This window comes from Paramormyrops kingsleyae, chromosome 24 (assembly GCF_048594095.1).
Source record: "Paramormyrops kingsleyae isolate MSU_618 chromosome 24, PKINGS_0.4, whole genome shotgun sequence".
Taxonomy (NCBI): domain Eukaryota; kingdom Metazoa; phylum Chordata; class Actinopteri; order Osteoglossiformes; family Mormyridae; genus Paramormyrops; species Paramormyrops kingsleyae.
In genome coordinates, this window is record NC_132820.1 from 17,787,734 (window position 1) to 17,931,912 (window position 144,179).

Below are 144,179 nucleotides of genomic sequence, written 5' to 3' on the forward strand. Positions count from 1 at the left end.
GCATTCCACCCAGAGCATTAGTATGTGGTATCGGCACCCTTCCCTGCAACAACAGCGCTAAGTATTCTGGGTAAGTAGCTACCAGCTTTCTACATCATTCAGGAGTGATTTCTGGTTATTCTTCATGGCTGACTTCCTCTAGGTCTTTCAGGTTGTGTAGATGCCGCTTGCCAACTGCAGTTTTCAAAGAAAGCCACAGCTTCTCTATAGACGATAGACCTGCACTTTGCCATGGTCACTGCAGCACGTTCAACTTTTTGCTTTTACAATTTTGCTTGATTGCAAATGTCATTTGAGAACCTTGTGGTTTGGGTCATTCCCCAGCTGAAAGCTTAACCTTCAGTCTTGTAGACTGATGCTCCCAGTACAGTGGTACCTCAGCTCTCAAACTCATTAGAACTTGAATTTCTTAAAAGTCGAACCAAGCTGTTCGGAAAAAAATTACCTAGTACTCCATCTGAATCTCAGAAGTCAAACCGTGAACACCGACCTAAGATAACTTGTACATGCGGGGAAATGAGTCACGTGGCACGTCTCTCAGCGGAAACAAAGGGTAATGCTTCAGTCTCAGCCTCGCATTCGCTGTGATAGCATCGTACATGTTTACACAAGCTGAATACATATATTTAGACAGTAAAAATACATTTAGACAATGATAGACAGTAACAGTAATTATTATTATATAATAAAATACATTTTAAAAGAATGTTTTCTTATTAATTATTTAAATATTAATAATACGCAAAATGCAGACGGACAATACAATGACTGGACTGGGGAAACAAACTGAAACGCAGACAAAATACAGAGGGCTCTTGACAACCAGAAACAGCTGATCACACAGGGATTCCACACGGGGTTAACAGGGGTGTGGCACGCGGAAGGATTGGATGATCGAGGCAGGACACATTTTTTTTTAACTTTACACATTGGATACATTTATTTTCTTTCTTTACAAATTACTGTTTTGATAAATGTGCTTAGGTGTGTTTAGTACAGTATATGCTCTTGTTTTATCCTGTTCATTTTAAATGCTAAAAAAACATATTTAGGTGTAATTTTTTGGGACAGATAAAAGGCATCCCTGCCATAGAATGCATGCCGGTGTTCTGACGAGTTGAGCTTTTAGGGGTTTTTTGGGGGTTAGGGTTTTAGGGGTTTTTTGGGGATTAGGGTTAGGGTAAGGGCTATCATTCAGCACTACGGTAGCCTAACTTGACAAAGTAGCTCAACTCGTTTCATTCGGTCATTTAGAGACAGGCATGCATTCTACGGCAGGGATGCCTTTTTCGGCATAACATCTCCATTGCATGATTCTGTCACCATCCTGCTTCACTGTAGTAATGGTGTTACAGATTTTTTTTAGATTGCTTTAATGCATTTCTCTTCATATTTGCACTGACATTTTGACAGTATATCTAAGCATTTTAACTCTCATGGGTTAAACGATGCTAAGTGTACTTTTCGTCTTAGTGGCACTGACTAATTCATTGGTGGAATTATTTGCTTTTGATAAGTGAGTTATTTACTTTGGGTGTGATATGGCCTTTTGTGTTAAGCCATAGTCTTGTGCTATATGCATGAACTGTTTTGAGACATGTTCTTAGTCTTGAGAATGATATGTTTCATGAAAAATGCCAACACAATCAAAAGCTGTAATTGTCATTTCAGAAATGCTCCAAAGCAACGGAGAACCGTAATACCCTGGACCTACAACATTGGATGTAGATGTTCTGCAGGGTAGGCAGTTCTGTCCCGGTGATTGCTCCATATCGCCCTCTGCAGGGCTCTGGGGTCCTCTGGGCTGCAGCTGTTGTACCAACCAGTGATGCTATTAATCTGAAAGAAAACTGCTGGTTTACAGTGGCTGGACCGCAGCCTGGATCTGGCTTACGGTACTTTTGGGTCAGTTGTGGAAGGGAAAAAATGGATTTCACTGAACTCCCCAAGTCCAATAGATGATTTTTTTTGTGTGTGTCAGACTGAACGGTCAAATGTAGTCGTACCACCATGTCACTGTGTTTTACGGTGCCAGGTTTCCTTATGTCAAAGTGTGAAGAGCCTAAATATTCAATTATAATATATGACTAATAATGTTTGTTATTATCATATAATGGTTGTTTTTAATAGATGTTAAAGCAGATGGCACGGTGGTACAGTGGTTAGCATTGTTACCTCCTACCTCTGAGACTAGGGTTCGAGTCTCTGCTGTGTGTGGAGTTTGCATGTTCTAACTTCTGGTTTCCCTCTACAGTCTATCAGAATCACTGATGCTCAGCACTGAGGGGTCCTCTGCTTATTGCTATTCACCCTGATGACACGCGACTGCTCTGTTGCTCATTTGCAGACAACACTACAGTGGTGGGTCTGATCAGCAACAGTGATGAAACCGCAAACGGGCAAGAGACAGAGCGGCCGGCAGGGTGGTGTGCGGACGATATCCTGGCCCTGAATGTGGAAAAGGCCAGTCAATGGCTCCAACTTCCTCAGAGTCCACGTATCAGATGACCTCTCCTGGATCAACAGCATCACCTTCCAGAGCAGGAAGGCACCACAGCGCCTGCACTTTCTCCACTGCCTCTCCCCTCCAGTTCTCGCAGCTTTCTACCGAGGGGCCTTAGAGACCATCCTAATCAGCTACATCACTGTCTGGTACGGGAACCGCAAGTCCCTCCAGCAGGACAGCAGAGAAGATAATAGGTACCTCTCTACCCACCCTCACGCACATATACATCAAACACTGCAGCAGTGCCCCCAGGCCAGCAGGCTTCTCAGCTCCCACCTACCCCATAAATGCTGCTAGATGCTCATTTGCACTGCACTGTTTCTACTATTTGCATAGTCTGTTTACATGCACTGTATTGTGGCTGTTGTTGCACTTTGTTGTGCATTGTCTGTGCTGTTGTTTTGGCTGTATGCTGCTCTGTAGAAACACACGTGTGTGAAGTGACACTAAAGTGACTTAACTTGAAATGCTACAATAGCCCCATCCTTTAGGTGCTTATCACACTGCACTGCTGTACACTGCATCCTCCCCGTGCATCGTGGCTGGTCTCACGGGCACTGGAGGTCCCCCACCAGTTCCTTCGTCTTGCTGACTCTGAGCTGTAGGTCATTCCTCCAGCAGCCTGTAATACCTGGACTCATCTCCATTGCTGATGCACCCTGAGACGTGCAATCCTGGAGCTTCACAAACTGTTGCCTGATATTTCTTCATTATTATTTTATTCTTTTTTGTTATCCATAACGAGAGCCTAATTTGTGCCAGATCCGCCCGGGTCCTCTCTGTTTTTGACTGTCTGTATTCGGGCACCTGTTTGCACAAATCTGCAGCTCTCTGGTTAAAAAACAATAACATAAAATTAAAAATAAATGAATAAATACAAACACTGAACAAAAATATAAACGCTACACTCTTGTTTTTGCTCCCATTTTTCATGAGCTGAACTCAAACATCGGAAAATTTTTCTACATACACAAAAGACCCATTTCTCTCAAATATTGTTCACAAATCTGTCTAAATCTGTGTTAGTGAGCACTTCTCCTTTGCCAAGATAATCCATCCCACCTCACAGGTGTGGCATATCAAGGTGCTGATTAGATAGCATCAATATTGCACAGGTGTGCCTTAGACTGCCCACAATAAAAGGCCACCCTGAAATGTGCAGTTTGATCAAACAGCACAATGCCACAGATGTTGCAACCTTTGAGGGAGCGTGCAATTGGCATGCTGACTGCAGGAATGTCTACCAGAGCTGTTGCCCATGAAATGCATGTTCATTTCTCTACCATAAGCCGTCTCCAAAGGCGTTTCAGAGAATTTGGCAGTACATCCAACCGGCCTTACAACCGCAGACCACGTGTAACCACACCAGCCCAGGACCTTCACATCCAGCATGTTCACCTCCAGGATCGCCTGAGACCAGCCACCCGGACAGCTGCAGCAACAATCGGTTTGCATAACCAAAGAATTTCTGCACAAACTGTCAGAAACCGTCTCAGGGAAGCTCATCTGCATGCTCGTCGTCCTCATCGGGGTCTGGACCTGACTGCAGTTCGTCGTCGTAACCGACTTGAGTGGGCAAACACTCACATTCGATGGCATTTGGCACGTTGGAGAGGCGTTCTGTTCACAGATGAGTCCCGGTTTTCACTGTTTAGGGCAGATGGCAGACAGCGTGTGTGGCGTCGTGTGGGTGAGCGGTTTGCTGATGTCAACGTTGTGGATCGAGTGGCCCATGGTGGCGGTGGGGTTCTGCTATGGGCAGGCGTATGTTATGGACAACGAACACAGGTGCATTTTATTGATGGCATTTTGAATGCACAGAGGTACTGTGATGAGATCCTGAGGCCCATTGTTGTGCCATTCATCCACGACCATCACCTCATGCTGCAGCATGATAACGCACGGCCCCATATTGCAAGGATCTGTACACAATTCCTGGAAGCTGAAAACATCCCAGTTCTTGCATGGCCAGCATACTCACCAGACATGTCACCCATTGAGCATGTTTGGGATGCTCTGGATCGGCGTATACGACAGCGTGTTCCAGTTCCTGCCAATATTCAGCAACTTCACACAGCTATTGAAGAGGAGTGGACCAACATTCCACAGGCCACAATCAACAACCTGATCAACTCTATGCGACGGAGATGTGTTGCCCTGCGTGAGGCAAATGGTGGCCACACCAGATACTGACTGGTTTTCTGCCCCACCACGCCCCCATAAAGCAAAACTGTGCACATTTCAGAGTGGCCTTTTATTGTGGGCAGTCTAAGGCACACCTGTGCAATATTGATGCTGTCTAATCAGCACCTTGACATGCCACACCTGAGGTGGGATGGATTATCTTGGCAAAGGAGAAGTGCTCACTAACACAGATTTAGACAGATTTATGAACAATATTTGAGAGAAATGGGTCTTTCGTGTATGTAGAAAAATTTTCCGATGTTTGAGTTCAGCTCATGAAAAATGGGAGCAAAAACAAGAGTGTAGCGTTTATATTTTTGTTCAGTGTATGTATTTTAATTTACAGACCTTTTTTCACTCAGTTTCATGTCCTTTATTAGTTTAGACTTATTCTTAAAAATACATTGCATGTTTTCAGTTCTGTTACCAAATTGCCCGTTGGTGTGCATGTGTGCGTGAATGGTGTGTGAGTGTGAATGGTGTGTGAATGCGCCCTGCGATGGGTTGGCGCTCCATCCTGGGTTATTCCCTGCCTTGTGCCCCTAGCCTCCGAGACAAACTCCAGACCCCCTGCAACCCTGAATAGGACATGGATGGATGGATGGATAGATGATGGGCATTTCCCGCACCGTGTTTGTATGCATTCTGGAACCTGCAACCGCCTCAATACCCCTCCGCTCTCATATGGCCTTCGCGTTCTGGGACTTTCTGATTTACAAATTAATCACTGCCCCTAACTGTATAAAACCATCTGAGTGTTCCCTGCACTTTAGGATGTGCTTCAGTCAGTACAAAGGTTATCCACAGAAAAGTGACATACTTGTCATTACACAGAACCAACACATGGGGGAGACAAACTCCTGTGGGGTGGGACCTGAAGAGCCGTGTGACATATGAAGCCTTTATATGTTAAAGTCCCTCCATCTGGATCGAGCCTTATCTCCCCACATGAGAAATGTCATGGATGTCTGTTGTCTGTCAACAGAGGATCATGGAATACTGAAATACAGTGGTGTTTCCCAATAGAACACTGCAAATACCCCCCACCCCCAGCAAATAGCTAACAGTCACATCTGTTCCCACAGGAAACTGAGAAGTAGGTCTGCCAGGTTTCCATCTATCACGGCCACATCTCTAGGCCAGACCCCCTCCCGTCCTCTAGCTGCTTTTCCCCCTTCCTGAGAACAATAAAGCAGACGCCATGCGAGGCTGTTTGGCTCACTGTCTGAGGGCTGGCAGTCTGTACGCTTCTCTTGCTCAGATCACATCATCCCCCCCCCCCCAAACACGAAATATCACACTTAATTTAACTTTCAAAGTAATGTTTATATACATGCATACTTGTGTTTTTACATGGAGATATGCATGCAATCATAATGGCGATAATCATTTAAGTAAAACAAATTACATAAAAACAGAAAATACTTAATGCACCCTAAACAACTTCTGGAATAGTTTGGCTGCTATAGGCTCACGATAAATGTTACCATTAACAGACTCTCTGCTTTTGCCGGTGAGCTTCTCTTCATGCTCTAATAATTATTATACTAGTAAATGTAATTGTAGTAAATGACGTAAAGTCCACAGGTAGAAGGTTCATGTCCTGCAAGTACAAATCCAGACCAAGGTTTTCTTTCAACCAGTCAATTGAGTAGAAAGAGTCACAGTACTCATCTGGTTGGCTGAATAAAACCTTGGTATGGAGTTGTACTTTCTGGACCGGAACTATTTATAGTATACCAGACAGTTGTTCTGGAAGGTGTTTCTTCATTTGGTGTTTTATATTGACATTAACTGACCAATGGGGCAAAATGCGGTGGCTTGGGTGACGGGTCATGCTGAGAGCGCCCCCTGCAGGCGTGTTCTTCCTGGGTGACCAATGAGGTTACAATGGCCTTGGTGTGTCACCTTGTCCAGCGTGTACCCTGCCCTGTGCTGGGTGCCAATCAGGAAAGACGCCTCATGTTAATGTGGAACATTAACTGGTGAAGAAATGCAAGTAGATGTTGAACGATGTTACTCCATGTTGCACAAACCAACATTGCTTGTGAAATTTACTTAAAAATGAACCTTTACGAATTACAACACATTTTAAATGAATTGAAAAATAATTGATTATAATAAACTTACTGTAAACACTTCTACAGTGATAAAAAAATAATCCAGAAGTTTTTGCAATATATCACAAAAATTATTATTGGAGCAGCTGTTTATGCCAGTGTTTCCCAATCCAGTCCTTGGGGACCCTCTGATAGTTCACGTTTTTGCTCCCTCCAAGCTCCCTGTCAGACAGTCCACATTTTTCCTCCCTCCCAGTGTGTGGGAAGCAAAAATGTGTACTGTCTGTGGGTCCCTGAGGAACGGATTGGGAAACACTGATTTATGCTGCTATGTGAGTCACCTGGTCCGAACAGTCAGACACCTTGAATTATCCTCATAAAAATGGGGTGTATACAAAGATCTCTTTCTGCAAAACATGTTTACTAGTGGAAGCTTGGAGCATGAAGGAGTGGTATCCAAAAGAATCATGGCATGCATTTCATAGTTTCTGGCCATATATTTGCATTCTGTGTGCAAAGTCTATTTTAAGAAATTGCCTATTAAACTGTGAACCAGTTGTGGCATTAATTCCTATTTGTTAAACAGGTGGTTAAATCATTGTGGAGGTAAATTGCTGGTCTGCAGGTCACGGCTGGTCAGGAGCAGCTTAAATTACCAAGTATAACAGCTTTACAGTAGAAATTCCTCAAACGTCTGCTGCTGCTGTAACGTCACGTTTTATGCCTGGTTGGAGGATATTCCCAGCGTAACCATTACAAGCAGACTGACACATCAGCCCACTTTCTGTGAATACAATGGGTTATTTCACATGATCTGCCTGAGGAAGTGTCTGTTCATTTATCACGGAGGCGAGAACAATGAATGAAGCCTGACCTGTTTATAGATCAGGATGGAAATTTAAATTCCCAACTCATCCCCACCCTTCACTACAAACAAAGTCATCTGTCCCATGTGAAACAAAAAATCTTCTTTGTTCCAAGGGTCTTTCTGAAAGATAATCATTTGTTGCTTAATTACATGGGTCTGAAACTGAGTGATTTATATCCATTGGAATCGCATAGTAATATTATTTTCTGAGCAGTTATTTGGGTTAAAGACAGAAATCCAGCTTTAAATCTGGCTTTTAAAATGCAATTCGTATTTTTCCCGAGTCATAAATCATTTCCCTATAGCAGCCAAACTATTCCAGAAGTTGTTTAGGGTGCATTAAGTATTTTCTGTTTTTATGTCATTTGTTTTACTTAAATGATTATCGCCATTATGATTGCATGCATATCTCCATGTAAAAACACAAGTATGCATGTATATAAACATTACTTTGAAAGTTAAATTAAGTGTGATATTTAAGTGACAGTTATGATGATGTCACTCGGGTAATTAAGAGAAACTTGAAGCAGATGTGTCACTGGGATGGAGTTCTGTGTTTTTTTGGCACTGCCTAAATCATGTTGTTGCATAAAGTATTCATAAAATCCCCAGTGCTGTTGAAGCACTTTGGGCCCCTAAGCAATCAGCTGCAGTATTTGACATGTGATTTTGCATTTATTTTGCTTGGCTGAGGTTGTGTCTGTAGAAATGTACAATTTTTGCCCCTTTAAACAGTCGGAAATTCGCCACAGATCAACCCATTGCCCTCATTGTGGGAGGTAGAAAGAGGCAAACTATGATATTTTGAAATATGGAGATATACGGGAGACAGCCTAATGCCCAGGCCGTTGTCGCGAAGGCCTGCTTTTGCAGCAAGCTGGAATTGTTTGCACAGTGAAAGCTGAGCCCATACTCCTTCTTACACTTAAACATGCTGTTAAGAGAGAAACTTGGACTATTTCAGGATGATGTATGAAGCTGGCAAAGATGCTTAGATGGGAGCCGAAATAGGAAACTTGCTGTGCCAAACATGGTGGATTCAAGCATGGAAAATGCGATTGGCCACCAAAGAGTCAAAACTGAACGCAAAGGTGCAACACATACAGAGGCAGTGGAGTTTGAGGTCTTTGAGGAAGACGCAGCTCAGAATTCGAGGGAATAAAAGGCGGTCGGTCACTGGATCATAACTGTGGGGATTTACACAAAATACCAGACCGCAGTGGTCATCCGGTACTACACGCCAACAAGAGAGGCCAAACCAGAAACTGGGTATGCTTTTTCAAGAAGACCAAAAACACAACAAAATAAGGATGTCATTCTGCTGACAGATGACATCAATGCAAAGAAAGGCCAAGAAAACACAGGAAGAAGAAGAAATCGTGGAGAGGCATGGCCTGAGAGAAATGGCTGAAAGCAGCGAGCCCAACATGACTTCCTGTGCCTTGGACAGATCGATCATTTCTTTCAACACAAGAGAACATACAATACCATTTGGTATCTTTAGGTGATAAAAACAGAAATCTGATTGTCCCAAAGGTATATACTTTGGTACGAATGGTGCAGTATGTCTCTACCAATATTGTGGGAGTACTGTGTGTGTTTAGGGGTGGCGGGTCAGGGTTGTTTGGTCACTGGCAATGCTGAAACCAAACATATATCCATGGATTAACCACATCTATATTATCCGTAAGTCCAGGAGATCTCTTCTGGATGTATGGGTAAATCTCAGAACAAACCATCACCTATACTGATAGGCAAGCTTAGGCTCGAATTTAGGAGTTTAATAGCAGACACTAACAGGACCTGCACTGGATACAGCGTTAACCCATGCAAGACTGTAAGACAAATGCAATACTGTAAAGGAACAACGTAAGCTGTACGAGGGCAGCGAAGACAAGCCCGCGAGCTGCATGCAGTGGCAAACAGGTTAGTACTGTAAGAGGGAGCATTACGAAAGACAAACAAAAGAACAAAGGCAACTCTGCTGAGCAAGCAGAACCTACTCAATATGACGGAGTTGTATATCATCACCTGTCAGTTAGCCAACAAACATTCACCAGCAGATACACCAATCAAAGGCAAGACTGGCAACACAGGAGGAGCGGACCGGGCAGGTGGGGTCGAACATTTCCGGGACTACCAAACGGGCCAGGACCAGCAGATCCGGTGGACGTAACCAGTAACACAACCCTTCCAAGTAGACCAAGTAACCTGGAGACAACAAGGAACATCAGAGGAGCAGGTCCGGCTGGGAAACCTCCTGAAGCAGGTAAGGCAAATTTGTGAACTTCAACAGAGGTGCTGTATGAATTGTGGGGGTAAATTTTGGAGGAAGAAATTTCTCCAGTGGAAGTTTGATGAAACCCACCCAAGAAAGGGAACCTGATGGGGTGTCACAAATATAAGGGTATTATGCTGCTGCTCAGTTTCTGGGAAGGTTCTGAGCAGGATAATCCTGAGCAGACATCAGAGAAACCAGCAGGCATTTATTGGCCAAATAACTGCCCTCTCCATTATACAGGAAGAGACACTCTTCATTGTCCCTGACCTTCTTGAGTTCCGGAAGGTTTCCGACAGCCTTGACCACAGCACTCTTTGGGTCTTTATGGCATATCAGAAGAGCTCATGTCTTCCTCATACAGAAGACTTACCAACACTCATCTGTTAGAGTAGTGCAAAAAATGTCTTGCCAACACTTTCTGTAGAAACTGGAATCTGAACCGGTGCCCCTAGTTTTCCTGCTGGCCCCAGAGAAAATAAAACCTGGGGAACTGAGTGGAATTGGATGAAATGGACTTTTATTGATGGCAGTTCTACCAGCACACACATAGACTCAGATACAATTCACAACATCACGGCTAGTAGCAATATTAGCTAAGACATGTACAACATATACCACATATATACAACTGCAGTGACGACTGTATCAGATTGGGAGGAGCTGAGCTGAAGGAAATGGAAACCGTTCACATATCTTGGCAGTGTCATCGGAAAGGAAGGAGGACCAGATGCAGGCATCCTTGGAAAGGACAGGGAAAGCAAGGTCCATCTGGAACTCCAAGGAGACATGCCAACACACAAGGCTTTGAGTTCATGAATGTAAAGTCCATACTTCTCTACACATCAGAGTCGAGAAGAACAAAAAGTGCATCTTATAATGTAGGTACCTGAGGACCTTTAACATACATAGGCCAAACACCATCCGTAATGATGATCTACAGAAGAAATCAGGTGAGAAGGAAATAAATGCCCAGATCAGGAGAAGGGAATAGAGTTGCTTGGGAAATGTAACCAGATAGACAAAAATGCAGTTTTCATGGGAAGAATTATGGAAGGCCTCAAAACCTACACTGTAAAAAAAAATTTAATTTTACAGAAAATTACTGTAAATTTTACAGTTACTTTTTACAGTAGTTTCTCTTTTTTGAAAGCTGTCTGCAAAGCTCTGTAAAATTACAGAAATTATTCCTGAATTAATAAACCAACCTTTATTTTACGCATAACGCAAGTAATGAAAAATTACACGTATTTCACATTTTTAAAAGGAAAAATACTGTTTAATTTATACTGTATGTTTCCCACTTTCTCAAATTACGTACAAATTTATATAAAATCACAACATTTAACTGTAATTTAAAAAGTAATTCATAATTTAAAGATTTATGGCCATACTAAAAATGTAGCATTTTTCTTTGTAATTTTGAGGTAAATCATATTAGTTTTACATTACTTTGACATTTAACTCCTAAGTCCAATGTTTTTTTAAATTACTTTTAAAAAGATTATCCAGAATGGAATTGCACAGGTGAGGCAGCAGCAGCCCCTCACGTTTATGTACATCATCAGCTCCATGTCTTCCAAAAGCATGGATTAGTAAATATAGAGGACTGATATACTCAGCTAAAGTAGGGAAGCATTGTAGGTGACCTGTACTACAGGAGAGTAAGGGATTAAGAAGAGAGGTAGATAGAAAACTTACTGAAGGAATTCTGTGTTGTGGCCTATGCTGAGAATTAACCCAGACTGTAAGGCCATGTCCTTTGCACATCACGTCCCATATGTTGAGCCGTTTTCCTTCTTAGATTTTTTGTTTTTTTCTGCCTCTTTTGACCCCTGAGTCCCCTGAAGACATGCCCCTGCAGGGCTGACGGGAAATAAACCTCCGACAGATTAATCTCACCTGAGTGCTTCCAGACACCGTGACTCATGGAGCTCACAGCTCCCTCTGCACCTGTCTGTACTCGCACACTCACCCGGCCGGCACAGCCTGACAGCTCTTGTGCAGACAAGTTAAACTGAATAAATAAAATCACAGCAGACTTTACAAAATCTGAACTGTATGTTTTAACCCTATTGACACATGTATTGATTGCTGATTTTTTTTGCCATCCATCTTCTAACCAATCAATCTGATCAGGGTTACGGGGGGCCTGGAGCCTTTGACAGGCTGGGGTACACGCTGGACAGGGCACACCCAGGACGGGGTACATGCTGGACGGGGTACACCCAGGATGGGGTACATGCTGGACGGGGTACACCCAGGACGGGGTACACCCAGGATGGGGTATACCCTGCATGGGGTATACCCTGGATGGGGCACCTCCAGGATGGGGTATACCCTGGATGGGGTACATGCTGGACAGGGTACACCCAGGATGGGGTATACCCTGGATGGGGTACACACTGGACAGGGCGCACTCAGTATGTGCCATACCTTGGATGGGGTACACCCAGGATGGCATATACCCTGAATGGGATGCCAGTCTTTTGGAGGGCACACACACTCACAGTACAGCCAATTTCATGAGGCTGATCAGCCTAACTCGAATGACATGGGGAGAAAATGCAAACTTCACGCACACAGTGTTAAGGTCAGATTCAAACCCACACCCCTGGAGGTATGAGCCACCGTGCCACCTTACAACCTTCTTGTTATAATGAATGATGAAAGAGGTAATTATATCTAACAGTATTTTTTTTGGTCAAGTAAGACTTTATATTATTGGCAATGACAATGGGTAGTGGTGGCTTAATGGTTAGGGAAGCATATGTGTAATTACAAGATTGCTGGTTTGAATCCACCCTGATAAGGTACCACTGAGGAAACCTGCACAAGGTACCACCCCACAAGCACCGCTCTCTAGGTACTAAATTAACTACCACCTGCTATGTTGTGATGTCACATATGGGTTAAATGCAGAGAACACATTTTATTGTGGTGTGTCGACAATGACCACTGATCACCAAACGTGTCAGTTTGTTTAGTTAGAAACTTGTGTATGTCCTGGTAATAGTTCTGGTCCTGGCATGCTGCTTGTGTCTTTCCGGCAAACAGAAAGGGCAGATGCTCTTTGTAAGGTTAATGCAGTGGTACGGTGGAACATGAACTTAATTCGTTCCGGAAAGCTGGTTGAGTTGCGTTTTTGTCGAGGTCCAAGTTGAATGTCCCCCTATGAAATAATGTAAATGAATTTAATCTGTTCCAGACCTGCAAATGATTGTCTGTCTAAACTTATCTACCTACGTAACTAAAGATAAAAAGCATTAACAATCAATATAAAGCTAATACACACATGAATAAGCAATAAACATGAAATAAATGACAATCCCATACTCTGAAGCAAGAGCAGACACACGTGCACCACCTTCAAGTCTCGCTATAACTTCCTTCTACAGTAACTCTCACTATTTGCCTCTTCGGTTTGCTGCTATCACTGCTCACTTTCTTAGGGGCCATGCTTACTGTATCACTAAATGTACTGTAGATAAAGCACAAAAAAATTCACACCAAACACAGGAACACAGCTTTCACACGAGCGATTCATAGGCATCAGCATCCCAATAGGTCCGTCTGCCTTTGTGTCAGCCCATCAGAGATGTGCTTTGTTCTGTACCAGCTGCTTAAGCCCAGACTCTATAGTACCATGGGCCTTATGGTCCCTCTGGCCTGTATGTGTGCAGTTTGCAAGTTCCTCTCATTTCCATGGCCGTTGAGGTGCCTCTGCCTTGTGCGTGTGTACTTTGCGTGTTCCTCTCCTTACCATGGCCTTTATAGTACCTCTGTCCTGTGCATGTGCACCTGGCACGTTCCTTTTATGAAGTATAGGTTTCCGTTTTCCTCCCACAGTCCACAGATTAGCAAATAGGTTAAATGGCCTGTGTCCCACATCCCATCCAGTCTTATACCTTATGCTACCTTATGCATCACCTGTAGCTTACCAAGTAACACATGGAGCTCTTCACCCATAGGGCAAGTGTTTGAATCTGCAGGAGCATCTCAAAATGGTAAACTATTGTTCTACTGTAAAGTTGCATTGGACAGAAGTGTCAAGTGTGTAAAATAAATGATTCGTTGTAAGATTAGCTATTTTGGTTTGTCTGTTCTGATGGACTAACGCCTTTCCCTGGATGCACCCCTTCTGTAACATTCCACTTTATACTGAACAATGATTGGCCGTATTTGACAGCGCCGGGAATAAACCGACTGCCTGCGTCAAGCAAGCTATACGTTTGTTTCAAAGTTTGAAGTTAAATGTAAATATTTCCGGTTTTGCCCAGGCTTATTATTATTATTATTTTAACGCGTGCTTGAAATATTTGATTTGTTATTAAACGTTAGGCGTGAAATAATAGAGTCGTAATTGTGAAATTATTTTCTCTTTGGTGGTTTGTGTTTTATTTTTGGAATTGAAATAACACATGATTTCAGTCGAAACCAGGATGATTAAAAAAAGAATTTCAGGTGCGACTATCCATATGTCATTGTGCATTTTCCTTATTTTTGTTCAGCCTTTTATTAGTAAAAATCTTGTGACCATTAATCTGGGTCTGGAGTTGCAGTGTGTCTTTCAGGAAGCAGTCATGAAAAGGTTAATCCAGGCGGCTAATCGAGAAAAAACCTGGAGTAGTGCCCGCTAATCTACGCGTGGAGTCCAGCGGCTCCCATGCAGTGCCGCTTGTTTGCTTGGACAAGTGCCCTCCTGCGGGGAAAGGTCCCCTAGAACCAGTCTTATTGGACCCGAATTATGCGCTGGCTTTGCTCTCATTAGATAGGAATGCCATGGCATCCCAGACAGATCAGGATTATTTTAGGTCGGTCAATAGTGAATCGAAGGCGTACATGATGGTTTCGGCGAACGGCAGGCGGGATGCCACCTCCAAATTGTGGGTGCCGATGGTGGTTACTGTCATTGTCGTGCTGCAAATCGCGTCGACGACGGGACTTTTTATGTACCTTAATATGTCGATATCGGAGGTAAGATCATTTCAAAAAGTTTGCATTTGATTGCACAGTAGACTTCTAGCCTACCTTTGCTTGTGTTTTTTAAATTCATACCTTGTATGACATTTTTATCATTGCTCGTTATGGTTCTACGCATGCAACGCTAATATTAGTCTTTCATTATTCAAAAATGTTCTTGAACTTGGTGGATTTAAACTGGAAAGCTAACTATTATTCTACATATGCAACGCTTAAAAAGCACTGTAGGGTAATGCTTATATGAAGATATAATTGTCCTGTACACATTGATGATGTAAAGGCGATCTCGTAATGATAATTATTTTAACAAAGTGAAGGGGAAGAAAATCAAGAGTTTTACACTTTGGCTGATTGCCAGAAAAAGTCCATCTGCGTTTCAGTTAATAATCGGGACACAATGCGTTTGATATGAACATCGACATTGTTCCACAATAGAAGCAAGAAAGTAATTTAAAGTTTCAGGTGGATTCTGTATATTCCGTGGTGTGTAATATCCATCTGCACATTTCACTTAGAAATAATCAGAAGTCGTTCTATTCAGTTTCATTAAGTTAAAAATGAAAAGTCTTATTGTTCAAAAACCTTTTTGAAATAAGTGGTAATTAAGGTACAGTGCTGGGTTTTTCACCTTGGCCGCCTTACTATTATACAAATTTAAATAATGATTGCATGCGGATATAATGTGGATTTGTATTGTTTACCAGGGATTAACGCATATTTTAGTGCTGACATAGGAACGCCGCGTAACAGAAACTGTGCAGCAATTCTTGGTAGGAAGTTTTGTTCTAAAATTCTAATGATGTTGCTTAAAGGCGTTATTTTCATTTTTGATGCTTGTAAATGTAAAGTAGGGCTTGACTCGCCATCTGGCATGCAGGCATTTATGTATGCATATATTTATATATTCGTGATGGACATGTATAGGGAAACGATAAGGGCATATTTTAGTCCAGGTCCATCCCTGAAATAAAGTTAAGGTTAAGAAATAAAATTTGTCTTTGGCAGCCATCGGTGTTATTTAGAGGGACTAGATCCCCGGGACCCAGTATTTTTTATATTGACGTTTTATTAATTAAATATTTATTCTTAATAGAAGGACCTAATCAGGCTTGATAGTGCTTCGTTAATGAAAATTTTGCCTAAGTCCCCCATATTCTGGGGTGCAGAAAAACAGGTGCGACTTCAGTGGAAATTAGTCTCAGTGTTTAATACAGCGTCGCGGTAGCTGGCAGCCTGGTGATTGCGAATCAGGACTCATTATGCAAACATCGGCAGTATTCGTCCTTTACGACGTCATACCCTTAAGCAGCGGAGATTCTATAACCCAGCCTACGCTACCTAGAGTGCACCTTCTTACGGCTCTAAGTGTATTACGGTATTAACTTTCCGTAGAGTTGTTTCAGTGGTGTCTAATAACAGACAAATGGCTCGCTTTTCACGATTTTATTATCTTAAACTGGATCTTTTTCTACTCCGTGTGGTGTGTATGTGTGTGTGAGAGTACGCCCGTGAGCCCAATCACCAGTTCGTTTATAAAACGTCAGCAGTATCCTGTTAACGTGTTGCCCTGTATAATGTTGCACTTAGTCATCAGAGATTAGGTAAAATATCCTTAGGCTGCATGTGTTCCATGTACAAGGCAAACTTTCCCACATATATGAATGACCCACTGCTCCGCTTTATTTTAAAGCCTTGGGGGAAACAACTGATAATGTTTCAGTTTCAATCATTCCCTGAATTATAAGCATTAAGGGAATCAATAGTGACATAATAGTTTTTTTAAAACCCGGCAGTTACATCAATCAAGATAAAGAGGACTGTCAGCCTATTGTACGAGCCACAAAAGGCTGACAGCGTTCAGAAAGAGCCTCAGTCTCTCTGCAAAGTTATGCCGGTTTCGAGGAGGCCCTGTGGAAAAAGGGAAACTTCCTCCATCGTCATCGTCACACAAGCCCTCAAAGTGAGGTTCGCATCACTGCTTGTTCTGGAAGACTAAGAAAAGGCATGATAGGGTGGTGCTCTGGATGAGTGGTTCTGACACTGTGGCACGCGTGGTACCCGGAGCGCCCCCTGGTGGTAGGCGAGAAGACCCTGGTATTTCGTCAATGTGACGTGTTCACCCGTGTGGTACTTGGCTGATTCAGCTGGATCCAAAGTGGTGCCTGATCCAAAAAGTTTGAGAATGACTGTTTTAGATAAATGCCTGGATTATAATGGACGCAATATGAAAGAGCCACAGCGAGAGAGGTTTGACTTTCTGAGAAGCTTACACCAGCGTGTCGATGGGCATGAGTCCAAAGGTGCTGTCTTTTTTTTTGGGGGGGGGGGGGGGGGTTCACCCGCGCCCTGGGAGCCTGCACTGCCTTTATGAGGGGCTGGGAGGTGGAGAGGGAGGAAGCACATTGACTCTCAGTTTCAGACCATCGCCTTCACTCTCTGCCCCGGGCTTTTGGTCTCACGAGCCTCTGGCCAAAGGGAGGGTCCAATTGGCCCTTAACCAGGTTCGCATTCTTCAGGATAGTGTGTGTGTGTGTGTGTGGGGGGGGGGGGGTTCAGTGTCAGGTCAACCATTCAAACCTGTAACCCCCACCCCAGCAGACCTGGAGCCGGGCCCCCATGCAGCCCAAATCAGAGCCAGTATCCCCCTCACGCCTGTGCTCTGCTCCGTAGGAAGCTTTCTGTAGGGGATTCGCACAGCAGCCCCCCCTGGGGTGACAGCAGCACAGAGTCAGCTTACCTGTGACATGCACACACGCTTTGATGCATTTCCTGCTTTTAGCCGCAAAAAACATACAAGACAAAACATCGTATGATGCTAAGAGAATCGTTAACGGAGGAGACGAGGAGCGATTCTTTGTGATGGGTGTCAGTGATCAGACTGATGACAGCCCGGAAACCGTGTGAATCGCCGGTTATGCACAGTTTGTACGTTTTTTCGAGGCGTGCTTAACGATGTCTGCACAGGCCGCGGTTCCTCTGCTGTTAAGATGTCGATACCGACAGGGAGGAAAGAGTGACAATACAGAGCCTGATGGTTACCTGATGGTTACCTGATGTTACCTGAGTGCTGGGTCAGCATATGACTGTAAAAACGCCCTGGAGTCGCCACAGCAGCCGACACCCTCTGGTCGTACGTGTTTTTTATTTTAAAGATTACTTCAAGCTTGGAGGCAGTCAGACGCCTGAGCAAACAAACTGTATCGTGGTTTTCATGAAACAATGAGAATGAAAACAGGAGGAGGCAGAAATTCGGGTAGCAATACTGATAAGAAGAAGCTAAAACAGATTTTTGTATTTTCCGGGAATTTCGCCGTCCTTCTGAGAAACTTGGTGTCTCTGTGGTGGAGGGTTTTTTGATTGTGAAGGGATTATGTGTATATGTGTATACAAGGCCGTAGCCATGGAGTCAACACTGGGGGGGGGTGGGGGGGGGGGGGGGGGACAACCAAGGCCGTAATTATAATAGACTATATATACACTCACCTAAAGGATTATTAGGAACACCATACTAATACGGTGTTTGACCCCCTTTCGCCTTCAGAACTGCCTTAATTCTACGTGGCATTGATTCAACAAGGTGCTGAAAGCATTCTTTAGAAATGTTGGCCCATATTGATAGGATAGCATCTTGCAGTTGATGGAGATTTGTGGGATGCACATCCAGGGCACGAAGCTCCCGTTCCACCACATCCCAAAGATGCTCTATTGGGTTGAGATCTGGTGACTGTGGGGGCCATTTTAGTACAGTGAACTCATTGTCATGTTCAAGAAACCAATTTGAAATGATTCGAGCTTTGTGACATGGTGCATTATCCTGCTGGAAGTAGCCATCAGAGGATGGGTACATGGTGGTCATAAAGGGATGGACATGGTCAGAAACAATGCTCAGGTAGGCCGTGGCATTTAAACGATGCCCAATTGGCACTAAGGGGCCTAAAGTGTGCCAAGAAAACATCCCCCACACCATTACACCACCACCACCAGCCTGCACAGTGGTAACAAGGCATGATGGATCCATGTTCTCATTCTGTTTACGCCAAATTCTGACTCTACCATTTGAATGTCTCAACAGAAATCGAGACTCATCAGACCAGGCAACATTTTTCCAGTCTTCAACTGTCCAATTTTGGTGAGCTCGTGCAAATTGTAGCCTCTTTTTCCTATTTGTAGTGGAGATGAGTGGTACCCGGTGGGGTCTTCTGCTGTTGTAGCCCATCCGCCTCAAGGTTGTGCGTGTTGTGGCTTCACAAATGCTTTGCTGCATACCTCGGTTGTAACGAGTGGTTATTTCAGTCAAAGTTGCTCTTCTATCAGCTTGAATCAGTCGGCCCATTCTCCTCTGACCTCTAGCATCAACAAGGCATTTTCGCCCACAGGACTGCCGCATACTGGATGTTTTTCCCTTTGCACACCATTCTTTGTAAACCCTAGAAATGGTTGTGCGTGAAAATCCCAGTAACTGAGCAGATTGTGAAATACTCAGACCGGCCCGTCTGGCACCAACAACCATGCCACGCTCATAATTGCTTAAATCACCTTTCTTTCCCATTCTGACATTCAGTTTGGAGTTCAGGAGATTATCTTGACCAGGACCACACCCCTAAATGCATTGAAGCAACTGCCATGTGATTGGTTGATTAGATAATTGCATTAATGAGAAATTGAACAGGTGTTCCTAATAATCCTTTAGGTGAGTGTATATTGAGGGGACGGACGGAGCAAATTTTATTTTCTTTAGTTTCTCTAACCCTGTCTAAACATGCTTCATTGGTATCCCACTGTTGTGTTTTATGTCACAGTGTCACAAAATAATATTTCCCTGTAAGTCATACCATGTATGATTTTTATGTGACAAATAAATGTTGAATTTGAATTATTAGCAGTTAGCAAGCAGTAAGGTTAGGGTTAAAAGCCCCTTTTCCTTAGGAAATGTAACTAAATTGTATATGGAGCTAAGAGTTCTCTCTTTTGAACCTCTACTCTGTGAGGAGATCCTGGGTTGCTGTCCCTTACTATGCCCATTGAAGTTAGATTTCTGTAGACACATTGAATGAGTCACCCAAGAATGATGCCTGAGTCTGCAGAAATGGCCACAGGCTTCCAGGCGCCTCACGACAAGCAGCGGAATACGATGAAAAACACTTAGGAGTGTATTGTTTCATGGTCTTCAGACAGACTGGGACCAGAGTGAGTCAGTGAGGTGCGTAGTACGCTTAGCTGACATTCAGGGGTAATGTTCTGAAGCACAAACGTCTCATGCTCTAAGAAACCAGTCATGGTACATTTTTTACAATTTATTTGGCAGATACATTTATCCAAAGCAACGTACAGTCAACCCTTCCACATTGTGGGGGCTAGGGGCACAGCCCCCCCCAATTTGGAAAAATCACGTACGTTTATTCGGTCCCCCGGTCTCCTTGATGACAAGCAAAATGATACGAGAAACGCAAGATACAAAGAACACTGTGAGATCACTACAAAGTCACTGTGAGATATTATGTGAGAGGCTTCCATAAGCACGCTTGGTGTCCTCTAAACCAGCACTGTACATGTATTTTATGCATTTATGAGTTACTAAACTTATAGTGCATTGTGTGCAGCTTTTGGAAAACTCAAAAAAAAATCCCATTGAATTTCTTATACCGACAAACTGACGCCGTGATACATCAAAACTGCATTGGGGAAACTGCAATGCAGAGGGGTTGACTACATTTTTTGAGAAAGTAGGGTCAGGCAGTTTCTGGGGCTACAGGGTTAAGGGCCTCGCTCAGGAGGCCGGCAGTGACATCACTCTGCCGAGTGTCTAACTGCGCTCTTCCCGACCACCAGGGGGCGCCAGGTGGCAGACCCAAGCTCTGGTCATTATGAGTACGTAACCAGGCACACTCAATGCTTGTTTTCTACAGTTCAGAATGAGGCTTGATCCGCCAAATGAGAGAATGGCAGTGTTAAGCAGGGATGTTCTGCTGTGTGTAGCCAGGATTTGCATGATTTCAGCAGGCCTGTGTTGTTAACATAATGTTAATGAATATTGTATTTAATATTTAACATCTAACGATCCCCCAGGGGTGAGATGATACTTCATTGTTGATTGCTCATCTAAAACTAAAGGGGTTTAACCTTTGGAATTAGCTTTGTCTAGGAAAGACATGTTTGTGAGGTTTGAACTTCATTTGACATGTCACTGTTGCACTAATCTAATTGTGGTAAGTCTTTTTTTAGTAGCGAAACCCCCCTAAAATGGTAAATTATGGACTGACTCACTTTCCTGCTGCTGTTATGACTGGGAGGGGTGGGAGTGTGAGTTGGGGATGTGGACAGGACATCAGATAGCAGGTAGCACACACAGACACACACATACACACAAACACACATGCAAACACAGACATACACACACAGAAACAAACATACAAAAACAGACACACACAGAGAAACACACATACACACACAGACACAAACACACAGACTCACACAGAGAAACACACATACGGACACAGACTCACACACATAGAATACACATATACATATTGACACAGACAGACGCACCAACATACACAGAAACAGACTTGCACACCCAGACACAGGCCGACACACACAGAAACACACGTACACATATGGACACATACAGACTTACACACCCAGACACAGGCCAACATACACACATACAGGCACATACACATAGGCACAGACAAACAGATGCACTACAGACAGACACACAGACACAGGCTGACACACACTGTTACCTCTCCTTCTCAGCACTGCTCTTTCTGCGAATGTTATCTTTTGTTGTTCTTTCCTTCATGATACCGGAGTGCAAAGCACCACCATGACGTGATTCAAGCAGCAACCATCAATATTGTGCTCAGCTACGGCCGGGAGGTGCAGACCACACAAACAGACACATTAGCGTTCTGGTCACATCACAACAATGTGGCACGCCGCGGCCACCAGTCCCGCTGCCGTTACCCTGTTTTCTGCATCTCACAGCTGAGATATGTGCCCGCTTCCGTGACCAGGTGAAAGTCCAGGGCGTGAAGGAGGAGCTGCGCTGCCTGAGTCTGCTGAGTGCCTTGGATCAGGACCAGGAGATCCCACAGCATCTGGTGCACCTGTTCGGGGAGCCCTGCATCAAGCTGGCCGAAGGCATCAAGTCCTACATCTCCAAGGTAACTATCTGGGTTACACATCCATCCATCCATCCATCCATCCTTTATCTGCTTATCCAGGTCAGGGTTGCAGGGCACATATTTCGCTAAAGATAAACGGAACAGGAGGTGAGTGTTTCAATGTGAGATAAAAGTACACATCCTCCTGAGATCCAGAAGCTCATTTTTGTTCTCTTTAGAGGACAGAGTGTTTTTGCTCATGTCTCTCATACTATAACCGCCACTCTAAGTCTGTCGTTCCTCACAGAGGACGGTAATGGCTTTCAGATGACATCACATGTGCAGGGCAGTGACCTTGCCGACGTCCTCTTACTGTCAAATCAAAATTTTAATCGATAGAAAAGAAAAAGTTTTCACTGGGGGTCGGAGAAGGTGCAGCATTCCTGGAATGCTGCACATGGCGCGGCTGGGAGGTGGCGCTACAGATTCCGTCATCTGACCTGGGATCAGCGTGTCACACACTGCCACCTGCAGGGCACCGTGAGAGTGCGTCACAGACCACAGTGCGCAGTTGTACTTCCTGCGGACTGCAGTATGGCAGTTAGGGTTCTCCTCTGATGGAAGAGGGGAAGCTTAGCCGGCCCGGCGCCCTGCTGGATGAGTGATTAAACGGCCTCTGTGTGCCACATCTCACCCATCTCCATGGCTGACAAATATTCCCACTGTCAATCTTTTTTGTCTCAATAATTCACAAAACCCAGTTAAAAATGATCAAAAAAAGAGACTGAAATGGATTAAACTGGATGCGTATACAGAGTGCGTGGGTGTGTTTGAACGTTAAATGGATGGGTGTGATGTTAATGCGTATACAGAGTGCGTGGGTGTGTTTGAACGTTAAATGGATGGGTGTGAGCAAGGGAGATACGGAGGCGTACAGCCAGTCTACTCTGGATCATGCGCCTGCTCAGTTTCCTGTGAACGCGCTGCTCTCCTGCGGCCCATTATTCATACACGTGTTCTCCCGTGTGGGGCATTTCTGTGCCGCAGGTGACGGAGAATCTCATCTTAAAGCACACGTTTCAGGGTAAGTCTCCCTCTGGGCCTCCATCTGCAAATCCCCCCCTCTCCTCCAGGATGACCCCAAACCCCGGCCCTCTGGGTCACCGTCCATTTTTGTCACAGCTGAAATCAATTATTCCCCATTCAGGCATCATTCTGACCTCAAGCTTACTTTCCTTAACCTTGAATTTTACTGATAAAAACTGGAGGGCCATTTATTTTTGGCGGGGGTAATGTCTGTAAAAAAACAGTGGTAACGAATCTGGATGCTGTCGGAGTATTTGTGTTGTTTGGAGGTTATAAGGCAGCGATTTTCAAAGCACAGCGGCCGAATTTCATTTTAATTCACACCATGTGTGCTCTGTGCTCTCGATAACCAACCCGCTGCTTTTTAAGAGCGCAGTTGGGGAGCCCCCCCAGGGGCCGAACTGGGTAAACACATCAAATAGAGTCTTTGGGATTCCTTGTAAACTCCGTAGAGCCTTGAGTCTCTGTGCTCGTAATTAAGCAATAGTTCTTTTGGCATTATGAGGACAGCCCCTTCTGTGTCACGCCGGACTCTTGTTTACATCTTTCCGCCAGAACCGAGGGTCCGGCCCCGTGTCAAATCGCCCACTGGACCCCAGCGGCCATCTGCTCACTTGACTCTCCGGGACAGCAGCGGTGAGTTTAAGAGGCCCGACCTTCCCAGCCGAGCACGTGTGCAGCCCGTGTCCATGCTGAGGCGCCATGCAGATGTTTTAGGCAGATGTTTGCCATGGGGGACTGACGGTGCTCCACTGCCCTTCCCGGACGACCCACCATCAGCATGCACAGCTGTATCAGCCTGAATGAAATGGCCAGTGATAGTCCTGCTCATGGGAGTTATACTTCTACAAAAATGTTCTGAAGGCAGAACAAAAAGTGATTGGTTCATAGAGATAACCAATCAAATTGTAGAGGAGGTGGGTCCAAGCAACTGGAGCAGGTGAGACCAAGACATCCGATTGGTTGGTCTGACATCCATCCTATAAATTGGTGTAAAACATTTTGCAGTTTCTACTCAGCATGTTCTTAATTTCCATATAAATGTGTAACTCCAAAAAACATCAGGCTCTGCTTTCAGTAATTGAATTTGGACCTGATTGAATACTGGCTTTTATCTCAGATTGAGGCTTGTTTATCTAACTCTACCCCCCCATGTCTGCATTCCTCCTTTTGCTGGGGCTCCTCTTCCCTCCACCCTCTCTCTCCTCCTGCTGCCCAGGCCCTGCCTCCACCCTGAAGGCCCCCCAGCCGGATCTGCACCAGTCCTGCCGCCACCCCCTCCGTTCCTGGACCAGCCACAGCTTTGGCGCCCACCTGCACAATATGACCCTGTCCAACGGGCAGCTGCGGGTGCCCCAGGATGGGCGGTACTTCCTGTACGCCCAGGTCTACTTCCGCTACCCCAGCCCCAGTGAGGGAGACCTGGGCAGCACGAGTCACCAGCTGATCCAGTGCGTCTACAAGAAGACGTCCTACATACAGCCCATCCAGCTGCTGAAAGGCGTGGGAACCAAGTGCTGGGCGCCGGACGCAGAGTACGGCCTGCACTCCGTCTACCAGGCAGGCCTCTTCGAGCTGCGGGCCGGTGACGAGCTCTTTGTCTCGGTCTCCTCGCCCGGCACGGTCCATGCCGACGAGTCCTCCAGCTACTTCGGGGCTTTCCGTCTAGACCTGTGAACGCCGGCGTCTGTGCTTTCTGGACTCGCTCCAGCCAATCAGCATGGAGGGACACTGCGCGGATCCCACACCCTGTACAGCGCGCATCTCCTCTTCAAACAAAATAATAAATAAATAGAATGCGATCATGCGATGACCACAGAGCCAAAAAGATGTGTATCAAGGAGGCTGGAGGGAATCGCTTCAGCAATCCCAGACAAATAAATACTGCAGGGAGAAGCGAGAAGGCAGCTGGCAGATTTGGGAACTCGCCAGTGCCGTCCCACATGGGAAGAATATCCCAGTGCAGTGAGGATGCATGAGGGTCTGCAGCAAACAAAGGAACAGGAGCCCCCTGGATCAAGAGATGAGGCATGGTAGCCCAGCAATCAGTCGGCCGCAGGTGACTTTGTTGACTTCAAGGGGACAGGTGACCCCTTTCTGCAGGAGTACTGATGCCAAAACCTCACGTTAAGCACCGTTGCTCGGCAACACAAGTGCAGTGACTTGCCTATTTCATATTCTCCTGTTACTCCCCGACCTCACAGGTCTTACAATATATCATGTACAGAAAGCACAATGACACAAAAAGCAAATGTGAAAATTAGCCAGTCACTGTGTATAAATCTGCAGTGTTCTTCAGGAGAATGAGATTAGACTTTTTGAAAATGAATGTGAATGACTTGCAGTGAAGGACAGTGTAGCAGTGATATCCGTACTGTTTGACACATTCATTGGTTTGAATTGTAAATGCTGTTTGGTTATTGACAGCATGTTGTGAAACTGCAATATTTAAATGGTAAAGTCCCGGCAGCGAGCCGAGGACAGAGAAGTGTTAGAGTTTTAGTGATGACTCGAAGAAAAATCATTCAGATCCCAGCTGCAGCTTTTAGAGAAGTCAGAAGAGGACATCTTGGAAGAATTACTCTACGTCAGAAGCTCCAGACTGTTTTCATGAATTTCAAAGGCTGCAGTTGAATGTATAAACATCGCCTCCATAATCTCTCCTTCATGCCACAATTCAGCTGAGCTTTAATCTGTCCCCCTTTCCCATTGAAGTTTTATACTCTGCTGCCAACTTCCAGCTCATATATTTCTGTAAAAATAGGGTAAGTTTTTAAAAAGTATTGATTTTGAATACTTTAAAAACAGGAAGTTCAAGGAACAAGCTGGGGAAAGGGGTGGGGGAGCAGGGGTGGGGGAGCAGGGGTGGTCCGCTGTATCCTCCATTACGGGAGCAAAGATTGTTTGCGATGCATCTGTCTGGCAAACATCTAGGACTCTGAAGAAGAGGCAGTAGTGTAGCACAAGCCGGCGCTCACTGTGAGAGCCGAACGCAGGTTCACAAGCAAATGGTCTGAGCACCAGCATGTCCTGAGCACCAGCATGTGCTGAGCACCAGGTTTACCAGAGATGCTGAAATGTAAATAGTAATTTACTGCACACATTCCTTCGGTGAGATTTGAACTCCAGTCCACTACTGTACAGGTTCTAAGACTTACTGTGCAATTTTTATGGAATTGTGCCTTTAATTTTTTTATTGAATTTATTGACATATGCAGAATGTGCAAAGTGTTACAATTACTATTACTGTTAACCTACTGAAGTGCAATAAAAAAAAAATACAATCCTGTTATTGTCCTTGGCCACAATAAAGACTCTGTATGGCATGTGAGAGAGTAACGGGTGCTGAGATGCCCCCCCCTCCCCAGGGGGTCGCTTTGAGGGAGTTTGAGCCGCCTGAAGGGAGTCGTCACATTTCTCAGGCCCCAAGATCCATTCTCACGGACCACTGGCACCCAAGAAGACGCCCCCCCACCCCCACCCCGGTGATGCCTCTGAAGGAGTGAAGTCACAGCCCCGCTAGACATTTGTCTGAACATTGATTTTAGCATCTTGGGGCCATCAAATATCACTCCTGATACTCAGTCTGTAGGAGTAAAACACTATGGCTCTGAGCAGCTGTCTCTGGATGGAGGTTCACAGAGTAACCGAAAGCGATAATCAATTACCATTAAACCAAAAAAGGAACCCAAATGAGTCTCACGCGGTTTCCCTCTTCCTGGACCTGCAGGGCGAGTCCCAAAGCAGCATGGAAGGATCCCCATCAGCTTCTGTGCAGAGGACCCTTAACGCAACAGCTACAAAACCTGCAGGGAAGGCTACTGAACTAACAGCAAATAAGACAGAGGGCTCGGAATTTCAAATGTTCACAGAGAAATGCAACCCTCAATTAGGCAAAATCAGGGACTCCTTAAAAAAAAATCAAAAAAAAAATCAAAATGCATAGAGTATAACTGCTGTTTCTAACTATATGATTTACTAGAAGCAGTCGTGCTCAAAACAATTTTGAAACCACTTCTCTTTTTATACAAATACAAATATTGATCACAAATCAAATACAGAACTTCCAGCAGATTCTTTAACCTTTAATTACTGTTAAATGTCAAAGTCGATTAAGGAAATAAATAATTGTTTTGATCCATCCTCCATGCGTCTGGTGTGCAATCATACACAAATAGCAATGATTTAAACACATCTGCCATTTGCTTAAATACGAGTACAAAAGGAAACAGATTAAAGACCAATGTTGCATAAATATTTAAAGGAATGGAGAGATGCAGTCGTACACATAAACAAACATGCTTTCCTCAGGTCTTTCAGAGACGCCTCCATCTGCTTCTTATGTGAGAGAAAGAATTTTGAACTGGAATCATGCCCTGAAAAATAACTGGTTAAAAGTGGGACGATGGGATGCATCTGTAATTAAACTTTCCGGAAGGTTTTCAAAAACCTGACTGCCAACACTTCAACCCAGCCTAATCTCCTCCTGCCCCCTGTGACAGATCTCTCCCCCCGATGCGTGTTTCATTGCGAAACCCAGGACAGCGTTCTCCAAACATGGGGAACACACCCTGCGCTTCAACCCTGCTGTGTGGCAGCCAAGTGCCGGTCAGGCCAAACAATAGACCCTGGCCGAGCTCCGCCCAACCTCCGGGGACCGCGCGGAAGTACGGGCCGGCATGCCCAGCCCTGCAGCGGAAAGCCGAAACGGGAAGGAGGATCAAGTCGGACACTTCCCCTATTTAAAAGCCGACGCTCGCCGTGCCAGGACCACGGCGTCGAAACTGAAGATGCAGAGTGACTGGCAGAAAATGGTGGAGGGCTTGTGACATGAACGAGTGACTATCAGAGAAGGCAGCGGCCACGCACACAACGATGAACTCCAGCAAGGAATCCACGTTTCACGGCCCAACAAATCAGATGCAGTGGACACACTGTGATTGTCTCAGAAAGTTGGTCAGGAATAGCAACGCACAATGGCGACACCTTGTGTTCTGAACTGGGAGCCACAAGCTGATCTAATCCTTACATGCAGCATTAGACGTTAAACCTCATTTAACAGACAACAACATACTCCAAGTGGATGATTTACACATTCCTACCCTAATCAAAGGGTAACATCTCAAAGGCTTGAGGTTTCAAGACCATTACCTCTCCTGCTACGGTGAGACTCGTAAACCAGCGTGAGGAATGAGGAGGCTATAGGTGGTTCAATGAGGCGGATGGTGACACGGTGACATCTGATGCTACTCGCTTGGACCACAGACCTGAAAGCACCTGCAAGCACACCGACACATACAGAATGACTCTCCAAGGTCATCCATCCCCTGACCACCAGTGCCCCCTGTAGGAGACCTGGTGGACACCCTAGAGAACTCCTTTCTCTAGTCTTCTGCTCAGCAGCTGCCTAGTCCTGGTCACCCACATCTACCAGCGGGCTCAGGGTTAACAGGAAGAGCGGCTTTGAGGGGCCTCACAGGGGACACCAACTGCGGGAGCGACGACTTCATCATCAACATCTTCATCATTTATTATTATTAAATCCCAAGTCACAGTAGTGATATGTTTTACTGCGTAGCAAGTCTATGCAAGTCACAAAATAAACCAGGAGCTGGAGCCATAGTGCAAAAGAATTTTTTTAAATCCTTCTGGTGCTCCACATGGCTCCACCTGGCTCCACCTGCAACACCACAGTGGACACGGCCCTCTGGGGAAAGGGGGCGGGGCCAACGAGTAGGCCACAGCTCTGTCGGAAAGGGGTGGGGCCTTCAAGCCAGCCAGTCCATAGACACAGGTCTGCGGAAAGGGGGCGGGACCATCAAACTGGCCAGTCTGTAGACACAGCTCTGCGGAAAGGGGGCGGGGCCATCAAACTGGCCAGTCTGTAGACAGCTCTGTGGAAAGGGGGTGGGGCCATCAAACTGGCCAGTCTGCAGACACAGCTCCGGGGACAGGGCTCAGTTGAAGAGGATGGAGTCGGGGTCCCGGTTGGCCATCTGAGCCATGTGCTTCAGGATATCTTTTTTGGTGATGATCCCCAGCAAGCGGCTGTGGGACACCAGGAATCATAGTTAGTTGACAGAAACACATATATGCAGTAGTAAGCTTTTCTGTCGTCTGATAGGTGAACCCAAGAGAACGCGATCCCTCACCCATTATGCGTGACCAGGCACTGGCGCAAGCCCAGCTTGCGGAAGATGTCCACCACGATCTCCATGGCGGTCTGGTCAGTGACGGTGAATGGGCTGAGGTCCATGATGGGGCGGAGTTTGAGGGGTGCGGGGCTGCTGGGGGGCTGGGGGGGGATGTACTCCGTGAAAAAGACGCGGGAGGTGCTGACGATGCCGTCCTGCCGGCGGCGGGCATTCTCTGTGTTACAGTGAGAGCAGGAGAGAAAAGGAGCAGGGAAAATGAAACAGCAGGCAAGGACCCAATGTTAACTCTAATGCAAAAAGGGGCCCAGCTGTGCCATTCTTTAGCCAATTCCGTTTTGGATAAGGTAACAAGCGGCGGGCGTTAGCCACGGGAGCTAGCGGCGGGCGTTAGCCAACGGGAGCTAGCGGCGGGCGTTAGCCAACGGGAGCTAGCGGCGGGCGTTAGCCACGGGAGCTAGCCAATTCCAGTGGTTGTACTTTTTGATTTTAAAATGTGAGTTCACTCATACTAATAGCTGACACCATAGCCTAGGGTAAGAAGCATGAGCGATGTTCTGGAGGCCACACACCGATGGAGATGGTGAGATCCCTCCGAAGCACAAAGCCCACCAGCCGCTGGGACTCATGGGACACGACGACGGGGAAGCCGCTGTAGGAGGTCTCGGCGATGAGCGTCTCCACGTCCTCCACGCTCATGCTGTCCTGTGTGAGCACGGAGAGAGGCGGGTCGCTGCGCCGTGGCCGCATCACATCCATGGCCAGCGTCTTGTGGCTGAACTCCTCCTTGGCCTCCAGGAAGGGGTATCCATTGAGGCGGATGTGGGCCTCGTAGATGCCCTCCCTGCCCAGGGCGTCGGCCACCCACTTGCTGGTCATGGCTGCCGCCATCAGGGGGACGATGTATTCGAGGCCACCGGTCAGCTCGAACATGATGACGACCAGGGACACGGTCATCCGGGTCACGCCGCCTGCGAAGGGACCGGACGGTGAACGGGATGGTCCGAGGATGGGGGGGGAAAGTGATGGTGATCCCATTCCTACTGCTGCCTACTTCCAGCTTAGCAATACGGACCTCTCAAAGTCCATCTGGAACTTGGTATTTATAAAAGCAGCAGCTGGCTGTCATTCCCAGAATAAAGCAGCTTCAAAATTAGTCATGCATCACTTAGCGACAGGGAAACGTTCTGAGAAATGCCTCGAAAAGTGACTTCATCCATGTGTGAACATCGCACAAATGTGTACTTGCACGAACCTAGATGGTATAGCCTACTGCACACCTAGGCGATATGATACAGCCTAAATAACAAAATAAATTATAGTATAGTGAATACTTAAATAGTAACAGCTTATTATCATTAGCACAGTAGGTTTGTTCACACAAGCATCACCACAAACACATAGTGTGTTGTGCTACGACATTACGGTAGCTTTGATGTCACTAGGCAATAGGAATTTTTCAGCTCCATTATAATCTTATAGGAACACCGTCGTATTTGTGGTCCATTATTGACCAGAACATGGTTCTGAGATGCATGACTTTAAAAATGTTACAGTATGTGTGAGCTGCATTCTGGAAACACACACGCATTTTCAAGGTCTGATCTTGACTGGTACTGCATAATATAAAAAAAAATTGTGTGAATATAAACCAAATGAACACCCACAGTATCATCTACTTAGATACTCAGTCACAGATGGGAATTAGAAAAGATGTGACCGAGTAGTGAACATGGTCCAGCTTAGCCAGACAGGTTTGGCGTGAATGGTCCGTGAAGCTGTAATACTACTACCGGTACAGTAGGGGGAGCCCAGGCTTGCGGCTCTGAGAGTGTTTACCTAAGCAGGCGGCAGCGCCCACCATGGCATAGAGCCCCGGGGTGATGCAGTCGGCGCCCGGGCTGCACCAGCCCCTGAAAATCACCCAGTCATGGTGGTAGTAGGCCAGCTGCTCCATGCCCACCCCCAGTAGCCTTCCTGCAATGGCCCCCACCGCCATGCTGGGGATGAAGAGGCCAGAGGGGACCTGCAGGAGTGGAACAGGGGAGGAGAGGGGAGGAGAGGTAAGGAGGTTTTAAAAGACAAACAACCATGTACAATCACATACTGAAAGTATGAATGCTAGAAAAAAAGATTAAAAACACTAAGAGCCAGAGAGGGACTGACACAGACCATAGGCAGCCAGAGAGGGACAGATATAGACCAATGGCGGACAAGGACAGACTCCGCAAACAACCAGAAAGGGACAGGCACAGACCAGAGGCAGCCAGAGAGGGACAGATATAGACCAATGGCGGACAAGGACAGACTCCGCAAACAACCAGAAAGGGACAGGCACAGACCAGAGGCAGCCAGAGGGGGACAGGCACAGACCAGAGGCAGCCAGAGGGGGACAGGCACAGACCAGAGGCAGTCAGAGGGGGACAGGCACAGACCAGAGGCAGCCAGAGGGGGACAGGAACAGACCAGAGGCAGCCAGAGGGGGACAGGCACAGACCAGAGGCAGCCAGAGGGGGACAGGCACAGACCAGAGGCAGTCAGAGGGGGACAGGCACAGACCAGAGGCAGTCAGAGGGGGACAGGCACAGACCAGAGGCAGTCAGAGGGGGACAGGCACAGACCAGAGGCATATGAGCCAAAGTGCTGTACCTTCATGCCGAAGGTGACTACGGTGATGACCATCTTGAAGACGAGGGCAAGCGCCAGCTGCCACATGGCCATGTAGACGTTGAGACCGGCGGGCCGGTCTGGGAGCTCGTTGCTGCTTTTGGTCTCATTGGAGTTGATGTAATCGCACAGCTTGGACGAGTCGAGCGGGGTGCAGTCGTTGAAGAGCTCCGAGATGAGCTCGCTGGTGCTCATGCGTGTGTATTCGTTGGGGAAAGCCAGCAGGGCCGTTACCGCAGTCACTAGCAGCACTTCCAGCACCGGGTAGTGGCCGAGGCGCGTGGTCTTACGACGCCGGCACCAGGCGATGTTGGCGCGGATGAAAAAAGCGCCCCACAGGCCCCCAAAGATACCCAGCAGGACGAAGGGCACCAGCTCCAGCAGGTGCCAGGGGCTGTGGAACTCTACGTAGAAGAGCACCAGGCGGCTGTTCCCGAAGGGGTTGATGGAGCGCAGGGTGAACGCGGCCACCAGGGCAGCGAAGAAGGACCGCCAAAGGGTCTTCAGGGGGAAGTAGTAGCTCACCTGAGGGGGACAGAAGTGGAGAGTTCAGTACAAACCACCTTTGTGTCTGTTGGACTGGTTAAAATCTATATCCTTCGTTCCAGTTGGGAGCTGGATATGACATCACACCCAAGTTAACCACGTTACAGTACAACAAGTGGGGAAGCCATTTTAGCAATACCAGTTCTAGCCATTGTTAGGAATACCAGGTGATAACTCATTACATGTTATTTTGTACATATAAACACCATAGCAACATGCCCACAGATGGAGGTCAGATAGTAATGTGGGTATGACCAATTTAACGAGCCACAAGTAATATATAAGTGCTAATAAATGGCATACAACTACAGTTTTGACTTCTGTTGATAAAGGGCGCAGCCCTTTAGGGTTGTATGGGTTGCTCCAACTTTTTTTTTTTTTTTTTTAAAAAGCACATAGTATTGTTCAGGTCTCGTGCTAATCTGGGCCTGCGATCAGTGACATGATATGGCTCAGGGGGCCAAACTCACCTCCTCCAAGCTAAAAAGCACACCCCCTATAGGTGCACCGAAGGCCACAGACACACCAACCGCAGCAGCAGCGGATAGAACCTGAGGACACAGAATATGGACATTTGCAGAGACACAAGGCACACGAGGCACATGGGTCAACCAATCAATGGATAGCCCACCCATTGCCGACCAATCAGGGTAGACACAAGGGGTAGCCCACTCAGGGGTGACCAATCAGGGCCGACCGATCAAACTGTGTCAAGCTCACCTCCCGCCGCTTGGCCTCATTCTTGCGGTACTTGGTGAACACATGGCAGAGAATGTTTCCACAGCAACAGGCCACATGGACCAGGGGACCCTCTTTACCCAGGCTGAGGCCCGATGACACCGCCAGGACCAGCGTGATTGTCTTTATCACCAGGGTCCATTTACCCAGGTAGCCCCGGATGATGAACCCACTCAGAATGGTTTTAATCTGGACAAGGAATGAGACAGGTGAACAGCTTATTACCACCATTAAGATCTGACCCAAAGTTCTGCTTCATCAGGGAGGTACAGCCCACATTAGCAAGGTGTCCAACTATTAAACAAGCTGAACCTGTACAAAGGAAATCCAGCCTGAATTCACAGCTTAGACGACACGAATGTGTGCATTACCTCGGGGATCCCGGAGCCGCAGGCGTACGGGGCAAAGGCCCTCACCAGAGACACGGCCAAGAAGGCAAAGAGCAGTGCCCAGCAAACATACATCAGGTAGTTCACAATGTAGGCGAAGCTCCCCTACAGGACACAGGAGGAATTACAGGAGGAACTCACAAAAAACAGGATCTCTAACCTGCAGATTAACGAAAATGACGTTAAGCGAGTTATACAGGTCATCCATGTTCCTACGTGTTCATATGGTTTTATTCAGAACCTCATCACAACACCAACGTGCAAACTTTCTCCATGTTGAATCAAAGATGTCACTGTCGAGAGTGACACCACAAACCACTTTCCTGAACTAGATAAGGGATGAAGAACAGCAGCAGCATCCGTGGAAGGCGGTAAGGGGACGCACCTCCGCAGTGCCGAGGATAAGTTCCGCCCAGGTCTTCCACTGCGGACACCGGTCCCGCTCCACAAAGGTGGTCTCATTGGAGTTCCAGCAGCAGTGCTCGTGGTTGAACCAGAAGCCGTTGAGACACACGCCATCCTTGAGGTCAGTCATCCAGTGGGCGGAGATGTCGATGCCACCGGCCAGTGCGCCTACCAGGCCCGGGAGAGGGGTGTTGAGAAATGCCATCCGTAACACATACCACTGAAGGACAATCTTGGCTCTACTGAGCCGTATCCCATCACCAAACTGGATGGGACCCAATCCAAATGCCTTCAAACTGTGTGCTGGTCAGAGGGTCTGACATCCTCCATCCACCCACGTGAGTATAACTCTACCCACACACACCCATGCTGCCTCTCTTACTGCAGGAAACCAACACCCTGCTGGCACCAGATCTGTCCTGTAGGGGGCGCTGGTGTATATAAAATAAGTAAACAAAATGAGCAGATGGGGCTGGCTGGCCCAGTCCTGACCTGACATCAGGCCGATGAGTAGCATGAGGAGCCAGCCGGAGAAGGCATCGCTGACGCTTTTCATCAGCGCCCATGTGGACTCCTTACTCTTGCTGGCGATCTGAAGGGGTGCAGAGAGGGGGGGAGAGTGAGGCACGGGCCAGTCAGCGTCCCGCCGTAACCAGCCTCCTTCCTGACTGGCTGGTGCGGACGATAATGCCGCTGCGAGATCGGGCAGCGGGGTGGGAAAAATATGGTTAGGGGATTGCGATTACAAAACTTAGTAACTGATAGCAAATAAAATGAATTAAATAATAAAAACAGCAATACCCGTAACCAATGTAATTATACACATTTTAAATAAGATTAATAAATATCATAAACATCCCCTATAGTTATGAGTCTCACAAGAACTGCCAAGTAACTACTTCAACTGAACATGCGGGACTTGCTAATTTGTCGCTTGCAAAGGGGCACTGAAGGCAACACGGCTACAGATGGTCAACGAAAAACGTGTCAGTGTTTTTATATGATGATTTGTCAAAGGGTCTTGCTCGAGGACCTGCAGACGTGCTGAGGCTGGGTTTGAACTGGCGACCTTCTGATTACAGGCATAGCCCACTGAGCCACACGCTACCCTAAGTAGTGTTTCTTACTAAGACCATATCCTGTTGTAGTTTGTGTAGAGCTTTTTCCTCCTACTGAAAATGGTGCAAATATAATCATGATTCCGCATTGTATTATTGTATTAGGTATTAATATAATCAATCGCGTCAGATTCGCATTGTAGCAGGGCTGACTGCATATTGTGTGTGGACAGTCATATCTAATTGGTCTTTGGGGGCAGGGGGTGGTCGTCACCTCTCGATGGCGGTCGCGGTCCTTGGACTTCTCGCGCACCCAGTCTATGGTGTTAAAGTCCTCATAGGTGCCCACCCCAGGCAGGGGCTCGTCAAGCAGGTCCATGAGCTTGGGGGCCCCGTTGGTACAGTCTGTGCCACTGCCGTACGCAGGATAGCCTAAAGGGAAAAGGGATGGGGAGTTAGAACCATTAACATACAGAAGCTCATGGAATAATGCATGTTGATCAAGACATGATGACTAGGACTGCATTGGAAAAAAAAAAGCACACCACATGATAGCTGTAGAACATCGTTATGATGCAATAAAACGGAAAAGTGCAGTAATCAAGGTGAGCACCAAGAGCTAATCACAGGACATGAGGGAATGCTTATCTGCAATAAAGGATGCAATGCCTGTATGGATGCCAGGCTCAGAAGATGTTACATGTTAGCCAAGAAAAACAAGCCAAGAAACACTCAGGACTGTAGACTTTGAGCCCCTGTAAAGCACAGCAAGCCCAACTCGGGAGAACATACAGAACATACAACCAAGACCGGCTCACAATCCAAGGAACCCCAAAACACAGGACGGCAGCTATAAAGTATAAACCACGTGGAGTTTAAACAGGCCAGAGTCGAGGAACGTACTCCAACTGACAAATAAGAAGCACAGGCTAACTAGTTTGGGTTTAAGCAAAAGGGCCAAACCTTTCTGGAAATGATTAGCCGTGGGGTTATTCGTTAATTCGCCGTTTACAGCGTCATGGCCACATTCCTTTATCTGATAGAGTTACCTCTCATGGGAAAGCGGTTCAAAAGTGCCGAGAGACCATCAGCATCAGCTGACTGAGTCACCAAATGACCACAGCACACCTCAGTGACCTTTACGCACTCTCACATGTGTGAGATCGGCACAGCTCCTCATACGGGGAAGAAGAAACGAAACCGTCCACATTTTTTTTTTTGGGTTTCCATAGAGTGATGTGTCTGGGACGATATACTTATTTGATTCATTTTTGTCGTAATGCCGTTGAATTGTTGACCGAGTGCTTTCCTGCGGACAGACTGTCAGAACGAAACCTCAATCCTGAGAACCCGAGGTACTCAGATCACAAAAATGAAAAATACATGTAATAATCGAATTAAAAGTTACATTCCCATTCACTGCCAATGACTTCCGTATATGCAAACTACTGGTACCACAGTGGACGCCTCTGCTCGTGGTTAAATGGAGAGGAGGCAAAGAGCCTCTGAATCTGGCAGTCGCTGGCCCGGCCAGTCCGACCGCAGCAGCACGAAAAGAAGCACGCCAAGTATTTATAAATAAAGAGGTGCTGCTATAAGGGGGTGCAATCACATCCTGCCATCTCACACCTTCACGGCGTCAGGGTGAAACCGGGCCAGCCAGCGTCCCGCCGTAACCAGCCTCCTTCCTGACTGGCTGCTGCGGACGATAATGCTGCTGCGAGATCGGGCAGGCAACAGGAAATGTGCTGGTTAAGAACATAAATGTTGATGATTACAGGTTCCCAGGACGGAGCTGCATTAGCACTTAAACTCTGATGTTACAAAAATATGAAAAGAAAGAAAAAAAAAACAAAGAACGAAAGAAGCCCACCCTAATTCTCTCGTCGGTTCTAGCGCTCGACACCTACATTCCCTGGGAAGTTGAGAGAACGGCACAGCGTGCCACTGTGACAGCCAGGTATCCCCTGACCGGCTGCAACACACCTCGGGGTGAAGGATCACAGAAAGACGAACTGAGCGCTAATCTGTATGCAAAGACAGATGAGGGTTGATTCAGAAACAGTATGAAGTGCTGTAGTACAGAGAGCTGAAAGCCAGGCTCTAGGCAACGAGCGTAGAACCTCCTACTGGTCCTCTAGCGGACAAAAACACGGAACGCGGGGCGAAGGGAGGAAGCGCCGGCTCAGAAGAACATGCTCTGAATGATTAAAGCAGGCTTGGCTGCCTGTCGAAGGCAGATGGAGGCTGCAGGGAGGAACCGGCAGGGGCGGGACGGGGGCCGCAAGGAGCCGATCTGCCATGCAAACTGACAAAGACCAGAACCGGCACCAAGACGGAGGCTACGAGGAGCCGATCTGCCATGCAAACTGACAAAGACCAGAACCGGCACCAAGACGGAGGCTACGAGGAGCCGATCTGCCATGCAAACTGACAAAGACCAGAACCGGCACCAAGACGGAGGCTACGAGGAGCCGATCTGCCATGCAAACTGACAAAGACCAGAACCGGCACCAAGACGGAGGCTACGAGGAGCCGATCTGCCATGCAAACTGACAAAGACCAGAACCGGCACCAAGACGGAGGCTACGAGGAGCCGATCTGCCATGCAAATGGACAAAAAATAGAACCAGCACCAAGACAGGGGTCACACGGAGTGGATCAGCCACACACACTAACAGAATCTAGAACCAGCACTAGGACGGGGGCCGTGAGAAGCCAATCTGCCACACAGACAGACAGAACCCAGATCCAGCACCAAGACTGGGGAAATGCTGTGCTGATCCAACATCATTCAGATGACCCACCAAACCACTGGAAGTGCAATACTTGAGAAAGATACTAGAACTGGTACCTGGACGGGGGCCAGCGCCACCACCAGACCAGTGGTGCACATTGTCCAGTGCCCTGTTTCCAGAGCTGCCAGCTAACTTTGGGGCCCATCATACCCAGAACATTCCCATTGCTATTAAACATAACCCATTCTTTTGTCAGTGTAAGGGGACAGATTTCCCTTTACTTCCTTCATTCCTGCTTGACTGGTTTCCTTTCACTCACAACTGGATCCTCACACTGACCACTTCCTGCACTGCTCAAGTTCCCCAAGTGAAAAGCTGAGATTGGCCACAACCAGTGCAGCACTTGGGCGCTTAAATCAGCCGCAGTTAGAGCTCCAGTGCAGTTAAGCCTTTCAGCAAACTGAATATCAGCTGCTCAGACCTGCTATCTCCCATCGAGAGAGACAGTGATTTATAGCAAACCTCCTGGGAACGCTGTCATCAAGCTGGGCCGCACTCCACGTCAGACTGGATGTGCTGAGCTGGAGGCTCTGAGTGCTGAGAAATCGAACCGACAGTTTGCAACGATGTCGTCAGTGGGCGTTCCTAAGGTTACGCCCCTAACAAGGACCTGCAAAGCCACAATGCACACCACACACGCAGACCACTGGTCAGGTCACGAGCAGGATAAATGTGAGTTAAGGGGATGATTAAAGATGCAAATGAGCAGGCAGAGCAGGTTGGCCAGCACCAACCTATTTATACAGGGCTTTTTCATTCACTTCATTATTTATGCTGCCTTTTAGCAGGGCACATGTCAGCCAGATCAGTTAGCTTGAATCATTCATTAATTAGCTAAGTGAAATCATTAACTATAAGGCAGATGGATATTGCTGTGAAAAGGCCTTTCAGAAAGGCGCTGGCTGACAGGGAAGAGGCCCACAGTTGCCCATGGACACTGGCTCATGCTGCCCCGATTCCTCTTCCCCTTCCCCACCCCCCCTCCCCGCCGGCCTCCCCCCTCCCCCCACCCCCCACGGGCTCCATCGTCTGTCGGCAGCCTCACCGCCAGCCAATCGCAGAGCCGTTTCTCTAGGCAGCATCAAGATGGGTGCTGACCGCTCACCTTTCTAAAGTGAAGAGCCTGCTGAATCACCCCCCCCCCCCACTCCATGGAGAGCCGGGAAATCCCCAAACCGAATCCACACTCAAGGTGCACACTCTACACAGCATTATCAGCAGGGGAGGGAGCCCAAAAGAGAAACCGTTCCAGAGAAGAGAACAAGACAGAAAAATCCCCCTTCTGATTAAACTTCCTTGGTGTTGCCATACTTTCATTTCCCTCCCTGATATTCATCAAGACTGATTTCACAGCATTCAGAATGCTGATCTGAGTGATCTGCTCTGCAACCGTAACTTAGGGTCCCGGGCGGCTCAATGCAGAGGAACTGGCAATAATACCTTTTGTCATTAAGAGAATTAAAAAGAAAAAGAGATGATGGTATGTTTCATTAATAAAGACGCACTGCATCCTGAGGCACATCAGCTAACAACTAGGGATACACTGACTGATCAACCAGTGACCGGAAATGACCGGTTTACATTCCAATCGGCGCTGACCAGCACTCGGCTAATCAGCCTAAATATGGGCGATTTTATGAGCCGATCAAGTAGTTTAAGTTACTATTTGTACCAACTAGTGACGGCAGACATGCTGATATTTTATTGTACCTGGTTGCAATTGTCAGCCTGCATAACGTCTCAGTGCTGTCAGTGTATCTCACTTCTTTGTCAAATATTTATCTCAGTGGATCTTAACTTAGTGACTAGATCTTGAATTGATCATTTTAAAATGATTTGTTAACATTACCACATACACACAAAAATAAATACTGATCTATATTGTGGATCATGAGTATAACCAAAAGCATCATATCACGAAACCAGTACCCCACTCTGTTTCCATCCACAGTCATGCCCCTCACCTTCCCTGCCCCCACTAATCCTGTGTGACAGGTCAGGTAAAACACTTATGGAAAATGTCTGTGAATTTAATGCCTTCATCCGACACTTCAAGCGACTTAAGAAGTGAACAAAAAGTTGTCAGTGGAGAAACTACCACAAAAACATCTGGAGCAAACAGTTTAACATTTAGAGAGGCATTTTTATTTGTAAATACTACTTAAAATATGTTGCGTGCAGAAAGCTAAGTTCACTAGAGAAGCTTTAAAAATATTTAGCTTGCTAATTATTATTTCAACTAAGGAAACTGGAATCTTCCAGGTTCAGTATCAGGCTATCAGCAGGTCAGGCTTAAAGTAAATCGGCAAAAGGGAGCGCCGCTCTGGAGCAGAATGTTGACGCCCCCAAGCTCACCGCCTGAGCCGCAAGAAGGGACCCGGCAAAGGGCCAGAGACCAGGCCCAGCCTGCCCTACTCCTAATCCTCACCCTCAAGCACAGGCCGGGGGGCTTCCGATCTCGCTCTTCATCCCAGACGCAGGAGTCCAGCCCTTCTCGGTATATCAGAAAGCAACTCCTGCCATTACACCTAACTCCAAGAACTGCTGAAGATCCTGATGATCAGCAACGCCCGCAATCAGGCGCACGGACATGGAATAATCACGACCTGTCAGAGCTGTGCCCCCCGGATGCACATCTTCCATCGGGGCATTCTGTTAAATAGGAGAGCAAAAAGGAGGCCACGGAAACCAGGAGGGGCTGTGCAGACTAGCAAACAAAGGAGGAGGACATTCAGAAAACATAAAGTGCCCTCATGTGTACACCGAGGTTCCGTGCAAACGTGCCTCTTGTTCCGAATCTCTGTTACACGGTACAGATCGTAAGCACCTCCAGGGGAATGTGGGAAAGCGACAACACCGGCACGCTCAAAGACACATTTGTTAAGGATTAGCTTCCAGAAGTTCCATCTGGGTCACACGATCTGCCCACGGAACGGGGCGGAGCTTAACTCTGCTGTGTTAGCTGGCCGTCACCGTCTGCGTGAGCTGAGCAGGGGTGACATGCACGAACACAGAGAGATGCCACAGAAAACACAGACACCCAACGTTACATACAAACATCCCACACACTAGAGTCCAGCAAAGACTGGATCACTCACTACAGCATATGCTTACATATCAGGATTGTGCAACACGTGAATGCCTTTCCAAAACATGACTAATCTTTTCTGGGAAGAAAGAGGTCCCTGTGCAGAACAGCCAGATCAGCTGACGCTCTTTCTGCGAGCAAGGGTCGCATCACTGCATCAATACTCCACCAGAAACAAACCCCCGGCGTAACCAGAGATTACAAGCACAACCTTCAACGTTTCATTTATAATTCAAACTCTAGCGGAGACACCCACTAGCTGTGGGACCTTGTGCTATGATGTGGTCCCAATTCAGAAAGCCACACATACAGTCCTTCACTGGAAACCTTTTACAAAACGCCTTCAGCTACACTGTCTTCACGCAAACACTGACCCTGAGCTTGACAGAGGGAACACGTCAGTGCTTGAGAACAGTAAACAAAACTCTCAAGGAGTGTAAGCATGAAGAACATCACAGAGGAAAGCGGGTTTCAACAACACAAAAAGAGCAAGGACACCAACAAAGAGAAGCCATTTCAAAATAATGCCTACGGTGGCCATCACCAGACAATATAGGTGTCAGTTTGGATTAACCAGTTTGAAAAACTCAAAATGACTCTCATCTCATCTCTGAGCATTAGTTTTTAATGCTTCCTAAACTTATCACATATACACTAGAACGGTAGATCCGCTGTAGACGTCTTTGGAAGCTTCCCTTCATTGAGTTAAAGCTTCCTTATTCATATCCTACATCTATAAATCACGTATTGAAGAACTGCATTATTGCCGTCACTAAGAAGGAAGCTATATTTTTAACTGGACAAACTGAGCTTTCAACTACTTGAAAAGGCAAACGACTAGCAAACGCGAGGACATTATTCACGTTTATGGCGAAGCTGATGACCGCTTTCTGAATGCTCTGCCGCTTCCGTCCCCACGGGCACCCAGCACGTACCTGAGACATAATCCCGATCCAGCGGCGGGACATCATCCGTGCTGGAGAAATCCAGTGTGGCCCCAGCGATTTCCACCATGTCCTCGTCACTGGTGCCGCTCTGGAGGCTACTGAAGCTGTCGTTGCAGTACCCTGCATTTTCCATGCTGATATAAAAACACGGCCGAGGTAAAGTTAGTGTAATATTCGGCATTCATTTGACATTCAAAATACAAACATATTACGCGCTTCAGCCGTTTCAGTGGCTGATGTCAAAGGAGCTGTCCAGCATAGAGGCTACTCTGCTTCATGAGCCACAAGGCTGGTTTTTGAAATGTTCCTCTTGTACATTTATTTTAGAATTAAAAATGACTTGCACATGCATGTTCCAAAAACAAGCATTGCAGCCTGTGAAGCACAGTAGTCTTTATGTTGCCCAGCCGGTTCTACATATCAGCATACCAGCTTTATGTGCATGTGTACGTCATTTTTAATTCTATTTTAAATGTCAAATGAATGCTGAATATTAAACTAACTTTAATTTAAGATGTTACCGATCTTTACGCAGAGGCCAGGTGCTTGGTTAACGGCCACCAGGGTCCCTGTATAATAATCTTGAAAATGAAGTGTCTGCATTTGAGAGCTAAACATCCACGTAGACATCAGACACCGCTGTCGACCCCATCTCACTTCCACCACAGTGATAAGATTATCTAGGCGGCCGCAGCTGTGTGGCGTCCCGCTAAAAGCCGAGGGGCAACTAAAACCAGCTGATATTTTAATAACATCATAAAACGAGATAAGTTAAATCCTAATTATACCACGAGAATATTACAATCGGGGTCAGATTACAGCAACAACAACACGGCACCATCATCAGTTCGCCTAGTGGAGTCCTGTCATTGTACAGGAGTATGAGTTTATAAGCCGGCAGCAGAGGAAGGGAGAGCCATCGGTAAGCCAAGCGCAAGCCGGGCATCCCGAGAGAAGAGAGTCATCCATGAGAGCCACCCATAAGGAAGGAGAGTCACCCATAATGAAGGAGAGTCATCCATAAAGAAGGACAGGAAGGAAGAAGGAAGGAGAGCCACCCATAAAGAAGGAGCCATCCATCTCCGGCAATCCCGGCAAAGTGGCCCGGCACTTCCGCCGCGATCCGGGTGGACCCCCTCCCTAGCAGCGGCCGCTGACTCGTACCGAGCCCCCGTAACCATGCCGACCCCCTGACACTAACTAGATTACTGCTGTAGACTAGTAACTGACTGAGAGCGGCAAACTAACGAGCCGAGATGTCGCAGACTCCCCGCAAATTACTGACACGACAGCGGCGTTTTACCCCGATAAACCGGTTAATAACGGGCAGAGCTGCGGGTTCACGCGGTAACAGGTGATTCAGAGAGGCCGGGAGACCTACCTGTCAGCATGGGCAGCGCCGCTAATTACGAAGACTAGTTACCGGCCGGCCAGCTGGTTAAAAAAAAAATCCGTTGCTATTCGTAGGCAACAGAGCGCTGGTTAATGAAAGACTTCAGCTGAAGCTGAATGAAACGTGAAAGCGAGAAGCTACCCGCGGGCCTGCTGGCGACGCTGTCACGGACCCATGGCTCTGCTGCGGTCCGGAAATCAGCAGCGAGGCGGACCAGGTCTCTCGGCTGCTGGGAAGCGGACCGCCCTCCGGCCGCCGCGGCGCAGCTGCCCGGCCGAGTCCCGTCAGACCGCACTGTCGATCCCAGAGCGGGGGGGGCCGGGACGCCGATCGACTTATCGACCATCGACTACGTAGACGCACGGTTATCAATGAAAACGAAGGGTGCGACTTTTAGCTAGACGTTTAAATTGTATATCTTATGGTAGTACAAGTAAATGGTTAATTAAAACTATGTAAAGCAGTGCCGTATGACCGACTGCTGTCAGGAATTCGTTTTTAAAATGGCAGTATTTTTCATAAATCACGTGAAATTAGGTACTTCCTTATTATAATAATAATGTTTACAGGGTAAATGTCGACATCTAGTGGACTTGTTGAATATTTCTTTAAACTTCCAGCAATCATTCGACACCTATTATAGCAAAGTGGCTACTTCACACCTCCAGGGTGGGCTATTCCAGTCCTGCCTGCGCTCCGTGACCTCCCTACGAGTTGCCTCACCCATTCATGACCCTGATCAGGGAACTGGTTGGAAGATGGGTGGATGGATATAGCTAATAGCCGAACATAATATATTAATGTTCTATATACCAGAAAGGACCTGTCACTTTCCCATTAATCTCTACATTTACATGGATCTACCCAGTTCTCCAGATTCACAGCACTTCTAACACTGTAATCACTTTTGCACTTAACGTCACTTTATGTCACTGTGTCCTTGTTCAACTGCCCTGTGTGCCTTAATTGCCCCTCGGGGACAAATAAAGTTCTTTGAATTGAATTGAATTCAGCAGGGGCTCTCCTTAGTTTACCAAGTCTAATCTGTCACCTGCCTCATGCCCTGTGCCTTCTGAAACAGGCTCCAGGACCACCATGACCCTGAACTGGATGAGTTATGGGAGATAGAAACTGCATTTCCCAGAATGCAGAGCTTGCTGCTAATGCCTTGTACTCCATGTTCTCCTTTGGGTCAGATGAATGGATTGCTGATTGGACAAGCGGTTAATGAAAATAAATCACATAATTCCAAGACTTTTAAATCTTTGGTTCAGGAGTTTTTCTGTCCGTGCATTTTAACGCATATATGTATTCTTCACTCCTGTTCTGTTTTGTCCATGGAAGTCAGCCTTCAATTCTGGGACTGCTGTTTGCAGACACACTGCAGTGTTACAGCTGCCAGACTTAAGTTGATCTAATGCTGTCTCAGTGCAGTCTGACTGCCAAGATGACTGTAATTATCTAGCAACATCCTCCTTTCGAGATCTCAGATCTTACAATGCAAAGAAGTGAAAAAAATTACACAACACACAGACCTTTTAAAAATATTAATTATTATTACGGGTATGCATGTCTTACAAAATGCTTTGCAATAAATCGAGAAAATAAGTATAAACGTTTCAAGTGAGAAACTATATGGGAACAAATAAGCGTAACATACAAAGTTTTATATACACAGAACAGAATTAAGACAAAATACATATATAGCATAAATTAAAAAAAAAAGAGTTATATACATTTCCTTTTTGGGCACAAAAACAATTGTCAGTATGTAAGTCACTGCAGGCGGTTACAAAACGGTGGATATGCTTTACAGATTTCGAAAAACATCCCATTTCATAATTTGCTCTGATACAGAAGCATTTACTTCTATAAAAGCAGCGGAGTTTCCTTCTTTGACTGTATATCTCTTGATTGCATGTCCAGTTTAACTGGCTTACCGACAGCGTCAAATGACTCCTAAAATGGACAAAGAAGGGATCTGTGTTTGCTGACAGCGAACCTGATCCTTAACGAGCTAATGATGCCATTAAAGACAAATCTGACAGATTCATCGCCACCGTTCTGATCAGTACATTTATGCAATAGATAAGAAATCTGCTAAAAGCCAGTTACAAAAGGCTTTTAAAACTCATGACAGAGGTCGGTCCCAGTATGACCACACTTCTGTCTGATTTGGTATTTATCCGTCTGCAGACTACCGGCGGTCCGAAAATCACAAATGAAAATCCTTTGGTACAAAGCTTTGGAAAACCTGAATTGGAAGAGAAACAAGGAATCCGTAACAGTGGGGGGAAAAACAAAAAGAGGCAAATTTGGACCCCCAAAGGTGAGTTTTGCCCCAAAGGAGGGCGTGGCCTGATCCCGAGAAGCTTAGGGTTCCTTGAGGAGAAGCTCCCTTGGGCCGGTCATGTGACCTGGCTTTAAAATAAATAAATAAATAAATAACAATTGTGTGTGGTTATAGGAGAAAGAAAAAAACAACACCACTAGTGTCATGTCACCTTGCGGTGACTTTATATGACATTACAGTTACAGAATCAAATGGCCCACAGCCTAACTTTCTCCCGCTTCCAAGCACGTCTGTTAAGGTAATGGTTACAATTAGCAAGTAGAAACAGAAGAAGAAGAATAGTGATAAGCACCATAGTTTGTTCCAGTCTCTCCACTGTAAAGCAGATATTTTGGTAAGTTATCCTTATAGCCCCCAGGGGGCGCACTATTGCCATCCGCCCCCCCGACCGCCTCCCCCCCCCCAGCCCCGGAGTCAGCAGAAGCCGGAGGCCCGATCCAACGCGCCGCTCAGCGCCACGCTCTCCCTCAGCCCGCACAGCTGCTCCTCGCCCAGCCGGATCTTGTCCTCCAGCTGCCGCTGCTCCACCAGCAGGGCGGCCTTCATCTTGACGAAGTGGCTGTAGTCGCGGAGCTGCTCCGGGGCCAGGCTGCGGCCCAGCGCCCGGCACACCGCCTGCTCCCGCCGCTCCACGTGCTCCTTCAGCTCCTGAGCCTCCCCCAGCTGGCCGAGGAGCTGCTGCTTTTTCTGCAGGAGACTGAGCTGTGGAGGGAGGCGCAAACTAGCTGAGAGTGTTCAGACGTGTGGAGGGAGTCGCAAACTAGCTGAGAGTGTTCAGACGTGTGGAGGGAGGCGCAAACTAGCTGAGAGTGTTCAGACGTGTGGAGGGAGGCGCAAACTAGCTGAGAGTGTTCAGGCGTGTGGAGGGAGGCGCAAACTAGCTGAGAGTGTTCAGGTGTAGAAAAGGACTAGAATACATACAAATTAACACAATAAAAAGAAAAGATTTTCTTCTGTTCTCCAAAAAATGACTGATATCTGGTTGGACGGCTAGATGAACTTTGCTTCAGTTCCCAAACCTCTCCTCAGGGGTGCCCCAGTCATCCCACGTGTCTGTTAAATTTCACCACCAGCTCACTTAATTAATTAATTTAATTTGTGAAATAATTTGATGAGCTATTAATTAGCCGAACATAAAACGCTAGTGTTTGAGTTAATAAGTACATGGGTTTATTCGATGGTTACCGCAAGTACTGGGGTGATTTTACGAAAGGTTTTAAAAAGTCAACAAAAAGACATGAAATTATTTTATTTTTTTTACACCGACATGAAGATAATTTTCTTTGACTCCCTAAGACTTTTGCACATTACCGATTCCCCCTTTTGCAAGTTTTAAATACCATTATATCTAGGCGTTTACTTTAGACAAACTTGTTCCGGTGGTTCCTTAAAGATTACAGAACTACGCAGGCACTGAATCGCGCAAAGAACATTGTGAGCCACTATCTACCAAAGAGGCACTGAGTGTCCAGAACGCACTCAATGCTGAGATTATCAAGCAAACAGTATGATTACTTGTTGATGCATGATTATTCCCTAACAGATCTGCTTGCTCTGTATAAAGACAACGAGGCAGTAGGAATCAGGGACACCCCCCCCCCCCCCCCCGGCTCGCTTACCCGCTCCTGGGGCCCGCAGTCCGCGCCCAGACTCTCCAGGTTGCTCTCCACGCGCAGCAGCCTCCCGGACAGCGACAGCAACAGGCTCACCACCATGTCCAGGTCCCCGATGAACATGCGGTACTTGTCAACCTCGCCCGGCTTGCACACGGCCAGCACCAGCGCCTCCACCTCTTCTCCGAGCTGGTAGTTGGCTTGGATGTCCTCGCGCAGGCCTTGCTGAGCTTCTCGCAGCACGTCCAGCTTCTTCTCCAGGCTCTCGATCAGCTGCTGCTGCCAGGAGGACCGCGTGAGATATACGCCAGCGCATGTGGGAGTCGAGGCTCTGAACGTGGACGTGCGCGGCGCTCTGCTTCAGGTACGGCATACGGTACAATGCGGGAGACACTGTGTGACTGCAACGCTCTGCTGATCCCTAATCTAGGGGGATTCTCATAGCTTTGTACAGGTGCCAGGCAAACTCATCATTTCCTGCATCTACTTCATTTGATTCGATTTGGCACCGTGGATCGCTGTGGTTAGTACCACAGCCACGTTGGCAGGGTTGTGGGGTCAAATCCCACCCTCTGTTCCATGTTTGTGTGTGTAACAACAAATGGTTTGGTGAACTGGTGTCTCAAACCAGAGTTAGAGACTGTGAGCCCTGCAACGCACAGCCGTCCTGTCCAGACTGTCCCCTGCCTGATGTTCTGTGTCTTGTGACACCCTTGTACTGGATAAGCAAGTGCTTATGGATGGATGGATGGATGCCTTTCCTGCTGCAGGCGCTGTTACCTTCTTATAGGAGAGCTCGTGATCTTCCTCATCCTCCCCAAAGCTCGTCTGTTCCTTCATTTTGGTAAGAAGCTGCGCTTTGGCAGCAGAGGTGCCGTAATATGACAAGCACCTGCTCCCTGGGCCTGGAGGATGGAAGGGGGGCCGCCTGGCCCTCCTGAGATGGGGGTGCGAGTGAGACAGGCATTGTAAGTCCACCTTAAATAGTTCACACTTTACTTTTCCTTGTACACTTTCATGCTGGGGATTGTGCGGGCAGCTTTTGCTCATACTGGATGTGGATGTGGATGTGGATGTGGATGGCTGCAGCCCACCTGACCAGCAGAGGGCAGATGTATTGCAACAAACACAAGTAGTGTAGTGATAGGGGTAAACTTTTATCAACAGTCTTAAAGTTAGTAGTCACGGCTGATTGTAGTATTACGGTAATAAGGCAACACACAGTATTCTGAAATTCTTACGACAAAATTAGCCAGGACTCTAACGCCCTGATCCACTCTGCGGATTTTATGGCAAAGATTTCAAAATGCCGAAATAGTACTGATTTTTAGAATACCGGATTACTCGGTATAATGTCTGGACAGTATTAGGCTTGTGGGTACCTCCAACCCTCCTCATACAGCTGGTCACCATTACCACTACAACAACAACAACGACTATTCTTCTTCTACTCTATCGTCGTGGACCGCTGATTTGTGAAAGTCCACGCTGCCACCTACTGGACACCTATTCAATTAAGTTGTTGATTCAAATCCCAGAGTCAGTTGAGTGATGTCACCGTAGACCCCGGAGCTAAGCCCCTAATCCCAATCGCTCCTGGAGCCGTCTGACCTGCTTCCTTAGAAAATATATGTCACTCTGTATGAAAGCATCTGCTAAATAAATGAGGTGTATTGTGAAATGCTCTCACCTTTCCAAGGTGTCGACGCTGAGCTCCAGCCCGCTCCTGCCTCCCCTCCAGACCTCTCTGCTCACGTCCCCTCCTCCACCCTGTGGGAGAAGCTCCTCCAAGAGCTTGGCTCCTGCCGACTCCCCGGCACCCCCACACCAGACTTCTGCCGCAGGGCCAGGGGGGGCCGCCAGTGCGCCTGTGGATAAGGGACCGCCTTCTGGGACCATGTCTATGTCGGTCTCCAGCACGGCCCCAGGGCGTGCCGAAGCCCGAGGCTGCCCCTCGGCCAAGCTGCCCGCCGCTTCTGCTGCCTGGGGCGTATCGATGTCCGTCTCCAAGGGCTCTTCCTCCACCCTGCCAGCTTCCAGATGAACGGGGCCTAAACTTGGCTCTGCGTCGTTGGATGTCTCAGGGCTCCCTGAGGGGCGGATCTCCGGGGAGAACTGCACCATGGACAGGTCCTTTTCCGTCACACTCTGACTGTTGACTTTCTTGTGCTTGGTCCCAGCCCAAGAGCCCAGATGGATGGGATCTGAGAGCCAGGCTGGTTCCTGCTCTGGTTCCTGCTCTGCGTTCCTGCCACTTTCTGACACAGACAACCTGTAGGACATTTACAGCCTATGACATACATTCACATGCCAGAAAAAAACTGTAAATCAAATAACCTGGCAAATGTAATCCGTAACTCTTTGCCAGCAATAAAATATATAAAGTAACAGTGATTAATGTTAATGAATGAGATCTACATAGAGCAGATCACGGATAATCTGTGTAAATAAGAGCACAGGCTCTCATTTACACAGATCTCAGGCATGACTTGTGACTTTCTGTTGCATGTTCCTCTACATGCTTGCTATTTTGTGTGCTGTTTTATGTTCTGAATGTGTTCACTATAGAAAAAAAACACACACACACAATTTTTTCCACTCTTTTTTTCTTCAGCTCGTGCTGAGCTCGGGGTCAGCATTAGCTGCCTCACACCCAGCGCGAAACACGTGGCTGCTTTAATGGGGGGAAGCCGCTCACCTCGCACACGGCGCCGCCCGCGAAGGGGCCTCCCCCACCGGGACGGCCGGTCTGCAGGTCTCCTGCAGGACGGTGACACTCCCCGGGCCATCACTAAGGGGCAGGCTGTAGGAGCGCTGTCGGGCCACATCAAGGTACCCAGCATGCTCCTGGGGCCGAGACGGGTATGGGGTTTCCTCGGCAGGGGAAAAGGGGCAGGAAATCAAGCTCTGGTGAGATGCCCTCCTGCGGTAGAACTTCTCCCAGTCGGGAGGGGGCGGGCGTGGTGGGGGCACCCCCTTCTTGCGAGCCGCGATGCCGCTTTCTGTCGGTTTTTCCGCCTCGGATATGTGAATTGTTACAGCGTTTGTCTGAAGCCGCCGTGCCAGGTGGATGCTGCCCTCTGACAAGGCCCGCCCGCGCTGTGCGTGCTGAGCTGCATGTTCCTTTGTATCGCATGCACGCCGTGTCTCAACTACACCAAAGTTATCGCAGTGTGGCAGTGTAGCGCCGTCTGGTGGCCGGAGGCCAGACCTACAATTAAGTAAATCCCTGAAAAAAAGGACAAACAACCAAAAGTGAGTTATTATAATTATTATTAGGGTTATTATGATTTATTAGAGAATGATTAAAGTTTAAAACATAAAGAACTAAAGAAAGAATGTGCATGAAACCTACCATATTTTATGGAGCTAAAGGGAAGGATTCTTACCTCTCTGTCAGACTTAAATTTCTACTGAGTTTTGTTTTTTCCATCATCTTCATGGGATGTACCTACAGGAAGGATTTACAGAATGAAAAATAAGGACCGTACCATTAAAATGACCAATAAATTAATGATCATTTTATTGTTAACAACTAAACAACGAAAATTACATCTAAAATGGTTTGATAATGATTAAGAAAATGCTTATTCAAATCCTATTCATGCTGAAATCCTTATATTCATAAATTCAAAGTAACCACCATAATTCAGCACATAGAGAGCATTACAAACACATCCTAATAGAGTATCTTTGAATGACAAGTTGATGAACTTTTATATATTCCCTGTACTAGCAAACCATTTGTGTGCTGGGACTCCTCAAAAGACAAGATTTATTGCCCCCAGCACATCTGGTTATGCTAAGGAGAAGTGCTCTCCCTGGGGGTCACAGAAGAAAGTGGCAAATGGGAATCAGTGTTGCTCTAAACCAAAGGCCTTCATCTGAAAGTATCTGAGGCAGGAAAAATGGACTGGAGCCTAGAGGAAACAGAACTACAAGCAATGAATATCAACACTCAGAAATTCACCAGGGGCCGATTTACACGGAGGAGCCATCTGATTTTTATAAGAATCAAATTTGGAATTTATTACTCACGGTCTTTAATGGTAATGCTACAACCCAACTCTGAAAGCGAGACGGGACTTTTCACCATCAGTTTTGCCCCTGGTATTTTGTAAATGCACTAGAATGTTCCTGAAACCTGTGCCGTTTGATGAAATACAGGCCCAGCAAAGGAGGAGGAGGGCTGAATTCAAACAGAGCTACATTCCGGCCAGCTGACATGGATATATGCACAGAAAGGAACCGGCGATTTCAGGCACATACCTCCCTCAGTGCTTTCTTAGACTGTTGTTGGTACAGAGGTGACACTGCGGGGACCACGGCCCGTGATTCTAACAGCTAATCTCCCCTAAAGAAAAGCCGCTAACCCATGGAGACACAGCACACTCTACCACACACTCACCTCCAGCGGAGCCCTGCACGTCTGCTTCTGTCCCGGTTTCTCCTGAGGGCTGATCTGATTACCCAAGCATGAGGAGGGGAGACGGAGACTGTTCTCATCAATACGGGAAAACTGTTTGATCTCCAGTACTTCGGGATTGTCAAATCGATTACCACCGTAGTGGCTATTCAGGCTGGGCCGGGTTATCTCCTGATCAGCACCGCAGCTGCCGGACAGAGTTCTCCTCGCTTCTTGGAGTTGGTGGTATAAGACGTCATCACCTACATCTCCCTGGTAGGAATAGCGCCTCTGGTTTGCTTCTGTTCTCCGTCCAGGAGTCTCCATCTTGGCTTGCTCCAGGTTTCTCCGTTGCATATCCGGCCTTTGCCGGTAACTGGTCGGACCGGGCTGGCTTAACACAGGCACGCTCCGGCTGGTCTCCTCAAAGAACTTTCTGCGGTCTGCGAAAGGAGGGATGTCAGTATTTTCCAGTTTAGACCAGGAGTGAGGCTTAGTCACTGGTTTAGTACTTTCTTCCGACGTTCTGCTGCCAGCAGTCCAGGACGGCTCCGTCTCCCGCGTCCAACGCCACCGCCGTGGTTTTCCTGCTGGTCCCGGCTCCTCCACCACTCTGGTGTGGCAGGGCCCAGCTCGCTGCGTGTGCTGGGAGCCCCAACTGGGGTCTCCTAAACTACTGTGACCTTTGGTGCTGGAAGTTGGAGGAGCAGCCATTTTGCTGGATACCGCTGCGATGTCGGAGGACGCACCAAGGCTATGCTGCTCCCCCCACTCCTCCTCCTCCAGGGGCTCCTCACCTTGCAGGAGGTTGGCCGAGTCTCTGCACTTCAGCAGCTGTGCCTTTTTACGCTGAATCTCATTGCGCAGATTCGTGGCGAAGCGCTCGCTGCGTCGGAGGGATTTGGACAGGCGGCGCTGCCTAGAGCAGTCCTGCCTGCCCACTTGAATTAGGGACTCTCTATCCCTGTATCCTTCTCTGTCTTGTTTCTCCTGCTCAAGAGCGTCTCTGCTGGCTACCGTGTATAGACCTCTGCAATCTTCTTCTAGAGCCGCAGGTTCCACTGGCTGGGGATGCTCTGCAGGTTCTTCTCCAGGCGCGGTAAGAGGGGAGCACCACGTTTGGTGAGTACAGAGCAGGCTTGCGGTAGATTGGGCAGCTTCTCCCTCTGCCTGTGGATCCTCTGGCTCAGAAGCTGCGACCGAGCCGGGTGTGGAGCACCTGCTGCTGGACCACTTCTCCAGAGGCATTGTATTTTTGCCAGATTCGGTCTCTGGATCTTCTTCACAGTGTAGTGAAGATCTGGCCCATGGACCATGAGGGTGCAAGTCGCTGTCCAGCCTGGGGCTGCCGGAGAGGCTCAGCGTGGACAGCTCTGTGGACAGCAGGGAGTCGGGGGCGCTGTGCCTGTGACTCGCCGCACCGTGCTTTTTCTTGGGGGCCTTGGGTAAGCTGCAGGGGGGCTGCACACTCTCCCTCACACCCCCACTGGGAGGATCCAGAGGGCAAAGAGAAGGGGAGGGTGACAGACCTGGTTGCAGGTGGGAGGCAGAGAGGTTCTCCTTGCAAGGCGTACGTTGGCTGCAGTCGCAGGCCTCCAGCTCTGAGTTGAAGCTGTAGTACTGATCCAGTGAGCATTCCTGCTGGCAGGGCTTACTGTCTGCCAACTTGCACGGAGTCGCAGCTGAGCTCCGGTCCTGGATTTCTATGGGATCCTCAACCCAACATCCGGCGATGCCCGAGATATCGACGGGAGCGGAAAGGCAGCGCTGCTCGGCGGCCCGCGGCCGACCCCGGGTGGCCCGGAAGCTATCCCTCCTCACGGGAGGCTGTGGGGGCACCCTGGCAGGAGTGGAGGGGCCCCGCTCCTCCTCGTAGCCATACGAGGAAGGCCGAGCCCGAGCTTCTGGGCGTCTGCAGGAGGAGTAGCTCTTCCTGTTGGGCTCCTCGGGGAAGAGGCCCGCATCGCCGTCGGGGTCTTGGCAGCGCCCGTCGGCATAGCGACAGGAGCCCAGGCTATGGAAGAGGCTGTCCACGGAGCTGCCGTCTTCCTGCCGGAGGGAGACCGTGTAGTCGGAGGTGTTGGAGCTGGCGGAGAAGGAGCTGTACGCGGAGTCCCGCTTGTTGCTGAAGATGACGGGGTCGACGGGCGACAGCTGGCTGTCACAGCAGCCCTGGCAGGGGGGGTCCAGGCTCTCCATGCTGCCCAGCGAGCTGCTGCGGTCAGTGCTGCAGTAGCGGGACAGCTGGCTCCACTGCATGGACAAGTCACTGCGGCAGAGCGCAATACACACCAAATTCGATCAGATGGCAGAGCTTCTGAAAAGCTCTCAAAAAACAATACAGCAGTTAGTACCGCTGCAGCTAAACTACATGCACAATGATATGAGCTTCTCTGTATCAAAGCACAATAACTACGAAACACTAGGTCACAAAGTCAGTTCCTTAAATATCCTCCTGCCGGGAATATTTATGCATATGTGCACACGCACGCACACACGCATGCAGACATATGCGCACACGCACGCACACACACAGACATATGCACACACGCCACAATATATTACATTTATTATTGCCAAATTAATTCAAACTTAAAAGCCCTAAGCATTCATTCTAGATGTTACCGATCTCACAAATCATCAGTGTTCCTGCACACTGTGCCGCTCGATCCTTACTTCAGCACACACAGCTCAGATCAATGTGGGCATTATTACGAGCGGACGGCTCCGGAGCCGCCGCGGCCGATCGCGCAGTTAGCGTGCGGCATCTCATTAATCGGGGAACTTCCTGTTTCAGTGCCGACGTCCGACCTCAGACGGACCGCGAGGCCGCCACTGCACGGAGACGCCATAACCATTAGCCCATGCTTACATTACTGGAAGAAACGTCGAGATAATCTTATCAGTGCATGCAGCCTAATGGAACCTGAACACGGTCTCTGCTCGGGATTTTTAGTTTCCCTAAACGATGTTAACGAGAAACCGGAGTGGGTTTTTCTGACAGCCGTGACCTGGAGCCCAGCGGTATGCGGGCTGGAGCCGGGTGTCACCTGCTCTCTCCTGCCGGGGGCCACGGAACGCCGAAGGGCCCAGAGTGCAGCTGCATGGCGGGGGGGCCGTCAGCGCCGGGTGGCTCGGACAGCTTGGCCAGATGCCAGGAATGCGGCCGGATCACAGGGACGCTGCGCCTGGGGGGGGGGGGGGGGGGTACGCACAAAGATACGTAAACAGGGGGCCGATTTCCCGCACACAGGGCCACGGAGCCCCGTCCAGCACACGGGCCGTGATCTTGAAACAGAACCGCTCTGAATGTGACTCATCACTGTGCCGAGGACCTCTGTGCGGCCCGCAGGGCGAATAAACCAGCACCGATCCACATCTGACGGCAGCGGTGTGGCCCTGACCACCCCCACCCATGATCAGCCGCTCCCCTCTGATCAGACAGCTGTACAAACACTCAGCTATAGCCAATGTCAACTCGAGAGGCCAAAAGAAAGCTCTCGCAGTCAACCGCTGTCTTCAACTGAGGGGAGGCTTTCGGGTGTCCCAGACCGGGGGAGGGAGATGAGACTCCCAGACATCCAGAAGATACTGTCCCACTGCCAGAAGATCAGCGTGATGGACAAGCCCATTCCAGGGACTCATCAATCATTATCAAGTGCTGCACCGTTAACAGGAAGGAAAGGCAATTAAACCCAATAGCCAGAAATAACCAAAATTACAGCAATGAAAGCATTAAGCAGTCATGCAGTAATTCTGCCCTAATTAGTGTTTACTATAGAGATTTCATAAAAATACATATATCAGTACAGCATGTACATCATAACCCATAAAAATGCCTACTGATGTTCAAAATGAACTGAATTCATAGTTTACACAGGCTGAGGAAATGTCAAAAGCCGTAAGGACATTGACAATGTTAATTCAGAAAACTCCCTATCGGATATGTCCTTAAAACACTCATTACGGACAGTCACTGTGACACACACACAGAACTGACACAGATTGAAAACCAATAAAAACACTTATAAAGAAAGAGTTTGCATGAGAGCCGCACGCAGCGTGTCCTGACACCCGGCAGGAGGTCGATAATTCCCAGGATCCCCGGCTCCTACCAGCACGTCACCCTCACTTTCTGTACTTACTGTGCTCCAGCAGTGAATCGACATCCAGCAGAGGCCACCAGACGTGAGGGGAGAGTGTCTGCGAGACACCCGAGCCGGCAAACCGAGAGAGAGAGAGAGGGGCATCGGCGCGCTGGGGCTGGCAGAAGCAGCCGCCGGCAGCCGGTCACATGCTGCGGACGAAACTTGCCCAGAAGCTCTGAGTCAACTTCATACGCTCCACCGGACAAAACCAAACAAAGTGAGTGACAAAGTCCCCCTTTGTACGTTACGGAGGAGGGGGGGGGGGGCAAAAATTCAGGAAATGGAGGAAGAGAGAGGGAGGGAGAAGGTTCCTTACATCATCAGCGGGGGCTGATTTCGCTATGCCACCCCCCCACGAAGGGGCGGGTGGACAGTATGCCAAGGCCCCCAGCCCTCCGCACTCCGGGCTTACAGCGGCACCGAGGCCCCCGGCCCTCCAACCTCACAGTGGCCCCGAGGCCCCCAGCTCTCCACACTCCGGGCTTACAGCGGCCCTAAGGACCCCGGCCCTCCACACTCCCGGCTTACAGCGGCTCCGAGGCCCCCGGCCCTCCGGGCTTACAGTGGCCCCCAGGCCCCCGGCCCTCCAACCTCACAGTGGCCCCGAGGCCCCCAGCCCTCCGGGCTTACAGTGGCCCCAAGGCCCCCGGCCCTCCGCACTCTGGGCTTACAGCGGCTCCGAGGCCCCCGGCCCTCCGGGCTTACAGCGGCCCCCAGGCCCCCGGCCCTCCAACCTCACAGTGGCCCCGAGGCCCCCAGCTCTCCACACTCCGGGCTTACAGCGGCCCTAAGGACCCCGGCCCTCCACACTCCCGGCTTACAGCGGCTCCGAGGCCCCCGGCCCTCCGGGCTTACAGTGGCCCCAAGGCCCCCGGCCCTCCGCACTCCGGGCTTACAGCGGCTCCGAGGCCCCCGGCCCTCCGGGCTTACAGTGGCCCCCAGGCCCCCGGCCCTCCACACTCCCGGCTTACAGTGGCCCCCAGGCCCCCGGCCCTCCAACCTCACAGTGACCCGAGGTCCCCAGCCCTCCGGGCTTACAGTGGCCCTGAGGCCCCCGCCCCTCCGTGCTCCGGGTTTACTGCGGCCCTGAGACCCTCGGCCCTCCACGCTCACAGCGGCCCTGGGGACCATGCTCCAAGACCTCCATGAGCACGACCACGGCCCCCAGCCAAGCTCCCCCAGTCAGGAAGCCCAGCGGGAGCGGAGAGGAAGCCATATCCGGGAAGGTGACAGAGAGGCTCCGGGGGTGGGGGGTGGGTCACTCTGTATTGTCTGAGAAATGCGGCGGCACTTCCTGTCTCTCGGAAAAGAGCCCAAAATGCCGACCAGTGGCTAGGACTGGAACGCATTTGGGGAAGAATATTTATTTTCCTTTTTCTCCCCCCAAGAGGACAATCTAGATTAATCTGAAAAAGGCCACTCAACTACACTTATAAACAAGTGAGTTAAAAAAAAAACAAAAAAAACATTACAGTTAATCAATGGCGATGAACAAGATGAGAACAAGAGAACAAAATGAACAAAGTGAAATGAAAAAGCTTCCAGGTCTTTCTTTTGGCTGAACAGTGTGAGGAACACACTCTGCTGTGTAGCATTTATACTGCCTGATTACGCCTGAACACAGTGTGAGGAACACACTCTGTTCTGTAACATTTATACTACCCGATTACGCCTGAACACAGTGTGAGGAACACACTCTGTTCTGTAACATTTATACTACCCGATTACGCCTGAACACAGTGTGAGGAACACACTCTGTTCTGTAACATTTATACTACCCGATTACGCCTGAACACAGTGTGAGGAACACACTCTGTTCTGTAACATTTATACTACCCGATTACGCCTGAACACAGTGTGAGGAACACACTCTGTTCTGTAACATTTATACTACCCGATTACGCCTGAACACAGTGTGAGGAACACACTCTGCTGTGTAGCATTTATACTACCCGATTACGCCTGAACACAGTGTGAGGAACACACTCTGCTGTGTAGCATTTATACTACCCCCATTACGCCTGAACACACTCTGTTCTGTAACATTTATACTACACTATATGAAGGCAACTCTCTCCCAAAGCCTTACACACAAACAGGTTGCACTGATATATCCCGATACAGCTTGCGGAATGCGCTGGGTCTCTCACGCCTCACTCCCAGCGTCACTGCTTTTGTTAGCTGGACATGTAGAGGAAACCAAGCCTGGTTTGCTTTTGGAAAGTCAGAAACCGCCTTTAATCTGAACACCCACAGGAATGACACACCCAAAGGCCATAAAGAAATCTGCCACAGACGACACACTCATAAATGTAAGAGTTCTGGCAAGGTTCTCTTTCTCTGGTGAGTTTGGTTCTGATTACTGGTGGCTGACCCAGGCACTGTTCAGAAGAGACACAGGATGGAGGAAAGTCTGGCCCAGACAGAACATACAACAAAAAGTACAAGTCAAGACAACGTGGACCAAACAGATGTTTATTAGCAGGGTGATTCTGAATGAGGTCTGGCATTTCATCCTTATATTAGCAAGAGTTTAGGCAACTTAAACCTCTGGATTTACTGGTGGGGCTTTGATATGGAGAGGAAAGCTCGCTGGATCGAGTAGGGGAAATCCATGCGTGCAAATGCTCCCCAACGTGGGATTTACAGATTTACTAGTCCGTCCCAGAATCCACCTGAGTGTCCCGCCTTCCCATCTGCAGCGTTGGGCGCGTGACTCGCCGCCACATCCCAGCCATTCAGTCAGACAGGCCCAGGCCATTAAAGGGCCGGTACAGGACGGGTGGGTAGCGGGACGACTTCCACAGAACAGGCCGGCGATTTAGGCAGTAGGATCCGAAAAGTCCTTTCTCTGCCTAAATCACAGACAGAGAGAAGCTGGCGTGAGAAGATTCCCCGTAAAGAGAGACAGAGAAATGCCGTTAAGATAGCGGGACCTCAGCCGCTGGCACGGAAATCCCCCAAATCGAGGATTACCCAAATAAGGAAGAATAAAAAGCAGCCTTCCTCAAAATGTGACACCCCCATGAATCCCATTCACAGATTACAGCAATAACGGTGGCGTCCTGTGTTCGGATCGGTCGCCCTGGTGATGACACGTTATGTCTTCCATCCGATTGTTTTCCACTGATCCATCTGAGAGTTACTCTTACATTTAAGATTAAGATTACCTTTGTTGATCCCAGGGGGAAATTCTGGATCTTGGGGGTATTATAAATATACATATGTGACATACACAGCACATTCTTACACACTTCTTTAGCTTTGGCATTTCCCATGGTACCCTGACAGAATATTGCAAAAGTCTGAGGTCAGAGGGCAGGCTCAGCCATTTTTCAGGGCCCAACAGCCATTTAATCACTCTGACAGCAAGGGGATTCAACCCAGCAACCTTCCGGACACAACCCCAACACAGAGCCCCACAGCGCCCCCATAATAATCTTCTACATCCTAATACTACTATGATTTATCCTCCTGGTCCTACGGCTAATAAATAAATAAGCATTTCAAACGAATAAATAAACAGTGCTGCCAACACGAGCTAAGCTTCCCGTGAGCGCCGGAGCCACAGTGATTAAAAGCGGATGCCGTGCATCTCAGCGCGCAGACAGACCCGCTGAAAGGGGATCAAAGCATGCCAGGAATGCGGCAGACAAACACGGATCTGAAGGACCCGCGTGTAGGTGGCCCAGTCACTCAGGGGCGGCTCGCGGCGCCCGGACCCAGGCGGCCCGGCATCCCAGCGCCAGCACCGCCGGCGGCTTTATTAAAACACGCGGGGAAACGCAGCCGTGGCTTAGTGTCACGGCTAATTGGAAACAGGAGGGCTAGCCCCCACCCCCCCAGACCCCCTACGGAAAGGCCCGGTCTCAGCTTTGATGACTCTGCATATCGCAATAACTGCAGACCCCATACAAACAGCTTCGGGCTGCGAGGTGGGGGTTCGTGTGTGAGAGAGCATCTGCGTGTGTCTGTGCATGCGCGTGTGTGTCTGCATATGTGTGTGTATGCACGTGAGCGTCTGCATGTGAGTGTGTGCACAACAGTGTGTCTGCTCGTGTACATCTGTGTGAGTGCGCATGTATGCATGCACGTGTCTGCATGTGTTTGTGTATACATGCGTGTGTCTGCGTGTGGGCATGTGTGCGTTGGAGACCACAAGTGTTTGCACGTGTGTCTGTGTGTCTATCTATACATGCATGTGTCTGCATGTGTGTGTGCCTGTGTATGCGTACTTACATGCGTGCATATCTGTCTGTGTATGTGTGTCTGTGTGTATGCGCATGTGTGTCTGTGTATGCATATGTGTGTGTATGCATATGTGTCTTTGTGTGCCTGTGTATGCGCATGTGTGTCTGTGTGTGCACGTGTATGCGCATGTGTGTCTGCGTGTGCGCATGTGTGTCTTTGTAAATGGTTATTCTTGGAAGGAAAACAGGAAGATTCTAAGAACTAAAAGGCCTCAGAATGTGAGGGATGCTCATTGTTTCGCTCAGAATGGGGGAGCTTTTGTTCAGATGTTTATGGCATGGCTGAGGAAGATCTCAGGAGGCCAGGAGGGAACATGCACCTCACATTTGGGAATTAAAAAAGACACGCACACACACATGTACAGCCGCGCGTGCGCACGCACACACATAAACACACTTGCACGCACACACACATTCCCCCCCCCCCAAGCTCCTATTACCCATCATAACATCCTTAAATGCACCATGCTTTTGTTTAATCTTTAACAAGCAGTTGATGGGTTTACGGTTAACCAGACCGGCCACGTTGGGGTTTACCCGGAAACCCCCCTCCCCCGGCCCCCATTGTTAGCGCCGTCACAGGGAAAACGTGATGGGGGGGTCGGGGGTCTCCCTGTGTGAGTCTCTGCAGCAGGACGAGCCGACTGAGCCGGTAGAGGATCTCGTACTAATTGCTGCCTGTCAATGTGCAGAAATAAAAGAACGGAGTCAAGAACGGAATATGGAATCAGCCATACAGTGAAGAAAAAACATTACAGTTACTAGCTGTCTACAGCAAAGATAACGTTTGAAACACCTGTATATTTCAATTACAATTTAGAGGCAGTTTGGCAATCAAACAGGACTTCTGCGAAGAAGTTCATTTGTTAGAGAGAAGCAAAGGTGGATAGTTCAGCTCCATAAAGTACAACTCCAGCCCAGGATTTTGTTTCAACCAACCAGTTGAGTATTCTGTGACTGAGACTTTATGCTCAACTGGTTGGTTAAAACAAAATCTTGGTCTGGATTTTTACTTTCTGCACCTGAACTACCCACCTCCTGGCTAGAAGGTCCATCCATCCATCCATCCATCCATCCATCCATCACTAGCCGATACAGGCCCAGAGCCTATCTAAAGGAGCCAGAGGCACAAAGTATAGATACATCTAGGGTAGGATGCAGGTCCTTTGCAGGGCAGACAGACAACAAGCTCGACGACATCCTGCTCTGATGAGAATGAGATGCGGGAGACTTCGTGCAATTCTGGCGAATATACTTCAGATTGTTTCAGTTTGCAGAATTAAGGCAATATGAGCAGTAGCTTGGGCCGCACGCCATTCCTCCTGTTCGGGGGCTGGGACCTCCGAGAATCCTCTGCTGAGAGGTGGGGAGCTGAAATCCCAGCGGAGCGCAACATATCTGCATTTCCACTGGGACAATCCACAAATGGACACGGTCGGTTTATCCCTAACCATGACTCATCCCCTGTCCTCTCCCTCACGGCAAAATTTCCTCTCTCATAGGACACCCATTCTTGAAAAGATGCAAATCCTGACACCCCAAAGTCCAATTTGTTTGACTAGCACACACAGACACACATGCGCATACACAGAGATACATGTGCATACACAGACACACATGCGCATACACAGACACACATGCGCATACACAGAGATACATGCGCATACACAGGCACACATGCGCATACACAGAGACACGTGTGCATACACAGGCACACATGCGCATACACAGGCACACATGTGCATACACAGGCACACATGTGCATACACAGGCACACATGCGCATACACAGAGATACATGTGCATACACAGACACACATGCGCATACACAGAGATACATGTGCATACACAGACACACATGTGCATACACAGAGACACATGCACATATACAGTTTAACTAGACTCGGGCGTGGTGCACATCTAGCGTGATCGCTAACTGTGCCTGAGTACGGAACACAGACATGACGTCAATGATGTGACTGACACTCGCATGCACACATGTACACTATACATGTGCTGGATCAGGATTGAATGGAGCAGGTAAACTGTAATATTAGTGATATTATCTGATATCGTTTTATTATCGATTATATTCTTTAGTTGTTGCTAATGACTGCTGTAATACCAGACTTTCCCCTCTGAGGATCAATAAAGCATTATATCATATATATCGTATAAAGTCACTTTTATATTTTAATTAAGTATTATACAGACGCTCCTCTATTTACGACTGAGATATGTTCCGAACGGCCGTTCGTAACTTGAAATGTTCGTAAGTCATTATTCAACATCATTTTAAGGGTATACGCAAGTACAAAGAACTAGGATGCTGGGAGTACGTACATTACGCTGCTCTGTGGTGGGAGTAGGGGCCAGAAGTCGTACTACCCGGAATTGGCGCCCAGAACAAAAATAAATGATGCTGCGGACAGAAAATGGGAGCCCAAGGAACACAATTTGGACTTACAGTCCTCTCCATTCAAAGTTCGTAAGTAGAGGAGTGTCTGTATATAGTAATTATAACAACTATTGATTCTTCTTCTTCTATTATTATTATTATTATACTTCTAGTGTAGTAGCATTCTCGTGCATGTCAGGCAGCGACAGTTATGTGAAGAAGGCAAATGACTGCTGCATACTATAAGTGGGCTGTATGTCACTGTGCCCAAAACGACTCCAAATAAGCCATAAAATAAGCATATCAATCATAAATTCCTTTCAGATGTGCGATTTCCTTACTATGTTTACTGCAACACAAAAAGTTGCACGGTGATGACAAAAGCGTGCTCAGGCCAGGACTGTGAAGTGCAACGTGAGTGCATGCCAGCGGGGGAGTGGGGAGTGGGGAGGGGGGCAAACGTGTTTGTGCTCGGTACAAGGCACGGGGACAAGTGTGAGTACAGCTGTACTCTGCTAATTAGGCTGCGGTCTGTCCCTGTAAAAGTGGCACTTGTGAGCTCCCACCCACGTGTGAAAGAGCCACACTGATCCTATCATGTGATCCCATCACGTGACCTCCCGGCCTTCACGTGCGCTGACATCACCGGGCACGCTTCGGCCGAAGGCAGCTCTGTGCAAAAAAACAAAACCGCCCACCCAACGTTTCTCACACTCAGGAAACCAAAATGTCTGCTTCAGCAGAAACGGGTTGTTGACACCCTCTTGTGGCAAGCGACCTCCACCAAAGAGATGAAACGTCACTCCAAACATCTGTGCAGCTCCCACAGAAACCACAGTAACCGTTGGCGCATTGCCATGCAGGGTTTATGTCAGACTCAGAGGAAGATGTCAGACAGAATGATGAAGATGAAGGGTAAGAGATCAAAAGAACCTCCAGCTTTCACCTTTTTTGTGTCCGTCCGTCCCCCGCCCAGAGGTCGAGGTGACTCAGGCATGGCAGAATTGGCCCCGCCCACACACCACGTGTCACCAACCCAAGAGGTGCAGCCCTGACCTGGCACCATCCCCCAGCACAGAGGAGATACACCAGCAGGATTACCTTAACAAAACCCAGCCTTTTACTGGGAGAGAAGACTTTTAGACTAGGGAAATATCTACTGGCGCTGTGGATGGGGCGTAGCAGCCAATGACCCTGGAGGAGAAGCTTGGGTGCACATCAAAAGCAGAAGTATGTAAATGATACACGTGCCACCGTACAATGAGTCAGAAAATACAATAATGATACTCTTTAGTTATATAGTACTTTTCATACATGGAGTGCAGCTCAAAGTGCTTCACATATCAGATTACAACGAAACCAAAAACAGAGAAGCAACTAACATACAGGTCAATGAAATTATAGAAGGATGGAATAAGTAAATAGAAATGCATAAAAGGTTATTACAATAAAACTGGGAATAACTAATATGTTTTATTGATATAGCAACAAAACAATGACATAAAAAGTAATAAATAGCATAGGTAGTAAAAGAATGTAAATAAACATGGGGGGGGAATATAGTAAAACAAAATGAAGTAAAACAAAATACTATAAACTGGTGAAAATGCCAATCTAAAAAGATGCATTTTCAATGGCATTTTAAGAGTGTTAAGCGACTCAGCTTCTCGGATGTCTTCTGGCAGTGTGTTCCACAGTTTTGGAGCATAATAGCTAAAAGCTGCTTCACCACTATATTTATGTTCCATCTCTGGAATATACAGAGGTCTAGGATCTAGTAGGAGTATAAAAGGTCAGTCTGTAATGTATGAAGGTGCTGGTGCATTTACTGCTTCATAACTAAGTCAAAACTGCTGACGAGGCTGCTGATTAGGGCTAGGCAATTAGTCGCATTTTAATTTGTTACGATTTTGATTGAACGATTATCAAAACAAAATAATCAAGATCAGTGATGCTCATGCTTTGCCTTGTGTTTTAAATCCAGAGCAGCCTTTTCCAGGTCCTCTTTGTTTCTCAGTTGAATTATGCTTAGCAGCTGGTAGATTTATTTCATTATAAACACTACCAGTCAAAAGATTGGACACGCCAAGCCACCTACAAAGGAGAGTGATAGTGTCGCATCACATGACTTGACCACCTGACCTAAACACAACAGAAATAGTTTTAGAGGAGTTTGACCAGAGAGTGAAGGAAAAGCGGCCAATGAGAGCTCAGCGTTTGTGGGCGCTCCTTCAGGGCAGCTGGAAAAGCATCCTAGGAGGCCACCTCATGAAAATGGCGTAGAGGAGACTGTAGGGTTGGTCAGTCCCTGGAGGAATTGGGGTTAAGGGCCTTGATCAAGGGCCCAATGGTGGGATCACTTGGCCAACCCAGGGATTTGATCGCCGACCTTCTGAGTTCCAACCCACAGAGCTGCCACCCACAACAAATTAATTTTTTCATACAATACATTTTTTGGGCAGTGCACAATTTAGTTATTCTATAGATTTGATGTCTTTATAATTATTTTAAAATGTAGAGAAAAGTACAAATAAGCATTTCTATGGGAATTGTATAATAAATGTTTACTTACTTACCCCTTAGCCTAACATGGATAGTCAAGAAACTCAGAAACCTGATGGTTCGTGACAGCGTCCTGATTAGCTGCTGATGGTTTCGCTTCATCACCAGCCCCCTCCCCAGTGAAGCTCACGGCGGCAATGTAACGATCAGGTCAAACCCGGTCTTTAGTCTGAATGCTATTCTCAGGATCCACACTCGAGACATGACTGCTCCTGAAGAACACAGGAGCGCATCCGCTATCTTGGGTACGAAAAGTGAAAAAACATCTGTCCATCTTCATATCCCATTCAGGGTCATGGGGGGGGGGGGGGGGGGGCTCGAACCTATCCTGGGCAGGAAATGGCACAAGGCAGTATGCTTTTGAAACTGAACCTGTAGCACCCATGGAGCTGGGCGTTAAGGGCTTTGCTCAAGGGCCCACAGACATTACTGTTCTGCTGAGGCTGGGTCTCGAACCAGCAACCTTCCGATCACAGACACAGAGGCTTTAGCAGACTGAGCCACACGCTGCCCCCTCAGTAACAGGCGAGTAAGTCAAAGCAGGAGCCTCACTGTGCTGCATGCAGCCTCCGGCTGCCAAGCCACAGCTTAGGAAGCTCGGTCTGAATAATCACAGAGTGTCTTCATAATGGCATCTCTGAAAGGCCACCAAAAACGAGAGGAATTTGTCTCCCCCGGTTTGTTTTTTTCAGCTGAAAACCACTTTTCCTGTGGTGAGCCACCCTAAGAGGTGTTCGGAGAGACAGCAACAATGCCCAGCTAGCATTTGCCATGTTCCCCAGATTCGCACAGTCAGAAAGCAGGATGGCTCTGGAAACGGGGAGGCCGGTGCCAGGGATGAAGGCCGCACCGTGCAGGCATCACAAGACAAAAGACACAGAGCAACACTGTCCAGAAACTCTGAGGTGGACAACTGGAGTCCAGCACGTATTTGCTGCCATGCGGCAGTTCCAACATTGACCACAGTGTGGCGCTAGAGAGCACCGAGGGGAGGGGTCCCAGCCCAGCTTAGCTCTTCGGTCATAGCACAAAAATACATTAAGTGCCACAAATTAACGGGATGAAGAATTACTTGTGTTAGTTGTGTTTTAATGGCCGTCTACCACCTCTGTCAGCATTTCACACCAGACTTTTAGACCCAAAAACAGGCTCATAAAACGGGCTTCACTTCACAACATTCTTGGTGCCCACACATTTGAGGAGTCTCAAGTGGCGGCTTGTTTTAGACAGACACGCAGCCGGAGCGGACTTCACTTCGAATCATTTTTATTTTAAATACACTATCTAATACACTAGTTAGTGAACTGGTATTTCAGCCCTTCGGAATATTGAATGAAATTTAAGAGACAGTTTATCTTTCCTGTACTTTCATAAAGCAGGTAGGTTACACATTGGACTGTAATCATCAGACAATACCTTTCACGTTAGCTTGTTTTATATATGTATTAATATACCAAACATATTTGGTGCAGTATTGTGCAGGAGAAACTGCCATATCAGTAACTGTTGATCAGAACTGTCAATTGCATACGTTTAACCAGCTTGAAGCATTATGACAGAGAAAAAATAATTTGTTTCTTTTGAACCCTGTACAGTAGTGTTTCCCAATCCAGTCCTCGGGGATCGCCGGACTGTCCGTTTTGGCTCCCTCCCAGCTCTCAGCCAATCAGGAACACCGAATACCTGGTACAGGTGCGCTGGGAGGTGAGAGGAAGCAGAAACGTGGACTGTCCAGGGATCCCCGAGGACTGGGTTGGGAAACACTGGTATAGAGTTATCAAGCTATGAATGATGACGTGCACTTATACTGAATCTAAGTTAGAGAGACATGTTTAGTAAGGGCTCAGATTGCTGCTGTAATGCAATGGGCTTCTCTGTTGCTTAGAAGAGTTCGTAAGGTTCTATGCGTGTGCTTATTCCAACGAGATCAGAAACGCAGTCCAGCGATCTTACTCTCCTCTAATGTAACAACAAGAAGCTGACAGATGGACATAGAGCAGCGAGGACCCACCTGCGCACGATCATCCTGAGCGTCCGGTACGAGCTCTTGATGAGGATGAGGGCCTCCTGCCGTGAGCCATACAGAGCGGAGCCGTTAATGTTGACCAGCTCATCTCCCACCCGAAGCTTCTTGCACTGGGCTGCCTTCCCATCCTCTTCAATCTGGTTGGGGGGGGGCAAGAGGCAGATCTTGAACAAAAACCTCTTATTCAACGTCCTCCACGCGGCAGAACCAGATAAATGACCACATTGTAAGGAGGGGGGGGGGTGTCGGGGGGCTGAAGGATAGAGAAATGGAGACAGTGACCCGCCCCCTATTTCGCAATTCCTTATATGAAGGTAAACAATGTCACCCCCCCCCCCCATCAACACAGAGCCAATGAATGATCACAATGGTTCCATCCCGCCATCTCTTCTGACACATGCTATCGCATTTTAGAGGAGCAGGCTAAGGGGGAAGCCGTCATGAAGATGGTTAAAATAGGGTTAGAAGAGGGTTAAAATACCGTCAGTCAGCATGCCACCATGGCAGGCCCCCATGCTGCGCTCCTACTTCCCTGTCGCTTAACGGCCGGCTCTCAAAGTCCCTTCATACCGCCATTCACGGGAATAGCCTCTGGCTAACATCAGGTCCCCCTCATCAAATACCGATTCCAAATCTCGACTGAAAACCCAGACCGGCTTTCACTCCAGATTGACAGTATCTTAATTGTTTATTGTTTTTGTTTCTCCTTTCATGCTTTGATGGAGGTTTCGTTTCATCTGGCAACATTATTCTGCAGCTTTGTCTATGTTTGAACTGTTTATTGTTTGCAGATATTGTACAGGCGGCACTTTGGTAAAGTTTGGTTGTTTTCAAATGTTCCTTATAAATAAAAATGCACTTACTTGCTACAGCACCGGTCAGAAGTCTGGACACATCTACCCATAGAAAGGTTTATCTGTAGTATTCTCTACATTTCAGAATAATTATAAAGACATCAAAATTATAAAATAACATGCATGTAATTATGCACTAACCCAAAAAGTTATTAATTTGTTGGGGGAGGGAGGGGGGTGCTGGTTCAGTTATTATACAAAAGTATGGACACAACACCTGTAGAAAGGTTCATCTATACCAATCACTACATTTTAGAATAAAGACATCAGACTTACATGGAATTACACACTGACCAAAAAAATTATTTGTTGGGGGGTGGGCAGCTCTGTGGGTTGGGACTCAGAAGGTTGCCAGTTCAAATCCCTGGGACAGCAAAGTGATCCCACCATTGGGGCCTTGAGCGAGGCCCTTAACCCCAATTCCTCCAGGGACTGCCTGACCCTACAGTCTCCTCTACGCCAGTTTCATGAGGTGGCCTCCTAGGATGCTTTTCCAGCTTCCCTGAATGAGGTCCCACAAATGCTGAGCTCTCATTGGCCGCTTTCCCTTCACTCTCTGCCCAAACTCCTCCCAAACCATCTCTACTGTGTTTAGGTCAGGTGACCAGGGCATGTGATGAGACACTATCGCTCTCCTTCATAGGCACCTTGGTGTGTCCAATCTCTTGGCTGGTACTGTATATGGCAACCTTTGCCGTCCCTTTACAATGATGAGAATATTCATGAAGATGGAAATGGTAAGGATGGTGTTGATAATACTTTGAAGTATTAATTTGTGTTGCTACCTGCCTGACTCACTGTTGGCTCTTTTACTAAACACAGATTTCTTCACATAGCCATTACAGAAAAGATGTGATGTAGTCACTCCAATCCTGAATGAGGGTTAGGTTTACCCAGGTCTCCATCAGTGGTGAGCAGAAACTCCTAACAAAGCATATCCCCAGTCCAGCACATTCCCTAGTGCAAGGTCTAGTACCAGCACAGGTATGGAGAGACCAAGATCACCAGAGGTGTTAACAGCGGCGAAAGCGAACAAAATCAGGGGCTGGTTTGACCTGCAGGCCGCAGACAGGCAGGCGAGTATCTGCACCACCATCACCAGAGGTGAAAGGTCAGTCTACCCCAGCGGCACAGAAAAGCCTTTCTTCAGTCTACAGCAAACATCTAAGACTTCCTGCCAACTGAGATGGTAGGGGTGAGGTATTGGAATTTCTTTCTGCTTTCTTTCTTGGAGGACACAGACCTCATTTTACTCACTCAGAACAGCCTAAGGTGGGACATCACAGCACCACAGCAAAGGAGAACACAGAGCAGGGACTGGGGTCTAACCAGGCCATGCTCCAAAACACTTCACAATCGGGGCATCGGATACGGCAACTTTACATCATGTCTTTTTATGTCATGCAGCAGTGCGTCAAAGTCTTAGGCATTCAAAGAAATCGAATGATCTTCATATTGGGGTAGAACTGTAATAATATCCATCAAAACATGCCAACTTAGTCATTTCTAAACCTCTCCTAAAGTCACCCCAGTATTTGCAGCAACCATCCAACACACCCATGTGTTTTTTGACTTATCCACTGGCAAACCTTATATGGCCAATCAATGCCCCAATTACTTTTTTTTTTTTTACTAATTTAATGAATTAATTTAGTAAGCTGGTGGACATGTGGAATGGCTGAGGAGAGGTTTGGGAACTGCAGCGGTGCTCGTCTAGCCATCCAGCATGATGTCAGTAACCTTTTGGAGAACAGGAAGAAAAATCCCTGTTAGCTTTTATTGCATTAGCATTAGAACATAGACAAATTAAGTTAATGTTGTGTTTATTTTGTTCTGGGCAATTATACATTTACTATCCAGGTAAACAGCTTTAAACCAGTGGTGGCCAATCTTATCCAGAGTGGGTCGGTGTGTATGCGGGTTTTCGCTGCAACTCCCTACTTAGATTAGTAATTAGAGGACTGATTGGCTGAAGATTCCTCACACCTGGGTTTGAACAGTTGTCCTGAAGTTTATCCCAAAAACCTGCATACACACCAGCTCTTTGCAGATCGATTGCCTACCCCTGCTTTAAACATTTGACTCAATAAAAACGCTTTTTGTTCAATCCAACAGTCTCAGAATACTATTACTATTATGTTTTCTCACATCACCCTAGCTAAACTAAACGGTTTATCCGCTTTTTACGGAGATTCTCCTGCCTTATGCTTTGAAACATACATGCAGACACGCACAGTGGAACCTTTCACCAGCTCTCAGGCTGCAGGTTTGCGCCGTCAGCCGCTAGCAGCCAGCCTCTCTGTCCCTCTGGACACTGACCAAGTCTGGCCAGCGCCAGCAGATACAACACAAACCCCGTCCAAATGCAAATAGCAAGGGCTTCAATCTGTAAGAGACACCAGAGTGTGAAAAGCTGACCCATCGACGGCGAAATGGTTAACGGCTCTGGTGTCCTTCAAGAGGAAGTTGAAGGGGTCAAATTCCAGCACCTCATATATGTCATACGCCAGTACGAACATAATGATTTAATTGTGTTTGAAATATGGAATTTTAATATCATTATTTCAGAATGAGTTATTCGGTAACATAAAGATAAGTTTTCTTTTCACTCTTTTCACAGTCTGGCAGAAAGGATTTTTAGGCCAGGGAAATCTCATTGAAAATGTCAAAACACCCGAGGAACACATGACGATCAGAGGCAACAAAGCAGCGCTGGACTGAAATAAAGCAGAATTACATTTCATGCTTTGCGTGGGAACATTTTCGGGCCTTACTCTGTGATTTTAAGCGGCACTTTGAATTGTTATCGGCATCGCAGGCAGGGACCAGCAACACGTTTTCTAGAGGTGGGACAGAAATATTCAACATCAGACTCTGGACATTAAATTGTACTTCCTGTTGACCCAATTATTTGATTTCTGCTTCCATTCCAGATTATAAACCAAACAGGAAACTATTTTTAAACCTCTGAAATGACCCCGAACTGATTCCGCAAAAGCAAAGGTTCGGACTCTTTACTCCTCAGACCCCATCAAACCGAGAACTCGGATCATTATCCAAGAACAATAAAACAGACAGGACATCCTAATTCGGCATGGACGGGCCCAGTCGCTGCTGGAATACGTTAAAAGCTCAGAATTCATGTAGGAATGTTTTAAGTTACTAACTTTATGGTCTGTTCCCGTAATACGTGGAATGTGGCAACATCGTTTCCACACGTACATTTAACTGGTGACTAAACCCCTTGGGAAAATGTGAGCGTCTAGACCGAGAGGGCTGCCTCTTTTAAAACACCTCCCTTTTTGGAGGGGGTGGGTGAAGCACCGTACCAGCGCACCAGCTGCACGTCTGAACAAAACCGTATTGACATTCTTGGTGGGAGAACGAAAGTATACACTAAGCAGACTGCCCAAGAGGCATCACGTCAAGCTGCCATCATACCTCAATCTCTCCCCCAGGAGATTGTAATAACTCCAGAGGCCGTGATGTAATGGGGAGCGATTATCGCTCATTTGGACAATTAACTTGTTTATCCGAAGAAGGCAGTCTGACACAAAATGGCCGCCTGACAAGGCTTTGCCACCAGCCCTCGGAGCAGCGGGGGTCCTGGTGGGACATTCTGAGCGTCCGGCCCGCTCCGCTCCCATCTGCTTTCATGCTGACCCGGCCAGAGGTACAGAGGGAGTCGGGAATCGACCCAGAAGCCTCATCACTGCCGGCACCACACAGTGGGAACCTTGTGCAGGGTTCTCATGTCATATACATGATATACACATATACACATATACATATGTACATACATACACACACATACATGTCCCCAAAAGGGCTAATCTGATGGAATAATCTGTCAAAAATACACGTGAAAAGTTTATATAGTATTTGTGATAAAAATAACATAATAATAAGCTTTTACCTTCCTACTTTTCCTTGACATCGGAATAAAACACATTTACTTTTGTGCCCTATAATGCACAAAATGGTTTGAGATGTGATGCCATAATAATGTCAAAAGTGTAACATTTAGCCAGCCCCCACCCCCAGCACCAAAAGGCGCTGCGTGTGTTACAGGCAGTCAGGGACCTGTGCCCAGTTGGGAAATGTATGCGTGTGAAGGTGGGGGTGGAGGGGACATTGGTGGGGGGGGGGCTTGCAGATCATCTTGTCCCCAGGCAGGAGAAAGGCACACAGCAGGCCTGTATATAATACAGACCCATTATGCACTAATTACCAGCTCATACTCCGCTCTCCACATCACGCTTTCGGGCCGCACATGGTCGTTTGCGTTGTAGCTTGCGTTCATACTACATTTGGCTGTGGATGCGGACAGCTGTGGCCGGTGTATGCATGCAGCTATGACATTCCACCAGACCAGCAGAGGGCAGAGGTATTGCAAACAAACACAAATACAAGCAGTGGATTGGTAAACTTTATAAACAGTCTTAAAGTTAGTAGTCAAGGCTGAGGGCAGTATTACGGTAATTAGGCAACCCACAGTATTCTGAAATTATTACGACAAAATTAGCCAGGACTCTAACGCCCTGATCCACTCTGCGAATTTAATGGCCAAAATTTGATATTGCCGAAATAGTGCAGCTTTTTAAAATACCGTATGACTCGGTATAATATCTGGACAATATGAAAATTAGGCTTGCGGGTACCTCCAACCCTTCTCATACAGCTGCTCACCATTACTACAGCAACAACTGTTCTTCCTCTACTCTTTCATCATTGACTGCTGATCTGTGAAAGTCCACGCTGCCACCTACTGGAGACACCTAGTCAATTACCTTGCATATGCGTGGTCGATGCGCACAGATGCGCAAAGTTTACGCTATACATAGAAATCAGGGTTACAAGCACACTGACCGCAGCTGTCCACAACCAACCCCTGATGACGAAATTTACGCCACGTCCCCTCAATCGCAACTGAAAGCTCACGCAGAAAAGTGGTTTGGTATGAATTGGCTTTAAAGAAGTACTTGAACACTGTTTTCCCATAATGCAATGCTCCTTCATCCTCATAACAATGCCTGGAAAATATTGGCAGGCGGGAATAACACTGTCACATCCCAGTCTTGGCAAAGGGGGTGTAGTTTTATTGTAAATCATTTTTTGTCTGTGTTGCTGTTCTTACGGGTCTCTCTAGGGGGCAGAATGATTAATGGATTGATGATGACAGAGGGCACTGTAAGACCCGGAACCTGGGTGTAAAAGCTTACCTGATGGGTTCTCCTCCTCCCTCGGTGGGCTGTGCTGTTTCAGTTAATATCGTATGGATTTGTGCAACATGGTTTTGCCCAACAAGAGCCATTATTAAAGTGCTTAAAGAAAATGTTTGTCTTATTTAGCAGTAAAACGGTACAATATATATCAGTCCAGTAGATTATTTTCCACAATCTTAGTACTTCTGAAGGTTTGGTGATATCTGTTATATTTACTGGTTTTTCAAGGAAGGTAGGTTTGATGGCCAGGCAGCCTGCAATTAACCTAAAAAAACGAACTAATTACATCTGCAACGGTTTAGCGTTAAGAGTCATTAAAGGTGACGAGGGAGGGGGCAGGCGGGGCCTGACTGCGAGCCAGAAGCTGGCGCCCATACAGAGCCGCCTCCCACATGCACACAGACGTGCGTCTGTGCCGATTCCCCGTGGGCAGGCCGGCACTCCAGCGGTCAGCTCCCGGCGTGTTTTTCCATGGGTGTCGGCCACTGCGACAGCCAGCTAAGGCTGCATCACACTCACACAGCATTGCGTTTGTTAGAAACCTCCCAATCGATCGGGAGCCCTAAAGACATACACACTGCTGAGGCATTCTGAAGGACACAGTCAAGCTTGCATCCCATCTAGGATGTAGGCCAACCCCTACCCTATGCTATTCTACGCTTGTGCCGTGACTTTGATCTAGTTAAGTGGTTAGAAGTTGGATGGATAGATGGAAATTTAACACTCTGTGGTGTCAATTGAGCACTGTAAGAGTGTGCAAAGATTAACACTGTAAAACAACACTCACTGCACTCTGTCAAGTGTTAAATGTGAATATTTAATGATATGTTGGTATCACAGCAAGTCACATGGTGTCAGCTGTGATGATCAAGCCATCAGACAGTGTATTGTACTTAAACTGGAATAAATCCCTAAGGCAGAGATAATTACACAGGGAAGCCACAAGGGGGCGAGTACTACAGCCTGATGGCCCATGACCGCAACCGCCATTGTGACCGCGACCATGATAATCGAACAGTCGATTTCTGTCCCAGACCCACAATCACCCCAGCAGGTTAACAGGATATGGTGGACGGATCAATAAATGCCACACCACGAAAATTTACAGGAATAGTAGAACGGATTAGGCATGGGGTTGGGTGGGGGTGCACTCCCACCGGAGCGAGGGTTTTGGGATTCCCGAGTGCATCGCGGGACTTGGAGAGCAGTAAACAGACGGTGAGCAGAGAGACCGCACACGCTGAGAGAGGAGGGGGCAGTCCATGGGGGGGTGACTCCAGATACCTGCTTGTCCCCCCCCGCAGACCACCCAGGGCTGGCAAAAAGTAGGCAACGTAAACACTGCATAAATGTCACAATGTGACTGACTCGAATTTCACACAGAGCGCCGGAAAAAAAACAGCCTAGGACATAGATTGAACGTTTAGTCGTTTCCGATTATTGTTAAGTTTAATATTCCCGTTGTTGGTAAGCCAGCTGAAATGTATAACATGTTTCTCTGAATCATATGCATGCGGTTTTCATTGCGGCATCCCAATGCATGGCGGCGGACCTCGATCTCCACGCTGGATGTCAGCATGGTCTCTATCTCTGCATGTTTTTCAGCCGCTTACATGGACTTCCTGAACGCCGATTCCACTCACACGCCGTGTCCTCAGACCTCGCATTCATCCCCAGTAATCAGGCGGTCGTCGGGTCAGAGCAGCAAAACTGCTGAACAACCATTTCTTGAAATGCTGTTGTCTGCAGCACCCCCCCCCCCCCAAAAGGGCCCGACCGCAGTACCGCAGTCTCGTTCTGTTCCATTCTGCACTCCGTTTTCCCCCCGTTTTCCCCCCGTTTAACAGCTACAGAGACTTGGAGGACGAGCGCGGCCCTTTCTGCGGCCGGACGAACTTTAATGAAGATGCCGTCTCCAGACGGCTCTTGTCACCCCCAGTGGACACACAGGCCCCCGTAACGCCGCCCCCAACAAAGGACAGGGGGGGCAGAGACAACCCCCGTCCCTCCCCCGAAACCAGCCTGCTGAGACCTTGTTTTAACCCTTAACATTCCAATCCAGAATGCACCCTCCCTCCCCCGGCCACCCCACTGACAGCCAAAAGCAGGGATCTCAAGGTCCTTCCGACACGACTTATACATTTTAAATAAACTCACACAAAACAAAGTGTAACTTCAAATGAGCGAAACCGACCACTTCTGGCAGCATAAGGAGAAGCGGAGAGGCAGAATGGGCCCCTTTTCGGCAGCCTGCGGCAGGGCGGCCCCCAAGCTGCCTGCGCTGAGGCGGACCGGGGCTCAGCTTTTGGACGGCAGCGAGGATATCCAGCAGGGGGCTGGGTTTGGCCGTCCAGGAATCTGGACACGATTCGCTGTCAAAGTGGGTGAGAAAATCGCAGCCAACTTGTAAGCGACTTGAGGATAAAGTTGAGGGGCGGAGCCACAGTGAGCCACAGGCTTCTGATTGGATGGCAGGTCTTGTGTGACCCACTACTGGCCTCGATACTGTGGGTCTTCCCCCCCAATTTCACGTCCACGACGCCAAAGAGTAACCGTCCAAACAACTGAGACATCTAAGCTGAATGAAATGACTCTACCTAAAAAAAAAAAAAACACCCACACTGCTTTGAACAGTAAGGTTTTGTTTTAGTGTTTTTTAAAACAACACAGATGGAATTTACATTTGGGGAAAAGTGATTCTTTTTCTCTCCCCCACATTCCGCGATTTGTTTGCCTCCCTCTGGTCTGCGCTGACTAATCCTGTTTGCACAGACGTCTCTGCGTATTACCTTGACCGTTCACGAGTTCGCTTATGTCACTGTGCTCCCAGTAAGAAATGCGGCGACGTACCAGTATGTAATCCTCACCGATGAAAATGGCACGGTCCATTTCGAAAGGGACACTAAAGGAAATATGTGTATGTGCTTAACAACGTTAAACATGTGTGTTTTACATATCCTGCCTGCCATTTTTGGACCGGCTCACCTAAGAGAAGCCATTGAACCTCGTCCAAGGTATGTAAAGAATTAGGGCAGGGACACATCAGCCACTTATTCATTCAGGATTCGACTCTGAAAATGGCAAGTTGGAAAAATAAAGGTCTGCAGGACAGACTGGGGACTATAGTTAATTTTTTTGTTTCAATTTTTATAAATTGTATAAAGATGACAAAAAACATTTTTTCTTTTCAAAACAAAGTCATACTAGTTTATTAAACATCAGTGGTGTTTGGAAGAATCTCAGTTACGCAGGAAGAATTCGGTCTTTGAACAATTGACCTCATTCCACACGTCCATGATCTCCCCTAATGACCCAGAATCTGCACTTTCATTCATTCATTCAGGGTAATTCAAAATACTGTTGATATTCTAAATATACCATCAGGTTATTAACACGTCGCTCTCAGGCTGACTATAACAATACCAGGTAATCTGACTGGCTTTTACGACGATAGTAAAACAGGCCATTTACCCTCAGAGGATGGGGCAGATGCCTCGGGGCTGAAGTGGCCTCGCAAAGCATATAAATAAGATAAATCAGCGCATGTGAAGCACAGTGAGAGCAGGGGGCAGGGCCTGATGAGGCTACCGGCCGTGGCTATCTTTAACGGCACGCTGCTAAAGCATTCACACGCTAACGAGCGTGAAACGACCTCGCCCTTGGCGAAAACGCTTGCCGGGTGGGGAATCGCTCCGGCGACCTCCCTCCAAGGTCGGTTTCCAGGGTGACGCGTCTAACAGACGAGCACGAATGCCGGCCGGCTAAACCGCTTTAGGGAGCGCCTTTGACCTGATGGGGCGCCTGGACCCGAAGTCCTCTCAGTGCCTCGCAGACCCACACCACGTCCGACTCTGTCGGCATTTGGTTAAAATGTCTGGCACGAGATTCCGAGACGGCCGGTCACATGCTGAGAAGTAGCCAATGACAGCTCTGCCAGGTCCTCCGGCACAACCCAGCCAAGACATTGAGGCCGGCGAGCTTTCCGTCATGGACCAGCTGCTGGACACCTCCACCCACAGGGGCCGCCCAATCCCAGAATTCAAATCATAGTGTTAGCAGAGTGATGTCACCATTGGATCCTTGAGTTAGACCCTTAATGCCCAACTGCTCCAAGAGCTGTCTGACTTTGCTTTGTAAACCGTATGTAGCTGTAGATAAAAGCGGCAGCCAAATTAATGTACCTCTGAACGATTCTTTGCTCTTTTGTGTCGTGATCTAGAGGCAGGGAACAGAGTGTGATGGATATCCAGCACTTATCGAAGCAAGGTGAAAACTTTCATTGAAGTGATATAACGTGACAGATAAAGAGTGACCTGTGGGCCTCTCATTCAGGCCATACTCAGCTACCTCGAAGGGGGCCTGCTACTGCTCCTCCCAGCCACCAGGGGGCAACACCCACTCCTTCCTGTTCGGGCCACCGTTTGGTCTTCCCAGAGTGATGCCCGACCACACATACAGCCACATGGATGTGTGGCACCCCATGAAAGCCACAGCGTCCCCTGGCAGTGGGGAGGGGAGGTCACTTCTGATGTCATTGAAAAGTCACCGGTCACTGCACACCCCCACAGGCGTGTGGCTGCCTCTTAAGATTCCCGAGATAAGAAATGTGCTTTCTCTAAAACATTAACTTCCCCTGAATAAACACTGGCTTAAATTTAGGGAGAGTTTCGGATACCCGAGAGGATTTGACATCCCGCTGTACCACAATTTACTGGAGTGAGACTGAACCTGAGAAGCATAATTACTAAAACCAACAACCAGTTGATGACGACATAAATAACCTGAACGGAGGGAAAACACCATGCAATAGAATGTTGGGGCTGTTGGGGAAGGGCACTCTTAGAATTTAAACCAGGCATTTCCTTTGACAGCCACCACCTAAGGAGATATAAGAGGGTTAGGGAAGACTCCCCTTTACAGCAATGTTTCTGAAACTGGTCCTCGGAAGCTGGGAGGCAGCGTGGAGTATCTGGGGAAGTGTCTGAGAAACGCTACTCTTGGGCGTTACATGACACAAAAATATATGTTCCCATACCAAAGATGCCACTCATTCACATAAAAGTTAACATCCAGGGTCCACGGCACAGAATTTTCAGAATTTTAATAGGAAAACTTTCTGTATGAAAGCCAGCAGGACTGAGAAACATATACAGTTATCTGGTCAAACCTGCACAAGCCGGCATGCTTTTCCAGTGCTGTGTGGCGGGGGATCCAGTTGGTCGGCTATGTCCCGAGGGAGTCCATACAGCAAATGATCTTAATGCTAAGCGGATTCGTAAGTTCTGATCCCAGCCGAGCTGCTCACTGGTCTATAGCAGTGTTTCCCAGTCCGGTTCTTGGGGACCCACAGACAGTCCATGTTTTTACTCCCTCCGAGCTCCCTGCCAGATATCCCATTGGGAGGGAGGAAAAAGTGGACAGAATGTGAATCCCTGAGGACTGGACTGGGAAACACTGCTCTATAGGAATGGTAGAGCTGATCTGTCGAGTCTAACCCTCGCCTTTTGCTCATCTAGTTGTACATAGACTGCACTTAGTTTTACTGCTTACACAGAAGTACAAGTGAGGATAGCTTCATCTGTGAAACTACAAGCAACTTGCATCAGTTCAGAATTTTTGTAATTAAATTCAAATAACCAATATAAATGTGACAAGAGATGAACAAAAACGCTGCCCATTACATTAGGGCGAAAGGGTGAAAGTTATTTGAATCAGACAAGACCCGACCAAACCACGGGACTCTGGGGGGGGAGGGAGTCGGCACGCGTTTCCGGTCCCATACTCTGTAATTTCGAAAAGTGGGTCCCATACCTTGACATCGGTCCATTCAAAGACACACGTGGTGACCAGGGGACTGTTATTCCCCCGAGCTGCTAAGTAATAAGGAACTTAACCATAACTCACTGCCTATTTTCAAGCACTGGATGCAAGACTAATATTTGCCCTATCAAATCAAATATTATCTTTGAATGCGACTGTCAAACCATTATTTAGAATACTAGTGGTACCTGTATACAAACACCACTGATTGAGCATTCCTCTTGCATATATATACTTCACTACAATTCAGGCTACCATTTCATCACTTCCTTTAAGCAGTTCCAGATTAATGTGTAATACCAAACATCATGCCACACAGAACAAGGAACAAACAGATCAATAAGAACTTCTTTTTAAATTCAGCTTCAAAAAACTGAACATCTTTTGCCAAATCGTTGTCAAAACACCATGTGAAGAGCGAATACGCCTTTTGTGGAGAAATCTTATGGCTCAACACATTTAATGCCGGCTCACTTCATTACAGTTCTAAGGGTTAACCATTCACGTTGCCTGATGCATAAGAAAAGATCATATATTGGAACCAAAATTCAGGAAAGTCTTATCACACAGGGCAACCTCCAATCTGTTATGGGCTTCTTTGAACAATCTCAGGGAAAAAGGGTAAAAATGTGTACCTTTGCTTGTACCCTTGTAATTGTACCTTTTAAAGTACAGAAATTGATTCTGAGGAACATCCCAAAGGTACAAACAGCATTAACGTACCATAAATGGTACAGAAATGTTCCTCAGAGTCCATTTCTGTACCTTAAAAGGCACATTTACCTACAGCTAATGGTACAATTTGCAGACCCTTGAGGGTACAGTCAGTGCCGGTGACAAGCAAAGGTACATTTTTTACCCTTTTTTCAGAGGGAAATCGATGGCTAGAAACCCGAAAAACTTTTTGGGTAATTATACATTTTGGGGAAAATTTAGTTTAAGTAGTTACAGCGCTACCAAGTCCGTGGAAGGAGCATAAGAATCGATTACTAATTATCTTAAAGATTGTTAATGGTGCATGTTTTAGCACCGCTACGGACTCTGAAGTGGAAAGCGTGAGACGGTATTTCAAGAACTGAGCTATTATAGGGGTCATTTACTTAAGGAAACAAGCCATTAACAAATCTAGAGACAATGGCAGCCAAAAAAGCCAGGTCCGAACAGTAACTCCTGCTAACGGGGAGGCATAGAGGTCCCAGTGTCTCCATTTGCAGCTGACACAGTAAATATACTAAACATGTACTCAATACACGCCGTCCGATACTTCAGACTTATCCGTATGCAAAGTTAGTTAATGAACGGAAATGCGTGTTTCTCATCAACGCGATGCATCCTAAAGTTAAGCTGTGGCCGGCAAACCGTCTATAACTTTGATGCTAAAGGGATCCGGCGATCCAGCAGAGCCCATTGGCTCTGATCTGCACCAAGATCCCGATCGCTGCGATCAGAGCGGGATCCCACACATGCGGGCGGGCGTCCGATACGGGAACCAAAAAACGGCAGCAACTTACTTTGGTGATAATGAGCGGTTCTCCGTGCTCCAGCCCCCCTTTCAGCGTGAAGCCCCAAGGAGCGCCTCCCTGAAGCTGGACCTGGATATGGTGGAATGACACCAGTTGCTCCACCGTTTCCATTCTCTCTGTCCCGGAGTCAATGGAGGTCTGCTGCGCAGTCCCAAGTCTCCATCAGGCACCCCCGCCCGGGACAGCAACGAGGGAGAGGACGGGGGAAATACCTCTGCACTCTCTTACAGGGAAGAAGTGTAACTCCCGGGGAGTTTGAGTGGCAGGGAAAGGAGGGGGGGGGGGGGTCAGCTTCAAAAGTCCGATGTGGATTGCGGAAGGGGGAGGGGACGCCGCTGCTGCAGCATCAGTTTCATTGTTTCACCATCTGAGGTCCGCTGCAACCAGAGGCCCTCGGCGCCAATAGTAAGCGCTCTTTCGGGGGGAAGAGAGGTTGCATGTAAAGAAAAGTTATCCATAAGAAATCTGCATTAGCGATCCTAGATACTCCTTTGTATCTATATGCGTGCGTGTATCTATACGCACTACGCAGGCTTATGTGTGTACATGAATGTGTGTTTGTACTCAGTTTCAATACAACCGCAACACAGTGAGCATGCAGGCGCTCTTTTCCTCAGACTTAAGTAAATAACTGCTCGGACTCCTTCCTGGCAGTGGAAATATTTGAGAGAAAATTAATGTGCTGCATTAATTAAACTGAATGCATCTGCCGTGCCGACCATCTATAACCAGTTTGCATGTGCAGTATTGGATTTTTGTTTGGCAAATACTCTGCCTTTCTTAATAACAATATAAACAATCGTCTTTGTATAGTAATACTACATGACGTAAAATGTAAATATATAATCACATGTATCACCATGTCATTTTAAGCATTTGAAAATAGTAGAGTCAGCTACGTATTTGGATTAAACAGAGCAGGAGTTTTTAATTGTAATAATCCAACGTAAAATAAACCCACTGTTAAAAATGGTCTTTCAGTAGAAAAAACATTCTTTTAGGAAGCCTGTAACTCTATAGATATGTTGTGAAATTTTATTTTGGCTCCGTGCACTGATTATCCCTGATTGGTCCAACTTATTTTGCAATTAACATTTTAGAATTCGCTAAATAAAAGGAAATACTTCTAGATATTAACTTAATGACAATGTTGTATGTTGTTAATGTGTGATTTATGCTCCTTTCTCCACCTTGTAAAAACTGTGAGGTCAGCTGACTGAACCAGCTGGGACTCTGAGTAAAGGGGCCCCACCCAGTCCCTTATACCCCGATAGACATGCTTTTGCCAACTAAGATGCTAGCTACACTTTAGTAGCCAATGTAAAGCTCAATTACTGGAATATTGGAAATAGAAAGATATTACGTACAATAAAACCAACTTTTGGTGCCAGATATTTTATTTTTGTTATATTTATTGAGCCTAAGCATGGCCACGGCAGAGAGATCAGGGCAAACAGCCGATCTTTTTGGAGACTAACTCATATTACATCTCTGGGTTAAAACTGACATTAACTGTTTTGTCCTGGCCAGAACTCCAGGCCACTTCCTTAGGAATGACATTTATGACAACTATAAGTAGCTTGTCTAGATTAAAAACGTAAAAAAACACTCATGTGTGAACTAACTGAATATCTTCCCTGACTTCATCGAGTGATGTCATTGTTTAATACTGCACGATACACCGGTTCAGCGTCATCGCGCATGCGCATTAATCACATTGCATTTATTTGCACTGGTTTGTTGTCTGACACACTTTATTAGCAGGCCAAGATAATAAGTTCTGTTTGGCTGTAGTTTATTTGTGGTAATTGCATCTCTTTTTGTTTTGTAAATATCGCAATATTACTCGTGTATATTTCACGTATGGCGATATGATACCGTGCAGCCATATCATTGTTACAGAAGGCACATATAGCCTAAATACCAAAATTAGCTTTAATTATATTTGGAGCATATGCAGAAAGCCAATTTATTGGACTAGGACTGATAAGCAATAAAATAGCAATTATAATGGCCCATTTGGTGGGTCTGAGGGATATCCTGGCAATGATTCTATTCACGCATGCATTTTCTAGAATTCTTAAAGTCACAGAGTGAGTCTGAGTGAGTTCCTAAAAAGCTTGGAGTGCTCCTTGTTCTATAAGCTGCATCACAAAACCATAACCATTCTAGCTGTTCCTTCCCTAGGGGCCAAAAATAAATCCTCTGGTCTCCGCATCGCTACCAATGTGACGGAACACCTCTCTGATTACTAGAACATGGGTGCGTCATCAAAATATACAAATATTTTGCTTTTCAGAGAATAACATGGAGTAGCATGCATTGGCCAGAGCAGAGCCCTGCACTCGATTTAGCAGAAAACCTCTGCATTCCAGAGGTCCTCTAAGCAGGAGACGGCCAGCATGGCAGCGGAGCTTAGCGAAGCCATGAAGCACATTTGGGGACAACGGCACCTGCTTTCCCACAAAAAACGCATCAAAACGCCACTGTGGGAGCCGGTTTTTGGGACGGCCTCTCAATCAGCCAATAACAGAGGGTACCCAGGACTGGAATTGACAACAACTGTTTTATTACTGGCTGACTGAGATCCCAAAAACCCACAACAGCTCTCCATGGATCAGGTTCCCCACCCCTGGTCTAGGATCTCTACATCTATATCTATAGTGCAAATGAGCCAAATGATGCATCTGTATCTATGATGTTGTTGGACCAGTGTTTCTTAACCCGGTCTTCGAAGATCTCCAGCCAGTCTACATGTTTGCTACCGCACAGCTCCTTACTGGAAATCAGCCACACAAGCATGATGTCAGCTGCAGGTAATATCCACAGCCGCCTTACATACGTTTCTTTTCCAGATTGTGCCATTTAATTTAAGGATTCATTTCTTTTAATCCCAAAAGCACACACACCTATGCCCTCTATCATATCATAATGCTGTGATTGCACCAGCTCAAATCCAGGTTCAGCCAAGTGATGTCACCATTGGGCCCCTGAGCAAGGCCCCTAACCGCCAACTGCCCCTTGAGACTGGCTGACCCCGCTGTCCCAGCTGTAAGTCCCTTAGGATAAAAGCACCTGCTAAATAAATCAATAAATAGTAATAAACAATGTGGGTCCGAACGATTCCCTCGACTGAATGCATTTTAATGAATTGTACTGTAACTGCTAACAGCACAGCACTAAACAGATTCAGTTTAAAGGAGGTGCCCCCCCCCCCAACTGGAAGAGTAACAGACATTCCCAGCATTCTCCCATAAACGCCCATGGAGGCATGAGCCTCTGTCACACAGACATTAGTCTCAGCTAGGTACCCTGCACACTGGCCCAATGGCCTGGGACACACCGGACTGAGATTAAGGGCTCCTCTGTATAATTACAGGAATCAGAGCAACAGTGCAGTTCAGCCTTTGATAGACTTGCAGCTCACTTTTAATTTTGCTTTATTAAACTAATTCAAACTTCAAAACGATTTTGACTTTGTAGAAAATTCCTCTATTAAGTTCACCATACTAAAATGTCAAGAGCAAATACGTGCACGTCAAGATAAACCGTCGCGGTAATTAAAACCATTCAATAAATCTGTTTCTTTTTTTACGGGTCTAACTTTGTAAATATCTGTGTTATGTAATTGGACAGAAAAAATGATCTCTGCCAGTAAGATCAGAGCGTTCATTCGTTTTCCATGTAAACAACCTTAAATGAAACGGACGGTCTTTCCATCAAATGGTGGGTTATACAAAAATATAAGCTATAAAAATGCGTGTTCAGGAGATATTTATGCATGTTAATGAACGTATACTCTTATAGGGTGCATCATCCGTCCTTTCCAACACACACGACAAATGTAAAGGAAACAAAGATATATATAAAGAGCATGCCAAATGGGAACTGCAAATATGTATTGAAATAGACCTGTAATGGCGCGGCAGCATTAAGCGAAGGCTGAACAGCCGTGCTCGGGTGTATATAGGTAGGTATGGGGTTTCCCCATCCCTTCGGCGTCATGAAGCGTAATTCGGCGTCGGACGTGGAGGGTTAATTGGGGTCACAGGTAAAAAAAAAAAAAAAAAAACATCACCGTCAAATACAATACCTGGGGTGGCCAGTGGAACGCCGATGTCTGGCCTTACGAGTTTTGGACGATGGTAGCCTTCCTGGGTGCAAGTGTTTGCTCCATAAGTTAAACATGAAGGCTGCCGGCAATTGCACATTTTTCCGGTTTTTAGCACTGATGTACCTGTTCCCGAAACCATCCGCTTTCAAGCCGCCCCCGCCGGGGCTCGGCGACGCGTTCCCGCTGCCCCTTAATGGAGCTGATCTGAATTTCAAAGCGCTGACGAAGGAGCAGCACGCCGATCAGGGCTTGCAGTTCATGCTGAGTCTGTACCGGGGAGCCGCAGACGAGGACGGGAAACCCCGGCAGTCGCGAGCGTTCGGCTGCAACACGGTCCGCTTGATCCGGCCGAGCCGCCCAGACGCCGTGCAGAGGCGCCGCGCCTCCGGCTCCTTCGGTGGGTTACTCCATCCACTTTCTTTTCCCTTTGTTTAGAATCGTCATCAGTCGTTAAAATTTTACCAGGTCTTGTTTGTGTTTGTTCCAACTCCCTAGCACCATTGCTTCTAGTATTTCAGGTTAGTGATTTTGTCGAATTGTAATACTGAGTGATTAAGGTGGCATAGGCTGCTTGTGGAGGGTTGCACTGATTCGTACTGCTGGGTGTTTAATCATCTAGCTGTGGTTCATGTGCTGTTTTATCCTAGACCAGCAGTACACATACAGGCTGGACTATGAGCTGAAGATCCTGCCCAAGGAGAGGCTGATGAAGGCCACCTTCATCCACCTGAGATCCTCTGCCTTATCGGGCCTGCCCGTGGCCTGCGAGGTCAGCATCTCGTCTCAGTCTGGGTCTGACCAAGGAGTTCCCCTGGAGGGCAGTGTGGTCCTCGGGCCTCTGGACCAGTGGGCCGAGACGGATGTCACACCACAGGTGCTCGTGCGGAGAGGCAGCCGCCTGACCCTGGCTATGCAGTACTGGTGTGTGAAGGGCAGCCTCTTCGAGCCTCTGGAGATGGAAGGAGGGAGGCAGGGAGGCAAACCTGGAATCTCCTCCTCCAGGGCCCTGCTGAGGCTTCCTGACTTATTGCTCTACCTGGAGGAGGACGGGGCCCCCAAAGGCTGGGCTGTCCCCACCAAGGTCTCCCCGTCCTTCACGTCTGTGTGGCCCCGCCGCCGGAGGTCCAAGGAACCAGGCAGCATCGGCTTGGACATTCCCAATTACGTGCGCAAGAGCGCCTCCCCTAAGAACCAGTGCAAACTGCACTCGTATCGCGTCACCTTCCGGGACCTGGGTTGGGATCACTGGATAATTGCCCCGCATGCCTACAATCCCCACTACTGCCAGGGCGACTGCCCCCGCATCCTGCACTATGGCTACAACTCACCCAACCACGCCATCATCCAGAATTTCATCAGTGAGATGATGGCTGGCGAGGAGGTGCCACCTCCTTCCTGCGTGCCCTACAAATATAAGCCCATCAGCGTGCTCATGATGGAGAAGAACGGCACGGTCACCTACAAGGAGTACGAGGACATGATCGCAGAGTCCTGCACGTGTCGGTAAGCTGGAGGTGGGGCCAGTTATGTGGCCCCGCCCCCTGGAGATGGAGCCACTGCCGCCCCATGATTGGCTGTTGGGTCTTTGTTTTAAACTCGTTCGCCTCCTTCCGGGCGTCCCTCTGCTCAGCAGCGCCACCCGCTGACCGAAGCACTTCCGGAGAAGCAGGGAGCCTCCTGGGATGCGGTCAAGTTCGTGTGCGTGTCACTCTGTCCCGATCCTGAGAAATCGACAGGCAGCACACGGGATTGGAAATGTGTGTTATTCTGCACTTCACCACTGTCAGCACCTGGTGGAAATCTGGTTGTTTTGGAGTGATGGGTTTGGCCTCAAGATTTTTAAATGAAAGTCACTCCAATTTTTTTTTTCTTCATTTTTAATCGGACGCAGGGAGCTGTAGGACTTCAGGGTTAGGAAGCTGAACTGCTCCCCCGTCTCTCCTGATTCCCCAAAATCATGTCTTGCACATTTTGTGGGTCGGCGTGAGTGGCCCTCCCAATGCATGCTTAAAAAAAAAAAAGAAAAAAAGAAAAATATTATCTTCTGGCTGCTGGGGGGGGCGGAGGGGGGGGGGGTTATAATCTATGGGACGTGTGCAATGTGTTTCTGAAAATGTCTTGGCTCTGTTGACTGAATAGTTCTGTACAAAAAAATTTTATGATTTATTGCAAGAAATAAAATAAAATGCATTTTTTTGTAAAACTGCTATGCACTTTGTACACTCTGCTTGCAAATCGACGGTTTTTTTTTTTTTTTGTCACTTTGTCAACTCAGAAAGCCATATTGTGGATGGACGTGTTGAACTGATGCCTGAGCATGACGCTAGCGCCCCCTGGTGGTAGTTAGCGGCCTGACAGTCTCTCCAGAGTGCTACAAAGGGATTCTTTAAATTTTGGTCTCTTTAGGCCTGAGGAAAGTTTTAAGCTTAAGTGGTTTTGTAAATGTAGCAGTATTTACATTTTTTTTTCTTTTTTTTGGTTGTTAATAGGTTTGCACACTGTCTGTCAATGTAAGCAGGTTGGCTTACGTGTAATAATTGTACCCTTCCTAAATTGCCAGTTAATGTAATCTGGTATAGTTAGCTTTGTGATGTCTGTGGATTGGGCATAAAGTAAGTTTTATGACTGCAGTACGGCCTGTTTGCTTGCGTGTTTACATGTGAATGTCAATCTCCTACTGGAATGCTCATTGTTAACTCCATGAGATCAGTTAGGTGTTGGACATGCTTTTAAAGCTATTTATCTGGTTAAACATGAGGGCTGCTGGCCTCCCACAAAGCGCTTTGTCCCTGCACCTGTCACATGATCACCTGCCTGTATTTCGCTGTATATGTGTGCCACTCACATTCACTTTAGTGTTTGCCGGTCTCTGCTGGTTACACTTTAAGACATTTTCAAATCTGTCGTAACTGTCCTGGGACCCAGCAGATTTCAGAGGCTCCTGCTGTGTGCAGAGGTGGATTAAATTCTCTGGGGGTCCTAGACTGACATCAGCATGGGCAATCGGATGCTATTTAACCAGTCGTTCGTTTTTGTTCGAGGTGGGGCAGGGCTCTGATGTTTGCCAGGGCCCTAGGCTGCAGCTGTTCTTTTATCCACCCTGGCTGTGTGGTTTTCTGTCCTTTTCAAAACCAGGTGAGGTATTACAGCAGAAAACCAACAGCCATGTGTAGCATTGCTGAAATGCCTCTCTCAGGGAGGGGCTCCCCCCTTGCTCTTCGTGGCCTACGTGCGCTCTTGGTGTTTTGCGTAAATTCTGGGCACATGTTGCGGTCACCCTCCTCACTTCTGGCCATGCCAGCAGCTCTCAGTGTTACTTCCCGTGTTCCAAAACTGATCCTGCACTTTCTGCACAGTGACCTTACGCGGTCGTTGAGCGTCAATGGCTCGGGGCTCGCTGCTGGCACAAAAGATGCTACGTGATGCACTGGGCTAAGGCGTCGGGTCTGTCTGCGATCCGCCGAAGGCCAGCCACGTCTCCTGGAGGAGCGGGAAAGTGCCAGCAAAGGTCACGGCTACTCCCGCGGTAAGCAGGCAGGCCAGTTGGCCTACTTGGAAATTAAACCGCATGAGGAAAGATGTTGAAACTTGTTTGATGAGCCTAACCCTTAAGTGACACTGTAAAATTCCTGTGCTGCATATTTGGAATTATTTCACATGTAAATAATTAAATTCTGTGACTTGTATGTGGTCCTTATAGGAGCTGCAATGGTGACCTGTGAATTGTAATCGCTTTCACAGTGTTGCTGTGAATATCACAATTGGGAGACCGGAACATTCACAGATATACCTGCACGTCTCCAGTAAATTAAACTGCCCTCTGACTCTGATTTTTTTTTTTTTTTTAAATGAGACGCACTTGGGTGGGCGGGACTGCAGCTTGGGAACCAATGCAATGGGCCCTGAGAGCAGGTTCCTGAGAGCAGGTTCCTGAGAGCAGGTTCCTGAGAGCAGGTTCCTGAGAGCAGGTTCCTGAGAGCAGGTTCCTGAGAGCAGGTTCCTGATCTCCTTGGAGGTCGTCAGGGATATTGGAAGCTTAGGGAAACGTCCTGTAAACATGAAAAGCTTGATCCCATTTTTCTGGAGCAGTACTTTGCCCGCAGCTGCTTTTTAAATTTACATTGATAAAAACATTTGTATTCTTTATGCAATCGTTGGACTGGGAATGGGACTGAAAACGGACCCAGATTGACATGGGTGCCTAAACAGGGGCATAGGAACCGGGGGGAACTTGTACCCCCAATATTTCATTTGAATTCATTCATCTCCAGGACCCTTCCTTCCCTCCTATAAATATTTGCACTTAGCTGCTCCCCTCAATATCCAGCTCTCTCCTCCACTGTTGTGCCTGAGTGTGTTTCACCCTTCAGAGGAGGTCGATCTCCATACTTGTAGTGGGTTTGTATGCTTGTACCCCCTCGCTAATGTCAGAGGCATCCTTGGTGATATTCTTTTTTTATTATTTTCTTCCAAAGACGGATGCTATTATTTGTACAGAGACTGTATTGTTACATTTTAAACCCTTCCCCAACCAACCCCGAACATACTACCTAATATTAATAATGAAATAGATTAGTACACAACAAAGATGGATATGCAATAGTTTAAAAAAAAAAGAGGAAAAAAAAAATAAAAATACATGAATTGGTAAATTGATCTGGATACCATAGTCAGGAACGTTACAATGTCAAGGAAGTACCTTTATAGCAGTGAAATACAATAATAAGGGTTGCCAGACATAGAAGAATTTGTGAGAACCTCTAATTGAATATTTAATCTTTTCTAGATGTAGGTATAACATCAGATCCCGAAGCCACTGCGATGCCTTAGGTGGATTTCTAGATTTCCAGTGTAATAAAATTTGTCTGCGAGCCAGCAAGGATGCAAAGGCAATGATAGTTAGTTGTCTTTGAGTCAAATTGGATTCATCATCCGGAACGCCGGATATCCTTGGTGATATTCTGCACCCACAGTGGAAAACACTGATGTAGTTCAGTTTGTACGGTCAGTGTTGAAGACTCATAGTAAGCCAGAAAGTCACCTCTCTGCTGAAAGCCTTGTGCCCATTGTGAGGCACTTAGGACTGGCTGTTTCTCCAAAGGACAGTGTGCTGAGCGACAGACGGTGAAGTCGCAGGGTTTGTGCGGTAAGTCTGTCGTGTGGCTCCCTTGTTTCCGTCATCTTACTTAAACATCCATGTGCTGTACGACTAGATACACTAGTAACTTGGTAATATAACACAAGCTAAAGGAACACAAACACGTTCATGTAAGATATGATGCATTTTTTTATTGACTCCAAGGGGAAATTCGTGTGCATAGAGTAGCAAGGAACATAAAATGCACCGATAAAAACAAGTTTAAACAATACACAGTACACAAATAGAATATTCCGGAAGTGGAATATCATTCAGGAAATTAATTAACAGTAGATACATTGTATGTACAACTAAACAAACATGAATTTGTCAGCGATGGGTCCCTTCCTGCTGTGCTTCCAGCTGGGGGGGGGGGGGGGGTGCTGTGCTGTCTGATGGCAGGCAGGCTGCATCCACAGCAGTGCTGCGTAGCTCACTGAGGTGGGCTGAGCCAGCGACTGAAGGTGCTCTGATATAAATCACAAATCTGTTCTGTTCAGACAGAAGCTGAGCGTAGCTGCTGTGATGCAGATGGGAGGGATCTGCACGTTATACAGACACAGTAAACCCGCAGTCATGGGCAAACCACAGAGACACATGGTTATGCAGCCGCTGTGTTTGTGGCAGGAGGTCATATCGTGAGAGGGGGCAATAACAGCGACTGAACCCCCCCACACCACTATGATAAATAAATATATAAAAATAGGTATAACCCATATGAAACTCCATACTGATGTGTCGATGAGTAAGAGAAGAAAAGCGAGGCCACAGACATTAACCGGCTGTCGTACAAATGCTCCAGATAAGCCAAGAACACTGTGAATGCTGCTTTTGAACACTGTGAATGCTGCCTTTGAACACTGTGAATGCTGCCTTTCGGATAATGACTTTTGTCCTCTTCTGGTCAGTCTTCTGGGTCACAGTCCGTGAGTCACATGTGCTGAGACCTGATTGGCTCATCTGCTTCTTGAGCTGCGACCTCGACCTGCTGTTTGTCATCAGTAACGCCTATGAAAGAAGAAATATACAGTTTACCATCCAACCATCCATCCATCCATCTTCTAACCACTTATTCCAGTCAGGCTTGTGGGGGGTGAGGGTCCCTGGAGCCTATCCCAGGCGGCGTGGAGCACAGGGCTAAAGTATGCCCTGGACGGGATGCCAGTCTTTCGCAGATGTACAGCGAATCCCCCCAAGAAAGGCTTTATGTGAGCAGCTGTTACTCATTTGACCAAATGCTTGCTTAAACTGCATGCGTGAGGAGGAAGGAACACTGGTTTATTGTGGGAGAATTTCCATTGTTATATGAAGTTTTAATTAGAGTGGAGAAGAATTCTGGAAGTTTCCAGTTGTCCAGTCCCGCCTCTGTGGGCTTTGCAGGGTGCCCCCCCCCCCAGCCTGTGCAGCGTCTGTGATGATTCCAGTGACTTCCTATAGCTCTGGGTGCCGGCCCCCGATTCCGCGTCCTCGCTGGCCCCGAGCTTCCACCCTTAACCCATCCTCCTGCCATTGGCGCTCAGAGCTGTTGACTCATAACAGGACCCACCAAAGTACATCTGTCGGCTTTGAAAGCATCTAGAGCCACGTGACCCCAACGAGGGTTCGGAACGACCCCGGCGCGTATGGAGGGGGGGGCAGGAGAATCCTCGGTGGAGCTGACGTTGGATATAAAGAGGCAACGCGATGCTTGTCCCCCACAGAAACATCTGCAAGCCATTATGTCCATGGCCTCCAGAAAGACCTCCTGCAACAAGCGAGCGGCGATGTGCAGCAGGACAGGCGGGGCCCTGGGCTTCCTGCTTATCCTGGTTATCCATCAGGTAAGAGGACATCTACTTTAAACTCTTATGCATGGAATATTATTTATCAGCATTCGTTAATGTAGTTTAGGTTATCCTCTCTTTAATTCAGGATAAAGTAGATTAATCTTAAAAATACTACTGCAACTGTTATGAAACTATAAATATGACTAATAAAAGTTAATAATATGGAGAAAATGACACAAATGTTTTTCATTGATGTCATTTTTAATATACTGCACACGTCTGTGAGAATATAGTGGTGTGATTCTAAGAACAAACTTTCGTTAAGGTGCAGTTTATTTTTGTAAAATATCCGCTCCGGTTAAGTGTGATTTTTCTTTTTGGTTTCTGTGAGCTGTGGTTGATGTTTAGGAATTTGAATGTATCATACGAATCTGAGTTTACGATGAAGGTAATGATAAGCCAATCCATTATTCAGCTGCTTATCCAGTAGAGTTGGGCTTTTGGTCTGTACTGTCCCACATGGAGAATCTCCGCTGCTGTGTATGTGACAGGTGTCCAGCAGCGGAAGGTCAGACTCGGCCGAGAAGCCGGTCCACAGAGAATCCACGTGGCTACTGAGACAGGCAGTGCGCATGACGCCTCTGTGGAGGACCCTGGGAAGCAAGCCCTTTGGGGCCTTCTGCAGGGACAGCTACGAGTGCTCCACCCGAATCTGCAGGTGGGCTGCCAGCCTCTGCGTTTCAGCTGCGTCTGCGTCTGCTTTCATTGTGAAACTAACAGAATCAGAACCAGAACTTAATTCATTGCCAGTATGTATGACATCACAATTGGTTGTGGTCCACTGCCAAAAATAGAGATAACAATTTTACATGACATACAGGATAAACATTCCACAAAATACTATGTGTAAATAATAGGGTGACCACCTAATCCATATCAGGGTGGATTCTTTTTGCAGTGTGGATTGTTTCCTTGATTGAAAGACTCATCTAGCTGTTTCACATTATCATTAGTGAAACATGCATGATTATAGTAGACTGACCAATCAGCATGTGGTAAGAACTCAGTGTTTAAGTGAATTCCAGGTCCATCTCCTCTTAATCCCAACTGGGATCACCAGAGCCTATCCTGGGAACAATGGGCTCAGGCAGGAACCTGTGGGAACCCTGGGAAGGAGCCCACACACACTCACAGGGCCAATTTAGAGTCACAAATTAACCTACACACACACTTGGACCGTGGGAGGAAACCAGAGCCCTTGGCAGAAACCCACATGGACATAAGAAGAGCATGCAAACTCCGCACAGAAAGGACCTACACGCGACCCAGGGACCGAAGCCAGGACCTTCTTACTGGGAGGCAGCAGTGCTAACCACTGCACCACTGCACCACTGCGAAAGTCAGGTCCTTGTATTTGAAATACACGTAGGGATACAAATAAGAATACAAAAATTTACAGTAGACACAGTGCAAGACATAAACATGAGTAACAAAGTGCAAGAACAAAAAAAATAACAATGGTTGTTCACCATAGTGCAAGTTGCCCAAAAATGATATTGCATGCATCATGTCTGCCAATAGGAAGAGGGGAATTGTCCCTGGGTGAACGGATGGCACCTGGGTCATATTTCACCACTATATCATCCTATTGTTCGCCTCTTCTTAGGAACAGTCATTGTGGCTTCCACCAACCAGCCATGTCGTGAAGATAGACAATGGAGGGAGAAGAAAAGTCTCAAGGAGGAACTGGAAAGCTGCTTTTTACACTTTACATCTACACTCTGAGATTAACGTAGGGGGTGAACGAGCAAAATCCCGAGGCTTTATTCTGATCCTTTTGAGAGAAATGTGTGTTGTGGCAGCATGCGAACATTTTTTTGAGGTGGGTGTAGTTCATCGTATATTAGTCTATAGCAGTGTTTCTCAACTCGGTCCTCAGAGACCCCCATTCGGTTCACGGTTTTGCTCCCTCCCAACTCCCTACCCCGGAGCAAAAATGTGGACTCTCACAGCTGAGGGAGCTGAGAGGGACCAAAAACACGGACCGTCTGGGAGTCTCTGTGGACCGGCTTGAGAAACACAGCTTTAGACTGTACAAAGGAAGCCAGGTGTGTCATTTGGTTGGTAATAGCGCTGGTTTGGAGGCGACTGCCTGAAATAATAGCATGTGTGTTGCTGGTATGCAGTTTGGCATGTGCACGAGCTATAGCTGCCTACAGTTGAAACCTGGACTTACTTAAAAAACATGGGTAACAGCAAATATGGTGCCTAGCTTTGGAATGCGGGACAGACTGCTCCCTTTGTATCTGCAGGATTTTGTCTGCCCCTAACGCTGACCCCACGTTCCTTACTACCACAGCAGTCATTCCTCCGGAGAGGACGTTACACCATGTAATGTGTTATATTATTCACTGCATTGAGGGATGTGAGACTGTTCACTGGGTGTCGCAGTGGTTATGTGCTGCATGGCCCATGAGTGGTAAAGCTTTGGAACTTTACATCTCTATGGTTTGTAAGCAGAAACAGGAGTGAAATACCACGTGGAATGTGAATTGAGACGGTAACACGATGAAGGTAAACTATTTGAGGAATTTGTCTGGGTGAAATTCCATGTATTGTCCACTTATTTAAAGAAAACATACTCATATATATGTCCGTGCTAGTTACTTTATGTTTTTGTCCTGTCATTGTACTGTAATTTAATTTGTTTTAAATTTGCAAGTATACTGTCTATCAACAACTTGAAATAAATAAAATCAGAATTAGAAATTAAAACATTCTGTCAGTGTTTAAAGTTTAAACTCTGAGTTTGTTCCCTGGTGTGCCTTAGTTTGCCAAACTGTCTTGTTATTAAGAAGCGAGGGGAGGGCAATCTGGGGGGGGTCTGCCCAGCTGCCACGAGTCCCAACGCTGCTCTAAACACCCGCTGTTTGCATGTTCTTTCTGCTTTATAGGTTATTTTAAATCAGTCATTATACAAATAGAAATATGAGGACTGCTGCACATGTGTTATTGAGACAGAGGGGACAACATCACGTGTTTATTAAAATCGGAAAAGTAATGGATAGTTGCAGTAGTACTGCCATCTAGTGGGCAATTTTCAGAAAAAGAAAAATATCCACTAATCAATCCATCCATCCATCCATCCATCTTTTTCCTGGTCAGGGATACAGAGGGGCACAAGGTTAGAGTACACCCTGGATGGGATGCCAGTCCATCACAGGACACAAGCAGTCACACAGAAAAGCAGGCAGTACACGCGTCAATAAACCATACTGCATGTCTATACACGATCAGAGAAAATTGGCAAACATTTAATACTTTAAAAATTCCTTCTGTGTTAAAAAGTGAAAGGAGACTTTATTTGCCATTTTACAAGCATGAGAACAGACACATTGGGAAGTATTTCTTCACATATACCATCCTGACATACACCGGGGTGACAGCAAAGCTTTGGCTTTGGGGACAGGGGCAGCCATACATTCAGCAGCCGTGGAACATTTTTAGGGGGTTATGGCCACAACAGAGATGTGGTTCTTCTATGGAGCATGAGATTTGAGCCAACAACCTTCTGATCACAAGCACACAGGCCTTATCCATTACACACCATGGCCATAAAAGTCTCTTTATATTAATAAAGATGTTACTATTCTCTCAACCGGGGGAGCTTCTAGTCACTGGCTTAGAGCCTCAGACTACAAAGAGTGACCCTGGTGTGATTTGAACACACAACCTTCTGATCTGGAGTCAGACGCGCTACCATTGCGCCACAGGGTCAAGGCTTATTGCAGTCTTATGATCAAGTGCCACTGGACTATCTGCTAAAATCTAAAACAAACAGCCTATATTAAAGCTGCAATACTATGAATTCATAGAGAGAATAAATTTATGAATCAACTGTTTATCATTTATAAATTAATAAATATACAGCAAAACTAAAATAAAATAGTTGTGTGTCTTGTGGGCTATAATGCAAGTTATGCATTTATTTGTTGTATTTATCATGTCTGTTTATTTGGAGCTGACTGGTGAAAAAACATTCCAAAGATATTTAAGTTTGCAAAACTTGTCAGACTATCAGGATAATGTAGTAATTAGACTGAACCCCATTATTTTGCATATAATGCAGGGCACAGGACTGAGCAATATAAACAATATATACACTTATTGTCATATAAAATTTAAACAATTAGAAACTGAGGAACTTTGACAAACTGTGTATATGAGGCATTGTTTGATAGCGCGTGTCAGCCTATCACATCACAGAGGGCAACACAATTACAGCCAATCAAATGACAATATTTTAGCTATATCTTTTTTTGATCAAATTTGATGGAATACCAAGGTTGGTATCGCCAGTACTGACCCCGATATCAATATTTGGATCCAGCCCAACCCTGACAGTAGAATTTGACTGGGGGGGTCGATAGCTCAATTTCCCCACTGGGGCTCCGAAAGTCTTCCCCTTTCTCCCCCCATATGGGCGACCCTGTATGGCCGGCTCTCTACAATAATATAAACATTTAAATTACCAGATCTAAAAAAAGTGTCTATAACGTTGATGATTCTCAAAATAAGACATTAAAATTGAAAGAATCGATATTTGAGTATTGATCTGCACATCCGTACTTCAAATCCCTGTCCTCAGTAAAGAAAAGTCGGCCAGGCTTATTGGCAACCAGAAGGACACAAATATAACCCTAAGCTTAATGTATTATCGGTGAGCTTCTGTAACAACTGAGGCCAGATTAATATCAGAATCTATGTCATGGTTATTCAAATCACGATCCTCAAGGGCTGAGCCCTGCTGGTTTTCCAGCCTTCCTCTACCTGTGAGCTGGGTATGAAGCCTCTGGCCAATCAGAATCAGTAATTATTAAACCAACTACCTGGGAGAACTGAAAACAAGGCCTGGATTTGGATTTGAGGCCCAGATTTGAAGATCACTGATCTATGTACTGAATGGAGTTTAATCTATGTATATTTCACTGATAATGATGATACTACATTGTAGGCTATTAGTATTGGTTTAATTACTAAATAGGCCTGTTTATTTACAGACAATTGAATATCTATATGGGGTAGTGCAGTGGCTGAGTTTCTGCCAGGGTTCCATGCGTGTGGAATTTTGCATGTTCTCCCCGTGGTCATTCTGAAATATGCAAAGGTGATTCAGAATTATCAAACTGTTCATCCTGGGTTGCTCCTGTAGGTTCTCCGATAAGGTTCTATCTCTCTGACCCAATAATTTGTGCCCATGAGCTTTCCCTTCCTCCTGTCCTGGTTGCAGAGAGGGAAAACCCCATGCAGTGCTGCATCTCTCTCCCTGCACAGGCCGCAGGCCACGCCCACCAGCACCGTTTGGAGCAGGACCAACAGGAGGTCCAGCAGGTGGTGCTGACAGGCCGGCTGGCCCAGGGACACAACAGTCGGCAGAATCCAACCGCGATCCAGCTACACACACTGGGCCACATGGCATCCAGGCATGGGCAGAGGCAGAACAGCCCCCCCAGTGGGCACGTCGGTCGATGCAAAGAAGATAGTACTGCTTAGTGAGGTAGGTGAGGATGAAGCTACAGAGTCCCATGATGGGGGGCGAGCAGAAGGAGAAGAGGCACCATCCTGCTGCGTTTCTCAGTCTCTGTGATACACTGCTGGCAGCACAGCGGTATCAGGACCGGGATCAGCGAGGCCAGGGCCGCCGGAACCGCCTCCACACCTGTCACCGCCACCACTGCCGCTGCCGGACCCCAACCCATGCCCAGGTCACACAATGCCATGTAGGGTCTCTTTAGGAGCGAGTCACAGCCTCCAGGAGGAGCTTCATCCCCTGAAAAGCTGCCATCCACCCGGGAGAGAATGAGGAATATCAAGGGGCCACCGGCACATAAATAAAGAGAACAGAATCGTCTTATGGGTGGAAGAGGCTTTAGTCCAACAATGCAGTGCTGTGCTGGAGGCATCACAGGTCACAAAGTGAGCAAATGACAAACAGAGCAGGTCACAAACTGAGCAGGTCACAAAATGAGCAGGTTACAAACGGAGCAGGTCACAAAGTGAGCAAATGACAAACAGAGCAGGTCACAAACTGAGCAGGTCACAAAATGAGCAGGTTACAAACGGAGCAGGTCACAAAGTGAGCAAATGACAAACAGAGCAGGTCACAAACTGAGCAGGTCACAAACAGACTGTTCCAACGTCTGAGCAGTGTACTTAGAGTGTGTGATTGCAGGCACGCTGTTAAAAAGCAGAAAGCACCACTGGACAAAGTCAACAAGCTGAACAGCTACAAGAGTGTCACAGTATGTGTGTGTCTGTGAGAGAGAGAGAGAGAGAGAGAGAGAGAGAGAGGTGAAAGGCAGTCACAACACAAAGCACCACCATGTATATTTGTTTGTTTTTGTTTGTTTGTTCATAACAGTGAGAGAAAAGACAGCAGATTGAGTAAGAGACAGTTGTGCTTATGACTAAGACAGATCAGATGGAAAGGTGAAGCAGTATGTGTAGGAGCCCAGGACACCGGCAAAACAGAAATGAAAATTGCCTCAGACACATTGTCGCACATGCATGAGCCCCCACATGCGTGTTAGACTGAGCACGCATCCTGTTACCACTGACAGCCCACAGAAAAACTGCATTCCTCAACAAATAAAATGCAGCATCTGCTTTTTAGGCAAAATTCATCAGCACAACTGATACGCTAGAATGCTTTGAAAGAAATAAAAATTGTTGAGGGCTAACGGTAAATTTTTGTAAATAAGTAGAATATAAAAAACAAAAACTTTGTGTAGCAGAAAGTACCACTGGTTTGCATGAGGAAATGAAGTGAAGGCCAGACCACCGTAAGGATAAGGACTAGTTAATTTTGGGTTCATAGCCATCTGATAATTAAATCCACTCTTATTATTTAGCAAGATAGGCTGCACCTAAATTAGGAGACTCAAAGTGCAACACCCCCTCCTGGTATAAAGGAGTTTTACAGTCAGCACTTCAGCACATTTCGTATAGCCTAATATTTAATTTGGCTTCATTCGTCACTCCCCAAAAAATAGGCCTTTATATTTAAATTATTAAGTTCCCCCCACCCCATATCAAACTCTCTGCAGGTCTTACTGAGGGGTGCTCGGCGATGACTATTATGACAGTTGCCATCTTGCTGTTTGTGTCCTCGAGAGTAAATAAAACCGAGATACTCATCTCAGGGGCTGGCAAAGTTGTGTGACAGGACTGCTTATTCACCACGGGCGCCCTAGCGCAGGCGGGCCAGCAGGGGGCTCACTGACTGAGAGAGTGGGTTTATGCCCTGGAGCCTGTCAGTTAGTGGCAAGCCACAGCTGTGGGACGCCTTGATCAGCCGTTCGCCTGTGTCGCTTCAAAAGAAACACACATGCGATAAATCTGAAAAATGTGGTAAAATTTCGAGTCACTTTGGGAAGAGAAAAAGCAGATCAATAATTAAATCAGGCAGATACATTCACAGTCAGCCTGCTGACACCACGCATGGCCTATAGATGGCAGCACAGCTCACCTGCCTTGTTCTTCCACAGCTGGACTAAGTTGAAAAGTTCAAGTACAGCAGAAGCACGGTAGACAGTCCGTGCCAAGCAGAAACGCCCACACCTGCGGCAGCGACGGGGACACCTGCAGGTAGGTGTCTCACCCGTCTGCTCTTCCTCGCTCAGATGACACTGTCAAGTAAGGCTTCATCCTTAGGGTCTGATCATCAAGACAGCGACAGCGCTACAGGTAGATGAGCGAGTTTTCCAAATCGGTAACAGCACTGCAGAACAAACGGCAAAGGCGAACAACAACATGTTGCATAAGATGTGCAAAAAGCCAGATTTCAGTGATGTAGTGGGCACAGTTTCTCCACCCTGCCTGCCTTCATTTATTTTTGTGTGTCATATGATGTGTCTTGTTGACTTTTATGAGAATACGACGTGCACTTTCTGTCAAGGACTTGTTCCTTTTGATCTTGATCTCTTTATCCATCTGGATCTCATACAGTGTACAGTCGGGATGTAGTGGACGTCATTCAGGATCTGGCGTTCCACACGGAAGGTGGCAGCAATCCCCCTACTCTCAAAAAACACCCCGCAGCTCGCCACCCAGAGCGCCATGTTTCCTTTCCGTTCAAAGACAGATATACAGGCCTGTTTACCATTACAGGGTTCTTTGTTTGTAAGGTTTGTTTCTGGTATGTGGGAATGGAGAGAAGTCCAATCAAGGGATCACACAGATCGATGCCAGCTCCATTGTACTTCCCAGTAATTGATACCTTCAAAGAAAGTCTTATTGTAATTTCCTGCATTCTTCCATTGATTTGAATCAATAATATCTCTTACAACACTTTGTGCAATATTTACTACGGCGTAGATTTGCTGGAACCTGTGCATTCTCATACCACATAACTATTCAGAGTCATGGCTAAAGACCTTAAGACCTTTGGCTCTAGTGTTAGTACTTAATTTACCTCATATACACCTAGTTGTCACTATATCTGAAGATGGATGGATGGATGGATGGATGGATACACCAACTATGTGCCAGTGTCAGTAATAGGCAGACACCATAATGAACTCAAAATGCTGCATGGTGCATAATGATATCCATTATTCACTCAACACCCCACCACCATAGGCAAATAGGGGTCGCCTAGGGCCCTACAGTATTTGATTAGGGGGCACAAAAGAATGATTGAAAAAAATCTGAAGAAATATCTCTGGTTGCATTCTCTGACATTACAGTTATTTACACTAGTTCTAATAGCAGCCCTCAGGAACCTTAATGTCTTTAATGTAAATGAACTGTCACAATTTGCTTTCTGCTGGGGGGTGGGCTCAACAGACTCTCACCTCGGGTGCCAGAACACCTATGGCCGGCCCAGATTATAGTGAGCAGCACCATCAGCTCTCCACAGTGAAAGGGAAAATGCTGGTACTTATCTTGTACAACTTACAAGTTTCCTGAACACTGAATCAAGAATATGGCCTCCAAATCAGAGTGGTCATGTTGTTCAAATCGAGTATGATGACTGTGAGAGACGGTAATAGTTAATGTTTCCCATTCTGTTCCTCGGGGACCCACAGACAGTCCAAATTTTTCCTCCCTAGGGATCTGGGAGGGAGCAAAAATGTGGGCTGTCTGGTAGCAGGTTCAGAGGGAACAAAAACATGGACTGACTGTGAGTCCCTGAGGACCGGATTGGGAAACAGAGCTTCAGCTTCCATAGACATGGGTGCTGGTGTGTTGATTATCATTTCATAGCCAGTGTTTGCAGTTGGGAACATTAATGTTGTGAACAGGACAAAGGAGGAGGTCATTTCAAAGCTGCAAAGGATTCCATAAGGTCACTCTTCACTAATCTTTTTGAAGAATCAACATGATCTGTCATCACCTTCAGCTCAATATTCTATGCTTGGACGATATGGATGAAGCCGTTCCTTTAGAGATGGCCACAAAACCCTCAAAAAGGTAAATGTTTACAGCTGCATTGGTCACTGGTCAGAAAATTGTCAGTAGAGCTCTACTGTCACCTACTGGCAGGGTAGACATACAGCAGGTTTGTTTACTGTATCTCTTATTGAAGTTCAGAAGTAAGAGTGCTACAATGAACTGCTAGATTAATGTCGTCTTTCACCAGCAGCCCAAGAGGCTTCATCATGAGTCTGGAGAACAATTGTGTGAGAATATCAAGTGTGAGTGGCCACTGGGCAGGTTCTTCTTCATCCTCGATGGGATCTTCTTCAGCAGCCCGGTGCAGGTTCGGTCTTCCTGGAGCTTCTGATTGCATTTGAATGATGGCAAAGTTAGTTAAGACATAATGAAATTGTTCTCCTGGTCTGAATGTGTGGGGACTTCATCCTGCTCGGGGTAAGTCCCACCCCTTAACGTTTTGTAAGGAAACAAAGTAGCTGCTCCAAGGAAAACCACTGGTAGATCCCTAGCACATAGTTGGCATCTTGATGCCCTTCAGGTGCAAGAATACCAAGATACCCTGGGTGGGATTCTGATCAGACAGGCAGCTGGTTCTTCATTGCTTTGTCTCCTGTTTCTGCATATTTGCATTACACTAGTGGCCAAATCTGTAGAAAAACTAGCATTTTTGGCATTACTCTTTATTAAATTACTACATGAATATTGGCGGTAATGTTTATGAACAATCAGAGAATGTTACAAATATCAAACATTGGACGATTAAATAAGTAACTGGAGCAACAGCTGATTAAAGTTCAGCAATCCTAAAAATTGGATCAGGAACATGTCACCTTCCGTTCCGGGGTATTCTGGCCCTGGGGGGATCGATCCTCTCTACAGGCATTTCTTCACTGTCCCAAAGCCACATGTTGTGGTTCAATATGCATTTCCTATCTTCCTACCTATGGGAAACCTGCAAGGAACATGCAACGTACCCTGCGGTATGCATGCAACATAACCTGCAGGGTGCACGCAACATAACCTGCAGTATGTACAGTATGGGACATAACCTGCAGGGTGTATGCAACATAACCTGCAGGATGCATGCGACATAACCTGCAGTGTGCATGCAACATATCCTGCAGGATGCATGGGACATAGACTGCAGGAAGCATGCAACATAACATGCAGGGTGCATGCAACATAACCTGCACTATGCATGGGACATAGCCTGCAGGATGCAAATGTTTAGAAAATGCAACAGTACAGAGCTGGTAGAAATGCCAATTACATGCAAATCAGGGTTTTTCCGTTTCTTTTAGCTTGTAGTTGTGGTGGGTCTGTTTAATTTTTAATTTATTATGATTACGTGTTTATAAACACTTAACGTAATTAGTATAAGGAAAACAGCAGGCTAAAAATCCCTGGGATGAAGCGTGGATCTAAAGGTAACATTAATTAACATTGCCTTTGAATGTCTATTCTAGCAGAGACAGAGGAAATCAGGGAACTCTTGGAGAAACATGGGATTGTCTGTGTGTCTGTTTGTGTGTGTGTGTTTGTCCATCTTACAACTCACCTCACTAATTGTGCAATAGAGGGTCATGGGGTGCGTGTGATTATATGTAGTTTATATGAGTGCATGTTTAAAGAGTTTTTGGTTTTTTTATGAAAGGTGGCTGATTGATGAGAAGTTCCTTTGAATGGAGCCCGTTGTCGTGCCGGTCCGCCTGAATAGCCTTAATTAGGCCTCCCTCATTCGCTCCCTCCCTCCACACAAAGGGCATAACCAAAGACTGGTAGGCCCTGTCGTCAGAACACTGTTCCCCCCATGATCCGTTTCACTACGCAGGTAGGAACCCATAATGTTTTTTCTTGCCATATATTCTGCACTCTGTAGCTCTGTACTGTGGTTGACGTAACATCTTCAGATCTACAATACAGTCAACATCTACCTTCTCCAGAGCTACACAGTAGGCAGCTAGCATGTGTGGATCTCCTGCTGTGGAATTATTACCTAATACGATAGAAACTGGGTAGATGTTTGATAAATATCTGTAAGAATGAAGCCCAGCTGAAACAGAAGCTAATTACATGTAAACAGCATTAACTTTCTCTCATCCAAAGGACGGGTGTATACGTGACAGCTGCTGGAGCACATTTGCGAACAGAGAACATCTGATTCTAAATGACGTGTAATCAGCCATTTGGACATTATTCTGGAAGCCTGTCAAAGGGCTGAGCTCACTCCCAAGCTTCAGTTTGCTCTGCTCAGGATTTGCCAGCTTGCCTCATCGTACCCTGTACTATACATGGCAAAGCTGCCTGAATTAGAGCATCTGAAGATATTCCACACATCCTCGGCAGATGGGACTAGTGATGCTATTTTCACAAACAAAGAGATTCTTTCTTTCTTTTTTTTTTGTTCTTGGCGAGAGTGATCTTGCAGACTTGCCTCCTAAAAATGAACCTGGAATGCAATGAATCATGGGATTGGTCTCGTTTGGCGAGGATGCAACTGATGTATCCTTGATATTTGGGGCGGGGCAAGAACGACATCGGGGGATTTTTCCCGTCCTCTGTACTTCTGTTCTTAGTATTGGAACTGGTCTTTGGCAATGGAAGATGATGCAAAATGATTACTCTAGAACACCAGTACAATCAAGTATGCACATCGATAAACACCCCAGTTCTCTCGTTTATAAGCCAGCAAAATGTATCTTCTCTTTGCTATTGCTAGTTGATGACCACAAAGACCAGGCTCCTGCAGTTTTGTCTACTTTGAAAAAAAAACAGAGAAATGGCTACTGAATTAGCTAATTGCATAATGTATATAGATCATTCCTGGTTGTTTGTGACGTATGTTTAAGTAGAACCAGAGAATCACATAACTGGAATACAAGTACACATTCATCATATAAAGTGATAAATGGGTAAATTTCTTGTTGTAACTTATTTTATGTGCATTTGTGCTGCTATGACAAGAAATCGTGTTGCATTTTAACCTGTATACTGCAAATAAAGTATGAATTAGCATATAAAGGTTAAATTGCACATAAACTTCTCATTATAGCAACGACTGTGTACATATAATTACTAGTTACTAATAACTGATAAATATCACATGTCAAATGATTTATGTTTATGAATGGCCCATGCAAAATATGTCTTGCCTAATATGCTGTTAGTTCAGTATTGATCGTCCTGTGCTTTCACCGCATACGGGATCCAGATGAGGAGGTTGTTGGAGTGACCTTCTTTGGTGGTGGTAAGCCATGCTGGGGGCAGGCCTGCGGTGACAGTGCCACTGGGAGGCCTGCCTTGCTGAGGACACCGTGCATGGTTCTTCAGAGGATGGACAGGAAGAGACCTCAGAAAGCCAAGGAGGAACAGATCCGTATCATAGCACAGTTACAGCATCAGGTCCGATTTCAGTCCCAAAATCTTCCAAAGTAAAACCAAGTTGTTAGTATTATAGACAAACTTAGCCCTTATGCTCCTTAAAGTTTGACACTTATATACTCTTGTAGCTTCTCTGTTGTTAAACCATTGTTACATTATACCATTTGAGTATTGGCAGTAATTGAGTATTGGCCAATAACTCCTATCCTGTACTCGTTGGTGCAGTCATCCTCAAGTTAAAGATGTTGTCCTAATCTTGAGACTCTATCCTTTGTGTATTTTTGCTTTGCTCTGATTTAAAGAGAGCCATTATTGAGTCTTTCCTGTCCTGCCAGCTCTCAACCTGATGGACTCCTCACTGATGCCCTGCTCCTTGTTTTTCCAGGTCCTCAAGATGGCACCTACACTATATGGACAAAAGTATTAGGACATCTGGCCATTACACCTACAGGAACTTTCATGGCATCCCATTATAAATCCATAGGCATCAGTATGGAGTTGGTCCCCTCTTTGCAGCTATAACAGCTGCCACTCTTCTGGGGAGGCTTTCCACGAGATTTTGGAGTGTGGCTGTGGGAATTTTTGCCCATTCGTCCAGAAGAGCATTTGTGAGATCAGATACGTACATTGGACATGAAGGCCTGGCTCACAATCTCCATTCTAGTTCATCTCAAAGGTGTTCAATGGGGTTGATGTCAGGGTTCTGTGGGTCCAGTCAAGTTCTTCCACACCAAACTCACCCAGCCATGTCTTTATGGACCTTGCTTTGTACACTGGAGCACAGTCATGCTGAAACAGAAAAGGGCCTTCCCTAAACTGTCCCCACAAAGATGGAAGCATAGAATTGTCCAAAACGTCCTGGCATGCTGAAGCATTAAGAGTTCCCTTCACTGGAACTAAGGGGCCTAGCCCAACCCCTGAAAAACAACCGCATACCATTATCCCTCCTCCACCAAATGATACAGTTGGCACAATGAAGTCAGGCAGGTAACGTTCTGGCAACCGCTAAACCCAGACTCATCCATCAGACTGCCAGACAGAGAAGTGTGATTCATCACTCCACACAACACATGTCCACTCTTCCAGTCCAGTGGCAACGTGCTTTACACCATGCAACGCTTGGCATTGCGCTTGGTGATGTGAGGTTTGCATGCAGCTGCTCGGCCATGGAAGCCCATTCCATGAAGATTTTGGCGCACAGTTTTGTGCTGGAGTTAATGCCAATAGATTTGGAACTCTTCAGTTACTGCGTCTACAGAGCACTGGCAACTTCTACACAATATGGGCTTCAGCACTCAGTCACCCCGCTCTGTAACTTCACATGGGCAGCCACTTCATGGCTGGCTTTCTGTTGTTCCTAAATGCTTCTACTTTACAATAATACCACGTAGAGTTGACCGTGGAATATCTAGCAAGGTAGAAAATTCACAAATGAACTTATCACAAAGGTGGTATCCTGTGACAGTACCACACTTTAATCAGAGATTTCAATTTAAAATACGTGTTTCATTACTTTAAAATTAAGTATTTTGTAATTTGTATTTTGCTGGATAGAAAAAAATCTGATGTAATTTATAACAGAATACTTTGAGTGATTGTATTTTATGTATTTAAAATACTGAATAAAATATATATAAAAATATATTTTGTCTTTTTACAAATCTTCATCACTAGCCGTACAGGCTTTCAGATATAACCTATCACCATCTTTGAATAGACACAATAGAGTAAATAACCTCTTACACAACTTGCTCGTTGGGAAACTAATTTTCTCACGACCAGTAAACCAAGGAGATAAGTATGTAGTAAGATATACTATCAGATATTGCTCACTACAGGATTACAGGACAGATAGTTAGATAGATAGATAGATAGATAGATAGATAGAGCAATTAGCAGACAGCAGCACTGTGCTCTAGAACTTGCGGATTAACTTGCTAGCCTGCTAGTCACATTCTAGTTAACTTCACAGGCATGGTGAGGCACTGGCATATGGGCGTCGCCACCATTAAATCTGAGGGGGGCGTGTCCTCCTCACATTTCATAATTATTCGTCTGGACCCTCCCACATTTAACATAAAATATTAGTTCACCCAGCGCTGTTTCTATTGCTTCGCGAAAGAATCCATTCCACTTGATGGATATGAGAATACACATACCAATGAAAGTCCACTCCGGGTTTTCCGGGTTACCTACAACGACTCACCAGTAAACAGCAAAGGTGCAGGCTGCTCGATACTGGAGGAGGTAACGTCAGCCCCATTGCCATCCCACGATGTCCAACTTTTGCTAAAACCTTATTCTTTTGTTATATGCCCTCAAAATTAACCCTAGGCCACATTAAATTAATGTTCAACTAAACAATGAAATATTATGAGCAGCCTAAGCTTTGCCTTATTTACTTTAAGTACCAGTAGGGTGTTCTTGGTTGAGGAATGTTTGCAATATTTGCTCCCAACCCAGACACAATGGACATAAGGAAATTCTTTACAAAGAAGCAGAAAGTAAGTAAAAATTAGGTGTTTAACAACTTTTAAAAATCCACCAGAATGCTGGAAATGGCATCTAATTCTTTAAAAAAATTCTAGGGGAGGGTCCACAGACCCCCCGCCAGTGTGTCCCCCCCACATTCAAAACGCTCCTGATGCCCCTGCACTGGCATATTGTGGTTTGTCATTCAAAGAAGCTGTCATTAGCGATGAATCAGCTACTTTAGTTCCTAAGGACACAATGAATTCCCATGAACTAAACGTCACCGAGCCTGTAAAAGGCAGAACGGACTGGAGAACTTCATCTTACGCATTATATGTGTCACAGGAGCTGGTTCTTTTTTTTTTTTGAGCGCACATCTAAAATACAGTTTCTTCTTAGAGATTGGCAAAAGACAAAGTGGGAAATGCATGCATTATGATAATTCATCTAAGAAATTGATGTTGTGCGTCGCATGGGCACACGAACACACACACGCACACACACACACTGGTACCCCATCCACCCACCACCACTAATTCTGTGGGGAACACTGGGTATAGATTAAAGGTGTAGTGGTTCTGAAACCGAGACTGAAACTGTGATACAAGCATTTATAATCCTATCGTGGTTCTGGAAGACAGAGTCGCGACACCCCCTACCCCACTCACTGCTGCGGCTGCAGCCTGTTGAGCTCTCATTGCATTACTAATGGTACAAAAGTCATTTTTCATTTCACAGTTAATAATCCAGGCATTTCACACATAACACATGTAAATCACAAAATTATTATTCTGTTTACAGTTGTAAAGTTGGGAAAGCTGTATATTTTGTAAATGCAGCACATGGCTAGGTCTGTAATGGTACATGTATCTGTTGTGTACTGTACCATTAGTATTTTACATGCGTTCCGGTACTTACTGAAACTGACACGACGCAGCGACAGTGGCCCGAGAATAGACAATATCACAAGACCGATAGAAGACTACATGTTGTTTTAATGGTTTTTCAGTATTCCATTTGTGAATTAGAAAAAAGTAGCCTATGCCTATAGGTTATTGCTTGGAAGAATGATTAAATTAAAATAGTTTTTGAACCAACACATCCTAAAGACTTGATTTTTTTTTCACCGCACAAATGTCAAATGTCGGAAAATTAGAGTTCCTGCACTTATTTGTTCCCACTTCAAGCACTGCATATAGTGTACCTGGATCAACCCTCTTCTCAGGGACCCCTAGACAGTCTACATTTTTCCTCCCTCCCAGGAGCTAAAATCCCTGTCTAAGGATCCTGGAGGATTGGTTTGAGAAACACTGGCCTAGAGACACGAATGGACACATCGACTGTGAAGCTGACATCCTCTATACTTTTTCAAAAACAACCAAGGCACTGTCTTACTTTGCTTCTACAAGATAAAGTTACAGCCATAAAACACAGTCATGTTTATACCCTGACCTCCCCTGGTGAATGTTTTTTAGTTTACTGGCACTTTATCACTCTAAACTAATTAGCAGCAGGGTATTGAGTAGGAGCTGTAACTCGATGGTGGCTGGTCCAAGCTTGTGACTGGTCAACATGCAGTTTCCTTATGAGAGTTAGACTGAATTGCTTCTGTAGAATATCCATTTGAGACCAAACGAACCCTGAATTACGGGAATTTAGCAACGAGGAACAGATTTATTTACAAAGTAGCATTTTGCAGGGTTAGACGAGGACGGGCAGGAGTTGGGCTAACTCAACACACTCACCAACAAACAGCTGGGCTCGGAAAACACAAAAGCAAATGTGAAGGGAGATGTTTCCAGGGCTGGGGACTGAAGAGATTGTTATCAGAGTTATGTGTGTGGGGGTAGAAAAACCCACAACATGCCAGTCTCTGTAGCTGAGGGTTGTGGGACAGTTGGGATGGTTGGAGAGTCAACATGCAAAATTGCATTTATCCCGTAACACTCGTTACCGAAAATCTCGGACACTGATAGACAGTGCAAGACATAGGGGTTTAATTAGCATTGCTTCTATCACCCCACACAAAACCACCAAAATATCAAACTGAGATTTGACAAATGTCCAAAAAATGGGCCCAAGTCTTGGTCTCTTTCACCAGGGATGATCCACCCTCTGGCTGCAAAACATCATGTTGATCTTGCCCCAAATATCAAGGATTCATCAGCTGCATCCTCGCCGAATGAGACCAATCCCATGATGCATTGCGCCCCAAGTCCGTTCTTCGAAGGCAAGTTAGAAAGACTGGTCTTGCCAAGACCACAAGTATGGTCCTTGCATTCTTCGTATTGAGATCCACCCTCTGTTCAAGAGTCTTTCCCAAGATGGACTCCAGAGCTCCGCCTTCTCTGCTCAGGCCAGGTGACTTCCTTCCTATTTTTTCCTTCCTTCCTCTCTTCCTGCTGTCACTAACAATCGCAGTGGAAAAACAGGTGTGTCCCCCTTTACCTTACCTGGATTAGCCTACAGAGAGGTCACAGCTATACCCACTGAGCCACTATGCCACCCTCATTGGCTAACTGACTGGATTAAAGTAAATAACAGTATATTGTACAATGTCTGTGGCTGTAGTGTATCTAGGGCTGGCTCTGCCTTTTCAGGGACCCGAGGCAAAGCTTTACATGGGGGGGGGGGCTACCAAGAAAACTGATGATCATTTTGCTTCCTCCACAACGTGGTGAATTTGGGGGCCTTAGATAGCTGCATATTCTGCCTGTAAGTAGAGCCAGCCATTTGTCTATGCATCATGTGCTTTCTAGTGTGTCTGCCAGGCCTGTGGACTGGGACTCCGAACTCAGGGAACTGCAGTGAAACCGTGACACTGATCCCAAATGATCCCAGGAATGCTGAAGAAATGGTGGAGCTCAGTGAGGTGATATTTGCAGGTGCCCTGTAATGCATCCCATCATGTAATAAGCTCTTCACTTCTATACAGGTGTCCAGTTTTAAGTAGCTGCTGATCATTGTTGCCAGGCGTTCTTGGACATGTTGGCACACAACAATCAGAGTCAGTTTGATTGGCTGAGCAAAGTCATACTAACAAGGAATTTGACTCGACGTTCATTCCAAGAAAATGGCAAGATAATAAACATTTAATAAAGGTCAACGTATGTGGAAGTAAACTGCAAATTGTAAATGTCATAAATATATATACAGTCAGCCTGCATCTTATGCGGTTTTTGAATGAGTGCAGATAAAAAAAGAATATAATATATAAGCTTTAAAACTAACCAAAATGCACAATTTCAATCTGGTACGCAAAGTGTGTAAGCATGGATTGAGCGCGGCTTGTGTCAGCATGCTGTCTGTTGAGACATCCACCGGCCAGCATCCTAACTCAGCTGCTGTCCAGCACTGGTTGGTGGCAGAGCTGCATTCGCTATTTGTGTACTGTACTATAGCATTCCCTAATTGTACTGTTTTTAGCATTTGCTAATTGTGCTATTTTTAGCATTCCCTAATTGTACAGTTTTTAGCATTTGCTAATTGTGCTATTTTTAGCATTCCCTAATTGTACAGTTTTTAGCATTTGCTAATTGTGTTTTTGATACCTTTTGCGATATTGGTCCTAAGAAAGTTTGTACAGTATTATACTGTACTGTGTATGTACAATAATTTTTGTAATTTTTTCCTAAACTACTGTACTGTTTTTACACAGATTTTATATTGTATAGGTACAGCTCTGTAATCCAGGCATTATTATACACATACAAATTATATATATGAAAGATTGGGAATATGTGTATATGCAAAGTAAATATGCACTTTTACAAAAGAGTCATGGGTGTACATTGTTTTAGAGTATTGTGGTGGATTGTGGAACCAATTGACCGTGTAAGATGCAGGAGCACCGTACTCCACGTGTCCATGCAAACTAGTTCTAACCAACGTGAGATTAAATTGTGAGGTCACTGAATGGCTGTGCAGTGTATACTATGTAGCAAGATAAGCAATATACACAGTCCTATGTACCTAACATAAAGCAAAGAGTTCTTGGCCTGTTAGGAGGTTTTGGCACAAGTGTACTGTTCAGTCTTCCAGGTGCAGCATCTATGTTACTGTAGGAGAGATCTGCACATACTGACATTGAGCCGGGCCACAGCCCGTGGGAAGAAACTCTGTGCCTTTTAGTTCTTGTTTTGACAGTCCAGTACTTCACCCCTGTGAAACATAGGGTTGGCAGGATGTGTCGAGTCAATGGTCTTGTCCACTCTCTTTCTGCATCTGTTATAGTAGATCTGCAATGGAGGCAGACTGCAGCCGATGATCCTCTCTACTGAGCTTATGATGAAGTTTTGCCTTTTCCCTTGCAGTGCATGATCCGAACCAGACAGTAAGGACAAACAGTGTTTGTGGAAGCTTGAATTTTCTCAGCTGTCAGAGGAAGAACATCCTCCGTTGGGCCTTCATGATGAAGGAGGCAGTGTTGGCCTCTCATCTGTGGTTTTGTGAGATGGTGGTCACAAGGATTTTGAATGTTTCCAATCGGTTTACCGCTGTTCCATTTACCATGAGGGGAGGTGGTTGGCAGGGTCATCTACTAAAGTCCATCTTGACAGTCTTCTGAGTATTGAGCTCTAGGTTGTTTCAGCTGCGCCAGGTAACTGGCTAGGTTACCATTGTCTGTCCACTGGCTCAATACCATCATGCATGAGACCAATTACTTTGGGCTCTTCTGCAAGTTTCAGAAGTTCTACAGATGTGGCTCTGGAGGCGTAGTTGTTGGTGTATAAAGAGTAGAGCAATGGAGACAATACACAGTCCTTCTGCTGCTGAGGGTCAGAGAGTCTGAGATGATCTTCCCCAGCCTGACATGTTGCTTCCTGTCACTTAGGAAGTCAGTAATCCAATGGAATGTGGCATCAGGCACAGACAACTGGAAAAGTTTAGTCTGTAACAGAAATGGAGTATTGAATGCTGAGCTGAAATCAATTAACATGACCCTTGCATGGGTTGCAGGAGACTCCAGATGCTGTAGAATGAAGTAGTCTCCCATGCTGACTGCATCGTCTGCAGATCTGTTATGCACAAACTGCAGAGTGTCTAACAGGGAGTCTGTGCTAAATTTGAGGTAGACAAGCACAAGTCTCTCAAGGGTCTTCATGACTACTGATGAACTTCTGAAGCAGGCTGGGACAATGCAGACGTTAAAGGGATTGACTGGAGGTGTCTGCAAATACTGGTGCCAGCTGATCAGTACAGCACTTTGAGGAGGTTCGAGATACACCACCAGGGCCAGGCGCATTCTTCTGCTTCTTGAATAGACTGTTCACCTTTTTTCACAGGTAGTTCATGGCGGTAAAGGCATGGGCGTAAATTTCATTTAACAGTAGGGGGGGACAATAAATCTAAAACTTCTCATGAGCAATTTTTGAAGGGGACACAAATAATACAGTCAAATTATACAAAGATATGTTCCCACAATGAAAAACTTTACTTCTATCATTATCATTGTAGCATGGAGACTGCCTCATTGTGGTTATTTTCAAAGTTTTTCTCAGGTTCAATGACAAAGCAGATTTTTCTTCAAAACTATTTATTGCATTGTTTGTTATGTTGTTTACAGTCAAGCCATCAACATACAATAAAATTTAAACATGACTGTTTAAATGCATAATAGAAATTGATTATACAAAAAAATACAACTGGGGTCAGTTCGGACGTAGCACAGTGCTCATTTAGTAAATGCACAGCTAAACAATATGCTAATTGTGGCCGTTAATGTTAAGTTAACATTATGCCAAGTCGTCACAAATAAAACAATGCATGGGAAACGGCTTTGGCGTGTTAGTTGCAGTGCAACTAGCTATTGTAAAGAAGCTAACGTTAACTAGATAAGTAATATTTTAATCGCTAATATAGCAGAGTCATGGAAAATTACATCGGTAATCAGCATTTTTGCCGCAACTAATTTATGAATGAGTCTGCATCAACTACATTAAAGAGAATCGCTTTATTTAAAGTGAATAAAATACCCTACTTACTGGAGTTCAACATTAATTGAGCCGCAGCCACACACCTGATTCGTGTGTGTAGAGTAGGTGAGATGACCTGGGAAAGCAGGCAGTTGGCCAAACCACTGTGAGGAAGGGGAGGGGGAACTCAACTGTTTCTAAATGCATTTTTTGCGTTTGTTTTTTTCTTTCTACTTACAGAATTATTTTAGGTATACATACATTTTTTTTTTTTATATAATTTTTTTGGGGGGGACAACACTCGGATAGGGGGGGACATGTCCCCTCCGCCCCCCCCCCGGGATTTACGCTCATGGGTAAAGGAAATACTGAGGACAATGGCGCACAGGTGATGGACCTGGCATAAGCCTTACAGATCAGTGGTAGAAGGTGTTCGGATTGTTGGCTAGTCGACAGTCCTCAGTGGGAGGGGTTTCTTTTTGTATAATGGCTTACAAACCTTTCCACGCGCAAGAGGAGTCACTCACTGAGAACTGTTCTTCCAGCTTCCCAGAGCACCTGTTTTTCACTGCTCTGATTTCCTTTTCCAACCTGTACTTAGCCTTCGTATACAGGTCTTTGTCTCCACGCCTGCAAGCCAGTTCTTTCTCATGGCACAATTGTTTGACTTCAGCGTTGAACCCGGGTTTGTCATCGCTGTATATGACTCTGGTCTTTGTGGGGATGCAGGCGTTTTCACAGAAGCTGATGAATGGTGTTACCATGTCTGTGTAGCTGCTAGTAGTCACTGGTCACATCTTTAGTTAAATACGCTCCAATCTGTTGTGTCAAAGATGCATCCACAGCTCCTGTATAGCCTCAGGGGTCCACCATTTGACCGTGGTTAGAACAGGGTTTGCAGAGTTGAGTCTGTACACTGGGATTGGATGAATCATGCCATGATCTGAATGACCCAGAGGCACCCAGAGGGGGGGGGATGGGGGGGGGGCAGGACGATATGCATCCTTATCCATGAAGTATTAATGGTTTTAAGTATTAAGAGTTTTTCCTTCTCTTGTAGCGCAAGAAACATGCTGCCAATATTCTAGTAGTTCTTTTTGCAAGCTGAGTAAATAGTACATGTTGTTCCTTTCCGAAGCGGTGATCTGTTCAGCGAGGACCAGGAGTTCGCCTGGCATACGAGCATGTGGTGCTAAAAGGATGTTAACCAAAATAAACAAGGGAAACTCACACAGAGGGTGGAAGGGCTTACAGTTTATAAATTACGGCTGCAGATAGGGGGGGCGACTTTTCAGAAGAGCAGTGACATCACTACACTTAAGGTCACCTCACAAAAGTAAAAACAGCATCAACACAAATTCCACCTTCGGTTTAACTTGAGAAGAGCAGGTATTGGTTGCGCCGAATGGAAGCTGTTGAGACCACTGGCTTCATCAGGCGTTGATGGCGATAACCATGCTTCTGTAAAAGAGAAAACAGGTGAGATGATAAAGTCCTTTATTTGTCCTGATTAGTAGTCGCAGCTCACCCAGTTTATCGCATGAAGGTCTCAGATTAGCAAGGATGATTCCCAGCAGCGGTGACTGTACTCCTCTGTTCCGAAAGCGGACCTGAACACATGCAGACTTGCCATGTTGCCTTTGCTTCAGTATCTGAGACAGGGATGCCATGCCGTAACCTTGGCGTCCAGCTTGCTGTCACCTGCACAGAGCAAGCGTGGGAGGCGTTACGGGAATTTGCCCACAGAGATCAATACAGAATCAATCAATAATAATAATAATAATAATACAATCCCCAAAGAATGGAGAATTTAAGATGTTTCTGCAGGAACTTCTTGTAGAATAGTGTTCCGCATGTTAAGCAAATTGTCTTTTGTATAGGAGATCCTGTTTGGATCGTAACTGACAACATTAACAAACAAAAGCAGACAGAAAACAGCAGATCAACAGGCCATGGGGGTTGCCTCTGGTGCCATCTTGGACCAACCTGCCATATCAGAAGCCCCCGACAGTGGGCCTTCCCCTGGAAACACGTGAGAAGAGCAGCTCCACGCAAGTTTGTTTGCCAAGGAATAAGTTTTTGGGAGTTCAGGGTAGCTGCGTGTCCAGTCAACTTTAGCATGTTAGCATTAACATCCACTTGAATTGCAAATGTGTTTCTTACAGTATCTGACATTTAGATTCCAGACGCCATGGTGCTGAATTCAGATCACAGCCTTTGATGTTGTTAATGTAGATCAAGTGGTCGGCTTTGTTCTTATAATGGTGTTCCTGCCAATGAACATCCACAATCAAGAAGAACTAATGACCAGGAACCGGCATTATGTTATGGAAATTACACCTCGGCTGGTCCAAGACTATGTATTCATTTGTTCATCATTGCTGAGCGTAGTTGCACTGCTGAACACTATTCAATTAGCTTTTGGAGAAAGTAATTCACCTTCACGACAGAACTGATTATGGGTTATAAATACATAGAATCTTGTGTGCTGGTTTATGAAATGAAGTGCACTATAAATCTTATTAACTAATGCCAAAGGCATTTCTATGGCAACAATAAGCAGCTTTTTTCAACACTCATTTTGATGTCTGTTCTTATGGATTTTTTCCTGGAGTGCAGTGATGTTTGCAGCAATGATCTGGAGGTTAATTATTAGTTAATTGTTATTAATAGACAGGTCTTAGAACCAGAATGTGAGGGAATAGCCTATTTTAAAATGTTTTCCTCTTTACAGACCATTTAATTGACATTTAGCAGATCGAGGCTGGTGTGATTGCTCTCGCACCCTCTCATTAATACCTACACTTATAATTAGTGCTGTCAAACGATTAAAATTTTTAATCAGATTAATCACAGGGTTGCTCTGGATTAATTTCAATTAATCACGATTAAATATCATTCGTTTTTAATCTATATTAATCGCATTTCATTTTGCATGAGCAAACAGACTCAAGAAAAAAGGGAATATATATGCACTTAACATGTCTATTGAACATCTTGAACACGAGTCGGATGCATTCCAACTGCCACAGAAGTGCAATACCATGGACCCATATCAAAAAGCAAGATTTTTTGCTTAGCCGGACAACTTGTCGGATTGAAGGTACCTCAGTTTAAATGGTTTTTATCTTCGTTCACTTACAATTAGCCCGAACTACCGTAAATCCAACAAATAATCCAACTAATCATGAAATCCAATTCTAGCCCAGTTAATTGCCATTGTTAGCAATATCACTTGATAACACATTACGCACGGTGGTTTACGTATAAAACTCCGTAGCAACACGTCCACAGATAAGTTGGACGGTATAGTGTGTGCAACTGATTTAATGAGCCACAAATGAGAAGTAGTGCTTAAATGGTATAAAACTACAACTTTCCCTTCTGTTGATAAAAGGTGCAGCCATCTTGGATTCTGAACTCGGGATCCTCTGTGCTGCTCTGAGATCTCTGAGAAACGGGAGCGTGCATGCCGTCACTTCTGGCTTCAAAACTCCGGAATCCGACTCGGAATACGAGTTCCCAGGGCAAATGGAACGCACCAAAACTGCCCGAAATGGTTTGACAGAGACATTTCAGGGATTTTGAGTCATTTTGCGCTGCAGATGGGTTAATTGCGTTAAAAATTTTAATCAGATTAATCATGATGGTGGATTAATCCACGTTAACTCGTTAATTTTGACTGCCCTACTTATAATACATTGTAATATGGAGAAATAAAAGCAGAATTAAGCTGAAGCTACACTTAAAATGTATGCTTGTTAATCTCATATTTTCAGTATGAGTTAAAATTAAGAAAATCAGTTGAAAATGTTAGTCTAAAAAATGAACACTGGGTACATTATAATAAGTAAACATTAATTGGGTACTAGTTTTACACTTTTAGTCAAAATTATTCCAAATGAGTCAAATTATCCAAAGGAGTACACAAGATCAGAAGTCTGAGCTTTAAAAGGTGGATTTGAAATTCCGCTTTCTGCACTCTTTGTAAATTGGCACCATTTTCACTGTTTTCAGAATAAATTAATATTGAAATGTTATTTATGTGACCTCTGAGATCGTTCAGAACATAGGGAGTCTGTTTTATAACACAGAATCCATCTCCTCATCCGATTGCAATGCGATTATGGGATGTATGAATTGCGCACATACAAGTATGTATGTGGCTTATTAAGTGAGGGATAAACCACGAGGAGATGTGTGGTTATATGACAATAATCAACGACAACTTGGTGTAATACTCCTAACCAATTTGGAGTTGATTATTTTTGTATAACTGTACACCACATAGTGGTTTATCTCGCTTATATGGTGGCTAATGAACAAAAAATAATAATAGAATAAACTAGTCATGGTTAATTTTTCAGAAGCAAATTATTTCAATTAGTATTTAATAATGTTCCAATGCACTCTAAAAATATACTGCTTATAAGGATAGAACGTCTGGTCGGGCTACTGACTGGGAGCAGGAAGGCCGTACCGTTACCATAGAAACAGTCAACAGACAGACCTTTGTGTTTTGAAAGCCAAGGATAATTTTGTTGATAAGAATAGCTGCTTATTTATGAGTAAGAAGTCACACAGGTTTTTATATTAAGATGTTTAATAAAACAAAAATACACACTAATATGGAACAGTTTTTAGGCTGCCAGTATTACCTCTCACGGTACACAAAAATGATCAACACCCATATGACATCCCTGGGCCAATAAGAAAACAGTATTTATCAAAGCCGAGGTATAAGGGGACTTAACCTGTAGTGCATGACAGTACATTAACATCCAAAGAATCACTGACTCAGTACTGAGATGCAGGGAAGGAGGCCTACAGATTCTTTCTCCATTACACAGAGGAACAGACCTTCTCCCATCAAGTTCCTTCAGGGAAGTCTTGGCATTTTCCAAGCCTGGGATAGCTGCCAGGGAACGTGCATCCACAGGAGGCAGCCAGATGGCATGCTTTACCGCCTGTTCGCTTCTACCAGAAAGCATGGAAGATCTTCGAGAAGGTGGGATGTTAGGGTCAGAGATCGTGTTTATGAAATGCTCTGTTCTCCCAGATTCGTGTTCGCAAAAAATGGCCACTTGGGTATAACAACCAAAACTGGTGCTACTGCGGCCTGGTGACTCACTGGGTATGACTGCTGACTTGCAGCTCATTGACAAGGGGTTTGAATGCAGCTGAGTTAGCGCTGAGCTAACATTCTCTCCCAGTGTACATTCCCTCTGAGCATTCTGCTTTCTGCCCAAAATCCAGATGTGCTGCTCGCATGAGCTTCTGACTGTAGATGACTGATAGTGGCTGTGAGAACTTGGTATAGTGTGCACACACTCTGCTTCCTGCAAAGGCTCCGGAGAGCCTTAATCGTACCTGAATATGCAGGATGGATGGGTGGAGTGATGGATGGATAGCTTTACGGTCACATTACTCATCAGAATATCCGAACACAAGTCTTGCTGGATGTCCATGAAGAAATCTTGTTAATTCGGTAATTCCTCTTTGTGCAGTGTCATGGTCTGTTGGCTGAAGGGTGTGTCCTACCTTCATCAGCCATGAGAAAGGTGCTGACATGGGCTTTATTTTTGGAAATTGGGCATTTCATCCTGGGGTGTGGTACGTCTTTGGGACATTCTAATGTCTGTATAATGGTAAGGATGCACGCACATTGCAGGAAATGACAGTGAAAGCCTTTTCTTAGGAACTGAAATCAAGAAATCAAAATCCATGTGAATCTCAGTGCTCTCCGGGTAAAACTTTAAAGTGTTTCTGGTTTTGTCGAGTGGTGGACTAGAGGGGAGAGTCTCCTGAATGGTGAGAGTGAGCTCTTCCAAGGAGGAGTTATAAAGGGTGGATTTAAAATGCTGCTTTTCTGCACCATTTGTCCTCCAGCTCTGCTTTCCGCAGTTAATAATAATGAATAAATGAATATTGACATGTTAATGTTATATTATTATTGAATTGAATTCCACCGTCACATGAACTCTGAGCTTGTCTAGAGCTTCGGGTGTCTTACAGCTCGCAGTTTATCCTGCACCTTAGCCACTTACCCATCTTGCTGACAGATGACCCCTAGTGAAATGACCATCACTGTGGAGACCGCCCCAAACCACATCCCCCTAGTGAAATGACCATCACTGTGGAGACCGCCCCAAACCACATCCCCCTAGTGAAATGACCATCACTGTGGAGACCGCCCCAAACCACATCCCCCTAGTGAAATGACCATCACCGTGGAGACCGCCCCAAACCACATCCCCCTAGTGAAATGACCATCACCGTGGAGACCGCCCCAAACCACATCCCCCTAGTGAAATGACCATCACCGTGGAGACCGCCCCAAACCACATCCCCCTAGTGCTCTGCACATTTGCTGAGTTTGACATGCCCAGCATCACAGACCTTATCCACATGGGCACCATTACCCACATGGCCAGTAACATATTCTGTTACGAACAGGTCAGTGTCCAACCCTGCAGATGTCACATGCCTGGTGAATGATACTGTTAACTCTATCACTCCCACTGTCATGTATTTGTCACAGGAAACCCTGGGAACTAATGACAATCTTCTGGAGAAAGACCAATCCAACAATATTTGCAGACTTCTATATGACAGCGCCCCCCTGTGGTCAGTTTGGCAACATGACTTACCTGCTTAAGGCTGTGGCGACTTATTTCTACAACTACCTGCTGGTAGATCGTGTGCAGTCCAGTCATGTTTTTTTTATTTTTATAAATTAATAAATTAAATTAATTTCCACAGCATTGTTGAGCATGATAGACCTGACTTCAGAACTTTATACACAATGAAGTTAGAAATCCCATAATCTCCCTTACTCCAGTTATATTAAAAAGGACACTTTCAAGGTTCTACTACTTACTTTTCACTTATTGATATATTTTGTTCCAGAGCTATGCGTGTGTGTGCGTGCATGTGTGTTTATGTGTGTGTGCATTTGGGTGTGTGTGTTTGTGTGTATGCGTGTTTGTGTGCGTGTGTGTGTCTGTGTGTATAATATAGAGTTCCAGAAAAAATTTAAAGACCACAGCAAAATTTTTTGTTTTACTCATTTCTTAATTTAAGGGTGTGTGTCTGTGAATATTTTTTAAAAATTTTTTTTGCAAACTGCAGCCTGGTTCTTCTGTCTTTCTCATTCTGCTTTCAGTGCTTCTTCCTTGCTTTATGGGACTTTATATCTATGGTGTATACCCAGAGGAAAAGAAAATCGGAAAAGAAATCTCAACACTGCTTCACTTATTTTTCCTGGACAACTATCTTTGTGAACCCAAAATAAGACTCTGGCTAATTTCTCCTATATGATCAGAAAACAATGAAATGACTTCTGTTCCTTGGGTTGTGAATGGATTTGGAAAATCCACCCAGCAGACTCTCCTCACAGGAATGGAGCCGCAGAGGCAGCCGTTCGCGCAGTGAAGCGAGCCTTGCACAACTTGGTAGGGAATGGACTTCTTACATGTAGTGAATTCCAAACCTTCCTCAACATGGCTGCTAACCTTGCTAATGAAAGACCCGTAGATGCCAGGACTCAGAGCCGGGAGGACTGTATAGAATACATCAGCCCTAATTCCCTTCTGCTTGGAAGGACTGGACCTGGAGGAGATCTGGGAAGCTTTGAGTTTGAAAGCTACCCCTACAAAAGATTAAGAGCCATCCAAACTGGGGTTGACCGGTTCTGGAAGAAGTGGAGTCAGTTAGCTGGGCCTAATCTATTTGTGAGGAGTAAGTGGCACACAACACACAGGAACGTGGCTGTTGGAGATGTCGTCTGGTTAGCTGACCAAAACGCTTCGAGGGGTCAGTACAGACTTGCCAGAGTTGTCAGCGTCAGCACTGTTTGGGCAAGAGCTGAGCTGTCGAAACCTACCATAACGTGACAGATATACTGCTTTAAATGTTTCAATTTCTGATTCAGCTATTTCACATACAGTAGTGGGAAAGTTCTCCCTTTTGTAGTTTGTCAGTTTTCTCTTTATCTTCAAATCCAAGGACATACTTGGCCAGGGTGGCTGAAGGCCTCGGACCCCGTGTATCATGACGGGCTCGGACCCCGTGTATCATGACGGGCTCGGACCCCGTGTATCATGACGGGCTCGGACCCCGTGTATCATGACGGGCTCGGACCCTGTGTATCGTGATGGGCTCGGACCCCATGTATCATGAAGTCCTCGGACCCCGTGTATCATGAAGGACTCGGACCCCGTGTATCATGAAGGGCTCGGACCCTGCGTATCATGACGGGCTCGGACCCTGTGTATCATGACGGGCTTGGACCCCGTGTATCATGAAGGACTCGGACCCCGTGTATCATGACGGGCTCGGACCCTGCGTATCATGACGGGCTCGGACCCTGCGTATCATGACGGGCTCGGACCCCGTGTATCATGAAGGACTCGGACCCCGTGTATCATGAAGGGCTCGGACCCTGTGTATCATGAAGGGCTCGGACCCTGTGTATCACGAAGGGTTCGAACCCTGTGTATCATGAAGGGCTCGGACCCTGTGTATCATGCTGTACCTGTGCTCTTTATTTCTCCTTGTGAGTTTTTGGAGAAACTGAAATGAGGCTGAAATGAGAATCACAGTCATGTCACCCCAAGCTACAGACCAGCGAGCTTTGACCAGTAACATTTTCCTTTGGGAATGTGCACTTTATATGCTTTTTTGCCCTGCTCATGTTTTTCTTTTTGTTTGTTTCCTTTATTTGCAGCGTCTGGGTGAGATACTAAGAATGTAATTTTGTAGATGTTGCACATATATCGATAAATTGCTCGATTAATGAATCTTAGCCTCATCAGTATAACAGTGTTTGTTTGACTTTTGAAAGTGACATTTTGCAATGCTAATGGTGACCTCCATCTCACCAGCCAGCTCCTCCGGGGGGGGGGGGGGGGTACCCAGGTGCTCCTCAGATGCTCCCAGGCCAGCTGAGAGATATATTCCCTCCAGCGTGCCCCGGGTCTGCCCCAGGGTCTCCTCTTGATTGGACATGTCCGAGGCAGGGAGACGCCTGGAGGCATCCTAGATAGATGCCCGCAGCACCTCAACTGGTTCCTTTCGATAAGCACTTCCTCATGCTAATCTGAGACCCTGGGTTAAGTTTGTTTCCTGTACCCAGAGATCACGGTCAGTGCCTTTCTACTAATTAACCAATAGGTCAACTTTCCATCTCCATTGTCAAAGTATTTAAGTCACACACTAATTTTTCTTCGAAAGCTCTGAATATAAAACATCAGCCGCGTGTGGCCAGCGGCCTCAACACCCAAACAGTTCCTGTTCTGCAGGTCGGGTCGGCGTCTGGGTTCATCTCCTTCCTGTGGCTTTGCAGCGTCGTCAGCCTGGTGACCGCAGGGCTGCAGGCGCTATGCAGCGAGCAGTGATCTCCACCAGGTGCCTTATGTCGCCCGGTGACACAAAGTGGGAAGTGGATTTTGGATCAATTTTGCACAATATGCAGTGAAATATGAGCCTTTATGCTTGTGATGTTCTGAATTCACCTGCTTTTGTGTGATTTGTCTCTGTGTCGAAGTGAACTGCATCTCCTAAATAGCAACTATTGGGGCTTAGTGCAAAATCTGCTTAGTTATATTGGATCATTCTTTTATCGTGAATGATCATTCGGTACAGAATGCATGTGTGAGCTTTCAGTAAGAGTTTCTTCTGTTAAGGAAAATAAATTGCAGGATGGAATTACTGATGTGAAATAAATCATGCAGGGTTCATGCGGGTCTTGAGCCAGGACTGCTTCTCTTGCCTTTTTTGGTTTTTGCTCTTGTAAACTGGGCGGCCTTACTGGTCAGGATATAATGCTTTATATGGCTCCTATTTCTAATACAAATAAACCCAAGTTTATCGGTCCAGAACAGCACCTGAGATTATAAAACTGGATTTGCACAGGAAAGCTGCATTACAGTTGCCACAATGATGACAGATTGTTACATCTGTTTTCTTGCTAGTATAGATCTAGCTACAATAAAGTTAATGGCAGAGTCTAATATTTCTATACTGAAATTGCTGGAGAATATCAATAATACTTAACCAAACCAAAACACTGCTATTTCAAAAGACAGAAACTTCTAACGGAAAAAAAAATGTCTGGCAATAAAGTAAAAAATACTGACTTAAAACACGCAGCAGTAGGTGGCAGTATAACTTTGACTCGTTTGACATTTTCTGTGAACTTTAGAATCTGAGAACTGAGTTTGCTCCTTATAACTGGTCATACAAGGATGGACAGCAGATAAAGGGAGAAGATAGAGATTTGACCAAGCAGTATTTCAATCCATCTCCCAGGAGTTTACCCTAGTCGGGGTGACAGTGCACCTGGAACCTCTCGCATGTTACGGCACGGCACGGTGCAGGCAGCAAAAAGGGCAACTATCCACTTAGGGGCTCAGAGACAAAAGGGGCTTATTAACAAAAACTGAAAACCCTGGGAAAGGACCAGAAGAGGTTGTAACTAAATGGGAGAAATAAGAATTTACCAAAGTAACCACAAAACAAATACACCGAGGAACATGGGGAACACAAGGAGGAACACAGAGGAACACAAGACCAAACATGCGGAATAAACACACACTAGCTAACCACAATGACTGACTGGGAAAATGAAGGCAGGCACTCAAATATACAGGTAATGAGGATAACAAAGGGCTGGTGTGAGTCAAAAACATTAACCAACCAATCAACAAGGCAATGGAACGAGATGCAGGTGAATTAACTTACAGTTAACAAAGAACAGGAACCAGGGAACCTAACAAACACTTAGGGGTAACAGCACTAGGGAAGATTAGGAACATATACAACCAAAATCAAACAGGACACGGGCAGGGCAAACTGAAACAGGGAAGCAAAGATAACTAATAACAAACACAAGGGAACAGAAAACCAATAAATAGAAACAAGAGGGGAGGCTGGTCTAGAACCCATGACTGGAGAACCACAGCGTTTGTGTTATATACGCAACCCACTGAGCCACACAGCAATCCAGAGTAAGGAAAACACACAAGGGTCTCATATGAAGACAAAGGAGGGAACAGGATAGCCAGCAACACCTGCTGGACAAAACAGGGAAGAGACATATAGGGCAGGGTCGCTTAGGGCAAAAGGCTGGGGTGCCCCCTGGGCACGATGGCAGTCCTTCACAGGGCACATACATGTTAAGGTGGCGGGCAGTTTAGGGGCGCCAATTAGTACAACTTCAGGCAGAAACTGGACACGGGGAGAACATGCAACCTCCAGGGAGGCACAGCGGCGACAAACAGCTATACCTACTGAGCTGCTTTTGGAATTATGGCAAACAGCATATTATTGCAGACGAAGACGAGCCGGACATTCTGGTGCAAGCAATTACCATGTTAATGAAACCAAATGAAAAGCAGATGATTATACAGTGTGGGGTGCAATTGCTGTCCGTGTCAATAAAGAAACACACAGTGTATGAAGGAGAAAGGCAAGGTCTTCATCGACTCAAAGGCAGGGGGAGCAGGGAAGCGGGCGGACAACTGAACCAGGTCAGAAGGGCCAACAGATGTCAGGAATCAAACTGGGGGGGGTGTGATTAGTGGAAGGCATTTTACTGGCACTGGGATTCTCAGCTGTGCGACTTGAATATTTATATGCCTGATATATCAGCTGCATTATTTATAACCTGGCTGCATTATTTACATACAAACCAGTCACAAGGTGCCTTTTTTGCTAAGAATCTCCTAGTCAATCCAGAATTACACTGTCTGCAGTGGACGAAATTGACCCCAGCCATAGAAAGTCTGTGTGTGGCAATTTTGAGACATCTGTAAATTAGGGAACAGAGAACCGAAAGAAGAGATATTTTCCTTGAGAAGAATTGACTTTATCCATAGCGTTTCTTTTTGGAAATCAGGATAAACTAGATTACCTGGTTAATATATCATTATGGTCTGAGAGAAGATCAGGGTTTAACTATGAATATTTTCTTGCAATGCATGTAAATGTCGTTTTATTGCTTTGATCTGTTGTTTGACTTTGATCATAGTGACTTGACATGCATAACAGATACTTTCCAAATCCAGTGAGGTAAATGTTTTCTACGTTCGATAAAGGCAGAATGAAAAAGTCGAGAGGCCAAACTGGACGGGACAGACGGAGGGCAACGCGGCCCATGCTGGGATGCCGAGGAGAGAGAGGGAGCTTGTAAAAGCCTCTTTATAAAGGGCCTTTGTTCAGGGGCCAAGCCTCATCTTTGGCTCTCCTCAGACACAGCGCCGCATGCAACAGGGGAAGCGTTTCACTGTGGAAGAGAGACGCATTGCAGAGGGTGTGGATCTGCTGGCAGGAGGAGCCCAGGAGGTGCCAGAGCTGCTGGGCCGAGCGAGCAGGCAGAAGAGGAGCTGAGGAGACCTGGAGGGAGGAGGAGAGAGGGAAAGAGTCAGACAGGGAGTGTCAGGGGTGCACAGAAATCAGCCTGCTATAACACGGCATACAGTGCGTCTCCTGTAACAGGCAGCATCTGCTGCTATAACACGGCATGCAGTGCGTCTCCTGTAACAGGCAGCATCTGCTGCTATAACACGGCATACAGTGCGTCTCCTGTAACAGGCAGCATCTGCTGCTATAACACGGCATGCAGTGCGTCTCCTGTAACAGGCAGCATCTGCTGCTATAACACCGCATTCAGTGCGTCTCCTGTAACAGGCAGCATCTGCTGCTATAACACCGCATGCAGCGCGTCTCCTGTAACAGGCAGCATCTGCTGCTATAACACGGCATGCAGTGCGTCTCCTGTAACAGGCAGCATCTGCTGCTATAACACCGCATGCAGTGCGTCTCCTGTAACAGGCAGCATCTGCTGCTATAACACGGCATGCAGTGCGTCTCCTGTAACAGGCAGCATCTGCTGCTATAACACCGCATGCAGTGCGTCTCCTGTAACAGGCAGCATCTGCTGCTATAACACCGCATTCAGTGCGTCTCCTGTAACAGGCAGCATCTGCTGCTATAACACAGCATGCAGTGCGTCTCCTGTAACAGGCAGCATCTGCTGCTATAACACCGCATGCAGTGCGTCTCCTGTAACAGGCAGCATCTGCTGCTATAACACGGCATGCAGTGTGTCTCCTGTAACAGGCAGCATCTGCTGCTATAACACCGCATGCAGTGTGTCTCCTGTAACATGCAGCATCTGCTGCTATAACACCGCATTCAGTGTGTCTCCTGTAACATGCAGCATCTGCTGCTATAACACCGCATACAGTGCGTCTCCAGTAACAGGCAGCATCTGCTGCTATAACACCGCATGCAGCGCGTCTCCTGTAACAGGCAGCATCTGCTGCTATAACACCGCATGCAGCGCGTCTCCTGTAACAGGCAGCATCTGCTGCTATAACACGGCATGCAGTGTGTCTCCTGTAACAGGCAGCATCTGCTGCTATAACACCGCATGCAGTGCGTCTCCTGTAATATGCAGCATCTGCTGCTATAACACAGCATGCAGTGTGTCTCCTGTAATATGCAGCATCTGCTGCTATAACACAGCATGCAGTGTGTCTCCTGTAATATGCAGCATCTGCTGCTATAACACGGCATGCAGTGTGTCTCCTGTAACAGGCAGCATCTGCTGCTATAACACGGCATGCAGTGTGTCTCCTGTAACAGGCAGCATCTGCTGCTATAACACCGCATGCACTGTGTCTCCTGTAACAGGCAGCATCTGCTGCTATAACACCGCATGCAGTGTGTCTCCTGTAATATGCAGCATCTGCTGCTATAACACCGCATGCAGTGTGTCTCCTGTAACAGGCAGCATCTGCTGCTATAACACAGCATGCAGTGTGTCTCCTGTAACAGGCAGCATCTGCTGCTATAACACCGCATGCAGTGTGTCTCCTGTAACAGGCAGCATCTGCTGCTATAACACAGCATGCAGTGTGTCTCCTGTAACAGGCAGCATCTGCTGCTATAACACCGCATGCAGTGTGTCTCCTGTAACAGGCAGCATCTGCTGCTATAACACCGCATGCAGTGTGTCTCCTGTAACAGGCAGCATCTGCTGCTATAACACAGCATGCAGTGTGTCTCCTGTAACAGGCAGCATCTGCTGCTATAACACAGCATGCAGTGTGTCTCCTGTAATATGCAGCATCTGCTGCTATAACACAGCATGCAGTGTGTCTCCTGTAATATGCAGCATCTGCTGCTATAACACTTTGTCTGTATAAAACACTACCTTACGATTTGAGACTATTGCAGCAACGGGTGGGGGCACAGTACACAGGCTGGGAAACATATGCATATGGTACCGATTTGGCGTCCCTGAACTTTGGCCCCCCAGTAACTATTGTTTGTGCCTGAGGTGCCTGGTGAGTGTTAATCGCCCCTGCAGCCACTGGAGGTGGTCCTGTCCTGACCCAAGCGAATCTGCTCTGTACTGAGAACTTGGAGAGGCTCAGGAGTTCAGGGAGGGAAGGTCTAAGTCGTATTCAGACAGAGGAGTAACATTCTGGATGCTTCAGTGGGGTAACATTCCAGTGCAGATAATATCACATCCTGCAAAAGAACAGAGGAGTCTTGAAAAACTGCTCTGAGTAAAAACCACGTCGCCTTCATTTTTGAAACTGCTTTTAAACTGCCTCATAATTCTACCCATAATCAAGGCAGGTCAGATAAAAGCATTGAAAAGTATTAACAGGAGACTCTGCGTGTGTGTCTTTGAATGTCTGTCTGTGAGTGTGTATGTGTGTCTGTGAGTGTGTTTGTGAGTTTGCGTCTGTGAGTGTGTGTCTGTATGTGTTTGTGTGTGTTTGTGAGTTTGTGTCTGTGAGTGTGTGTCTGTATGTGTTTGTGTCTGTGAGTGTGTGTGTTTTTTGAGTGTATGTGTCTTTGTGTGTTTGTGATTGTGTGTGTCTCTGAGTGTGTCTGTGGGTGTGTGAGTGAGTTTCTCTGATTGTGTGTCTGTGACTTTCTCAGTGTGTTTGTCCATGTTTGCATCTGTGAGTGTGTCAGTGTTTGAAGGATTCTTGTAACATACAGGTTACAGGGACTGTTGAAATACATGTGAGTTTAATATGTGTCACATGTATAGTTCTCTGGCATGAATAGCACACGCTGCTGCTTCTGGCCCTGTTTTCACGGTCACTGTTATTGTTACACACTGTAGCAAACTCTGCCTTTACATCACACTGGGTTCAGCTTGATCACCTCTAACATGCTGTATTTTGGAGGTGAGGCAGTGCCTGATGGCCAATCCAGTGCGTCTGCATTTTTTCCTGCTGCAGGACACTGCAGAGTGAGGGGGTTTCGGCACTTAGTTGCTCTGCCTGATTTTTTTCATAAATAACTCCATGTCATGCAGCAGTGACTCTATTAAGATATCACAGAACATTCTGACTTCAGCTTAAAGTCGCAATATTGCAGATTCACTTCACTTTGAGCGGCCTGTGGCATCACTATTATCTTGGCAGGTTTCATGTAGGTCAGTGTCCTACAGATGCTAGCAGCTGCGTTTCCACGCAGGGCCTGTCCTCCTCCTCTAGGTGGTGCCCTCTGCGCCGTTCTGCTCCCCGTGTGTGTGTGTGTGTGTGTGTCTCAGGCTCCGTCTGTCTGGAGGGTCACACACTCCGGCTGGTCCGTGATCCATGAATGGCTCCCAGCCACCATGACATGATTGCTTCCTCATGACTTCCCACAGGATTGTTGACACACACACACACACACACACACACAGACAAGGCATAAATTAAAATTATGCAAATTCATTACTACCCTCATTAACTGCTTTTACTCTAATGGTTGGATGAATATTTTGATAAAGCGAAACAAGGAAGCATAATGACTCTGGGGGCCTACAGTGTTAGTTTAAATATCATGGAACATTTTCGGTGGCAGAAATGGTGTTGATGTATTTTCTCACCTTCTCCTCGTCTACTAATGGATGTTGTGACATATTCTGCCACATTTGCTTTAATATGTAATGAGGCCCCTGCAAGAAGCACGTTTCCTGCACTCAATGAACATGTGAATGCTTTAATTAACTTATGTTGACCTTTTAGATAGATAGATAAAGTAAAATACAAGATAAAGTAAAAAAACTGCAGTGTAAACAGGTATTGAACAAATTATGATAATTGTATTTATGCAGTGTAAAACAGGTAAACAGGTATGCAGTATAAACAAGTATTGCACACATTATAATTGTATTTATGCAGTCTAAAACAGTGTAAACAGTTATGCAGTGCAAACAGGCATTGCACACATAATATTATAAGGGGGGGGGGGGGGGACCAAGATTTTGTTTCAACCAACCAGTGGAGTCCTCTGTGACTGTGAGTCTTTATACTCAACTGGTGGGTTGAAACAAAAACTTGGTCTGGATTTTTACTTCCTGGACTTGAAATAGTCACCTCTGCTGAGGCTTTACTGTCTCTCTGAGATCAGGTGTGGTTCCTCAGGGACTTTTACTGGTGATTTGCAGGCGCTTAACCAGTTCGTCATGGCAAAGAAAGAACTGAGCTGGAAAGCAAAGCTCTCGATCTATTGGTCCATCTTCGTCCCTACCCTCACCTATGGTCATGAGCTATGGGTAATCACCGAAAGAATGAGATCACGAATACAAGCGGCCGAAATGAGGTTTCTCCGCAGGGTGTCTGGGCTCTCCCTTAGGGATAGGGTGAGAAGTTTGGATATCCAGGAGGGCCTCGGAGTAGAACCGCTGCTTCTTCGCGTCGAAAGGAGCCAGTTGAGGTGGTTTGGACATCTGGTGCGGATGCCTCCTGGGCGGCTACCCGGAGAGGTTTTCCGTGCATGTCCTACAGGGAGGAGGCCCCGGGGCAGACCCAGGACTCGCTGGAGGGATTATATCTCTCGGCTGGTAGAGGTAGCTGGGGAGAGGGAGGTCTGGGTGTCTCTCCTGAAGCTGCTACCCCCGCGACCCATAAGCGGATGGTGATGGATGGATGGATGGGATCAGGGTTGCCTTCCCCTGCCCTATGCATTAATCTGCCCCGATTGTGTCAGTAAGTACATGGGAATGTTGGATGGCTACTGCAAACGCTGGGGTGACTTCAGGAGAGGAACACCATCCCCCATAAGCCCTTCCCAGAATCATATTTCACGCTCCTTCAGGTCCTTGGCAGACCCTGAATAAACGCCAAAGAGTCTGTCTGCCAGGTGGCATGGTGGTGCAGTGGTTAGCACATCACACCTCTGGGACGTGGGTTCAAGTCTCTGCCAGAGTTCCATGTGTGAGGTGTTTGCATGTCCTCCCTGTGCCGTCGTGGGGTTTCCTCTGTGTACTCCGGTTACCCCCCACAGTCCAAAAACATGCTGGGGTTAAGTGGACTTACCAAATTGACTATGTGTGGTGTGTGAGGGTGCCCGGTGATGGGTTGGCACCCTGTCCTCAGTTGTTCCCTGCCTTGCACCCATAGGCTCTGGACCCCCCCTTGACCCTGAATAGGGTAAGTGGTGTCAGAAGATGGAGTCTGACTGCCGAATCAGTGAGCTTATTGGCCCAAATGATGACCAATCAGCATACAGAAGTGACCAATAACTCTAATCCAGACCAATCCCGTCTGTGGCTCTGTCTCCTCCCAGCTCATGCAGAATGTAAACTTGTATTTCCCTGTAACAGCCTTGAGGCAAATGCGTGTGGGTTCTCACTTATACCTCCATACAGTCACTATCAATAGAAACCATCGCTGGAGTCTTTTAGTAATGTAAGACTTGCTTGGGAGTGGAAATAAAATATATTCTTGTTTTTCCCAGCATAACCTTTATGTGCACAAATTCATCATTACTCTTTGTACTTTTCTCCATCTGTGATTAAACGTTCACAGAAAAAATAGAAACTTTGCAGTTCTCAATTTCAGTTGCATTGCTTTGATTTTTCAAGCAATTGTATGTAAATAGTGTTCTCAGCATGTTTATTCTGAATTTGTCTACCACTGTAGTGGGATAGTATCAAAGACACGGGAGACGATGTATTAGTCTTGTATCTTTGCACCGTTTTCTTCTTCTGTTAGGCTGCTTTGTGCTCCAGTGCTATAAGAAAGCTAGATAGAGTTAAGTCTCAAAGTAGGAATCATCCATTACAGCCGGGGGGCAGCTTTGTCTGTCCTGAAAACTGTTGCTAAAAATGCAAATAACAGATATGTGGCTATAAGTTAATAATCATGTTATATTACATGTAAATTTAACTTCTAGCAGTTCTGTTTATGGGGCCTCGGGCAGCTGTCTACCCTCAGCTTATGGAAAGTCCGCCCATGACCGTAGGAACAAACTGCAGTGCTTGCCTTTACAAGATGAATTAATGCCGTGTTCCATTTGAGCTCGGAAGTTGGAATTTCTGAGCTGCTAGTTGTAAATTTCAATTGGCACGTCCCAAAGTCGAAGGAAGCCATGCAACCCGACATCAAGATCCAAGATGGCTGCACCCCCTGTGAAAAAATATGGTATTAACTTACTTAAACACACCCGATTAATGTATCCTTTCATCATGCTTTTTTGACCCAGCTTAAAGTATATTTAATATATTACAGTTGTGATAATGATAAGGATTTAATACACTAAAACTATATACAGTGTACTAACTTTGTATTCTTTTGACCAAGCTTACTGTATACTTAAATACATTTTAAATAGATTTAATGGCATGTATTTTAAAAACACGCTAAAACATATTGGCCACATAGTATTTAATTTATATTTAATTATTAATAGTATACTTTTACTGTATCTGAATTGTCTCAATAGCACCACAACACCAAAATTGCACATGTCCACATCTCTGAGGATCTCACCTGGACCATCAACTACCCCATGCTGGTTACTTCCAGCGGAGACTGTTGGACTTTCTATCGCTGCATCCTTGGCAGTATGGTCACCACCTGCATCTCGCTGTGGTACCGCAGCTGCTCTGCTTCTGACCGCTTAGCTCACTACTCATAGTAGTGAAAAGTGCTTAACGTATTATTGGCACCCAGCTCTCCACCACTGGGAACATCTACCTCAACCATTGTCATCAAAGACGGCCCCATCCCTAATCACAGTCTGCTCCCCCCCCCCCCCCCCCCCCGGTAACATCCGTCTCCAGGCCAGCTGGTTCAGGAGCACCTTCCCCATCAAATCCCTCCCCCCCCCCCCCCCCGTGGCTGTCACTCTTCTGAGCTGATAGTGCCACCCCACTCCCCCTATCGTCACGTGTATGTAATTACACAGCATTATTTATCCTGTTCACTATACTGTTTATTCTGTTTGGTATACATGTCTTTAATCCTCTCTGCCATCCATATATTTACTGTTGCTTTCTATTTGCAACAAATAGCATTTGTATATCTAATGTATAACTCCTTTATATTTGTATATCTTTACATACCTTTACGTTTCTATACATGGCAAACATACCCTTCTGGTTTCTGTACATGCTTTAACTCCTGCACATTACTGTAAATTACGGTGCTTTCTGTGAATAATGTTGTTCTTAAACTTCTGGTCAGATGCTGCCTGCATTTCATTGGTATTGTACATGTACTCTGCATGACGACAATAACGTTTGATATAATATAAATACAAGTCAATTGCACATCAAGAAATGAGCGGGAATGTCAGTGTGTTAGAACACAACTGCCGACGTATTTAAAACGAGCTCCGATTTTAAGTATGTTTTCATAAGTTTTGGTTAGTAAAGAATGAAATAAATTTCATTGAAATATACATGAATTTCTGATAGAAAAAAGTAATAGATGTAATGTGTATTGCAAAAATCAATTACCCTATATTTGCAGTATATTGATATTATTGCCATATTATTTTTTTCGCATCTCTAAAATATATTTTAAATATATTTGAAATGTATTTCTAGAAATATGGGATTGGTATTATGTTTGGAGTCCGCACCACGTACTTTTACTATACTGATAATGCTATCTTTGTATAAGGGGGGCTTCCTCTATAATTATATACTGTTTATTAGCACGTCTGTCTTATTTGTAGCTTGTTAAATTGGTTAAACAGACAGTGCTGTCCAGCCTCCATCTGCGAACATGTTGCTATGGTGTTTGTTTACGCAAAATACCGTGTAATATGTTGTTATCAACTGGTATTGCTAACAATGGCTAACAATAAACCTGGCTAGAACTGGTATCGCTAAGTGGTACTCCGACTTGCTGTACCGGAACACCATTAACTTTGGTGTGATGTCATTCCCAGCTCTGGCTTCCAACCTTCGAGGTGAATGGATTTAACTGCCATCAGTCGACGCACTATATCTCATTATGCATTTTTAAAGCTTTTGTAAAAAAAAAAAAAAAAAACTCCAAATCATTTACTGTGACACTCCAAAATGAGCCCATCCTGTTTTTTTTTTGTCATTTTTGAAAAGTCAATAGATTTTGACTGTATTCCACCGAGAATGAACTTGATGGAACATAAGTGAGAAAGTCACACGCCTGTCTCTGTAAGATCACGCAGCTCACCGGCTGTGTCTGAATTCAGGGGCTGCACACTTCAAGACCGAATTCGTCACACTGGCTCTTTCAAATGCCGCTAGAAATGCAGCCTCCTTTTGCAGCTCTGCGAAGGATCCTCCAATGAATCCTACGCTGCCCGACATCCCAAGATTCTCGGCACAGAATGGCTGTTTCCCGGCTTGGCGATAGGAGCGGCGCTTTGTGACTCAAGGAAACAGCTGGTGACGGCCAGACTGTCCCATTCGACCTTCGAAGGACATATAGGCTATGCCTTCCTAGACCACATCCTTTGAAGGATGCAGCCCCTGAATTCGGACGCAGCTACAGTGCGTGGCAGAGTAACCAAGAACCACATCAGGGAGTCTGAGCAACTCTCTGTAGACCTCCGTGATTGTGTCAGTCTATCTGAAGAAGGGTTTTAAATTAATGCTGAAGCACTGAAGCTTCCCAGGAGAACAGTGGCCAAAATCACATAATCTGTGTTAATCATGCCAAAACTGGATGAGTAGACGCACCTGAATATGGATGCATTTTTAATGTTTAGGCCAAGGAGGAATAACAGATAAGTGTGCTTTTCATAGCGCAAGAGTCAGTTTTTGCAAAAAATCTACTGTACAAAATAATATATTTAATGGGTTTCCTTCATTTATGGACACATTTAGTGATAGTAACCTAGAAATCTGTGTAATTAATAAATATGAATATTGAAAATGTGACTGCAGAGCCATTCTATTGCACATTTAAGTCACCAAGCTAGAACGCGGTAACCGTGCTGGAATGAGGCTTTCATTGGCCCCGGTGACGCTGCACTTCTGACATTATTGTCCATTATTCAGCGGGAAGAGAGAGGAGCTCACTGTGCGGCGCTTCTGCGGCTCCTGTTTCTGCGCTCTGGGGAGCCGGCCGCCCTTACAGGTGCCCTTGCCTTTCATCTCGCGGCTCTGGGCCGTCCCGTCCGAAGCACCTCTCAGCTTTGTAACAAATATCTCATTCATTTGCCAGACGCCCCCCCCCCTCCCCCCATAGCCGTCCCTCCTGTCTGACTCCATTGCCTTTTTACTCAGGGGCTGCTTATTTAAAACGCTATGAGGTTTTTATGTCGACCTGATGTGCAGGTAAAATGTAAAATATTTGGTGTGCATGTGTCTGCTGGAGGCGGTGCTTAATGTAGCATTAACACTACTGGGCTTTCCCTTCACACACACACACACACACACACACACACCCACACACACACACACACACACACACATACACACTGCGTGAGGATTCCCCATGTTCATAGGCATGGAGGTTATTTGCAGACAAATATTTTGTTACCATCAGACTACGAGATGAAATTAAGAAATAGGTCCAATTGTGGCTTGTATTTGTGGTTTGAAATGTTCTGTCTAGATCCCCTCAGCTGGGGGGTGGTGTGCGTTTTGGGGTTGGTGTGCGGCTGGGGGTGGTGTGCGTTTTGGGGTTGGTGTGCGGCTGGGGGGTGGTGTGCGTTTTGGGGTTGGTGTGCGGCTGGGGGGTGGTGTGCGTTTTGGGGTGGTGTGCGGCTGGGGGGTGGTTTGCGGCTCGGGGGTGGTGTGCGGCTGGGGGGTGGTGTGCGTTTTGGGGTGGTGTGCATTTTGGGGTGGTGTGCGGCTGGGGGGTGGTGTGCGGCTCGGGGTGGTGTGCGGCTCGGGGTGGTGTGCGGCTTGGGGGTGGTGTGCGGCTTGGGGGTGGTGTGCGGCTCGGGGTGGTGTGCGGCTCGGGGGTGGTGTGCGTTTTGGGGTGGTGTGCGGCTGGGCGGTGGTGTGCGGCTCGGGGTGGTGTGCGTTTTGGGGTGGTGTGCGGCTCGGGGTGGTGTGCGGCTCGGGGTGGTGTGCGGCTGGGGGGTGGTGTGCGGCTCGGGGGTGGTGTGCGGCTCGGGGTGGTGTGCGTTTTGGGGTGGTGTGCGGTTTGGGGTGGTGTGCGGCTCGGGGTGGTGTGCGTTTTGGGGTGGTGTGCGGCTTGGGGGTGGTGTGCGGCTCGAAGGCTTCGGACACTCTGCCTGAAAGCCGGTAGCTTAACCCTCTGTGTCAGTGGTGTGATTTCAGCACCGGACCCTTATCTCCCTGTTGGATAGAAGTATCTGCTAATGTAATGTAGTCATCCGGTCCTGCTGTTTGCCACAGAATAAACAAGCACGTTATTTTGCTCCGGTCCAAAGCAGCCCCGTTTGGGTCATTACCAAAGGTCTGTCTTCCTCCGGGGGAGCATTCTGCCCCGTCTGTCTCCGGTCGGGACACCCGAGGCCCTTCCCTGCCTTCTCTGCAGACTGCCTATCCCCGTCTTTAGTCTGCACTCGGGAACACTCACGGCTGGACAGCGTTTAAGGCCCCCACGAGAGTCAGGAGGTCTGCATAGTTACGCTTTCAGCGACTAGAGCTTATTGACAAATCTGCGGCTGAGTCTGCTGTCCTCAGGCACCACGTCTCACCGTACATACAGTCTGATGACGAACATGGCGTACATTTGGTATGGACAGTAGGGACTATATTGTGAGAGTACCATGTGTGTTTAGGGGGGTGGGGGGTTTGGGGCAGATTTGGTCCCTACCAATGTCGAAAACAAACCTACGCCCTTGATGTTGAGATTCATTGGAAGGTTCTAATCTGCACGAACTTGATGAAAACGGAGGTGCAGTACCTACAACCTGTGCAGTTCTGTAGCCTCATCTGTTTTACCATCTCCTGACCCCCCCCCCCATCTTGCCTGGCATGGTACGCTCCATGATTCTGGCCCCTATTACCTCTCTTCTTCTCCTCTCCTCTTCAGATGCTTTATGCAGAGAGATGAAACGTACAAATTGATCGCGCACAAAGAGGCCCTTGCGGACATGGCGCCCCCCCCCGACCCCCCAGGTTGCCTTGCCTGCCAGTTTTACCCCAGGCTGAGCGTGCCAATGCCTGGCCAGGCCCCCCGTGCCAAGCGGGCACCGGCAGATGAAGATCTGCAGCGGCTCCTCTTTCAGCTCTCTAGCTCCCCCTGCCTTCGCTGAGTCATCCCCCTAATCAGAGATGTCCGAGCGCCTCAATAAAGCGGCTTGTTCTCAGGTGCTTAAGGGGAGGCCTAACAATACCAGACTTTGTCCCTACAGACAGACATAGAGCACCTTGTATTCCTTGCTACCTTTGCATATTTTCTGGAGAACCTAATGCAAGCTTTATTCCAAATTGGGCCTTTTTTTGAGGAAAGGTTGAAAATTCCAAGATAATTATACAAGAAAGGAGACATGGAGGGGTGGGCAGACGAGGCTCCAGTCTGCTAACCCCCCCCCCCCCCCGAGAAACACAAAGAAAGGCTTTGAGGTAACGTAAGTTTTTTTGTGGGAGCGCAAATAAAAGATGTTCTTGTTTTTCTAAGCATAACCTTTATTCTGCACACAACCTCTGACCTAATTAAGATACAGTGAAAGGTAGGATATACCATTAATATGTTGGTAACACTTTATTTAAGGGAACACAAATAATGTAGTATCATGCTATTTATGTATTTATGAACCACAAACTAAGTCTTTGTTACTTATTGATCTCATAATTAATCATTCATTCACTCATCATTAATGAATTATGATGCATGTTTTTTGAAGCAGTTACTGTATTTGTTACTATATTTGTTAATTATATAAACCTTTGTGAACTGGTTTTTTAAGGAACAAGTAATGAATAACACAAGTGAAATACTGATCTCATGTTTGTTCTTCAATGAATCGTGACGAATCTCAAGTAGCTACTATATTTGTTCATGATTTGTACTTTAGTAGTATTGATAAGTATTTGTGCCCCGTAAAGTAAAGTGTTGCCATTCTATATAGAAAAAAATCTCACTTGTGTTTATTAAAGAGGAATTTCTGCTACTAATTAGTAGCATCGTAAGGTCTCATGGTCTATTGATCTCAAAGTGCAACGTCAACCTGCTGCCCGAGGAATAAAACAATATGGATAATTTTGACAAGCTGCCTTTGGAAGTCTTCATTTTGATATGATATCTAACTAAATAAATGAATTAAAGCCTATTTCATGGAAGAACAGTCTGCTAACTAAATAAATTTATAAGGTGATGTGGATGCATTAAAGAATTTAACAGGGTGCTGAAGAGAGAAAGTCACTAAACGTAAAAAAAGGCAGATTCAGAATGCAGGAGACTGGCTTGGGAGATGAAGGACGAGGGTCGCAGTTTAAGAAGTTCAAAGGGGCTAGATAAGAAGGATGTGTTTGTTCCTCAGACACCTGACTGCTCCTTGTGATGGACTGACAAACAGGCCCAGACAAAGGGGACACGCTGTGCTAGCACCTACACGCCTTTAGGACAGTGTCGTTCCCAGCTCCCCCACATCTGCAGCTTTGTGTCTCTGCTTTCTTTTCAACAACTTGTGAAGAGACCATCCAGCGTCCCTGTCACCCCCACATCCATCAAAGGCCAGACCGCCCCCCCTCGGCTCCCTGCATTCAGCCCCTACCTTGATGTTTGTTTGTCCATTTGCACCAAACGAAACAATTTAACCCCAGCGGTGCTTCTGGGAGAGAGTGAGCAGAGGAGAGCAGGGAGGCGGGCTCTTCGCTGATTTGGGGAAACGACACATCCTGTACCTGAGCAGGGATTCCCATTGGACTCTCTAGCTGTCAGTCTGCTCTCAGGGCGGGGCAAAATTATCACATAGAACAACAAAACCTGAGACAAGGGACTCTTTCACAAGGGGACACCCTATAGAGTGCTGCCTTTAATGCCTTTTAGGGCCCAGACTGGCCAGCTGGCTTTCTGTGTTACTCACCAGCAGCCTGACTGGCTTCTTTATAAGGGACCCCAAAGGAAGGACATGAGATGGTACATCTGAGGACAGAGACGTTTCCCAGCCGAGGTGGGCGTAGAAATACCAGCCTACGTGCATATAACTCCACATTTATGTAGCCTTCACCCAGCATGAGAGAGCAGGGTTAGACAGCGGCAGGAGTGATTGAGGGGTCCAGTGATGAAGTCGTCAACCTTGGGATGTGAACAAGCGACATTCCGATGACAGGCGCTGCGCCCCATCTCACTGAGTCACCACATACAGCTCAAATTATGATGCTCAGAATGCGCATATATATATATGGCGAGAGTGTGTGTGTGTGTGTGAGTGAGAGAGAGAGATATGCATATTTCATTTTCGTATAACATTGTGTTTATTACACAATTAGCTCTATGCCATTTTCTTTGCCTGAAAGCAGAGGAGCAGATGCCTGTGTCTCTGTAATCACACACAGAGGAGTGCAGATAAGGAGACTTTTTCTGGTGTTGTGAATGACCCCGCGGCCCGATCCAGCCCTCAGCCCTGTCGTCCTGAACATACTGCCATGCCTAGTAAGATGCCCACATTCTGTCCTCGATGTATGTACTATAGGGTCTCTCTCTCTCTCTCTTTTTGTTTATGCTTTTGGGGTGGATTTCACCAAATCACCTTCGGCAGGAACTCTGGGAGCCCCCAAAGGCGGGGGGGAATGAGTATGCTGCGCCGTTTCCTGCCGCGGTGTGAACTTTGCCCAGATGCCGATTCCCTCACAGAGGACGCCGTCAGAGACAGGACCTGTGGTCTAATGAAAGCAGGACAATCCAAACAGAGCCGTAAGAACTGCGCCCGACCCGCTATATCGGCCAGTCACAAATCCCCGCGAGACAGACATTCTCACCAAAATGAAGCTCCGCGGCCAGGGTTGCGTGGAGTTTTCTGGAGCGCGCTGGAAAAACAATAAGCCTGTTCTGCCCTCAGACGAAAGGCTGTCTTGTATATTTTTTTTTATCATGGATTGTATGGTGCAATTATAGGTTGAAATAAAAGCAGAGAAGCTGTGTTCTCAGTGAGGTCCGCGCTGCCTTTACGATTGAATGAAAGGCAAAACTGAACCCTTACGTCTCCCTCAAAAGCAGCTCATCACGGCTTGGCTCTATCCAGTATACATACTGAACTACTGTAATAAGCAGTGACACAAGGACAATTTGTGCTTTTCTTCCCTGATAACATTAGTGCCTTTGCCACCGTGAAGCAAATTCTGCTGAATTAATTTGTTTACTAGAAATCATCTGGAATCCAGACAGTCCTTGGTGTCTGGTAACTTTCTGAAATGTGCATGAAAACTCTTGCACTCGCAAATATATGTATGTATATATGTATCCGATTAAATTATGTTTAGAAATAATGTAATCACAACCTACAAACTTATCATAAGCAGAAACAAATGTCGGTTAGAAACAAACGCAGGTTCGAATCCCACCTTCCTGTGCTCCCTGGTGTCATACTGGTTTCCTCTAGGAACTGTGGTTTGCTCCCACAGTCCAAAGACATGCAGGTAAGTTAACTGGTGTGGCAGAATGGTCCATAAAGTGTAACAGCATGGGTATGTGCCCTATGATGGACTGGCATCCCATCCAGGCTGTACCCGTACCTTGTGCCCTACGCTGCCCTGCCTGGGACAGGCTCCAGGCCCCTCTGTGACCTTGACTAGGGTAAGTGGATAGAAGATGGATGGATGGATTTTTTTACTGGCACATTTAAATCCAGCATTTTATATTTACTTAGATAAGCCCCTGCCTGGCTTCTAGGAACACTGAAGATCTTTAGGGGCGGGGCAGGTTGTGGGTGTCTGACTCTCTGACACAGTTTCTGTTTACTACTGTTTGTCCATGATGAATGAATTGACCAGCCCCCCCCCCCCCAGCTGACCAGAGCATGACAGAAACCTAAGTAACCTTCAGACAGATGGGGTTTGCAGAGGGCACGTCAGCGGGCCCAGCGTTCCCGTGGACATAAACCCCGCCTCCATATTAATCAGAAAGGCATTCTGTTTGAAATGGCCAGGAAAATGTCTGGGTGCTGGCCAAAGCCACAGATGTTTAGATAATGACCGAAATCCGTATAGCTCTCAGTCTGGCAGTTTGAATAATATGACTTCCACTTCAGAAATTTAAAACTGCTCTTCGTCAAAACAAACGACTGAACAAATGACATTAAATGTCAGGGAAAGGCAAAGGGATCGTTTGAGGAATGCAAGCGCGGGATACGTGGCTAATGGATGGGTTTACTGAAGTCAGTAAATCAGCCATAAATAGTTGCTTGGAAAAAGGAAAAATTGTCCTTAGCAGTTATGTTAGCATTTATTTGACGAATGGCTTGTTTTACACTTTGGGCTACAACTCAGGGCTTGAAGTCAGTATGTTAGTTTACTTCCAGGTTTCCAGGGTGAGAAGGTGGCTTATCAGAAACTGCAGGATTCAGGTGATACTCACACTTGTTCCGGTTGCCCTGTACTGTGCCCGAGCACGACTGCCCCCCCCTCCCCACTCCCCCGCTGGCTTGCACTCATGTTGCACGTAACAGCCCTGGCATGAGCACGCTTTTGTCATCACCGTGCGACTTTTTGTGCTGAAGTAAACATAGGAAGGAAAGCGCTTTGAATGGAATTCATGATTAATGCCCTTATTTTGCAGGTCATTTTGGGCCCGATGACACACAGATATCTCATAGATTAACGCATCGGTTTTGATTTATTCGTGCTCCACATATAAGAACATAGTCCCGTGTTTTAACAAATATCTCACAGTGTGCTGTGTGTTGCATCCAGTTGTTCCTGGATGTTCACGTCAGCTCAAAATTCCAGGAAACACTGAAATCAATCAAATCAATCTATCTTTTATTTGTTTGTTTATTCATTTATAGTATATTTGTTTATAGAGACACTAAATGAGTCATTTAGTGTAATGATGGTTATGTATTACAATAAACACAATAAAGGTACTAAGCATGATGTACGCATGATGTCATAACTATAGTAATGCTTTACCACCAAGCAGCTGACTATATAAAAATGTAGAGATATAAAAAATGACTAGATAACCAAAAAACAATTGGCACCAAAATGTCAAGGTGTGTACAGAGCATGACAGCAAGTCCATTGACTGTCTTCTACATAGTAAGATATATTGTTTTACAAGTAATTTTCTTGCAGTTAAGTTGTCACGTTCCATGCTGTTATTAAATTTTAAGTTTTGTTATGCCAAAGCAGTTCCGAGATTCTGTTTGCTCGACTTCGCCGGGCAGGATTTTAGAGCCTTAGAAGAAGCTCTCGTAATAATTGCCAGAATTATTTTAGGCCAAGTTGGTTTTTTGAGAGCCCTGCTGACAGGGTAAGTGGCTTGGGGGTGTCTCTCTCCCCCCCCCCCCCCCACTCCTATGGAGCAGATGGAGATACAGGGAGGTCGCTGGGAGGAGCATCGTTTGTTTTCCTTAAACTGCCAATTATTTGAAACCATTCTTACTAGAACATCCTGACCTCCTGGAGGAACAAAAAAGAAGAAAAAAAAGTACATGACCCCGGGTCAGACATCATACGGGAGAACGAGGGGCCAAAGGAGAGACTGCAAGCCCCTCATCACGTTCAACAAGCAAAGAATTACATCCACCTGCCACATCTGCGGGAATCTGATGCAACCTGGGGAGATTCTGGCTGTGGTAGGAGAGCACCACAATCTCCTGCTTGATGGTGGATAGCCAACAAGTTTCAAAAAAACTTTGAACCAGGCAACCATGTTTTCTATCATCAGCTAGCTATCTGACAATGCCGTAAAGCGGGTGATAATTTAATAGCCTGTGTAATTTGTTGGAAGAAAACCACTTCTGGAAAGCTTTCAAATATATATTTATGGGTTGCAGGCTGCACAACACGGGGTCGTACAGGTAAGACGATCTGCCTGGACTGTGGATCGGACCTAAATTCCCCAGTGAGCTATCCTGTTCCTTCATTATGCAAAAGCACTTTCCATAACAGGTATTAATGCACCACAGGTGGAGCAGAAGTTCAGAGCAGAGCGTCCATCCAGCTTCAGCAACGGCTTAATCAAATGTAGACCGTGATGATCCAGGGAACCTACTTAGTGCACCATCTGGCAAAATGTGGGTGTGAGGAATGCGAGTCACAAACGAAATATTATTATTAGTCTCCCTGTGTCGTTGTGGGGTTTCCTCCGGGTACTCCTCAGTCCAAAAACACACTGAGGTTAGTTACCAAATTGCCCATAAGTGTGCCTTTGTGAGTGAATGGTGTGCGATTGTGCCCTGTGATGGGTTGGCGCCCCATCTTGGGTTGTTCCCTGCCTTACACCCATAGCCTCCGGGAATCTGGACCCCCCAGGACCCTGAATAGGACATGCGGTTACAGAAAATGGTTGGATGGATTTTATCATGATCATTTAAGATACACTTCTATTGGAATCTTGCGCAAATACTTCTCTCTATATGTTTTGTTGTGTATCTATGTCTGTATTCTCCTTGGGTTTCCTCCCACGGTACAATGACCTACAAATTGCCAGCAATCTATGATGTGTGTGAGTGTGTGTGTGTAGATTCTGACCCCCATCCTGGATGTATACCGTCCCAGTGCCCTGAGGTAACACTCAGGCCATGGAGACAGGGGCACCTTCGCTCCCGAGTGTGTGATGCCACCCAGGCCCTCACCCCCTGGTGCCCGGTGCCCTTCTCCTGCCTACGAGGACGGATCAGAGAACACAGCTATCAGAATGTTCTAGCACTCAGCATCATTTTAGCCCAGCGGCAGCAAAAGCCAGTGATGTTCAGGGCTGGGGCCGGTGCTGTGTGTTTGTCCAGAGGCTGTGTTTTATTTGGCCTAATAGCGAGGCAGATTGCTGCTGATGCTGACTCTCCCGGTAGATGAAGACTTCTGGATGCGAACAGGGTGGATGACAGAGTGTTTGATGACCAAACTACTTGGAAAAGGACTAGGGAAAGTTTAGCTTGATGCAGTTCAGGAGATTTGCTGACAGACACCCAAAAGCAACATTCCTGACCGGGCAGCAGGTAGCAGATGGGTTATGGATAAAGACTTGCGACTAATTCAAGGACGCGGCTTTGAGTGTAACGAGGGCTATCACCGAAGTGCTCTAAATCGCTCTGCTAGAAAGACTTACCGCATTGACAGGGTGGAAAGTCATCCCAGCTGACTTGTGCTAATGTAGCACGACAGTGTCAGTGCGAACTGGATCTTGTAAGCACTTAGGCGTCATTTAGCTCCATTGGGTCCCCAGGATGGACTGAGGCCTTGAAGCAGGGAGTCAGAGAGCGCGGTTCGTCCTTATTACAGAGGATATCTTGCTTATTTTCAGTGCCTGCTGCCTGTGGCCAGGCCAGCTGCACTCGGTGGTAAGGATCAAAATGCGGAGGAGGTACGGCTTTTTTGAAGAGGTCTGTGGAGGCTTGGTGGGGGGGGTGATGGTTGTGGGACATGGGCAGCTTTGCCAGGGCGGGCAGGGAACCGAGAGCTCTCAATTTAGGAAGCGGGAGTGGAAACCGGCCATTATGGGTGGAGGTTTGGTACGCAGGCTGGCGCGTGGCACGCACATGCCCTGGGGGCAGCGGGAAACCGGACAGCTCTGTGACAGACACAAAAAAAACACAAAGGTTCAACCTTTCAGTTACTGACGATGTAAATGAGGCATGTAGGAACACTGAGGCCTTCTGGGTAGAACTTCTGTTCCTTCACATAAAAAGCCACTGGTGTGTGACACAGACTGTTTTCAGACACGTCCATTTTCCATTAAAGACACAGAATTACTGCACTATTAAACACTTTAATTATTTCTCCATACTGTTCCATGCTACCACGAATACTGAAGCCGTGGGGGTTTATTAGCCTGTCCTGTGACAATATAGTCTGACTTTGAGCCTGGTTATTTTTCTGTTGTTTATGCTTTATACTGTGTTTCTGATTGGGTGGGTCATTTTCGCCCCCGAACAGAATGAACTTCTGCAGGATGGGGCCTCCCGCACTCCTCAGAGTCAGGCAAGGTGTCCCAAACGCCTACGGACACCTCACCACTATCACGGCCACTGAGGAGTGTTTTAACACAGCCGACACAGAATAGCCTATCCCAGGGTTTCTCAGCCTAATGTTTGCTGTCGTCTGGGGGTTCCTGAGGACAGGGTTGAGAAACACCAGTTTAGACAGATTAAAACCATGAATAAAAGCAGAACAGCATCATCTCTTTATTAGTGCACTGGCAGAGTGTGC

The 144,179-nt window shown here is 46.4% G+C and overlaps 5 protein-coding genes, 2 long non-coding RNA genes and 1 other non-coding gene across 9 annotated transcripts in view; 5 read left to right on the forward strand and 3 right to left on the reverse strand.

The window, feature by feature from the left end:
* LOC111856906 (uncharacterized) overlaps positions 1-3,269 on the forward strand; it is a 4,337-nt gene extending 1,068 nt beyond the window's left edge. The window contains exons 1-3 of the long non-coding RNA XR_002841259.2: positions 1-70; positions 1,672-1,740; positions 2,348-3,269. The exon at positions 1-70 is cut by the window's left edge and continues 1,068 nt beyond it. This is a non-coding gene — a long non-coding RNA (uncharacterized lncRNA). The remainder of the gene's footprint in view (positions 71-1,671; positions 1,741-2,347) is intronic.
* Positions 3,270-8,172: 4,903 nt separating this feature from the next.
* Positions 8,173-11,114, forward strand: LOC111856905 (uncharacterized). The gene is made up of 2 exons (XR_002841258.2): positions 8,173-9,887; positions 10,140-11,114. It is a non-coding gene; the product is annotated as an uncharacterized lncRNA (long non-coding RNA).
* A 3,359-nt stretch (positions 11,115-14,473) lies between these two features.
* On the forward strand, positions 14,474-26,355 carry LOC111856904 (tumor necrosis factor ligand superfamily member 10-like). The gene is made up of 5 exons (XM_023837215.2): positions 14,474-14,873; positions 21,896-22,045; positions 23,033-23,069; positions 23,627-23,707; positions 24,291-26,355. Exons 1-5 carry the CDS (start codon positions 14,679-14,681, stop codon positions 24,746-24,748), a joined length of 921 nt encoding a protein of 306 aa, XP_023692983.1. The 5' UTR covers positions 14,474-14,678; the 3' UTR covers positions 24,749-26,355.
* Positions 26,356-27,141: 786 nt separating this feature from the next.
* On the reverse strand, positions 27,142-43,573 carry LOC111856896 (H(+)/Cl(-) exchange transporter 5). The gene is made up of 13 exons (XM_023837198.2): positions 43,241-43,573; positions 41,848-41,993; positions 35,301-35,458; positions 34,461-34,560; positions 33,949-34,136; positions 33,546-33,668; positions 33,157-33,363; positions 32,907-32,987; positions 31,873-32,415; positions 31,063-31,249; positions 29,796-30,194; positions 29,224-29,440; positions 27,142-29,119 (listed from the first exon to the last, which is right to left on the reverse strand). The coding sequence occupies exons 2-13, from the start codon at positions 41,990-41,992 to the stop codon at positions 29,029-29,031; spliced, it is 2,439 nt and encodes an 812-aa protein (XP_023692966.1). The 5' UTR covers position 41,993; positions 43,241-43,573; the 3' UTR covers positions 27,142-29,028.
* A 1,221-nt stretch (positions 43,574-44,794) lies between these two features.
* On the reverse strand, positions 44,795-80,682 carry LOC111856902 (protein Shroom4). Of its 2 annotated transcripts, XM_072706674.1 has the most exons (10): positions 80,417-80,682; positions 66,992-67,143; positions 54,674-54,811; positions 51,627-53,892; positions 50,608-50,669; positions 49,917-50,447; positions 48,909-49,490; positions 47,999-48,155; positions 47,225-47,494; positions 44,795-46,307 (listed from the first exon to the last, which is right to left on the reverse strand). In XM_072706674.1, exons 1-10 carry the CDS (start codon positions 80,537-80,539, stop codon positions 46,020-46,022), a joined length of 4,569 nt encoding a protein of 1,522 aa, XP_072562775.1. In that variant the 5' UTR covers positions 80,540-80,682; the 3' UTR covers positions 44,795-46,019. The 2 variants fall into 2 exon arrangements, with proteins under 2 accessions (XP_072562775.1, XP_072562776.1); XM_072706675.1 differs by lacking the exons at positions 66,992-67,143; positions 80,417-80,682 and adding an exon at positions 55,769-56,204.
* Positions 80,683-84,264: 3,582 nt separating this feature from the next.
* On the forward strand, positions 84,265-87,172 carry bmp15 (bone morphogenetic protein 15). The gene is made up of 2 exons (XM_023837196.2): positions 84,265-84,939; positions 85,190-87,172. Exons 1-2 carry the CDS (start codon positions 84,615-84,617, stop codon positions 86,047-86,049), a joined length of 1,185 nt encoding a protein of 394 aa, XP_023692964.2. The 5' UTR covers positions 84,265-84,614; the 3' UTR covers positions 86,050-87,172.
* Positions 87,173-91,256: 4,084 nt separating this feature from the next.
* leap2 (liver-expressed antimicrobial peptide 2) lies at positions 91,257-94,220 on the forward strand. Its single transcript, XM_023837197.2, has 3 exons — positions 91,257-91,499; positions 91,997-92,163; positions 93,112-94,220. The coding sequence occupies exons 1-3, from the start codon at positions 91,302-91,304 to the stop codon at positions 93,149-93,151; spliced, it is 405 nt and encodes a 134-aa protein (XP_023692965.2). The 5' UTR covers positions 91,257-91,301; the 3' UTR covers positions 93,152-94,220.
* Positions 94,221-95,150: 930 nt separating this feature from the next.
* Positions 95,151-95,222, reverse strand: trnaw-cca (transfer RNA tryptophan (anticodon CCA)). The gene has a single exon. It is a non-coding gene; the product is annotated as a tRNA-Trp (tRNA).
* Positions 95,223-144,179: the final 48,957 nt, after the last annotated feature.

What these genes read in the sequence shown, in the direction of transcription:
- LOC111856902 (XM_072706674.1), bottom strand. Translation starts at nt 80,539, where the DNA reads ATGGAAACGGTGGAGCAACTGGTGTCATTCCACCATATCCAGGTCCAG. An exon ending in AACCGCTCATTATCACCAAA is followed by an intron (nt 67,144 to 80,416) that starts GTAAGTTGCTGC and finishes CCCCCCAACCAG; the next exon opens with ATTGAAGAGGATGGGAAGGC. An exon ending in CCCCCGGCAGGAGAGAGCAG is followed by an intron (nt 53,893 to 54,673) that starts GTGACACCCGGC and finishes GCTCTGCCGCAG; the next exon opens with TGACTTGTCCATGCAGTGGA.
- leap2 (XM_023837197.2), top strand. Translation starts at nt 91,302, where the DNA reads ATGGAGGGGGGGGCAGGAGAATCCTCGGTGGAGCTGACGTTGGATATA. An exon ending in TTATCCTGGTTATCCATCAG is followed by an intron (nt 91,500 to 91,996) that starts GTAAGAGGACAT and finishes TGTATGTGACAG; the next exon opens with GTGTCCAGCAGCGGAAGGTC. An exon ending in TGCTCCACCCGAATCTGCAG is followed by an intron (nt 92,164 to 93,111) that starts GTGGGCTGCCAG and finishes GCCTCTTCTTAG; the next exon opens with GAACAGTCATTGTGGCTTCC.
- LOC111856904 (XM_023837215.2), top strand. Translation starts at nt 14,679, where the DNA reads ATGGCATCCCAGACAGATCAGGATTATTTTAGGTCGGTCAATAGTGAA. An exon ending in TTAATATGTCGATATCGGAG is followed by an intron (nt 14,874 to 21,895) that starts GTAAGATCATTT and finishes TTCCGTGACCAG; the next exon opens with GTGAAAGTCCAGGGCGTGAA. An exon ending in CTTAAAGCACACGTTTCAGG is followed by an intron (nt 23,070 to 23,626) that starts GTAAGTCTCCCT and finishes TCTTTCCGCCAG; the next exon opens with AACCGAGGGTCCGGCCCCGT.
- bmp15 (XM_023837196.2), top strand. Translation starts at nt 84,615, where the DNA reads ATGAAGGCTGCCGGCAATTGCACATTTTTCCGGTTTTTAGCACTGATG. An exon ending in CCGCGCCTCCGGCTCCTTCG is followed by an intron (nt 84,940 to 85,189) that starts GTGGGTTACTCC and finishes GTTTTATCCTAG; the next exon opens with ACCAGCAGTACACATACAGG.
- LOC111856896 (XM_023837198.2), bottom strand. Translation starts at nt 41,992, where the DNA reads ATGGAAAATGCAGGGTACTGCAACGACAGCTTCAGTAGCCTCCAGAGC. An exon ending in ATGAGGCCAAGCGGCGGGAG is followed by an intron (nt 32,988 to 33,156) that starts GTGAGCTTGACA and finishes CTGTGTCCTCAG; the next exon opens with GTTCTATCCGCTGCTGCTGC. An exon ending in TGCTTTTTAGCTTGGAGGAG is followed by an intron (nt 32,416 to 32,906) that starts GTGAGTTTGGCC and finishes TGTCCCCCTCAG; the next exon opens with GTGAGCTACTACTTCCCCCT.